The sequence below is a fragment of the Acinonyx jubatus genome, chromosome A2 (assembly GCF_027475565.1).
Source record: "Acinonyx jubatus isolate Ajub_Pintada_27869175 chromosome A2, VMU_Ajub_asm_v1.0, whole genome shotgun sequence".
Lineage (NCBI taxonomy): Eukaryota > Metazoa > Chordata > Mammalia > Carnivora > Felidae > Acinonyx > Acinonyx jubatus.
The window spans coordinates 7,057,402-7,191,504 of NC_069383.1; the positions used below are offsets into that span (position 1 = coordinate 7,057,402).

The 134,103-nt window shown below is 49.9% G+C and overlaps 2 protein-coding genes, 1 long non-coding RNA gene and 8 other non-coding genes across 20 annotated transcripts; 5 read left to right on the top strand and 6 right to left on the bottom strand.

The window, feature by feature from the left end:
• Nucleotides 1-3,498: 3,498 nt before the first annotated feature.
• Nucleotides 3,499-3,570, bottom strand: TRNAC-GCA (transfer RNA cysteine (anticodon GCA)). Its single transcript has one exon. It is a non-coding gene; the product is annotated as a tRNA-Cys (tRNA).
• A 948-nt stretch (nt 3,571-4,518) lies between these two features.
• On the bottom strand, nt 4,519-4,590 carry TRNAC-GCA (transfer RNA cysteine (anticodon GCA)). Its single transcript has one exon. It is a non-coding gene; the product is annotated as a tRNA-Cys (tRNA).
• Nucleotides 4,591-10,597: 6,007 nt separating this feature from the next.
• On the bottom strand, nt 10,598-10,669 carry TRNAC-GCA (transfer RNA cysteine (anticodon GCA)). The gene has a single exon. It is a non-coding gene; the product is annotated as a tRNA-Cys (tRNA).
• Nucleotides 10,670-27,364: 16,695 nt separating this feature from the next.
• Nucleotides 27,365-50,754, top strand: ZNF746 (zinc finger protein 746). 7 transcript variants are annotated; one of them, XM_027075720.2, is made up of 7 exons: nt 27,365-27,625; nt 30,949-31,248; nt 31,335-31,461; nt 32,438-32,551; nt 46,223-46,414; nt 46,901-47,026; nt 47,959-50,754. In XM_027075720.2, exons 1-7 carry the CDS (start codon nt 27,602-27,604, stop codon nt 49,014-49,016), a joined length of 1,941 nt encoding a protein of 646 aa, XP_026931521.1. In that variant the 5' UTR covers nt 27,365-27,601; the 3' UTR covers nt 49,017-50,754. The 7 variants fall into 7 exon arrangements, with proteins under 7 accessions (XP_026931521.1, XP_026931522.1, XP_026931523.1 ...); XM_027075721.2 differs by having other exon boundaries at nt 27,367-27,625; nt 47,962-50,754; XM_027075722.2 differs by having other exon boundaries at nt 27,369-27,625; nt 31,380-31,461.
• Nucleotides 50,755-63,021: 12,267 nt separating this feature from the next.
• On the top strand, nt 63,022-90,242 carry ZNF777 (zinc finger protein 777). 4 transcript variants are annotated; one of them, XM_027075706.2, is made up of 6 exons: nt 63,022-63,173; nt 67,947-68,798; nt 70,024-70,150; nt 72,190-72,303; nt 85,340-85,591; nt 89,013-90,240. In XM_027075706.2, exons 2-6 carry the CDS (start codon nt 67,962-67,964, stop codon nt 90,167-90,169), a joined length of 2,487 nt encoding a protein of 828 aa, XP_026931507.1. In that variant the 5' UTR covers nt 63,022-63,173; nt 67,947-67,961; the 3' UTR covers nt 90,170-90,240. The 4 variants fall into 4 exon arrangements, with proteins under 4 accessions (XP_026931507.1, XP_053073897.1, XP_053073896.1 ...); XM_053217922.1 differs by lacking the exon at nt 63,022-63,173 and adding an exon at nt 63,681-63,937; XM_053217921.1 differs by lacking the exon at nt 63,022-63,173 and adding an exon at nt 64,025-64,311 and having other exon boundaries at nt 89,013-90,242.
• A 6,113-nt stretch (nt 90,243-96,355) lies between these two features.
• Nucleotides 96,356-98,402, bottom strand: LOC113604211 (uncharacterized). The gene is made up of 3 exons (XR_003426090.2): nt 98,088-98,402; nt 97,384-97,538; nt 96,356-97,178 (listed from the first exon to the last, which is right to left on the bottom strand). It is a non-coding gene; the product is annotated as an uncharacterized LOC113604211 (long non-coding RNA).
• Nucleotides 98,403-104,022: 5,620 nt separating this feature from the next.
• TRNAC-GCA (transfer RNA cysteine (anticodon GCA)) lies at nt 104,023-104,094 on the top strand. Its single transcript has one exon. It is a non-coding gene; the product is annotated as a tRNA-Cys (tRNA).
• Nucleotides 104,095-113,485: 9,391 nt separating this feature from the next.
• On the top strand, nt 113,486-113,557 carry TRNAC-GCA (transfer RNA cysteine (anticodon GCA)). Its single transcript has one exon. It is a non-coding gene; the product is annotated as a tRNA-Cys (tRNA).
• A 2,119-nt stretch (nt 113,558-115,676) lies between these two features.
• Nucleotides 115,677-115,748, top strand: TRNAC-GCA (transfer RNA cysteine (anticodon GCA)). The gene has a single exon. It is a non-coding gene; the product is annotated as a tRNA-Cys (tRNA).
• Nucleotides 115,749-123,580: 7,832 nt separating this feature from the next.
• Nucleotides 123,581-123,652, bottom strand: TRNAC-GCA (transfer RNA cysteine (anticodon GCA)). Its single transcript has one exon. It is a non-coding gene; the product is annotated as a tRNA-Cys (tRNA).
• Nucleotides 123,653-124,927: 1,275 nt separating this feature from the next.
• On the bottom strand, nt 124,928-124,999 carry TRNAC-GCA (transfer RNA cysteine (anticodon GCA)). Its single transcript has one exon. It is a non-coding gene; the product is annotated as a tRNA-Cys (tRNA).
• Nucleotides 125,000-134,103: the final 9,104 nt, after the last annotated feature.

Consider the following 134,103-nt stretch of genomic DNA (forward strand, 5'->3'; position numbering starts at 1 on the left):
GAGCCAGATGCAGGGCTTGAACTCATGAGCCGTGAGATCATGACCTGAGCTGACATAGGATGCTTAACCAACTGAGCCACCCAGGTGCCCCACATATCTTTCTGATATTATACCCACTTGTCCTAGCAATTCACAAAAGAGGGTTTTAAAGATCTCTCACACGATCAGAAGGTTGTCCATTTCTCCTTTTTAATCTGTTCATTTTTGCTTAAATTTTTTTGTTTTGAGGCCTTGTTGTTAGGTGCATCAAATTTAGCATTGTTGTACCTAACTGGTGAATTGAACTTTTTATCAATCCAAAATGACTGTCTTTATCCCTGGTAATGATTTTTGCCTCAGAAATGATTTCGTCTGATATTAATATGGCAACACAATATATAGTCGTCATAGTTACATCTTTTTCTGTCAACTTATTTTCAATGTATTTATATCCTTATGTTTTCTGTCTATCTCTTGTGAACAGCCTATAGTTTTTTTTTTTTTAATCCAGTTACATTCTTTGTGGTTTTCCTGTGGCATTTTATACATTTATATTTAACGTTAATACTGATCATATTTTGGCTTAAATTGTCTATCTTCTGGGGCGCCTGGGTGGCTCAGTCGGTTAAGCGTCTGACTCTTGGTTTTGGCTCAGGTCATGATCTCACGGCTTCGTGGGTTCAAGCCCCGTTTCGGGCTCTGTGCTGTGAGCCTGGAGCCTGCTTGGGATTATGTCTCCCTCTCTCTCTGCTCCTTCCCCACTTGTGCTGTCTCTGTCTCTAAATAAAATAAATAAATAAATAGACAGATAGATAAATAAATAAATAAATATCTTCTTTGTCCTGCAAGTTCTAGGTTCTTTTTCTCTCCTTTATCGTCTTCTTTTGGCAACTATAGGAAGAGACCCTGGGAGTTGAGAGATGAGATCCTTGCATCCTGGAACAGAACTGGTAAAAAAAAAAAAAAAAAAAAAAATCCCTAAGAGTCCATGGAGCTAACAGATTTCTTTTGCAGATGGGATCACTCAAAAGACGGTCAGCGTGTGGCTGACAGACACTGGGACCAGGATCTACACAAGGCACCAAGCAACCCTGGCTGCTACTGAGAGTGACCTAAGACTCCTTGGGTTGGCATTTGCACGGAATAAAAAACAGGGAGCTAGAGAAGGAAATCACTAGCACTTTTCCTGTGCCGACCCGGGTGGGGACAAGTGTATTTAGCGGACAGCAATTTTCTCAGTGTCCGCAAAAGGTTGACTTCACAGAGGCGCGGAACGCGATCACAGCTCCGATAAAACGACACCCCTCCCCGCGGCAGACTCTCCACCTCCTTTGTTCAGATTGCGGACTCAGCAGGGATAGTCTTCCCTCCCCCGCTTCCGTCCCCAGACTCCAGCGCAAGACGCTGCCTCTGCTTAACAGAATCGAAGCCGCTAGACCACAGCTCCCTGGTTTCCCTCCATACTTCAGAGACCCCTCTCTTCAGCTATCCTACGCCCTCTCCCGTGGGTGCCTGGGTGGCTCAGCCTCGTCCAATTCTTGGTTTCGGCTCAGGTCATGACCTCACGGTCCGTGAGTTCGGGCCCCGCGTAGGGCTCTGGGCTAACAGCGCGGAGCCCGCTTGGGCTTCTGTCTCTAGTACACCGGACAGCGGACGGAGAGGTCGCTGGGTCACATTTCCATGCCCGCTACTCACTCGCAATTTTATTCACGGGACTGGTGTTAAACATCAAGATCCCCCACCCTCTCGGTAAGTGGCTGAGTGCTGGCCAGGAACCTTCTGGACCAAAGCACGTTCTAGCTCTGAGTCCCTTGCACGACTCAGGAGCCCACGGCACTGTCAGCACCAGGGGGCTTTTTCTCCCACTCTCACGGGTCTCCCAGGGGGGCAGAGGGTCTGTCTGAGACGCCAGCCTTTATTCCCACACGCTACTGGACTCGGAAGGCCTCAAGGAGCCTCAAGGCCAGTCGATCACTTGGCCTTGGAAATGGGAGAAAAAATCAGCAAAAAGAGAAAAAGTCAGGCCAAGGGGATCACCGGACGTGTGGTATGGGTTGACTGGGTGTGTGTAAGGCTCAGCAGAGGGCGCATGGCCTTGAACCGCAGCTGTGTGAAGCCAAGACCCAGAGCAGGACCCACCGAGCCCTGCAGGCTCCCCAACCTGGTGTCTCTCCCCAAACGCACCAGGCCCCTCCAGCGACTGTTCCTGCCGACCCCACAGCCCTTGGCAACTCAGGACCCAGGACGCAGCGAGGAGAGAGTTGGCTTTGCTTCCTTGGTTTTCACCAGGTGCCAGGAGATTACCCTTTCTCTCCATCAAAACTGCAGAGCCCCGCCTCCCTGGCCACTTGGATTCAAGGGGAACAAGCAAGTTCAGGCGGCAACCACGCTGCCATTCAACGCACTTCTGTTCCCTTCATGTTTGAAGGAAGCTGCCGAGGGTGCTCTTTGTCTCTCACTGGCCCGGGAGTCCATGGACAGAAATGGGCTGTTGGTTCAAACCATCTGCGCTCAACAGAGATTCAGGGGCTTTCCTCCGTAAATTGGGCTTTGTGGGAACAATTCTTCAGAAAGAAATTCAAGTAGCATGAGAAGCCCCATGAACTCCTTCCTCGTTGGGAATCTGCTGATACCAGTCACAGCATCTTGGCCACAGGGAACGGAGACACAAGGACCCCCCTAGCCACTGGTGGCCTGGGTTTATAACTTCTCCAGAGGACATTGGTCCTGAGGTTTCAACATCCACTAAGACCAAAGTTATTTCCTTTAGCAGACATTCTCCAAAACAGTCCAATAATAAAAAGACTTGGGCGCCTGGGTGGCTGCGTCGGTTAAGCGTCCAACTTCGGCTCAGGTCGTGATCTCGCCGTTGGTGGGTTCGAGCCCTACCGGGCTCTGTGCTGCCGACTCGGAGCCCGGAGCCTGCTTCGGATTCTGTGTCTCGCTCTCTCTCTTCCCCTCCCCCACTCACGCTCTGTCTCTCTCTGTCTCTCTCTGTCTCTCTCTGTCTCTCTCTCTCTCTCTCTCTGTGTCAAAAATAAATAAACATTTAAAAAATAATAAAAAGACTCGCTATCATTGACCTTAAAGCATTAACTGCTTTAAATTCTCTCTCTCTCTCTCTCTCTCTCACACACACACACACACACACACACACACACACACAAACCCTATGAGGTGGTACTATTATTATCCCCCATTTTATAGATGGAAAATCTGAGACATAAAACAGTGAAGCAACTTATCCGGGCCGACACACCTACCTCACCGCAGCCACTCTCAGGATCAAACCAGACATCCCACGGGAGCTCCTGAGGCCTCCCTGTTGTTGCTACATGTATGCAAGAAACAACTTGTCCTCCCACACATCCCACCAGTTGATGTTCAATGAGTCCATGAGTGTAACTGGACAGTTTGTGCACAACTTCCTGGTACCTTTCTTCTTAACTGGCAGCGCAGGATGGTAAGTGGGCTGGGGCGGGGGGGCAGGGAAGGACTACCCAAACTTGCACATAAATAAGGGGGCACCTGGATTTGAACCAGGGACCTCTTGATCTGCAGTCAAATGCTCTACCACTGAGCTATACCCCCACACTATAGATGCTACATAATTAACACCTTTCAGCTGTTTGGTAACACTCAGCTCTGCAAAATGAAGTCATGGCCCCCCTCCAGGACTGACTTTCTGGAAGTTGCCAGACCTGGTTCACCGTAAGAATCCTCCCTCAGCTCTGCAGCTTTCCAAGCCTCAGTCCCTGGAGGGGTCATTAGAGAGGAAAAAAGGAGGGAAGCCGCCTGAGGAACTCCCAAACTCCCAACCCATTTCTTTTTTGCTTTAGCCCAAGAGCAGGCCAGCTGTCTCCAAAACTACCCACCTATCGGGGCTCCCAGCCCCTCGCCTTTCTCCCTTCACTGAAGACAGAAATGGACTCTAATCCAGTGTTGCAGAGCTCTGTTAGTTGGGATTTACAGCAGCAACACTGCAGAATTCCTGTCTCCCTTGTTTGAGTAGCTAAGCCAGACATTAGTAGACCCACAAGGTTGAAACAAGGGTGTGAGTGAGCTTTGGTGTGAGAAAAACCAGGTCCCCGGAGGAAATGCCCATCCTACCTGGAGAGAACCTGGATGCTATGATTCGTCTCTGTAGGTCTCACCACAGGTCCACTGTGCCAAACTGGTTTAGGTGGGAAGGAGGGCTGAGAGCGATAATTTAAGGTTACCATCTAGGGTCTGTTCCCAGGAAGTCTGCTGTATCTACTCTGGTCTGCCTTGGAAAAGCCAAGCAGAATTCCGCATGAGTCCCTGCCCTCTCTTTGATGACCCTTTAAGAGTTGAAGAAATTAGATGTATATAGAAGGCGGGGGGGGGGGGGGAAGGCGAGATGCCAAGAGGAGGAGGGATACCCAGGGTATTAGCGTGGGCAATCCACCCAGATTGCCATTGTGCGATGGCTTCCAATTTTAGGAAGGATCATAATTAGCATGGATGAAGGGAAATCAGAATATTGGCAACAGCTGCGAATAGGAAAACCAATAGAGCAGGGGGCACCTGGATTTGAACCAGGGACCTCTTGATCTGCAGTCAAATGCTCTACCCCTGAGCTATACCCCCTTGCTTGGTATAGGTGTCTAATAAGCACCTTTCATGTTCATAGTCACACCCATTACTCCTATAACACATTGGGAGTTTCTACTTGTCTCTAGAGAGCTGATAAAACCAGCAATTTATCCCTTCGCAAACTCATCCCAGAGAGGTCCCCCTCCAGTCCTCAGAGGCCCCAGCCTTACCTCTTCCTATGCCTGCATCTCCCCATTTTCTTCAGTCTGTGGTGACAGCAGCAGCAGCAGGAAGGAGCATTGACTTTAACTACTAGAAGGACCTTTAGGATTGGCTTGTCTGTTTTTCTCTTGTTCTACACCACAAAACGACAACTTGAAGAGATCCTGCCTAACCTCTTTGGAGACGGATGCATTACTTATAGCTGAAGATGTCTTTCCAGTGTGTGCATCTGTTCATTAACCTTGGAGGGTGGTGGTGGGAGCAGCTGCGGAAATTAGTGAAATTTCCAGTCCCTGACCTGGATCAGGGAATTGTCCTAGAAGCATCATGGAGACAGGGAGACATGAGGATTACACAGGGCCTCTGGATTCCAGCCAGGGAACTCTTGAGCAAGAGCGAAAGGCTCTATCCTGAACTACACCTCCACCCACAGGACATGGAAGTTTTTAATATATATTTTTTGTTTTTATTGAAGTATCTTGTGCAGTCATTTTTAAAAGTCAAATACTGTTTTTCAAGCTTATCACAAAAACCTCAATCCTCTGTATCTCCCTCCTGCTACCCAGAGGCAATCATTCTCCACACTTTTGTCTGTTTCTTTTAGTATATTTGCCACCATGATTTCAAATAATATAAATATCTGATAATATGTAATATCTAACTTAACCAAGTCTGGACATCAACTGTTTTACTTTTATGATGAGGATGAGAACTTATATGCCTTCTTCCCTTCTCAGTTTTCTATTATATCTTGACTTTTGGTTAAATAATTTTCTATGTTTCTATGTTTAATGTTTTCATTGTTATCAGTTAATAGTGTTCATAGTGCTAAGTAGAACTAAGAATTCTGGTGGAACTTTTTGTTTTTCCTGAAGTTAGTGATAGCCTTATGTTTCAACTGCTTAGTTTTCTTTGAATTTCTAAGATTTTCCACAAGCTTTAATCATGCCAAAAAGTGCCTTTCAAAACAATTTTCCACTTATAAAAGCTATCAGATAATTAACATTTCCTCTTCTTGTTTTCCAGTAGCCATCGATCTTCCTGATCCTTCTGGTTGCCCTGGAAAGCCTGCTACACACTCACGAGAACATTCTTTCCACCTCTCTTTCTGTTTGGGAGTCCTGCTTTCCTGGATTCTGAGTCTTGAATGTTTCTTAATTTACTCACTTAGCTTGGCAGAGGACCTCCTCCAACTACCACAAAATCAGGGTAGGTAAATTTTTAAAGAACTCGCATGTCTGCAAATGTCTGTAATTCTACCCACAGACTTGATTAGCAGTCTGGATGGACAAGTCATAGTCCCTCATATCGTGAGGGACTCACGTTTTTCCTATGGTGTTCTAGCATCTAGTATTGCTACTGAAAAATTAAATACATCATAATTCCCTTTCCTTTGTGTATCACCTATTGTTTCACTCTTTGAACTTTTAAGAGCTTCCATTTAGTCCTGGTGTCCTATAATTACACCATAATGTATCTGGTGAGGATCATTGTTCTAGGGGCTTGGAGGGTCTTTTCTAATGGAAACCCATGCCCTTTCATCATGGGCAATTTTCTTGTATAATGTTCCCTCCATCATTTTCTCTTTCTGGAACTTTTACTAGTTGGTTTTTGCACCCCCTGGTGTCAACTTCTAACTTTTTTACTTTTAATCTCTATTATTATCTATTCTTTTATCTTTTTGTTTGTTTTACTTGGAAACCACCTCAACGTTATTTTTCAAACTATTGAACTTTTTCTTTTGATTTCTAAGAGCCTTTTCTCGTTCTGTAACTGATTCTTTTTTATAGAGCATCCTCTTCCTATTTCACAGATGGAATATATTTTTCGTGTCTCTCTCAGGATCTTATTCAGCTTAGCTTTTCTCCACTCCTGGCCAATAAACAGGGAACCCAGTGACCTGTGGTTCTGCCCACACAGGGATAGTAACCAATCGGATTATCTCTCTTCAAGATGCTTAACACAACAGACACAGAGAAGGGAAGAGGAAGTGAATGCAGAGGAGAAAGTCCAACAGACAAACACAAATTGACCATAAAGTCTATAAGCATGTTGAAATAATTGGTGAACAGAAACTGTGAATGAGGTTGTATAGATGTTCGGTCAGGAGTGATATCAGGTAGATCTCCTTGGAGAAACGGTGTCTTAGGCCTGAGTCCTAAGGCTTTCTTAATGATGTCAAAAACCATCCCAGACTCCGCAGGCCTGTTGTCTGACTACTCCTGGATCCCCATGGAAGTGCACGTCTCCCATTCTGTTCTTACCACAAGCCCCCTGCCTCTGATGAAGCCCGAGAGGCTCCACTCTTTGTAACCCAGGAGTGGAGGCTGGCTGGTTGCTCAGATGGGGCCTCCCAGGCAGGGTCTCAGCACAACCACCATGGTAAGGCCTTATCTCTCTGCAGTGTTTGATTTTTTACCCCCAAACCACAATTTTTTAAGGTTTATTTATTTGTTTTGAAAGAGAGAGAGAGAGAGAACTCATGTGCTAGCATACAAACAAGTGGGGGACGAGCAGAGAGAGAAAAAGAGAGAATCCCAAGCAGAGACAGAAAGAGAGAGAGCTCTGTCACCACAGAGCCCAATGAGGGACCCAAACCCACAAGCCTTGAGATCACGACCTGAACCAAAATCAAGAGTCAGACACTCAACCGACTGAGCCACCCAGGCGCCCCCAACCCACCAAAAACCGACAATTAAAAAATAAAAAGGAAATTACTTCACCACCAAAGATATTACCAAATTATAGGACTGTTCACACTCACTAATCGGGGCTCCCCCTTCCCACATCAAGACAGTCAGGAGTCTGTGGCGACACTGCTGATAGAGTGAAGGGGGCTGGTTGCCTCTGGGAGACTTTCCCCGAGCAGGGCAAGAGCCTCGTAACTTCTGCCTGACACTCAGCACAGTCCCCTCTACAGGGCCCGTCTTGGTCCCACTGATATGGAAAAACACAAGCAGTCACTGTGCCTTTCCCCTTTTCAGTGTTTCTGGCCAACCACTGCATCAGGTCACAGTTCCCAGGGGTCATACCTAGTCCTAAACATTCTGCTACCATCTTGACTCACTTCCTAAGTCCCCGTCAGCGCACACGCACAAACCACCGCTTGTCCTGGATGCCTGCTGCAGAGGGACCGCCCTCCAGATTCTCAGAGGGTAAGCTTACTCCCAAATGACAGTAACTTCCCAGATACCAGAGAAGCCAAAAGGAACTCGGAGGAAGGAATTCTAGCTTCTCCGTCCCCACTCCCTCCTGGCCGACGGGGATGTCAGGACTGAGGAGGGCCTGCTGAAGTCCAGGCCTGGGGACTGGGGTCAGGGGGCAAGACCAGGGGCCTGGTGGGGTACCAAGAGGTCCGCTTCAAACCCAAGTGCCCCTTAGGCAGCCTTGCTTAGCATCCACACAGACGGTTCTGAACTTCTCATTCATTTGCACCTGCTAAGTCCTGAGTCTGTAAAGTCCACAAATAAAAACCACACAGGTTGGACCCTTGACAAAGCCCTCTTTGGCCTCAGACAGATGAACTCCTCATGCCAAACTCCCTCCTGGCCCCACTCCTGGGCCCTCATCTCAAACCATATCTCATTATAAAGTCCTGATGAACACAGCTTCCCAGAGACTCCCGGCTTACCTCGAAAAGACACGTTTACGCCCTGAGCTCCCAGGAAATCAAGTTGATTAAATAATACCAGCCAGGGCCCCTCCAGAGGAGAAAGGGCAGAGTGGTCTGGGGCGCCATGCAGTGTCTTTTCCACAAGAGCACAGTGACCTGACCTCAGCGAGAGATGAACGTTGACGCAGGGAGCAAAGGGGACAAAGAAAAGTCTGGAAGGCTGAGAAAGGATGAAAGGTTTTTGGTGGACTGAACCCAAATTCCGAGCCCTGAATATAAAGGCCTTCAGTCTCTGGCCTCTGCTCCCCTCGGGGCTCCCCCAACCCACTCCCTATGGGGGCACTTAGGTCACCTCCGGAGGCACTTCATGGCCTACCTCTGCTTATGCTCTTTCTCCCAGATTGCCCCTGCCCGCAGCTCCGCAAAAGCCTAGGAGGCTTCCTGGAGGAGGCAGCAGCTTCCTTCCACCCTCTTCAAAACATGCAAAGAAACCGCCTCGCCCCTTACAACATGGTGGTTTTTGTCTCGTAGGCTAATATTTTATGCGAGTGAGCAGATTGCACCTACGCTTGTATTATTATTGACTACTACTGTTCCCTTGTTCTGGGCGGGGGGGGGGGGGGGGGGAGACGGGCATCACCTGGCAGGGATTATGCAGGACGGGCTTCAGATTTTTGCTCTCCTGACCTCCCGAATAAGAATGTCAAGTGGAATAAAACAGAGCAGTAAGCTGACACATCGAAGTTGGACACCGCTTGCAGGAATGCATTGGCTAGAAGCACCGTCGTGCCTTGTGATCAGGATGCGGGTATATTGACCTGAAACACCAACGCCCTCCAGGGACAACTGGTCCGCCATCTGGATGCCGGCACAGAGCACAACTGAGCACTAATTAGAACAGAACCACTGCCTTCCCAGCCTCCCTCCAAAATGCCAGCGGCCAGCATTAAAGAACTCCCTAGACCAGGTCACCTTGGACATCTTCCTGAGAAAACATGTTGCAGCTTACTCATCCCCGTGGGCCCTGCCTGTCTCTGCTGCTCAGATGGAAAGCAGATGTCCCATAGGGCATTGCCAGTGTCCCCGTGCAAGGCAGGCGACCGGGGTCCCTGTGTGATGGCAGGAGGCAGGGAAGTAGCCCCCGGGGGGCACAGGGTCTCCGGACTGGCGTGGCCCGCAGCCCCTCGGTGCATCCTGTGCTCTGTGCACATCCTGCAGAGGCAGCCCCGGGGCGGAGCGACAGGAGCCCTGGGGGTCCGCTGCGGTCACAGCCCCGGTGCTCGGTAGGGATGGGGTACACACGAGAGGAGTCAAAGCGACATTCTCCCCCCACAGTGGAGGTGGCCATGTGTGGCGGGAGTGGGACTACTCACAGGATGGGTGACGTCTGCAAGGCTTGAGGGGTAAGTGTTAACAGGGGGCCCGAATCAGCCCTGCAGAAGTTCCCCTGCAGCTGGCAAAGATCTAAACCGTCTGGGCTCCCTCCTCTCCTTGCAGGAAGACTCAGCTCCGCAGGACCCAGAGGCGGAAAGGCAGTCCTTCCATCAGTAGAACACGGAAGGGAGGCTTGAACGAGACACCCCTTGATCTGCAAGGAGACCCCTGCCTTCGCTCGTGCCCCCACTTGTTCGAGCAGGCTCCAAAGCACCTGTTTGCTTTCCGTCAGCCCACGAGAACAGCTCCACTGCGGGCTGGACGCATTCCTGCCCGCCTTGTCCTTCCCCGGCCCCAGCTTCCTTCCACCCAGCAGACCTGCAACATCTTCTCGCCCCACTTCATGACCGAGACATCCAGAGCCGCTCACGTCAGCCTAGAAAGGCACTTAGAATGCTCCAGAACAGCAGTTGCTAAATGCGGCAGCCCAGGAGAATCGTCTGGTGTTTCTGTAATGTGGGTGGATGAAAACAAAGAAGCGTGCTATTGAGAAATGAAGTTCCTCGGGGCCCCAGTAAATCAGAATCTCTGGACTGGGGGCCTGGAGAGTGAGTGAGTGTGTGTGTGTGTGTGTGTGTGTGTGTGTGTAACCACTTTCCCCAGTAATTCTCCTGCTCAGACACAGCTTCAGGTCCACATATCACCTTCACAACACAACACGGTCATGGATTGGACGTTTCTGGTTCTGGGACTTGCACAGGTCAAGGCTTTCCCAAAGGACCACACCCCTCAATCTACCAAACAAGCGCCACCCTGAGGGTGTCATTCGGTGTAGGTACTAAAACTTGAGTCAGGGGGCACCCGGATTTGAACCAGGGACCTCTTGATCTGCAGTCAAATGCTCTACCCCTGAGCTATACCCCCTGGTTTGTTAGGGGCCTAATGAATACCTTTTCACCTGTGTTGCAACACCCACTTCCTCTGCGCACTGGAATGCCTATTAATTTTTAGAAAGTTCTGGAAATATGGAAAGTTTCCCTTCAGGAAATGAGCACCTTTTGGCCCTGCTCTTCCACATAGATGCCCCCTAACTCTGGCTCCCAGAAACTTCTTTGCTCACAATCTTGCAGTCGTAATTTCTCAGCACCACTTTGAAGGCACTGCTTGAGAACGCATTGCTAAGAGCTGGACCGCTTGTGCCTTCCTTGCTGTCCTCAGCAAGCTCCATGACTTGCGACGCGCCCTCTGCACCCTCCCTTCTCACCCTTATCCCCCCACACGGCCGATGGATCCCAGGCTTTGTTGCCCATCTCTCTGCTCTGTCCTCCTTCCATAGCTACCTCCCGGCTTTTGGCAGGGTCCTGACTGAACCCAGACGAGTTACTGGAATTACTTAGCCAGAGAGGTCACAACCCCCAGCCTGGGGCCCAAGAAGCTGCCCCAACGGTCCCAGGGGCCCTCACACCAGAAGGTCAGCCCAGCTGGAGCAGCAGGGACTGTGGCCGAGACCCAGGACCAGAGATGCCTCTTGCGGGAGAAACTTCTGCCCTGAGGCACAGCACTGCAGCCCTAGGAAGTGAACCTGGCCCCTGGCCAGCACACCACCGAGATCAAAAGGCCATTGATGCCCCAAGTGTAGAGAAAAGACACCCGCCCAAAGGGACACGAGAGGCAGTGAAAGAGCCTGTCGTGTCTGCATGAGGGAGACCAGCGCTCAGAGCGCACGGGGACTTGCTTTGGAAAACCCCTCCCTTGTCCCTGCAATCTATTTCAGGGACTTATGTTTATTTCACAGGTAGTGAGCCCTCCTTGTTGGGGAAAAAATAAAAAAGCAATGTCTCTGCATCTTTCGACAGTGGCCACAACATTAAGCATAGAAGTTAGTAAGCAATAAACGCGACGGCTGGAGGGAAAGATAGCGAAATTGACAACGGCGTCTAAGTCTGGAGCAAATACAGATTTTCTGAGGCGCCACCAGCCAAACGCTGTTGGTGTTTTGGTGTCCGTCCCTTCAAACTTGACCACCACCTCCTTCCCCTGAGTTTGGACTCTCCTCTATTGGCAGAGATGGGCAGTTCACGGCCACGTGATGGCCCTTACCCTCCACAAATCATGATACTCGATGGTGCGATGTTGAAAGCCTTCTCTTGAGAACTGGAAACAAGGCAAGGATTGTACCTAAAACCAGAGATGGTGTAATAAGACGAGAAAAAAAGGGGGTGGGGTGGGGTGGGGGGAGGAACGGAATGGAAGAAACCAAACACCCATTATTCATTTATTCATGGATACTCTGATTATCTTCGTAGAAAATAAGCTACAAGCGATCTGAATTACCAAGCTAATAAACTTCGAGATAAAAAATGAAATTATTTAAAACCAAATCTACTTCTATACACCCGTAATGAAGAATTAGAAATAAAACATTTGAAAAGATGTTATTAAAAATAGTAACAAAGGGGCGCCTGGGGGACTCGGTCCCTTAAGCGTCCGACTCTTGATTTCTGCTCAGGTCATGATCTCTCGGTTCGTGAGTTCGAGCCCTGAGTCGGGCTCTGTTTCCGACCGTGTGGACCCTCTTGGGATTCTCTCTCCCTCTCTCTCTCTGCCCCTCCCGGCTTGCACACTTCGCGTTTTCTAGCACGTTACCAAAATGGCGTTACACTTTGTGTGCTCTTTCTCATCTCGCTTCTTTCGCTCAGCGGAAATGTTTTCCCCTGGTCTGGTCATCTGTGTTCTTTCCAGTGTTTGGCTATGACCACGCTTCTGTGAACAGTCACGTATGAATCTTTGGCTACGTACTTTCATTTCTGTCTGGTAAATACCTGCCAGTGGGATGACTGGATCAAAATGGTTGCGGCATTTTACATTTTGGCCAAGAGCGTTCGCGTCCCGACAAGCTGCGCTCCGCATCCTTGTCGACGCTTGGTGTGGTCAGCCGTCCTGAGGTTGGCTGTTCTAACGGGCGTGCAACTATGGTAGGCGGTTTTCATCGCACTGTGGCTTGGGTTTGCATTTCTGCAATGACTAGAAATATCGCACACCTTGACATGCGCTTGATATCGCTGGAACCACTCTCCCAGCATCATTTCCTGGTATAGGCTCAAGGTAGAGTTGGCCGAAAGAAGAAGTATTGAGTGCTATTTGGGAGGTGGAAGTGAAGCGGCAGCTGTGATGTCTGAAAGTCGTTGTGACATACAGACACCAGATATCAGCAGATCCCAACTTGCCTGGGCTCTCCCCTGTTGTGTCCAGGTTTCCTTCCCAACTGCCAGCCCCATGCATCACCAGTAGCCCCAGGGCCTTCACCAGACACTTGCCTGAGGACCTACAGAAGTGGTAATTTTCCACCAGGTTTTCCCCAGCCCCTTCCTGGCGCCATCCCAGTGTCTGGATGTGCTCCGCTTCCCAGATTCCCCTTCATCTCTGTTTCCACCTTGCCACGCCTTAGGAAGGCTCCAAAGTGACTGTTCTTTGGTCCTCCAACTCCCTCTCCTGGACCGTTCCTTCTACTGGCTCATCCCAGAATTGTGCAAGGTCTTCTTTCCATAACAATTCCCTTCTTCAAAAATACTTGCGGTGATTCCGCTGCTCCCATTGAGTACTGACCGGCACGTCTCAGTGGGTTTATTTTTTTAAAACGTTTTCATTCATGTATGAAACATACAAACATGCACAGATCGTCAGCGTTCATCTTTCTGAGTGACAAAAAATGAATACACCTGTTGCAACCCTGCATCCAGAGTCTGAGAAATAGAACAGTTCAGAGGTGGATGGAAATGAGATGCCAGGAGTAATATAGGAGTAGCTCTTCCCTGAGTGTACATGTTCGTATTGCCTCAACTTTTGAATTACTTTACTGTTTTACATTTCAAAAAAAAAAAAAAAAACCTGCAACAAGTATGAGGAGATAAATCTAAAGACAAATGTAAACAAAACCCCAAACCCTAATGGTGTAGCATATCGGTCACATGGCCCCAAAGAAGAAAATATTCTCAGTGCTATATATTCTAAGGGGGAGGAAAAAAAGAGACATTGAACCACGTGAGACGTTGAACTGCACTTGTTTGGGTCCAAGTTACAAAACCTATTTTTGAGCAAATGAGTAAATATATTGATATTTGGAGGAACCAGAGGTCTAATTGTGGGGGACAGGGGACATTACTATGGAATGGAGGAAGGCAAGGAAGAACCATAGAGAGGGATTGGGATTGTAAGCAGCAGTGTGAATACACACACTGATGCACACACACACATGCACACACATTTCCTAACGCTGCCCTCTCAGAGGGGCTAGCAACAACGACTCAGTTCCAATGAGCACTCCTAATGCTCGTATCGTGGTTATTAAACACCCTCAAAGGGAACCAGGAACCCTGGGAGAAATGGCTGATTCCAGGGCTGGGCAGGAAACCTAAGAGGTGAACTATGTAGCATGTTGTTCCGGAAGGTGAGAGAGCGCTCAAAAACTGGTGAGTACGTGTGGACAGAACATAGGGCTAGCTTGAAGAGGCTCGGCGTTAGCTCAAGTGGGGACAATTTGAGAATCAAAAGAAATAAAGATAGGACTATGTTATAGGTCATTATTAAAGAATCCATGAATCCACGTTAATACCGTTTTTTACATTTTAGATGGGGAAAGGAAAACAGCTTTTTACCAAAAGAAGCCAACTAATACAAGTAAGAGGACTGATAGAAATATAAAATCACCATTTTATAACCATCAGGGTAACAACCGAGTTAAGTCAGAATCACTAATGGTTGCTAAGCATGCAAGGTGAAAATTGTTGGGGAACAGGATATAGAAAAATCTGTCCACCATCGTTTTAACTGAATAATCAAATTCAACCTCATCAATAGTGGAGTAAAGTGACATCACCCTTGAGGTAATGCATGGACATAAGATAAACATATATAACATAAACATAATATAAATATAAATATAATAGGGGGCGCCTGGGTGGTTCAGTCGGTTAAGCATCCGACTTTAGCTCAGGTCATAATCTCAACATTCATGGGTTCGAGCCCTGCGTCGGGCTCTGTGCTGACGGCTCAGAGCCTGGAGCCTGCTTCAGATTCTGTGTCTCCCTCTCTCTCTGCCCGCCACCTGCTCCTGCTCTGTCTCTCTCTGTCTCTCAAAAATAAACAAAACTTAAAAAAATAGTAAATATAAATATAATATATAATATAACATCAAACCTGAGAAGGACTCAATATCACCTATGTAGTCATTTTATCAAAATACTGAACTTTAAATGATGAGGAAACAATCAGATAAATCCTTCTCTCCGAAAGTTACCCACGATTCTAATTTTTTAACACATTTTTGGCCTGTGAACCTCACATACTCTTGCCCCCAGTGTTACATTGGTGAGATCCAGCCATGCTGTCCTATGTGTGTTGACCTCCGGGACGGTTCTGTCCATCACCCAGCTTGGACGCTTCAAAACTGTCCATTACCTGAAAGAAAATAGAAGAGTGGAGAACTATTCTGGGTTAAAGCAATCTAAAACCACGTGACAACCACATGCAGTGCATGAAACTTGACTGGACCTTATGTTGGAAATAAAAGACAACTATCAGTGACTTTATTGGGACAATTGAGAAATCTAGACTATGGATTGCATAATAAATTATTGGATCACATCGTTGATAAGCCTCCTGAGGGTGTTGTGATTATGCAGACTGCCTTTCTTCTCAGAAAATCCATGTTGAAATATTTAAGGGTGCCAGGATGTCTTTGATGAACTTTCTAATGAATCAGAAAAACCTCTCACACATACACAGAAAGAAAGAGAGCGTGGGCACGAGAGCAAAGGTGGCAAAATGTTAATGATTGGTGACCCAGGCAGAGTATTAACATTTTCATTATCGTGGTGCCTGGGTGGCTCAGTCGGTGAAGCATCTGACTCTTGATTTTGGCTCATGAGGGTCAGGATCTTGCGGTTCATGCATCCGAACCCCGCATCGGGCTCTGTGCTGACAGTGCAGAGCCTGCTTGGGATTCTCTCTCTCCCTCCCTCCCTCCCTCTCTCTCTCTCTCTCTCTCTGTCCCTCCCTCACTCATGCGTTCTCTCTCCCACTCTCTCCAAAATAAATAAACTTAAATTTTTAAAAAAATTTTTCATTGTATTATTTTTATAACTTTCCTATAGCTTTGAGATTTTTCTAAATAAAAAGTTAGATTATGTGCCTATCTTTCTCCCTTTACTGTTTGTGATATCCAGCCATACTATTGTACGTAAGAAGGGTATTTTTCCTTCTGTTGCCATATGGCATTCTGCTATATGAATATTCGTTATTTATCTATGCTGTTGAAAAGCTGTTGCCAGCTTGGGGCTATTAGGAAGAAGCAGCTATGAAAATTCCTGGACCTGTCTTTGATGAGCTCACGTATGCGCTTCTGTTAGGAGCACAATTGCTGGGTCATTGGAATGCGACTGTTCTGTTTCAGTAGTTAATGACATACAATTTTCCAAAGGGGTTATATGTACCAATTTATTGGCCATTTGGACAATGTCTAATGTGAAATGCCTACTCCACTCCCATTGTCCTACGGGGTCCTCTGTCTGTTTTCTCACTGATGCGTGGGCATTGTTTTTATATTTGGATACAAGTCCTTTGTTAATTACATGCATTTCAAATCTCTTCTCTTTGACCTTCCGCTTTCTTAAAGATGTCCTTTGATGAGCTGAATCCTTAACTATAATGGTCTGATGTATCAATCTTTCCCTTTATGTTTAGGGCTTTCTGTGTTCTCTTTAGTAAATGTTTACATTTGCACCAGACCACAAAGATATTCTTTTAAGGTTTCTTCTAGAAGCATATTGTTTCATTGTTTACATTCAGAGGTACAGTCTACCAGGAACTGATTTTGGTGTAAGGGGTGAGAATCTATGCCTTTTTCCACATGGTTATCCAACTAACCCAGCCTCGCTCATTGGAAAAACTATTCTTTCCCTCACTACTCTGTGCACTGAATTTGTCATAAATCGGGTCCCCATTATCTCACTACTTTCGATGTCTCTAATTTTTTTTCAGTGATGGTTTATAGCTTTCTACAGAGAGACATTGTACACCTTTGATTATTTTTATTCCCTCGTAGTTGGTTTTTTGTATGTTATTGGAAATAGAATTGTTTGCAATTTTTCTAACTTTTAAATTTCTGCCATGTAGAAATAGGATTGATTTTTGTATTTTCATATTTGTATTTGTATTTGTATTTTTGTATCCAGTGACCTGGCAAATTCACTTAATTCCAACGGTTCATCCGTATATTCTTTTGGATTTTCTACACACACAATACTATCAACTGTGATTAATGACAGTCTTATTTCTTCCTTTCTTATTCTTTATGCTTTTTATTCCCCCTTTTTTTTTCTCCTTATTGCACCAGCCAGGACCTTGGAAACCTAGCTGAATAGAAGCGATAACTCTGCATGTCATTTCCTCTTTCCCAGTCTCAAAGGAAAACTTTCCAGTATCTCCTCATTAAATGTGATGCTTACCATGACAGTCTTCTAACACCCTATATCAGATTAATAACATTGCCTTCCACGGAGGGCTGAATAATGGCCTCCAAAGATATCAAGTCTTAATCCTTGAAACCTGTAAATGTTAGCTTATATGGGAAAAAGGGTCTTTGCAGACGTGGTTAAGGACCTTGAATGGGGAGATTATCCTGGATAATCTGGGTGGCCCTAAATGCAATTGCAAGAGAGAGGCAGAAGAAGATCTGACACAGACAAAAGAGGAGAAGGCAATATGGACACAGACATGGAGGCGAAGTTTGGAGGGACAGACCCACAAACCAAGGAATGCAGACACCAGAAGCTGGAAGACGCAAGGAGTGGATTCTCCCCCGGGAGCCTGCTGACACCTTCATTTCAGCCCAGTGAAACTGACTTTGGACTTCTGGTCTACGGAAGTGCAAAATAATGAATGTGGGTTGTTTTAAGCCATCAAGCCTGTGATTATTTGTGACAGCAGCCATAAGAAACTACACCACCTATGAATAGTACGCCAAGTATTTTTTAATCCTGAAGAGATGTTGAGTTTTTCAAATGCTATTTCTGCATCTATTAGGATGATGGTGTGATTCTCCTCCTTTACCCAGTTAATGTGATGAATTATATAGATTTTCAAATGTGAAATCCACCTTTGATTCCTGGAATCAATCTCACTGGTCATGATGTTTTATCCTTTTAGATATTCTCAGATTCACCTAGTTCATAAGAAAGATCAGCCTCTACTATTCCGTTCTTACCTTTTCAGATTTAAATATCAGTGTTATCCTGGCCTCATAAAATATGTTGGGAAGTATCCCTTATTTTTCTAATTCTCTGGAAGGCTGTATATACATGTAGTATTCATTCTTCCTTACATTTGGAAGAAGAATTCACCAGGGAAGCCATCTGAGCCTCAAGTTTTCCTTCTGGGAAAGTTTCTAGTTAGAAAGTCTATTCAATAGGTAAGAAAATATTCGACTTTCTATTGCTTCTTGGTCAGTTTTTATAAATTGTGTTTTTCAAGCATTTTGACATTTTTCTGGAAAATTGCATCTAGTTTTTCAGATGTCTTGGCATAAAGTTGTTCACAATATTCCTCTTATGTCTCTTTGCTGTCTTCAGGACCTGAACTAATCTTTCACTTGTCTTTTTTTTTTTTTTTTTAAGTAGGCTTCACACCGTATGTGCAGCTTGCACCTTGACCCTGAAATCTACCGACTGAGCCAGCCAGGGACCCCTCCTTTGTCATCCTTCGTATCACCCATAAGTACCTTCGTTCTTTGTCTCTTGATTACTCTTGCTAATGGCTTATCGATTTTGTTAGTGTTTTCACGGATCAACTTGGCTTTGTGGATCTTGTCTGTGAACATTTGTTTTGCGTTCTTATCTTTATGAATTCATTTTTTTTACATTTGGGGGGTTTAACTTATTGTCCTTTTTCTAATTTCTTGAAATCGTTACTTATAGTATTGATTACCCAGCCTTGCTTCTTTTAAGGATTTCAATTTCTAACTCGGTGTGATTTGAGCTGTAAACTACAAACTTTGCCTATGTTCTATTTTCATAATCATCCACTTCGAAATCTTTTCTGGTTTCTCTTTTTTTTTCTTCTTTATTCATTTTATTTTTTATTTTTTAAAATTTACATCCAAATTAGTTAGCATCTAGTGCAACAATGGTTTCAGGAGTAGATTCCCTAGTGCCCCTTACCCATTTAGCCCATCCCCCCTCCCACAACCCCTCCAGCAACCCTCAGTTTGTTCTCCATATTTATGAGTCTCTTCTGTTTTGTCCCCCTCCCTGTTTTTATATTATTTTTGTTTCCCTTCCTTTATGTTCATCTGTTTTGTCTCTGAAAGTCCTCATATGAGTGAAGTCATATGATATTTGTCTTTCTCCGACTAATTTCACTTAGCATAATACCCTCCAGTTCCATCCACGAATCTTTTCTGATTTCTATGTGTTATTTAGAAGCGTGCTGTCTAGGGGCGCCCGGGTGGCTCAGTCGGTTGAGCGTCCAACTTTAGCTCAGGTCATGATCCCACAGCTCGTGAGTTTGAGCCCCACGTTGGACCCTGTGCTGACAGCTTGGAGCCTGGAGCCTGCTTTGGATTCTGTGTTTCCCTCTCTCTCTCTCTGCCCCTCCATAGATAGCTTGCTCTCTCTCTCTCTCTCTCTCTCTCTCTCCTCTCTCAAAAAATAAACATTAAAAAAAAAATCAGAGGCACATTGTCTAATTTTCCATCCCCCCCCCCCATGCATGCTTCAGACATTCTAGTTCCTGTCTAGAATGTTCCTCGCCCCACCTTGTCGTCCTAGCAAACTCTTATCGACCCTTCGCTATTGCTTCAGGAAGCCTTCCCTGTCCCCCAGGCAAGAGGTAGCACTCCTTTATTCTGCTGGGTTTTGTTTCCATACTGATCCTGCTGTCATTGGTGACGTGCATGTCCGACTCTCGCTGGACGGGAGCTCCTTTTAGGCAAAGACATCTTTCATCCCTGTGCCAAACCCTGAGCAGTTTTTGTTGAACAAATGCACTTGTGTGCCTGTTTTCCTAGGACAGTTTTAATTTCAGATATTCCCTTTTATCCATAGGAATCTATAAATTGTCCCAGATTTTTCGACATCTAGGGCCTGAATCACACCTCCCAGGCTCCCTCTTAGCACCAAAAGGGACGTGAAAGTCCTTTGTTATACGAAAAACCCTGGGGCTTTGGTTTAGGAAATATGGTCTCCTTGATTATATAGTCTTCATGCCCAACACCAGGCTAAGGACCTGCGAGATACCCAGTATGGACTTGTTGGCTAATGTCTACTGATTGGGCTTTGTCCCTGGCCAAGCTGGAAATAACTCAGTGCCCCTATAAAATATTCCTCATGTCAGCTGACTCGCCTTTGATGTGACAGGGTCCCCCCTCCCCAAGCCCTGAAAGCCATTAGGCAGTGTTGTATTCGTTACGAGGTCATCCGAAATTGATGACTCAATGGTCAGCCTTATAAAACTTCAAAATCTCTCATAAAAATGAGTCAGAATCTGGTAATAAGCTTGTTTCTATTATAATTAATAATGTCACTGCTGGGGTGGGCTGTGTTCTGCACAGTAAGTGTTCTTTAATGTACATGGTGAGAAATCTAATGTTCGTAACTATTTTCAAAAGCTGTGGGGAACATAGTTTTGGGGAAATTCAATAACTTTAGTTATTGAATTTTTTAAGTAAGTCTAAAAGCCAACTCTGATGCTTGTTTCATATAAGTCTGGATTTTTCCATATTTGGAGTTTGCTTAAAATAAGCAAACATTCTTTTGCTGTACCCTCCTCACCTTTACCAGCTTCAGGTGACTTGACTTCTGCCCCGGGAGAGGCCAGGCCCAGAGCCTTTCCCTTTGTTGAGGAAGCCTGGAATGTCTTCAGGTTCAAGACTTCATTCCTGAGGCTCAAAGCTCTGACCCCATGGAAGACGCAGGGGCCCTGGGATAATGGGTCGCTCTCCAAGCCGCCATCGGCCACTGGCACCCTCAGCGTAGGCAAGTTTTACATTAGCATATGAGAATAACTGAGGCCACGGAAGTTTCTAGAAAGCATGAAGGGCAATCATGGAGGCCAGGGCACTGAATCTTCCTCCACACAGTTGCCACATGCCCACCTTACCCCAGCTCTTGAAAGCCTCCTCAGGAGCTAACCTCCAGGTTGGCTGAGGGTGACATCATCACGGTTGAAACAGCAACACCAGAGGCCCTGATGCTAGCTCTCTCGAACTGAGGCACGGACCTTCCCACCGCCGCAAAAGAGAGGCCCCATTGAGGGGCAATGTTCTCTGGGGGAGCCCTTCCTTTGTCCCCTCTTTTCCCTGGGTGGGAGAAAGGCTTGAGAAGTCAAGCTTGAACAGACCCCACTTGGGGCCCAGGATGCCTATCCCCGTGCCTAGCCAACTTTCACCCCCAACTCTCAGTATCAATGAGGATAGACTAGGTCAAGCTGTGCTAGCACTCAACCCCCAAATTGTGGGACTTATTCCACCAAAGGTTTGTTTTATGCTCCCAGGACATGTGTACCTGTCAATGTCTCCTAGTCAATGTCTCCTAGTCAATGTCTCCTCCCTCCAGGATGCAGGCTAATATTACAGCCACTCTCTCAAATCTCGCTGATCGCCGGAGTGGAGGGAAGGGAATCTTCGGAAAGCCCCAACGTATAATTAAATGTTCGGCCCAGAAATGACAACTCACTCGCCAGACCCAACCAGAAGAGGCCAGGAAACGCAATCCAGCTACGTCCCTCTGGGAAGCCAACTGGAAATATTTGGGGAACAATATTTGGTGATGACTGCCACAACCTTTTTCAAAGGCCTGGGACTGACTTTTAGGCCGTGTGCCTGGTCCCAAGGGAAAACCTTAGGCCTAAGGGTGCAGCTGGAAAAAGGGAGATCCATGCATACTGTTTGTTGTACTTGACCCGGCACAGGAAGTACAACAGGGGCTTCTGGGTGAGTAGCCCTTGCATCTGAACCGTCTGGACCACGTGCTTCAGGCCTCCCCCATCGCCTGGGCTGGCGTATGTTCTCATGTTCACCAGTCTCCCCCCTCCTGCTGGGCGAGCTGCAGATGATCAACGACTACCCCAATCATGGATTTTTCTGGAAGCGTGGAGGTGATGGGAGCGTGGTGATGGGTAATGGACCAGCAGAGAGTGATGAGCTCATGAGACCCTAGCTCATCACACCCGCATGAAAAGATCAGTCAACGTTAATACCAAGTGATGACCTTATGTTCTGTAAACCTACACTCTAGCAAGCATAGTAGAGGACCCCAGAGGCATAAGAAATAGCCCTTGCTCGCAAGAAGCTTATAATCTATGAGGCAAGTTAGGACGCTATTACCTTGTGTCAGACTTTTTCTCTAATGGCAAATGAATGGTACCAATATTAAGTTAGCAGATTGGCCAAGGCAGAATTCACTGCAGACGTGACTGGAATGGAAAGGCTTTGTGGGAGAATTAGCCGGTCTGGGGCAGATGAGGGGCTTCACGTAGATGAAAGGGAAGTGAGGAAAGGCACAGGCATGAAAATCCTCATGCCTGCTCTTTGCACATGTGTGAATAGACCGCACCATAAAGTTGGAAGTGGAGGGAGAGGTTACAGAAGGTCTTGAATATTAATCTAAGTGTGTGTGTGTGGGGGGGGTCACTTTATACTTTTTGCAAGGAGAGGCTGGAGGGCCAGTGACCAGGGATACTTTGCAGTGGATTCTTTTTTTTTTTTTTTTTTAGTGGCCATGTACCTTCTCTCTCTCTCTCTCTCTCTCTCTCTCTCTCTCTCTCTCTCTCTTTAATGTTTATTTATGTATTTTGAAAGAGAGTGTGTTTGTGCACATGAGCAGGGGAGGGGCACAGAAAGAGGGGGAGACAGAATCCCAAGCAAGTTGGCTGTTGGAGCAGAGCCAGACGTGGGGCTTGATCCCAAAACCTGTGAGATCATACATGGCCTGAGCCGAAATCCAGAGTTGGAAGCTTAACCAACTGAGCCACCCAGGCGCCCCCACAATGGATTCTTATCTTAGGCAGAAGGTTGGGCCAGTCAATGATTTCCTAAACTTGGCTGCACATCAGAACCCCAGCCCCACCCCTCCCTACACCCACCCCTTACTATAAGCTTACTATATGTTAAAAATAGATCTTCCTTTCTAAAAGTCGCCCCCGCAATACTCAGGACCTACCCCCAGAGATTTTGCTTCAGTGGATCTGGGACGGGATCCAGAAATCCGTACCCTTCACAAGCTTTCACGCAGTGACAGCTCGTCTGAGAATCCACTGTGATGGGCAGTTTCTACCTAGAAGTGGCACACATCAAAAGTTGAATTTTTTTATATTTTATATTAAAAAGATTTTCTCTTAATTTTTAATGGGCATTTATTTTTGAGCGAGAGAGGGAGACACAGAACCCGAGGCAGGCTCCAGGCTCCGGGCTGTCCGCACAGAGCCCGATGCGGGGCTCGAACCCACGAACCGTGAGATCATGACCCAAGCTGAAGCCAGACGCCCAGCTGACTGAGCCCTCCAGGCACCCCTGGGGAGTTGAATTTTTAAAATCACATTCCTGAAAACTAGTTCCTGTTCCTGGTCCTTTTGTTTCTGTTGTAGGTGCATACTCCCCTCCCCCTGCCCCCCCAGCACCTCCACGCTCTCCCGGAATTTCTGTTCACGTAAACTACACATCCAGTTGGCCGCCACCTCTCACTGCGTATCATTGCCAGCCCTCTCGGTTGCTCCTTCCTTTCTGTTCCCGCTCCTGCGACACTTAGCCAGACATTTCCTCGCCTCACACTCGGACCCCACAGTACCTTCTTCCCAGGCTCATCTCTCACCCCCTCGACCCCTCCCTGTACACACCACCATTGGGTAAGCCTCCCGCTCGGCATGGCACCTGGCTTATTCCCTGCTCAGCCACAGTCACCGAATCCAGCCCCCCAGCCTGCGGAAAGTTGGTAAAGCTTGTCACAGCACGGTTCAGCCTGTCTTCCCTCGTGGCTTCAAGTCTTGGCAAACCGGATCGCGTTCCTTCTCAATGTGCCCTGTGCCTTCCTACCCCCCTGTTTTTCTAGGCTGTTCCCTAGCTAACCCTTCTACGACCACCCTCTGGTCTGCAATGCCTTCTGCTTATTAAGATCCAGTTCAGATTTGATCTACTTTATAGGGTCTGCCCTGTTTGAAAAAAGAGAAAACCATATATGTGTATAACACCCCCCCCACACACACACACTTATCTGCCAGTCTTCAGAAATACAAAGATGGAGGAGTCCAACCCCCTGTGGGAGCCTTGGCTTTCAACTCTGCTCAGAAGGGGCGCTCTCTATTGGAAGTAAGAACCAAGCGAATCAGATCCGCTGTCCTGGGAAGAATTCATCCGAGAGACACCCAGGCTGCACCCAGTCCCACACTGCTCACATCCTCTGTGAGGCGAGTAATATATTTCCTCCTGGAAGAGCTGGGACCCCGAGGGGCCATATCACCATGGAGGTGACACCTCTGTTTCCTTGAGAAGGAAGAAGCCCCCACCCCTTCTCCAAGCTAATCCGGGAACTGGCCAATCCGTGGTCTCATGACAACATGAGCAAGCTCTCTTACACAGCCCAGCACATAGGTCACAGTGAGAGCAGACATAGTGGTCTTCAGTTGGGTGGAAGGAAGTTGGCATGAAAGGAAAGCCAGACCCAGGAAAGTTACAGAACAGCTCGGTCCAATCTCCTCATTGTCCGTCTGAGAGTCTGGCTGTCTTGCCTGAAGATCTGTGCCAGCTAATGGCATGACTTTCCAGTCTCTGGCTCCTACTTCCCCCCGCCTCCCGTAATACTCCAGGGTTCACGTCCCAACCTACACCACGGGCTTGGGCGTGTTCCCATGGCTGGTTTTTTGTTTGTTTGTTTTTTTAATGTTTATTTTTATTTTTGAGAGAGAGAGAGAATGAGTGGGGGAGGGGCAGAGAGAGAGGGGAACAGAGGATTCAAAGGTCGGGGGGGGGGGGGGGGCTCCATGCTGAACCTGATGCAGGGCTTGAACTCACAAACCATGAGAGCATGACCTGAGCTGAAGTCTGATGCTCAACCGACTGGGCCACTCAGGTGCCCCTGTTTTGTTTTTGTTTTTTAATCAAGGACTTTACCATGAAACTAACAAACCTTAAGATTCAGATCACCTGCCTTGCACCAGCTCTGTACCTATTTTTTTTTTTTTTTTTTTTAGAGAGAGAAGATGAGCAGGCAAGGGGCGGAGAGAGAGAGGAGAGAATCCCAAGCAGGCTCCAAACTGTCAGCACAGAGCCTGATGCAGGGCTCGATCTCACGAACCCGTGAGATCATGACCTAAGCCAAAATCAAGAGTTGGATGCTTAACCAACTGAGCCACCCAGGCGTCCCCCTGTACCTACTTTTAAATTTGCAATTTTGTGAAGTTTTTTTCTTAATAATATTCCCGGAATCATTCAAGATTCAAGCCCATAAAACATGGGCCCACCCTGGCAGAGGGAATGTTATTTGGGAGGGGAAGAAATCATGTGGAAGCAAAGCTAGAGGGAAAAAAAAAAAAAAAAAAAAAAAAAAAATATATATATATATATATATATATATATATATATATAGGAAAAGGACCACTGGAAGGTTCAGGAACATTCTCCTACAGTCAGTGGATCGACTACACCCTTTCAGGGATTTACTCCAAAAGGCAAAAGGGTGGCAGGGGCTCCAAGCTGGAGAACCCCTATCCTTCCCCCACCCCATCCCTACATGCGAGAAACAACCTTCAAGAGCTTGGGGCATCCTAAAAGAGCTGGGCTGGCATCCTGAAAAAAGAAATCAGGCTCCGGGAGCAGACTCCTGAGGAAAGCGTCCCCCCACCCCCACTCCTGGAGAGGTTCCATTTCTACACATGAAGAATGCATCCGGGATGACCCCATTGTGTACCATCCGCGGGGGCTGCTGGGGAGAAAGCAAAGGGCATATGAAGACCCCTGCAGGCTAGACCCCAAAGCCCAGAAGTCTGGACCACGTGGGGCACAGGTTCCCTCTTCAGGAAGAGTCCCGCTTAGAGGGAATTCTGAAAGGAAATGCCTCTTTGTGGCCACATGGGGGCCCCATTCAAAGGCTCCGTCCATTCCCCCCGCCCCGCCTGGGTTTGCCTCTTAAGGAGTTTTTCCATTTATTTATTTATTTATTTATTTAATTTTTGCCTCCTTTTTTGTTTAAAAATTCTATTCTCGTTACTACAAAATAAAAACATAAATTGAAAAAAAAAAGTTAGACAATGTGCAAAACCGGCCTGTGGTCTCACTGTTAGAGAAAAACCGCTTAGACTGTTGATATACATGCTTCCAGACTCCTGCGTGTGTTTTTTCTTTTACACAAAACTGAGATCATTCTGGACAGACTTCTCCTCTTAAAATACCGCGAACATCTTCCCACACCAAGTTCTTCACCAAAATAATTATAAATATGGCATTGTGTTCATTCCATTTAGAAATATTTGTTATAAATAATAAGCACACAACAGAAAGTTCTAAGTGGCTCCCTACCGGGATTTACCGAACTATTTTCCTGTTGTTGGAAGGATTTATTCCATTTCAAACCAAGACAGACGTGAGCTACAGCTGTCCAAATAAATAAATACATAAAAAACCCAAATCGTCTGGCAAGACCTAGAGCAGCAGAGGCGACGTGGCGGATGCCCTGTGGGAGAAGGCACGGGTCTCCTGAAGCTCGAAGGGAGAGCGGCCCTGTAGCCGCGGTCACCCGGCCGGCCGGGCTGGTCCCTGGAGCCGGAGTTTCCTTTTAGTGAGCGAGTCCCTCGGGGTACGTGGGGTCCAGGGCGTGAGGCTCTCAGCAGGATGCAGGTCCGGCTCGGGGTTCAGGCGGTGACTCAACGCGCGCCCCGCCGTAGGCCAGTGGGTCTGTGGGTTCTGGAGGCCAGTGGGTCGGGGGGGGGGGGGGTCGGGGGCCAGTGGGTCGGGCAACGTTGGTGGGTAGGGGGGCTAGGGGGTCGGGGGGTCGGGAGACCTGTGGGTCGGGCAGCGTCAGTGGCCGGGTGGTTCAGGGGGTCCGGAGGCTGGTGGGTCGGCTGGCCCGTGGGTCGGACAGCGTCGGTGGGCGGGTGGTTAGGGGGGTCGAAAGGTCGGGGGGGTCAGGAGGCCGGTGGGTCGGCGGGCCGGCGGACCGGTGGATCGGGAGGTCGAGGAGTCGGGAGCGGGGGGCGGGGGGTTCGGGGGTCGGGAGGCCGGTATGTCGGAGGTCAGTGGATCCGGGATAGGGCGGTCGGAGAGTCGGGAGGCCGGTGGGTCGGGTCGTCAGTGGGTCCGGGATCCGGCAGTCTGAGAGTGGGAAGGCCGGTGGGTCGGGCGGTCGGGGGTCGGGAAGCCCGTGGGTCGGGGACTCGGGGGCTCGGGGAGTCGGGGAGGCGCGAGGCCGGTGGGGCGGGGGGTCTGGGGCTCTAGGGGCCCGCGGGCGGGTGGACCGGTGGGTGGGTGGGTCTGCTGGCGGCGGGGAGGGGCGGGGCGGGGCGGGCGCCGCGCCTGCCGTTCGCCTCTCCGGGCTGCAGGTGGGGCTGTGCGGCCGCGCTGCCTCCAGGAAGCCTCACGGGCCTGCGCCGGCTCCCAGGATGCAGTGTGGACCGGCCGGGCGCTGACGGCGGCGGCGCGTCTGCGGGCGGAGCGGCGCGGGCCGGCCAGCGAGGAGCGCGGCGACGCGGGCGGAGAAGGCAGGGCAGGGCCGGGCGGGCGCCGCCTGCGGAGAGGCCGGGGGCCGGCCTGCGTGGAGCCGCGCGCGGCGGCGGCGGCGGCGACTTCCTCCGGGCCGGGCCGGACAGCGCACGGCCATGGCCGAGGCGGCCGCGGCTCCGGTAAGGGCGGCCCGCGCGCACCGACGCGCGGACTCGGGGCCCGGGCCCAGCACACGGCGCCGCAGGCCCTGGGGAGGGGCTCCGTGGGCCGGGCCGGGCCTCCGTGCCTGGGCTCCGGCGAGCGGGGCGCGGGGTCCGCCGGGGCCTACGGCGCCCGCCGGCCGGGCCCCCCCATTCGCGGCCGAGCCTGAGCAGGGCGGAACCGACCGTCCCCGCAGCGGAGGCCGCCGCACGCCGAGTTCCTGCAGCCCTCCGCGGCTTCCTGCCCCCGCCCCATCCGCCGGCCCCTCCATCTCCGCGCCCCCCACCCCGCGCGGCTCCTTTCTCTCCCCACCGCTCTGCCTCGGCGCTCCCTACCCCCCAGCTCCCCCCAGCGGCCTGGTGGCACCTGGGAGGCGTCCGAAGCGGCTTGGATGGCGCGCACACCGAGTGCCCGGCTCCATCGAGGTCGGGGCGGAAGACAGCTGCTCCCTTTCTTAGAAGCAGGCAGGCACCAGCCCTGTTAGGCATTATTTTGTCCTCACAACAAACCTGTGGGGTAGGTGCTCGTTCTGTCATACAAAAGAAAAACCCGAGGCCTGGAGAAGTTAACTTGCCTGGGATCGCACAGCTAGAAAGTGTGTGAAAAGACACAGTTGCTCCGTTTTCAGGGCCGCATTGTGTTTTGGGGGAAGCAGACAGGTACACTGGTGTTAAGGATGCAAAACAGAGGTGAGTGGTTCCTGCATTGAAGTAGAAAGGGGCTGTGGGAGTGCAGGGGAAGGAGAGGGAGGGACTGGCACCCCTCCCTGGCTTGTGCTTCTGTGATTTGAGCTGGGCTTTTAGGGAAGGCTAGGATTTCATCAGGCTGGGCGGACCAGTGGAGCTTTCCAGGTCGGGAGGTGGGCTGGAGCACAGAGAGAAAGCGGTGGGGGGGGGCATGTTCAAGGACCAGAAGGCAGCCCCCTGCACCAGAAGACGGTTTTGGTAGGGAGGCAGTGGGAGAGAAGGCTGCAGGAAGGGTTGGAAGGGGTTTTGATGCCTGGACTTCATCATATGGGTGGGAATTCCTTGAAGGATTTGGAGTTCTCTTACCATCCGCTCCCCTGAAGCATGGACTTTCCACTTCCCTGGCAGGAGTCTGAGGACAGCCCCATATTATCCACCCACCGTTCAGTAAGGAGCTGGGCCTGAGCACAAACAGTCACCACCTCCCACTAAATAGTCTGAAGCCCTTATACGGGGCTCCCTGCCCCATTAAAATGTAAGAAAACTGTGCCTTGCTGGTCGTAAAGTAGTTTACGCAGATGTCCTTTTCCTGCAACGCAAAGCTTGGGATAATGGCAGTCAAGTGCACTGAGATGCCGAGTAGGATTTCAGGAGCTGGGGAGCCAGGTGATAAAGTGAGTGGATGCTTCTGGAGCAAACTCTCGGGAGGCTGGGGTCAGATGGCGGTGGTTGATAGGAAAGGACACGTGGGCAAGGGAAGGGATGGTCGCCGTCATGAAGGGTGGCCCAAGGTGCCAGCCCAGTTCAGCCCCTGTAGCCTGGAGGCAGAAACACCTACCCCTTGAGAGCTAGAGTCCCGCCCACATCCAGCTTCCCTCCAATGGTTCTCTGCCTCTCCAGCTCCTCCCCATCCTCCTGAGACCCAGGTGAAGCCCTTCTTCAGGTCAGAGGTCATCTGGTATGGCCTCCTAACAGCCACAGAAGCACTGAGGGTGCTTGACAGTCGCCCCCCCCCCACGCCGCCCCCATCACTGCTCACACTCTCTTCCTCTCCCTATTATCTGAAGCGTCCACCCATGTTGTTCTCAGTGACTTTCTCCAAAGGAGCCCTCACTCGTTCCTATTAGGCACCGACCATTTGTTGAGGACTGGTTTCCAGAACGTTGTAAGGAGCCGTCCATCCTCAGGCACCGCCAGAAGGAGGCACAAATATCTAAACCTCCTCCCTGACCGGCTGGTCCCACCTTCAGATGTGGGTCAGTCAGGTGGTTCAGCCCGTACCCAAAGCAAAATGAGCCCTTTCCTCAGGGTCCCCAGCTGCCAATCAGGTCATTCAGGCTACCATGCGAACTTTCCAGCAACAGGGAAGTCACTGCTTGGGGGAAGCCTTATGACGGTTATCGTATATATAAAAGTCTAACCTCATGGCATGTTTTTACCTTCTTCCCCAATCTGTCAGGTGTGTCATTGATTCTGGGGTGGCTACAAAAATGTCTGAGACTAATTCTCCCTTTGGGAGGGGCTGGATACCACAAGTGACAAAATCAGACTCTCCAGGGACCCAGGGGACCTGGGTTGCTTTTGACCCCTTTTGACCCCTTGACCCACCAATGCCACCTGTGTCAAAGAGTCTAACTCTTGGCTGGTGGAGATTTGCAGTAACGGCGGTTTTTATTAGTTTAAGGAGGAGCAGTTGGGGAGGGGATAAAATCAGATTGCACTGGAGGGAGAGGAATTAGCTGTTTGATTTTTATGTTTATTAGAGTGAGACACGAGGGGCGCCTGGGTGGCTCAGTCGGTTAAGTGTCCGACTTCGGTTCAGGTCACGATCTCCCAGCTGGTGGGTTCGAGCCCCACGTCGGGCTCCGTGCTGACAGCTCAGAGCCTGGAGCCTGCCTTGGATTCTGTGTTTCCCTCTGTCTCTGTCCCTCCCCCACTTGTGCTCTGACTCTCTCAAAAATAAACAAACATTAAAAAAAATTAAAAAAAAAAAGAGACACGAGATACTTTAAAAAAAAAAAAAGGCAGTTGAGCAATGCTCATGTTTGTGCCGGTTCAGTGAACCAGCTGTTGTGTGTGTGTGTGTGTGTGTGTGTGTGTGTGTGTGTGTGTGTGTTGCTAGGTCATCATCAGTAGACAGTTCCTGTGCGATTATGATGGGAAGTGTAGGCTGGGCTCTAGTAAATCTGCAGTTTACTATTTATGCGCTGAAATGAGCCAGCAGGGCTAAGTCACTGTTTATTAGCAGAACTGCACTGAGCGCCTTCCGCGGGCCGCGCACTGTGCTGCGGAAGATGCTCCAGAGAGCCCCCGCAGGCAGATGCAGATTAATGGGCAGGGCAGTGAACGCTGGGATCCGGGTGTGCAAGGTGTGCTACAGAGGCCTGGAGGGAAGGCGCCAGCCCAAACAGCCGTGGTGTCTGAGTCCCCCAGAGGAGCCGATCACCAACCAGGCCGTGATCTGGCGTGTGGCACAGGGCGTCCCCGCTTTCCCTTTGTGCTCCGCACATACCCCCACCCCCACCCCCGGCCCATCCCCCTCCACCCCTAGCGGAGATGGGCTCAAGGCACACGGTGGACGGCACGGATGATGGTGGACTTCTTGTTTCCGAAAGATTTCTCCGTGGACAATGGCAGCCACAATTCAGGCCATGGAGAGGAAGATCGAGTCGCAGGCTGCCCGCCTGCTGTCCCTCGAAGGTCGAACTGGGATGGCCGAGAAGAAGCTGGCGGACTGCGAGAAGACGGCCGTGGAGTTCGGGAACCAGCTGGAGGGCAAGTGGGCCGTGCTGGGGACCCTGCTGCAGGAGTACGGGCTGCTGCAGAGGCGGCTGGAGAACATGGAGAACCTGCTGAGAAACAGGAACTTCTGGATCCTGCGGCTGCCCCCGGGCAGCAAGGGGGAGGCCCCCAAGGTACCCCTCGGGCACTGGGGGTGGGACAGCGCGCGGGGCGTGCCCGTAAGCGGGTGGGTGAGCGCACGTGGTGCTTGTGGTTCCAGGTGCCCGTGACCTTTGATGACGTGGCCGTGTATTTCTCTGAGCAGGAGTGGGGCAAGCTGGACGAGTGGCAGAAGGAGCTCTACAAGCACGTGATGCGGGGCAACTACGAGACGCTGGTGTCCCTGGGTAAGGCGCGATGCTCAGTTTTCTGCTAAATGTGATTTTGAGTGTCCCCAAACCTCTCTCCTCGTGCTGGCGGGCTTTGCCACAAGGGTGCGTAAATCACTAGAAGCTTTGACCGTGCCGGGCGTTACCTCCTCTCACCGTAGAGGAGCACCGGGTGACTGAGTGGAAAGCTTCCTCTAGCTGGTGAAGTTCACGGGTGGCCGGACAGAGAGGCGTGGTGGTGTTTCTCTTAAGCAGGCATGGAGCATGGACTTCTCTGTCCTGCTGAGACGGAGTGTAAAACCTCTGACCGTTCTCGGGTCCAGGAAGGAATCGATCCACTTTCTTTTAGCCTTCTCTTACTGGGGCGTGTGGCCTTGATGGTGACACTCCTCCAGTTTAGTGGACAATACGGGCAGACCATGCTTCCCCTCTGCCCCCACAGACTCCCAGGGCCCCTGTCACTCTCCACATGGGGTAACCCCAAGAGGCTCTTTCTTCCTGGGCTTCTTTCCTCTTGGGATGGTTTCTGCGTGACCCAGACCTGAAGGCAATAAGGCACGCTCAGTGCGGATGGGAACAGGCGCAAGTGTGACGTTAGATTTTAGCTTGAAGGGAGGCGACTGGGTGGTTCAGTGAGCATCTGACTTTGGCTCAGGTCACGATCTCACGGTTCGTGGGTTCGAGGCCCGCATCGGGCTCTGTGCTGATAGCTCAGATTCTGGAGCCTGCTTTGGATTCTGTCTCCTCTCTCCTCTCTCTCTCTCTCAAAAAATGAATAAACATTACAAAAAAATTTTTTTAATTAAAATAAAATAAAAATGTCTCCCAGACTGCCAGATGTCCCCTAAGAGACAAAATTGCCCATGGTTGAGAACCAGGACTCTTTACTAATCTAGAAGTTTCGTTTCTTGGCCATTCTTGGATTCCCAGGCTGCCTGTCCCCAGCTCTGAATGGAACCACGTGGCAAAAGCTAACCTTCCTATCTTTCCTCAGACTACGCCATCTCCAAGCCTGAGGTCCTCTCCCAGACCGAACAGGGGAAGGAGCCGTGCAGCTGGCGTCGCACCGCCCCGAAGGTTCCAGATGTTCCTGTGGACCCGAGTCCAGGTGAGGGGCTGAGAGAAGGCCAGGGACGCCAGGCAGTCAGGTGGGAACGGGAAAGTAGAGGGCCAGGGAGGGCATGACTTTCTTTCCAGGAAGAGCCAAGGAGAAACCTCAGCCTCGAATGTTTTAAATCTGTTTTTTAATAGTTGAGTTATGACCTACAGCCTGTTCAACAAACACTCCAGGAATACTTCCCAGCGGGGAAACAGGCAGGAAACCTAGCTTTCCAGAAGACAGACAGAGCCAGGGCCCGGAATTAGGGGAAGAGGGAAGAAGTCACTGAGAGGGAAGGTAGGAGTATGTCGAAGACAAAATTTCTTTCTCAGTTTTATGAAAAGCCAGCCTTACCCCCATCCAACAGCCGATCTCATCGGCCGGTCACATGTTTCAACGTGATTAGAACGACAGATTTATTTAAGGTGAATCTGGACACCCTGGGTCACGGTCTCCGCTTTTCCTGGAGCCAGTCCGCACCTTTGAAAGTTAAAGAAAGGACAGGTGGATGCGTGAGAAGAGCCTGATCACCAGCGTGATGCCCCAGACAGGTGTAAGGGGTGACAGTCCCTCACTGACCGGGAGACCCCACCTGTGCAGGCTCGAGCCTGCTTTCTCCACAGAACCGCCTCGTCTGTCCCACCTGCCTCAGGATCCCCTGTGGTCCGAACCGCTACGTTACTGAAAAGTCTACCTGTGTTTAATCTGTGATTAACGAAATGTGTTTTCCCTGTTTGCTGCTCCATCGCAATTAGAGGTTCGCCCAGCCAGAGCAGGCGGTGCGTAGATGTGTCGGGAAAGCGTTCACCAGTTTAGTTCCCCAGACGGCCCCACGGACGGCCCCTGAGTCCTTGCTAGGTGCCAAGGGCAGAGCTGGAAGTGGAGCACAGCGGCGCGACTGGGCAGGGCGCCATGTGGTTGGAGAAGAGGGATCAGACACCTGCCCGGCTTCCTAGCCTGCGGGGGAGGCCCACCGTGGGTTTGTTCATTTTCCTTACAACATCTACGCGGGGGCCTCTCTGGTTTCCACCCTGTCATTCATGAGAGGGAAGAGGAGCCCCGGAAATACCGTGGCTGCTGGCGGGACCCCACTCGCTCCTCACCCCTTCTGGGCTGGGCATGCCCTCGACAGACCTCGTCTCCGCTTCAGTTCCTAAATTCTCCCGCCCTGCTTCGTGGGGACTCCGTCCCCAGCAAGACCTCGGATCTTCACGCTCTTCCCGGAGCGTCCCCACCCATTCTTGCTCGGATGGCTTCCCCGGGCCCTGCATTCACTGCTGCCCGCCCCTGCCCCGCGTCCCGCTCAGCCCCGGCCCAGAAGGCACTGGTGTCCCTGCGCCTCCATGTTGCCTCTGTGCTGGTCTCCCCTCCTCCCTGCAAACCCCCACCTTTCAATCAGACGCCTCCCGTCTTCCTACCGCCTTCCGCGGACCTCATCTCCGCCCCTGCCAGCATTGCTAGCGATGGCACGTCCCCAGGATGGCGCTCTGAGCACCGCAGCCTCTCTGTTCCTTTGCCCTCACCCTCCACTCGCTCTCCACCACCCACCCGGAGGTCCTGCCCCTGAGGCAGCCTTCCCATCTTCTTGACTTGAACCCGGCGCCCTAGTGCTCCTCCTTGCAGATTGCTCTGCCCGGTACCCTGACTCCAGCATCTGGCCCTTCCACTGCCCAGCTAGTCCTCAGTTCCTCCTTGCCCAGCCCGGGCTCTGGTCCACTGGCGTCATCCCCCCGTCACGCCTCTTGTGTGTTCACCTGGCAGAACTATAATCCCAGTTAGATCCATCTGCCTGTGGTGTACCTGTTCCCACGCAGCTGCATGTGGCTTCAGAAAACCCCATGAGCCTTCTCTTCCTCACCTGCAACCCTGGGGGCTTCAGCACTGCTCCGGGGTCGCACGGTGTCTCCTTGGTCCACTCAGTTGCCCAGAGGTTGGCAAACTGTGGCCTGCAGGCTGGACCACTCACCGTCTGTTCTTTTTTTGGCCCCCGGACTTAGAAGGATTTTCGTGTTGAAAAAATACTGTTTGAAACAAAAAGAAACAAACCTCTTGGCCTTCCCACCCCAGCAGCCTGTCTGCCTCACCTGTGCCCCGTTCTCTGTGTTCGCTGCTGTGGCCATCCCTCCCGCCAAAGGCCTGCCTCTGCTGGACGCTAGATCCAGTCTGGCCTCCTCCCTCATCCTTCCCACCAGCATCTGCCCCTGCCGTTGGATGCCCGATTTGGAAACAGACCACTTTTGACCCCACAGCCCTGCCATCCCACTTCTGCCCTCCTCGTGTCACACTGTCCACAGTCGCTGTCCTCCAGCGCCCGCTTTCTCCCATTCCTCTTCCTGCTCTTGAAGCCCTTCCATCAACATTCCTGGCAAGGCCACCAGGGACCCTCGTGGTGTTACTTTGGGACATTTGTCACCATTGATCACTCTCTTCCCAGATTCACTTCTTTGACAGGAAACCTTCCTGGTTTCCTCCTGCCTCACTTAACACCTTTCCTGTGCTATTCCTGGTGTTCTTTCTGACCTTGAACCGTTGGGGTGCCCTCCCACCTCTCCAGGCCCCTGCTCTGCCATCCCAGCAGTGGCTCTGAGAGCTCCACGTGCCACCAGTGTGCCTCTTGCCTCGTCCCTCCCTCAATTCTGCACACCCCGCTGAGCTCCACCTCCTCCCCCCCCCACCCCCACCAGACACGTCTTCCTCTCCCCTGTCACAGTAGACAGCTGTCCACCCTGCAGGTGCAGGCCAGGACCCAGGAGTCAGCCCAACGCTTTCTCACACCCACATCCATCGGGAAATCCTAGTAGCTGGCACCCCCTTCAGACTTGTGCAGAGTGCCGTCCCGCCTCGCCTCTACCCTGAGGCCATCGTCTCCTGCGGTCACCTTCCAACCAGCATACCTGCTCCTGCCTTAATCCCCCAGAGCAAGTCCTACACTCTTCTGTTCACAACCCCTTACTGGCTTCCCACTGACTCAGAGACTCTGGCTCATTTCTCTTTGTCCCGCTCCCTCTGTTCCAGCCACACCGTCCTCGCTTTCCCCCAACACCGCAGGCTGCTCCAGGCTCCAAGCCTTTGCACTTGCCAGGAATGCCCCTCGGATACTTCCCAGCTCCACCCTTTACCTCCTTTGGGTCTCTGCTTGTTGAAAATTGTGGCCCCTTCCCCCCCCCCCCCGAATTTCCAGTCTCCTTCTCCTGCTTTGGTTTGTTCCGTAGCAGATGGTGTCATCTATTATGTATATTTCTAGATTGTTATATATAGTTCATATTTACCGAATTGATGGAGATGCAGATATTATATGTATTTCACATAGAGATTATGGATTTCATGTTTACAGATTTATGTATGGCCAGTAAATTTCACGAGGACAAGAACCTGTATGTCTTTTGTTCATATGATCATTACAGGCATCTAGAATACCGCCTAGCACAGAGTAGGAGTTCAATAGTTATTTGTTGAGTGTCTGTGGTGTTATGTAATTTAAAATATCTGCGTGTTAAAATATGTGTGTTAAATTCCTTGTTAGATTTCCTAGACTCACTCCTCCCTATGGTAACCAGTTGTCCTAAAGTTGGTGTTTATCCTTTCCATCCACATTTTATGTTTTGTATTATTTTTTGTTTTTAATTTAAAGCCAAGCTAGTTAACATTCAGTGTAATAATGATTTCAGGAATAGAATTTACTGATCCGTCACTTACATATAGCACCCAGTGCTCATCCTAACAAGGACCCTCCTTAATGCCCATCCCCCGTTTAGCCCATCCCCCCACCCACCTCCCCTCCAGCAACCCTCAGTTTGTTCTCCATATTTAAGAGTCTCTTATGGTTTGTCTCCCTCTCTGTTTTTATCTTATTTTTGCTTCCCTTCCCTTATGTTCATCTGTTTTGTATCTTAAATTCCACATAGGAGTGAAATCATATGATATTTGTCTTTCTCTGACTTACTTCATTTGCATAATACATTCTAGTTCCATCCACATAGTTGCAAATGGCAAGATTTCATTCTTTTTGATTGCCGAGTAATACTCCATGTATGTATGTATGTATGTATGTATGTATGCGTATATATATGTATATGTATATATATGTGTATATACGTGTATACACACACACGCACCACATCTTCTTTATCCATTCAGCCATCAGTGGACACTTGGGCTCTTTCCATACTTTGGCTATTGTCAATAGTGCTGCTATAAACATGGGGATGTATATGTCCCTTCGAAACAGCACACCTGTATGCCGTGGATAAATGCCTAGTAGTGCAATTGCTGGGTCGTAGGGTAATTCTATTTTTAACTTTTTGAGGAACCTCCACACTGTTTTCCAGAGTGGCTGCACCAGCTCGCATCCTCACCAGCATTGTAAAAGGGTTCTTCTTTCTCTGCATCCTCGCCAACATCTGTTGTTGCCTGAGTTGTTAATGTCAGCCATTCTGACAGGTGAGAGGTGGTATCTCACCGTGGTTTTGATTGGTATTTCCCGGATGATGAGTGATGTTGAGCATCTTTTCACGTGTCTGTTAGCCATCTGGATGTCTTTGGAAAAGTGTCTACTCATGTCTTTTGCCCATCCATCCCACTTTAAAACTTTTATTTAAAACTACTATGTGTATATGTAGCCATAAACAATATACAATGTGGTTTTGCAGGTTTTGGAAAGTTATATCAATGTCATTATATTTATCACTATTTCAGTATATCACAATATTCAGTATTTCAGGTTTATCTCCCTTGATGCATATAGATCAAGTCCATTCATTTTAACAGATGCTTACTATCCCCAAAGCAACCGCATTACATTTATTATCCACTGGTCTGTTGATTTGCACTTCCGCTGTGTGTGATTTTTCCCTCTCACAAGTGGTGCTGCAGTGGGCAGTTTTACACCTGTCTCTCTGTGTCCATGAGCCGCAGACTCTCTGGGGAATAGACCCAGAGAGGAACCCCTGCATCACAGGGCACACTTGTCTACACCTCTGCTGTTGCCATGGTTACACCAGCGTGTCCCGCTCCCTTCAGCAGTTCTGAGTACCTGTTTTCTTACAGCTTTGCCCACTTTCGTCATTAGACTCTCGCCAGTCTGATGGAGGTTGAAATGAACGGCATCGTTTTCATTTGCATTTCCCGAACTCTTAGGGAGGAGCCTCCTTTTCACGTTTATTTGGTTTCTTTGCAAATTGTCTTTTTCTGGTTTTCACTCTCTTATCGATTCAGACTTTACATAGGTTCTGGATACTAACCCTTTGTCTGTTATTTGCATTACAAAACATCTCCCAGTCTGTATCAGGTCTTCTAAGTTTGTAGTGCCTTGTATAGAAGTCTTGATTTTGGGTCGAATCAAACTTACCCATTTCTTCCTTTATGATCTGCTTTTTCTATCTTAAGATAGCCTTCCCTACCTCATTCCAGGTCAGAAGGACATTCACCTCTACCTTCTTATAAAACTTTCAGAGTTTTGCTTTTCACATTTAAGTGTTTATCAAGAATTAATATATGTGTAGGTTGCAAGGGAGAATGAAAAATGTTTTTCCCCACAAGGGTATCTGATTTCCCAACAAAGTTTGCTGAGGATTCTTTCTTTTCTCCAATGATTTGTACTGCCAGTTTGGTCGTGAACCGGGTTCCCATACACACAGGCACATTTTCTGGGCTCTTTATTCTGTTTTTTGGGTCTTGGTCTCTATGCCAACATGCACTGTTTTAGCTTCATAATAAGCCCTCGTACCTAGAAGACTAAGCCTTCCCTACTTGCTCTCCAGAACTTTCCGTGGCTTTTGTTCTTCTTGGGCCTTTGTTCTCCTATGTGAGTTTCAGAATCTTTATGTCAAGTTCTCAGAAAATCTGGCTGGCATTCTGATTGGAATTGCATTTACTGTATAATTTCATTTCTGGAGAATTACCCTTATTACAATATAAGCCCCTCTACCCATGGGAAGACTCGTTTAATGAAGGCTTCTGTGTGTGCTTGAAGAAGGCTTCAGTTTTCTCTGATCGTTGTGTCTATTGTGAATGGGGTTTTTACATTAATTACACTTTTTATTATATGAAATTTATTGTCAAATTAGTTTCCATACAACACCCAGTGCTCACCCCAAAAGATGCCCCTCTTCAATGCCCATCACCTACCCTCCCCTCCCTACATTTTAAATAGTTATCACAGGTACACAGCTCTGCTGTTGACTTTCTTTAGTAAAAAACAACTTTTATTCAACTTTCTTATTCTAATGAGTTGCCAATTTAGGTTCTCATGGTTTTTTGGTGTTTGGTTTTTTTTTTTTTTTTTTTTGGTTGTTTTTTTTTTTTTTAATGTAGGCAATTGTACCCTCCACAGATAACACAAAAGTTATCTCTTGTTTTTAAATTGTTGTAACTTTATTTTTCTCATCCAGCAGTTTGGCTAGGACATTGCCGAGCAGTTCCAGAGATAGCTGGCATCCTTATCTGTGAGGTGCTTTGAAGGTCTCAGCAGTTAAGGATGGTTTTTGCCATAGACTTTCGATAGTACTCTTATAAGTTTATAGAAGTTTCCTTCCACTTCTGGCTAAAGCTATTGTGAGCAAGTATTATGTTGTATCAAATGGGTTTTTTTTTTCTTTTTTAATATTGTTTTGTTTCTTTAAAACATTGTAACCGTGTATCATACATAACATTAGCAAATACATACAGAACAAAACCCGTGTGACCCTTGGAGAATCATAGTAAACACCCATAGTCTCAATACCCAGCATCAGAAATAGAACACAGCCAGAACCTTCCATGGCCCCATTGTCATTCTCTGATCCCATCCCCCTCCCTTCCTTTTACAGATAAACAGAAAATTCAGAAGTAGATATGACCAGTCCCTTGGTTTTCTTTACATTTTTCATTCCTTATGTGTATATTCCTAAATGCCATTGTGAACCTTTTTTGAACGACACCACACCATCTCTAGTCTTCAGGTTGAACTTGGTACAGATCATACCATCTGTATCCTTTCGTTTGACCTTGATTCTGAGCGTCGTCCCTGCTGATGCGGTACAGCTGATGTCCGTTCCTTTTCACCACTTCATGGGTTTCTCTCTTATGACTATGACACAGCGCATTTTTTTCCTTCTGCTGATGGGCGTTTGTCTTGTTTCTAACTTTTTTGCTTTTAGGAACAGTGATGTTGGGAACATCGTTACGCGTGCGCAAAACTTCCTCTAGGTGTAGACCCGGGCGTGGAACTGCCGGGGCCTAGGAAAGATGCATGTTCGACTTTTCCAGGTGACGTCTGAGTGTTCAAAGCGACACTGCTACCAGGCACCCGCCAGCGGTGCCCAGACGTCCGCGGCACCTCATCCTCGCCAGCCCCGGAAATGCCTGCGTCCTCGCTTCTGCCCATCTGGTGGGAGTGAACCGGGTTAAAAGTCATATTTTACCACGTGCATTTTCCTAATTAGTGAGATTGCACATCACGTCCCCCGCTTCCAGGCCACTTACCTTTCCTTTTCTGTGAAATGCCTGTTGAGTATGTCTGTTGTCCATTTCTCTTGTAAGTTGTTTTCCCTTTACTTACCGATTTGTAAGCGCTCCTTTCATGTTCTGAGTATTAATCTTCTTGTCAGGTATGTGTATTGCCGATACCTTCTCCGGTCACGGTATATTTTAAAGAACAGATGCTTTTGATTTTAATGTACCGGGATTTACTAGTTTTTACCTTTATGGTTTGTCCTTTTTATGTCGTAAACTAGTAAGAAATCTTCCCTACCTCGAGGTTGCGATACACCATCTCACATATTCTTCTAAAGGTTCTGCCTTCCGCATTCAAGCACTGAGTCTGTCGGGGCTGGATTTCCCTGGCAGTGGGAGGCGGGAGCCTGGTCCCTCCACACCAGTGCTTCGGGTCTTTTCCTTTGTTCTTTGAGGTCAGCTTCTCAATTGCCTTATAATAAGTTCTGTGAAAAATCCAGCTGGGATTGTGGTTGGAGTTGCACTCAGTCTATTATGCCCGTTGGAGACAACGGACTCCTTTGCCGTTATTCGTGTTATTTGTGAATGTCTGAAGCCCCTCCGTTCAGCTCGTCTGTACTCTCTCATTGAAGTTTTAGAATTTTCCCCCCAAAAGATCTTGTTTTTGTTGTTATTAGGTATGTTACTAGGTTCCTGGTGTTTATTTTTATTCTTTCTTTTTTTTTTTTTTTTTTTTTTTAGTTTTTTCTCTTGTATTTTTCTTAAGTTTTATTTATTTATTGTGAGAGAGAGAGAGAGAAAGAATGAGTTGGGGGGGGGGGGGAACGGGAGCAGAGAGAACGAGAGAGATGCAGAGAACAATGCAGGGCTCGAACCCACGAACTGTGAGATCGTGACCTGAGCTGAAATCTAGAGTCAGATGCTTAACCGACTGAGCCACCCAGGCGCCCCTTTCGTTGTATTTTTTTTAAATCATTATTACTAGTGGTGCCTTTTGTTAACATGCTTCTTCTATCTGTTGCCGATGTTTGCTAGAGCTGCGGGGCAGGAAACACTCCTCTCCAGGCACTTTATCTCTCGCAGGGGCTCAGTTATGTGACATCCCTCTCTGCCCCCAGGCATCCCCTCCAGGGGGCCCACCAGGGACAGTCCTTGTTTGTCCGTCCTCCTCCCCTGGGGCAGCTGGTCACCCACAGGGGACAGGTTCCTTCACTGCGGTCAGGTAGGGGACTTCCTGTCCTAGAGTCAGTACTAGGAACCCTCTTGTGCACTGATAATCCTCAGCTATCATTATGTAATAAAAACAGTTTACCCTCACCTGACTTCCTCTTTTGTTTTATTTTCTCTGTTAAGATCCACGACAGGGAAGAAAAATGGTAGTTGATAGGCTCCCTTAAAACCCTTTTGGAAAGCATACAAAAATACAGTTGTATTTCATTTACTGATATTTCCACCTAAAAACCTTGCTCACATTCTCATTAATGCTAATAACATTGCTAATAATTGTCTGATGATTCTCAGATCTCCTGAAAAGATAATCCTATCATCTATGAGTAATAAGAATGTTTTGTCTCCTTTCAGATCTTTACGGTTAATTTTTTTCTTGTCTTATTGTGCTGGCTGAAATAAAAGTGGCGATAGCAGGTATCTTTGGTTCATGATTTTAAAGAGAATGCTTATTAACTTTTCACATTGAGTCTAACGTTTGTTAAAGGTTTTGTTTATCAGTACCCTTCATGAAGTTAAAGAAGTTTCCCGTATTTCCAATTGATGAGATATTTCTAATAAGGAAAGATGTTGAATTTTTATAGAATGCTATTCTGGTGTTTGTTGAGATGATTATGTGATTTTTCCTCTGTTAACCTGCTAATACGGCAAATTATGTGATTTTCTATTGTTGAATCAATCCTGTGATCTGAGAATAAACCTAACTGAGTCATGAACCTTTATATACACTGCTGGATTCTGGATTTAGTATGCTAGTTGTTTAGGATTTTTGAATCTTTGTTCATGAGTGAAACTGGCCTATTTTACTTTTTCAGACTGTCTGGTTTTGATATAAGCTATGACGTATTCCCTCCGTTTTTATTTTCTCAGAGCGTTTGTGTAACATTGCAATTATCCGTTCCTTGAATGTTGAGTAGAGAATACCAGTGAGGCCATCTGGGCCTCAAGTGGTCTTTGTGGGGGGAGATTTTGGTCTACTGACTGAAGTTCTTTAATAGGGATAGGACTATTCAGGTTTTCTATCACTTTTTAGTCAGTTTTAGCAAATTCTAGTTTTTCTAAGAAATTTGTCCACCTCCCCAGAGTTTCCAAATGACTTGGAGTAACATTCATAAAACCATCTTCTAATCTCTGCTGTGTTTATAATTCTGTTCTTTTTCCATTCTTCATGTCGGTTATCAGTGCTTTCTCCTTTTTTTCTTAATAGATGTAACGGTTTAATAGTCTCTTCAAAGAACCAACTTTTGGCTCTCTGTATTCTATCTTTGTTTTCTCTTTTATTAATTTATGCTCTTGTATTGTTGCCTGTCTTCTACTTTTTATTTATTTTATTTTTAATGTTTATCTATTTTGAGAGAGTGTGTGTGCACGAGTGGGGGAGGGTCAGAGGGAGAGAGAGAATCCCAAGCAGGCTCCACACAAACTGTGAGATCGTGACCTGAGCCAAAATCAAGAGCCAGACTCAACTGGCTGGGCCAGCCAGGCATCCCTGTCTTCTAGTTTTTAAAGGGGTTTTGTTGTGCATGTCATTTCTTTTCCAGCATCTTGCCCTGACCCTTAATTTTCAACCCATCTTCTCTTTTTAATATAAATATACAAGGTCATAAGATTCCCTCTAAGTACCATTGTAGATGCAACTCACATATTTTGATAAATTATATTTTCGTTAGCATTGGGTTCCAAATATCTTCTAATTTTCATTGTGATTTCTCCTTAGAGTCTTGAATTATTTAGAAAACATAGATTTTTTTTTTATGTTTATTTTCGAGAGAGAGAGAGAGAGAGAGACAGAGTGTGAGTGGAGGAGGGGTAGAGAGAGAGAGGGAGACACAGAATCCGAAGCAGGCTCCAGGCTCTGAGCTGTCAGTCAGCACAGAGCCCAACGTGGAGCCCAAACCCACAAACTGTGAGATCATGATCTGAGCCAAAGTCAATCGCTTAACCTACTGAGCTCCCCAGGCGCCCCAGATATTTTTAAATTTTAGTAGGTATGGGGAGTTTGGGGGTATATGTTATTGATTTCTAACTTAATGTTATAGTTACAAAATCAGTGTTTAAAAGATTAGTATTTTAAAAATTGACTAAAGTTTGCTTTATGGTCTAGAAAGTGTTCATTTCTCCTTCTTGCTCGGGGTGGCTTAAAAAACTTGAGTTTTCCTTGTCTTTAGATTCTACTATGTCCATTTGATCAGGTTTGTTAATAGTGTATTCGAATCCTATGACCTTGAATCAGCTAGATTTATCAGTTATAGAAACAGGTATGTTGAAATACTCCACTGAGAAGTTGGGAGTTATTTCTTCTAGAGTTTTGCTGTATTATTTTAAAGCTAAGTTATTAGATTAAAAATGTAGAATTAGTTTTTCTTTCTGGCCCATATAACTTTGCACAGTGGTCCTTTTTTTATTTCTGTGAATATTTCTCTTTTTAAATTCTATTTTGATGGGGCACCTGGGTGGCTCAGTTGGTTAAGCTTCCAACTTCGGCTCAGGTCATGATGTCACAGTTTGTGAGTTCAAGCCCCATGTCGGGCTCTGTGCTGACAGCTCAGAGTCTGGAGCCTGCTTCAGTGCTGCATCTCCCTCTCTCTCTCTGACCCTCCCCTGCTTATGCTCTGTCTCTGTGTCTCTCTCTCAAAAATAAATAAACATTTAAAAAAAAATCTATTTTGGGACGTCTGGGTGGCTCAGTCGGTTAAGCCTCTGACTTTGGTGCAGGTCATGATCTTGTGGTTTGTGAGTTCAAGCCCCACGTTGGGCTCTGTGCTGACAGCTCAGAGCCTGGAGCCTGCTTTGGATTCTGTGTCTCCTTCTCTCTCTGCCCTCCCCTTCTTGTTCTGTCTGTCTCTCTCTCTCTCTTAAAAATAAACATTGAAAAAATTTTTTTTATTTTATTTCATCAGATATGGGATAACTGCATCTTTTTAAAAATTTTCTTTATTCTGGCTTTGATTCTTTTACACTGCTTTTGCAGCCTTCTGTTGTAGGCGTGTCTTTTGCAAACCGCATATAGTTAGGTTTCTTGTTCATTTTTAGTCCAATCATCTTTACCTTTTAAATGTCCAGCATGGTGGGCACTAGCCACATGTGGCTGTTGGTGACTTAAAAAGTACTATAAAGATGAGATACATAAATGCTGAACATTTTGGATATATTGGGTTAAGTAAAATATATTGTTAAAATTAATTCCACCTGTTTTTATTTTACTATTTTCGTTTAACATTTGTTTATTTTATTTTTGAGAGAGAGAGAGAGCATGAACTGGGGAGGCGCAGAGAGGGAAAGAGAGGTAGAATCCCAGGCAGGCTCCACACCACCAGCACAGAGCCTGACGCGGGGCTTGAACCCAGAAACCGTGAGATCATGACCTGAGCTGAAGTCAGACACCCAACTGACTGAGCCACCCAGGCGCCCCTCCTATAATCAGTTTTGATACTCTCATCAGATGCTCCCCTTTTTATTTTTCTGAATATATTAAGGTCCATATTCTGTATATGGTAATTCCAGTATCCTAACATCTCTGCAGGGCAGATCCTGCAGTGTGTGGTCTGCTGACCCACTGAGGCAGCTGCTTTTCTGGTTGAGATGGCGATTTGTAGTTGTGAGCTCAGTAATGTCTGAGAACTGTGTTTATTTTTTTTTGTCATGTTTAATTTTATTTATTTATTTTGAGAGAGACGGAGAGTAAGCTCGCACGCGTGGGCACAAGCCAGGGAGGAGCAGAGAGAGAGGGAGAGAGAGAGAATCCCAAGCAGCCTCCGCGCTGTCAGCACAGAGCCCGACAGGGGGCTCGATCTCAGGAATCGTGAGATCATGACCTGAGCTGAAACCAAGAGTCAGACGCTTAACCGACTAGCCACCCAGGCATCCCCTGAAAGATTTAAGATGTTTAAGATGCTGTCATCCTGAGACTCTCTGTCCACCTCTGCTGGTCCTTGGGGCCACCAAGACCTTGGCCTGGAGGTTTCCGGGCCACTCCGTGGTGTGACCTGGCACCAGTGACCCTCGGGCACAGGCTGTGCTGTGTCAACTCCCACGCTGATACTTAAGACACCATATCCTTCAGCTTCTTTTTTCCGTAGTTCTTGGGAGTGAGTTCGGCCACGATTCTCGTGTTGTTTGGCCGCTCTCCTGGTTTGTAAGTTTATTTTCATAGGACCTCCTGTGGCCTGAGTTGTGGGGGGGTGTCCCCATGGGCAGGTTTGCATTGCCTGTGCTGGGCGGGGGCGCCTGGGCGCCGTGGTGGTCAGCCAGCGTTTCTGTGAATTTCTCAGCTTAGGGTCTCTGCACCACGTAGGTAGTATGAATTCGGTGTGGACATGGGGAAATTCCCGTTTCTTAGGGTGGCTGTCCCACCCGTGGCTCTAGACAGGTGGCGGCTTCCTTGTAGCGCCCTCAGGTGGATGGAGTTATTTCCAGCTCCCAGCTCACCAAAGGGACAGAGCCTCCTGGCTCCTGGCTTCACGCAGGCAGCTCAGCACTGTCTCGCCACACCTGGACATCAAAGCCCAGCCTCCAAGGCCTGTGTCCTGTTCCAGCAACACCCTGGGTCACCTGGCCTCTGTTCCAACTCTTGAGTTGACTTTGCATTTGCTCTTTGATTCTTATATCTGGAATCTTTGTTTTATGCTCACTCATATACATGTGCGGGGGGGGGGGGGCGGAGGGGTAAGGTTTTGGGGGATACTCGGGCTTACATTTTATGTAACGTTTCTATGTTAAGAGTGAGGGCAGGACCTCCCCAGAGCAGCGCGGCCTTCCCCAGGAACCAAAGATCCAGCCCTAAGAACTCACGGTCGTATTCCTCACTCCTTCCCACCCTCCCCTATGCTCACTACCGTGTGACCTCATGCTTTGCCCAGAAGGCCCCGCTGCCCCTGCTTGCTCTGGCCTTCCGTTCCCACTAGGCTCTTTTGCCATCTGAGCCTTGTAAGCGCCCTTGTCCATTTCCTTGGCTGGATGTGTGTCCCCCACCGGGGCCGAGGGGCCCTGATGCTGTGTGTTCATGCACTTTCCCTTTCTCAGGCTCGGGGCCCCCGGTTCCTGCCCCTGACCTCTTAATGCAGATCAAGCAGGAGGGCGAGCTCCAGCTCCAGGAGCAGCAGGCTCTGGGGGTAGAGGCCTGGGCAGCCGGACAGCCGGATATCGGGGAGGAGCCGTGGGGCCTCAGCCAGCTGGACTCCGGAGCAGGAGACGTCTCTACAGATGCCGCCTCTGGTGAGTGGCCGCAGCTAAAGCAGACACAGGGACAAGTGTGGGGGCTGACGGCAGGGTGTGGGAAAGGACCTGGAAGCACCGTGGAGCTGTGGCCTCCCAGATCTTGAACATCCGGTCTGACCTACTGGGGAGTTTTCCCCCCTGAAGGGAGGGGGCTGTGCCTAATGATACCTTGTGCCCCCCCCCCGCCCCGGGTTTGGTGGTGCTCACGTCTCAGAGCCTCTCTGCCTGACCTCGGTCCACTGCACTCCTGTTTGCCTTGCCCTCGCCCCAGGGCAAATTGCCAGCTGCTCGCATTACAGAGGCCTGCATGAAATAAGCAGTGACATCGAGCTTCCTGGTGCCTCAGAGAAGGGGACCACAGAAAACCGGGTGCGGGAGAGGAGAGGTGGTTACGCTCCCGCAGAAAAGGCCCAGGTGGGATCTTAGAGTCTCACCTGCCCTTCCTTCCCCTAACCCCCGGACTCTGATCTGTCCTCACTGCAGGCGTCCACTCCAACTTTTCCACCACGATCCCACCCACTTCCTGGCAGGCGGACCTCCCTCCCCATCACCCTTCTTCAGCATGCTCAGATGGGACACTGAAGCTCAACACAGCAGCCTCCACGGAAGGTATGGTGCGGCCGAGAGGGGGCGGGAAAGGCTCGCGTCTGCCTGCAAGGCTGCCTCGGCCCAGGGCCCTCGTTTTTACTGCTGAACTGCCCTGACCTCTCAGCCAACAGGCCTTTAGGTGTCACATGTGGCGTTAGGACTCTATAGTCTGTCCTTGATCTCCTTCCAAACTCTTAAGCTCGAACAGCCTTTCTTGAGAGCGTATGTGTTTCCGACTGTCCCTTTCACATATGGTCCTAACCAGTCAACCCTGCTAAAGCTGATCCCTTGAGAGGACGTATCACCTGCCCAGGCTCAGCCGTCCTGGCTCTCTGCTGGCGTGGGAAAAACCAAACCAGACCAGAGCCGCTTGTGACCCATCAACACTACCAAAGACAGGCGTCCGAAGGCCAGGATCAGGAAGAACAACTACCAAACTTATGGATTAGTTTTCCATTTACTTCTGTTTTGAAGGCCAGTTATCTGTTACTTTCCTCATTCCTGTCATATTTGTGCTAAAAGCCCAGGTCCCTGATATAAAACTTCAGGATGTGAGAGTCAAGTACATTTATATAAAATCAAACACAGTTTTACTGTTTGGCTAATATTTTTCTCACTAGCCGGCGGGCCACATAGAATGCTTGCTGCATTCCAAACGTGCCCACCAGTGGTCAGCCTTAGGATGAACTCAGGAGTAGCCTTAATAACCAAAGCGAAAATGGACCCGGGTGAGCAAGTGCGATGGTTGCTTTACCTGTGAAGGTCCTTGCCCAGGGTTTGGCCGCATGACTGCCAGTGGGGGGGCTCTGCCCAACGGGATCCTGAGGCTTGGGAGAGTAGGGCTCACGGTCATGGTGGAGCAGAGTAGCTGCTGAACAGCCAAACGGAAGGATCGGCTCCTCCCTTAAGCAGGTACGGGACGCGACAATACCGGGTCCTTCTGCCTTTCTCAGCAGATGTCAAAATTGTGATAAAAACAGAAGTCCAGGAAGAGGAGGTGGTGGCCACGCCAGTGCATCCTACCGACCTGGAGGCTCACGGGACCCTGTTTGGACCAGGCCAAGCCACAAGGTTTTTCCCTAGTCCCGTCCAGGAAGGAGCCTGGGAAAACCAGGGCGGCTCCTTCCCCAGCCAGGACCCTGTGCTGGGGCTGAGAGAGCCCGCCCGGCCGGAGCGGGACATGGGCGAGCTCAGCCCCGCGGTGGCCCAGGAGGAGACCCCGCCGGGGGACTGGCTCTTTGGGGGGGTCCGGTGGGGCTGGAATTTCCGGTGTAAGCCCCCCGTGGGCCTGAACCCGAGGACTGGGCCCGAGGGGGTGCCCTACACCTCCCCCGACAGCGGGGAGGCCGTGCTGGACCCCAGCCAGGCCCCGAGACCCTTCGGCGACCCCTGTAAATACCCCGGCCGGACCAAGGGCTTCGGCCACAAGCCGGGCCTGAAGAAGCACCCCGCCGCCCCGCCGGGAGGGCGGCCCTTCACCTGCGCCACGTGCGGGAAGAGCTTCCAGCTGCAGGTGAGCCTGAGCGCGCACCAGCGCAGCTGCGGGCCGCCCGAGGGGGCGCCAGGGGCGGCGGGCGGCGGCGCGCGGGACGGCAGCGCGCTGCGGTGCGGGGAGTGCGGCCGCTGCTTCACGCGCCCCGCGCACCTCATCCGCCACCGCATGCTGCACACGGGCGAGCGGCCGTTCCCCTGCACCGAGTGCGAGAAGCGCTTCACCGAGCGCTCCAAGCTCATCGACCACTACCGAACGCACACGGGCGTGCGGCCCTTCACCTGCACCGTCTGCGGCAAGAGCTTCATCCGCAAGGACCACCTGCGCAAGCACCAGCGCAACCACGCGGCGGGGGCCAAGGGCCCGGCCCGCGGCCAGCCCCTCCCGCCCCTCCCGGCCGGGCCCCCGGACCCCTTCAAGAGCCCGGCCTCCAAAGGACCCTTGGCCTCCACAGACCTAGTGACCGACTGGACTTGTGGCCTGAGCGTCCTGGGACCCAGCGACGGCGCGGACCTGTGACGCCCCCCGCCCGAGCTGGCGAGGGTGGGGGGGGCGCCCCGGTGTCCTGGCCCCGCTGCAGGCCGCGCGCCTAAGGAGAGCCCCACTCGGAGGCGGCAGGGCGGTGGTGGGAACGGAGCCCGGGGAAGCCGGTTTCCCAGCCGCTGAACTGATCGCTGGAGGGAGAGAAACTATCAAACGATCCGGCCTCCACCTCTAAACAAAGTAGAATTCTCTGATTGTGAAACTGAGCAGCATAGAATTTTAAGTAATTTAATTATGGAGACTTTTTTTTTTTTTTTTTTTTTTTAATTCTTGACGAAAACGCTGGAAAATAGTCGTAGCACCAGTTTAAACTTTATCGTGTACTTTCGGTTTCCGGAGCGTGCGTTTGTGTGGGCTGTGACTGTACCAAGTCCGACAGTGAGTTGATCGGCTGGGGACACAGGTGAGGAGGGTCCCGGACCTGCCCTGGCCCCGCTGACTCCTAGGGAGGGGCCGGTGGGGGTGGCGGCACAGCAGAGTTGAGAAGCCCCCGCCCCACCTGGCCACCAAGCTGGCCTGGCGGTGGGGCAGGTCTGGGGGCTCCAAGCTCCTCCCACCACCCCTCCCCTCCAGGGTGTGGAACCCCCACCACGGGTCAGAGTCAGCAGGGAGAAGGAGGCGCCCACCGGCAGCCAGTCCCGTTCCCCAGCTTGCCCCTCCATCTGAAAAGTCCCCCCACCCAAAGTGCTGGCCCATTATGGGCCATCTGCCGCCCCTAACGGCAAGGGATCTGGGTGGTGTCACCCTGTTGTGGGACTCAGGGCCTCATAAAGGAGAGCCACCTGAAAACACAGTGTTAGGGCTGCGCAGGGGAGGAGGCAGAGGTGGGCAGGCCCAACCTTTCACCCTCAGTTACCGGCGGAGCCAGGAACAAAGCCTGGCCTGCCGAAGCCCACGAACCCCATGTGGGGCCGCTTTCCTCTCCAGCCAAATGCTTCTCTTTCCTTTGCTCTGTGTAGTGAGTGTTTCTTCGTTGTCAGAACGCTTTCACATCGCGTCTCATTTGATTACTGTGACCTTGTAAAGCACGCGGCACGAGTGTTGTTAGAGCCGAGGAAGTAAACTCCTCCAAGGGCACCCCTCCCAGCCTCACGCGGGAGTGCGAGGCCGCGTGCCAGCAGTCGAGGAAGGCCGCGGATTAGACAGGCTGGTCGTCCTGGAGCACCACCGGCTTGGGGGAGGGAAGGTACTCGCGGCTGCCCTCTTAAGATCTGTACCGCCGCTGGCCGAGCAAAATCATTAGGCGTCAAGGTTCTGCTGGCCTGTCTGGAGTGTGCACCCATTCTCCCCAGGGGGCGGGCGGGTTGGGGGGGGGCGGTGCTGGGTGGCAGGTCTGAGGCTGCGTGAGGGGCAAGCGCTTGTTCATCCCCCCTCTGACATCTTAGAGGTAGAATTAGAAACGGCCCAGGTTTCTTGATTCTGCCGCAATGCTGTCCCTACCACACAAGTGTCCATTCCTGTTTCGTTGGCACAGCCACTGGTCCCCTTGCCCCCAACGGGCAACCTGTTCCCCCCTGAGGAACCAGAGACCGTGGCTTCCTTTCAGTCCGCTTCCTCATGCGTCCTTTTGTTAGGCAATAGACTAGTTCGGAAAATTGTTTCTATGTACTGTATATTTTGTACCCGTTTACACTTCTAATATTGATATAACTGATATTTTGAAAAACGGATGAAGAGGAAACATCCTGTTAAAATAAAACCTAACCAGCACCAAGACGGCTTGGCGGGTTCCATTCTTAGACCTGTGTCTTGGGCACTGATGCCTCTAGACCCTCCTCCCACGGGAGCCGTGTGGCCAGCTTCCTGGGCGCCCTCCTCCTACACGTGGTCACCTCGGACGCAGGGAGGCCGCCGGCCCGCAGAGCTAGGAGTGGAAGAACCCAGAGAAGTCTGACTCCATGGAGGGGAAACCATAACGCGCCCAGCCACTTTGCTTCAGAGTAGAGTCCTGCTTTGTGTCGTCCGGCTTGATGTGATGCGATGCGAGGTGCGTGAGACCGGGTCTGGGAGAGGAACTGCAGAGCATCCGAGAAAAGCGGATGCCGGGTGTTCTCTCCTGCCTCGTGCCTCTGCGGAGCCCGAGGCTGCTGTGTGCCTGGTCCGCCCGACAACCAGAGCCAACGGTTGTCAATGTTCTATCTCGTGTGCTCGGTCTTTTTCACCTTGGTCTTTGTCTTTTTAAGAAGACGAAAACGTACAATGAAATCTGCGGAAACTTGCCACGAGGGCCTGGGAGTGGGACGGGGCGAAAGCGAGAGTGGGTGTCCCGTGGCGTCGAGGTGACGATAGCGCGCTCCTCACCGGCAGCCCTGCCCTCCCCTGCTGGACGTGGCCCCGGTGCTCGGAAATCAAGCAGGGACGCTCCCGGTGACTGCCGGGCTCACCGTGCCACCGCCCCGCCGCCGCCGCCGCACGGAGACATCCCCACACGCCCTCTTGCTACACGCCCTGTGCGCACGAATCCCGAGGACCCTGCCAAAGTCCCCAACCATTTAGTGGTTCACTCCAGGGCCGACTCCTGAGGCTCTCCGGGCAGAGCATGGGGGGAGGGGGGTAAAGTTCAGTATCCAAAGGGGCGCCCCCATCAGTAGTTAGGGAGACCGGGCCAGCCCCGTGGGCGGGGGGCCCCACCACTGCTCGGAAGCATCAGCCTTAGGCCAGAGCACTGTGGTCCCTGTTCGCTGAGTGTCCTTTTGCTGCTATAACAAATGAGCACAAACTTTGTGGCTTCAACCAGTACAGACCTATTTTATGCCTCTGGAGGTCAGAAGTCCAGAACGAGCCTTACGGAGCTAAACTCGGTGTCAGCAGAGCTGCGTTCCTTCTGGAGTCCAGGGGAGAACCCACTGCCTCGCCTTTTCCAACTTCTAGAAGCCCCCTGCCTTTCTTGGTTCGTGGCCCCTTCCTTCATCTTCAGTGGGGGTCACTCCAACCTCTGCTTCTATCATCCCATCTTTTTCTGGCTTTGACTCTCTTGCCTCCCTCTCAGAATCTTTTCTCTCTCTCTCTCTCTCTCTTTTTTTTTAAAGTTTATCCATTTATTTTGAGAGAGAAAGAGCACAGGCCGGGGAGGAGCAGAGAGAGAGAGAATCCCAAGCAGGCTCTGTGCTGTCAGCACAGAGCCCCACGCAGGGCTCGAACCCACAAACCAGACCGTGAGATGGCGACCTGAGGTGAAACCAAGAGTCTGACACCCTACTGACGGAGCCACCCAGGCGCCCCTCCCTCTCAGAATCTTGCAATTCCATCAGGCCCACCCAGCTAATCCAGAATAATCCCTTCGTGTGAAGATCCTGATTTAATCGCGCCCTCAAAAGTCCCTTCTTCCACTTAAGGTAACATATCCACAGGTTCTAGGGATTAGGATGTGGACACCTTGGCGAGGGGAGCATTTTTGGTTTTACTACACTTGCCAAATCCCAGGGCAGTCCTCATCTCCTACCTGAGGCCAGGCCACATCCTCCACGGATGCTCCCGTGTTCTGGCACCGAAATAACGTGCTTCGGCGACAACATTTGAGGCTCGTCGTGCCCAGCCACCCCTTCATCTCAGCCACCCACTGTTGCCCACAGAAGGGTACCCGTCTGCTGCCTGCCTCCTCCCGGCATCTTTCTTTACCCTCATCTTTCTACAACTTTGTTCTATTCCTGATGCGTCCAAAGATGGCCCCCATCCCTTCCGACTTCCCGTTGTTAAGTAGCAGTGCCACGTCTCTGTCGTGTTCCCAGGCAGACTGAAGTCAAGAAGGGTCAACTGTGCCTTAACCGGTCCAGCAGCGTCAAGATCTTTGAAGATCGTGCTGGGCCCTGTAGCTGTTCTTTTATGCCTCCATTCTTGGGAAGATACCCACGCTCCTCCGAGGTTCCTGTCTCCTTCTCTCTTTCCTTTTCTCTGTCGTTTATCCGACTTCATTCCACACCATTGAAGGCTTGGCAGAGCCCCGGGCTCCTGGGGTGTAACTCCCACCCCGTCCCGCCCCGCTCCATCCCTCATTCTGGCCCAGGGTGACCTTTCTAACTAGGAAATCTGAGCATCTTCGCTCCCTGACTTAAAGGCCTCCTATGACTCCCATCACCTACTGCTGAAAATCCAAATTGCAGCCCCGCATGGCTGACCCCCCCCCCGCCCCCCCCAGGAGGCGGCTCCTCCCCGTCCTCATCTCCTGTGACTGCTCTTGTGTCATCCTGCAGATGAACTGAACTGCCCGTCTTCCCTGGGCACCACACTGTTCCCACCGCATGCAATGTCCTCTTCTCCTTGCCCTGCCCCCCCCCCCCCCCACACACACCTGGTACACTCCTTACCCCTCAGGTCATGGCTCAGCATCACCCAGCTGTCCCCGGTCTCTGCAGGTGGCACCGATGCCTCCCCTGTTTCCCACAGATGCTTCCTCAGTCTCCTTCTTTCCTCTTCTTAGACTGTCCCCTACTTCATACATAATGTGTGGCTGGAAATGTGTATAAGAGCGTATGTATAAAGATAAGGCGGTGCACTCACAAGTCATAAAGCAGGCTTTATTCCCCGACAGCTATAAGCAAATTCCTGATCTGACATAATTGTCAAGTTCCTTTTAGCCCCGAGTGTTGTACAATTTATACATGATTATTTAAAAACGTTAAAAGCACACGGGGCGCCTGGGTGGCTCAGTCGGTTAAGCGTCCGACTTCGGCTCAGGTCGTGATCTTGCAGTTTGTGAGTTCGAGCCCCGCGTCGGGCTCTGTGCTGACAGCTCAGAGCCCGGAGCCTGCTTCCGATTCTGGGTCTCCCTCTCTCTCTGCCCCTCCCCTGTTCACGCTCTGTCTCTCAACAATAAACGTTAAAAGCATTTTTTAAAAAAGAAATAAAACATTGAAAGCACAATTTGGACATTAAATATACACACTGAAATAATTGGGCAAAAATTATTTTAAAAATTGGGCAAAAAAGTAATAAATGCGAATATTTGGGGTTGTGTTACCTGGTATAAGGGGGCACCTGGGTGGCTCAGTTGGTTAAGCGTCCCAACTCTTGATTGCAGCTCAGGTCATGATCTCACGGTTTGTGAGTTCGAGCCCCATGTTGGGCTCTGCACTGACAGCACGGAACCTGCTTGGGTTTCTCTCTCTCTCTGCCCCTCCCCTGCTCGTGCTTGCTCTCTCGCAAAATAAATAAACATTTTTTAAAAACCTGATATAAACATCTGGAAACTCCAGATGGGATATAATAAACATAACTTTAAATACAGAGCCTTGAAAGGAATAAAGGGAAATCCTAGTGTACCAGAAATGAAGACAAAACAACCCCAGCATTGTAAGCATGTGAATAGATGCTGCACCGAACAGGTGGGGGCAAGAAGGGTGGGGGCGCCTGGGTGGCTCAGTCGGTTGAGCATCCGACTTCGGCTCAGGTCATGATCTCACAGTCCGTGAGTTCGAGCCCCGCGTTGGGCTCTGTGCTGACAGCTCAGAGCCTGGAGCCTGCTTCACATTCTGTGTTTCCCTCTCTCTCTGCCCCTTCCCTGCTCATGCTCTGTCTCTGTCTCAAAAATAAACATTAAAAAAAAAATTTTTTTTTTAAAAGAAGGGTGTACGGGCCTTGGGCCCAGGAAGGTCACGGTTAGAACCGACACCTCCTCCAGAGAAAGTCCCTTAAAGGCCCCATCTTCAGAAAATACATGGTTCAGAAAAAATGCAACCCAGCGCTAAAAGATGATATGTTAGTTGGGTCCTCGGGAAGTAGATGTTGAGACACAGTTTGAAGTGCAGGAGGTTTCCTGGGGAATAGTGCCTATAAAAGGTAAAGGCAGGAGGGAGCAGGATTTTGCAGGCAAAGTCTCAGACCAGGACACAGACCCAACATCCATGAAAGGAAAGAGACGGGCAAGCAGGTTTGAGCAGCAGGAGCAGAACATACTGTAGTTCTGACAGTTTCAGCCAACCAGTCGAAGGCTTCTAGAGCAGATAGTTCCTGTTAGAGGAGCCTGCGTTGAGCAGAAATGCCCAGGCCCTAAGACCCCCACCTGCTCACTCATTGGCTGGGGCTGCCCAAGGACGGTGTGGCCCTAGCTTGAAAGCCTGGGCATGCCCTGAAGGTGCTAATAACTGGAGGTGGCAGCTAACTGCACTTCTTGTAGCCGATGGTAAATTCTTAAAGATCCGAGTGGCATAACTCCACGGCTGCCGCGGTGACAAAAAATGTATGTCTCAGGCTGGGCCCTGGAAGATGGTAGTGGATGGGGTGATATCTTCCTTGAGAATCCAAAACGACAGCCAGTACCTCACGGAGGTTGGGATTCAATTTTACATTACCCATATGGCTGATCAATTGACATAAAAGCCGGACCTAGGCCAATGATAGCGCTTGACAGTTTTGGCTGAAGGAAACCCCAAAAGAGGAGGAACTAGCTCACAATCCAGACCACAAGCCTGGCTCAATATAAACTCACAATCGCAAATTGCAAACCCAGAAGGAAGAAGTCCACCATTAGTGAGACTGTAACAAGCAGCAGGATCAAAGTCCAAGAGCTTGAATTCATGTAAAGATCATCCAAAATAGAAGGTCATAGCAATAGTTTTATAAGGCGTAAAACTAACAGAGGGCAGAAAGTGGAAGAAGCAGCCTGGGGAAAGCATGATAAACGGGGGAAAAAAGAACCATAAGAAAAATCAAGATACTATATTTTTTTAAATTTTTTTTCAACGTTTTTTATTTATTTTTGGGACAGAGAGAGACAGAGCATGAACGGGGGAGGGGCAGAGAGAGAGAGAGAGAGACACAGAATCAGAAACAGGCTCCAGGCTCTGAGCCATCAGCCCAGAGCCCGACGTGGGGCTCGAACTCACGGACCGCGAGATCGTGACCCGGCTGAAGTCGGACGCTTAACCGACTGCGCCACCCAGGCGCCCCAAGATACTATTAAAAAGAAAGTGAAATTTGAAAAACAACAAAATGTCTGGAAATAAAATAGCCACTGAAATTTTAAAAACTCAGTGGACAGGTTAAACAGCAGATCTAGATACAGCTGGAAAGAATTAGTGAAATGAAATATAGATGAGAAAAATACTCAGAATGAAGGACAGAGAGAGAAAATCATGCACGGAAATAATATGTTTAAGAGCATAGACTAGAAACACCTACCATAATCTATCTAATCAGATATTCTCATCTACAAAGAGATAATTAAGAAATTAGGAGGAAGGACTCCTGGGTGGCTCAGTCGGTTGAGTGTTGGACTCTTGGTTTCAACTCAGGTCATGATCCCAAGGTCATGGGATTGAGCCCAGCATCAGGCTCTGCACTGAGTATGGAGCCTGCTTGGGATCGTCTCTCTCTCTCTCTCTCTCTGTCACTCTCTCTCTCCCTCCCTCCCTCCCTCCATCCTCCCCCTCTCCCTCTCTTTCTGTCCCTCTCCCCAACTCTCACTTTCTCATTCTCAAATTAAAAAAAAAAAACCACAAAAATAATGAAATTAAGAGGAAATAAGTATTTTTAAAGAATAACAATCTTCAAGAATTGATGAAAGACAAATCCTCAAATTCAAGAGGCCCAAAGGTAAATCCACACATAGAAATATTGTGGTGAAACTAGAACCACCAAAACCAAAGGGAAAATCCTAAAAGCAGCCAGAGGAAAAGACAGATTGACATCAAAGGAAAAGGGTGTTCAACTAACCATAGACTCTTCTATGATAAAAATAGAGATCAGAAGACAATGAGTGAACACCTGCAATGTGGTGACAGGAAATAACCGCCAACCTAGATTTTTGTACCCTGCTCAATTATCACACACCAGCAATGCCAAATAAAGACTTTTTCAGAAAATAAAAACCCTCACTTAAAAACTGCTGAAGACTGCTGTCCTTTGGGAAGAAGAAACTCGAACGCAGGATGGAGGAGAAGGACATAAGGGGAATAATGAGAAAAAAAACTAGTTAATATGGGTAAATGGTAACGTGGACTTTATAAAACAATAATAAAGATAAATTTGGGAGATACAAAACAAAGTGGGATTAAAATACTAGACAGTGTGTAGAAGGGTGGAGTATGATGTCAGTGAAAGCATCCTGTTGTCCTTGTGATTTCAAGAGAAGGGCACTTACGTTTAGACTTTGTAAGTCAATCATACACATTTAAATGTTCATTATAGCCCCTCAAAGAATAGAAGTAGAGTGGATCCTAGCAGAGGGAGGAAGAGTATATTAGGAAAACTCGATTCATCTATTGGAAGGTAGGAAAAGGGGGAAAGAAGCAAAGCTATGGTAAGCCAAGATCACAAAATAAGATGCTAGAAAAAAACCAAATATATCTATATTCACTGTGAATAGAAAACAAGCTCTTCAGTCGAAAGACACATTGTCAGATTGTACAACTATACAGAAATCCAGCTCTATGCTTTGAGGTTTTAGTGAGCAATATTCCTTGGGGCATGCACTTTCCTTCCTCCAACTACGGCCCCGTAGTGGTGTTATGTCAGCCCTTCTCTTCCTGGCTGTTTGGTACCATAATGCCCTCTGCCAAAATCCCAAAATGTTTCATCACTTTCCATTATCAGAAAAGTCTCATTCCAGCCTCAGTCTGAACCATATTGACCACTTGAGTGGCAAACTTGGTCAGAGCCTGTGTCCTCTCCACTCTGGTTTGGGCTGGATCTGTCTGGGGCACCAGGAGTTTGGGTGGAGAGAGCACAGAGTCTCTTCCTCAAATCCTTCCTCCTTTCTCTCTCCGATCCTCCCAGACTCCAGCTTAGGCCTTCGCAAAGCCTCAATTTGGCCAAAGCGTGGAGTGAAAGATGTGAAGGAGGATGTGCTCATGTGAGTTGCCTTAGAAACTTCGTTCAGCTTGTTTTAACCTGGGACTGTAGGGCTTTACTGGTACGGTGGTTTCCAGGCGGGTGGGATGTGAGGTTGTCTTGGGGTGGTACTCAGCTTTACCCTGAATTCCTCTGACATGGAGAAGAATTCCTTGAGGGGTGGCAAGAAATATCTGCCCCTCTTTCCAGGCGTAACCACCCATTATGTGGCCTGTGGAAATGTGTGTGCATCACAGGTTCCCCCCCTCCCCAAATGCTGTGCTCCTTTACAAGAAGGCCAGGAAGCAGCTTGGGTCTTAGATCGCACCCTTGGGGTGCGAGGGGAACTGGAACAAGGTGGGAGTAGCCCCACCTTTCCCTTGTGATGTCTTTAAGCCTCCAGAAATCTCCGCATTAAAAGCCATCTGCTGCCATGTTCCCTGTGCTCACAAACTTCAGGGGACACGTATCATGTACACTCCTCTTCTTCCCTGTGGTGGAAGAGGGAGCCCGGAAAGGGCAGCGAGCACAGTGCTGGGCTCCACAGAGACACTTTGAGCTCTCTCACAGGGAGAGGGAAGGATGGCCGAGAACTCACTTCTCTCTAGGCCTCTTTTCATGTGTGTGTGGCGGGGGGTAGGCTCTGAGCTGGGGGTTGCCAGCAAGGCTCCGTAGGTGAGTGATTGTCCCACTGGCCACACAAAAGTAAATGGTGGGGTAGCTTATGCCTTTTGTCCTTGGCTCTGGGCCTTTGCCTCGATCCCCAGACAAGGACAAAATGACACTTGACATCTTGTCACATGATGTTTACAAAAGACGTACCTAAAAGTTAACAGCACGACACACAGCGCAAAGTAAAGAATTGGGGGCAGAAAATATATACTGGCAAACACTCACTGAAAGAAAATGGACCAGGAATACCTTTAGACGAAACAGATTTTAATGCCAAAAGCATTTCTAGGTAAAAAGGGTCACACATTATGAACAAAATAAAGTACAATGTACCTAATGGCATGGACTCAAAAATATAAAGCAAAAAGTGGCAGAATTCTGAGGACAAATTTGAAAAGAATCACAACGGGAGATTTCTATATAGCTCTCCATATTTGGTAAAACAAACAAAAATTAGTGAGAATATAGAATAGTTGAAAAGCATATTTAACTAATTCTATCCAAACAATTAGAGGTTTTATGTTCTTTTCAAGAACATGAAGTATTTACAAAAACTGGCTACAAAACAAATTGCGACAAATTCCAAATAACCAATTTTATTCAGACTCCTTTTTATAATCACAGTGTAATAAATTGGAAATAATAAAATGACATACAAAACATTTGTAAAAGAACCATCTAAGAAAAAAAATAGCTTTTGCTCACATTTTAAGATTTTTAAAAAATCTTTTAATGTTTATCTATTTTTGAGAGTGGGGAGGGGCAGAGAGAGAGGGAGACACGGAATCCGAAGCAGGCTCCAGGCTCTCAGCTGTCAGCACAGAGCCCCACGTGGGGCTTGAACTTACAGTGAGATCATGACCTGAGCTGAAGTAGAGCACTTAACCAACTGAGCCACCCAAGCACCCCTTTAAGATTTCTTTTTTAATTTTTTAAATGTTTATTTATTTTTGGGAGAGAGAGAGAGAGAGACAGAGCACGAGTAGGGGAGGGGCAGAGAGAGAGGGACAGACAGAATCAGAAGCAGGATCCAAGCTGTCAGCACAGAGCCCGACACGGGGCTCGAACTCACAAACAGTGAGATCATGACCTGAGCCGAAGTCGGGCGCTTAACTGACTGAGCCACCCAGGCACCCCTTAAGATTTTATTTTTAATGACATGGGGCTCAAACTCACAACCGCGAGATCAAGAGTTGCACACTCTACCGACTGAGCCAGCCAGATGCCCCGTCTCACATTTTAATACTGTTTTACATGTTTGTTTTTTCGAACAATTCCTATTGTAAAAAGTTTATAACAAAAAATCGCAGCTGATTACAGAATATTTATTTAATATTAATGTATCAAATATACAACTAGTACTCTTGAGGAGGAAAATATACCAAGACTGGGTACAGTTGTAAAAGTAGATTCATATAAAACATGTCAAATGGAAAGTATATTTTTATTTTTCCACTTTTCATATACACTAGAAGACAAAGAAAAATCCAATCAGTTAACTATTTGGGTGGCTGAAGTCTTTCATTTTATTTTGGTAACAAGAAAAGCCAAATTTAATGCTGAATATCTCATCTTTCAGTCATCTGAAAAAGAAAGATAATACATTCATTAATCTAGGTGTTTCTTAGTGGGATATTAGCTGATCAGTTGACCTCTTGGCCCCATCAAAATTCTAGCTGGCTTAGTTGCAGAAATTCACAAGCTGATCCTAAAATTCAAATGGAGGGGTGCCTGGGTGGCTCCGCGGGTTGAGGGTCCGACTTCGGCTCAGGTCATGATCTCGCAGTTTGTGAGTTTGAGCCCCGCGTCGGGCTCTGTGCCGACAGCTCGGAGCCTGGAGCCTGCTTCGGATTCAGTGTCTCCTTCTCTCTCTGCCCCTCCCCCACTTGTGCAATGTCTTTCTCTACCTACCAAAAATAAATAAAATATAAAATAAATAAATAAATAAAATAAAATTCAAATGGAAGTTCAAGGCATCCCAAATGGCCCAAAACAATCTTGAAAAAGAAGAGCAAAGTGAGAGGGACTCACGCTTCCTGATTATAACATCTGGAAACATAAAAAGTATGCTAACAATAGCACAAAGGATGGTAGGCAACCTGTTGTAAGATTAACGAACCATAATGAAGTGGTATGACTCATGTGAAGTGAGTTGTTAAAAATTAAAAGTGTAGGGGCGCCAGGGTGGCGCAGTCGGTTAAGCGTCCGACTTCAGCCAGGTCACGATCTCGCGGTCCGTGAGTTCGAGCCCCGCGTGGGGCTCTGGGCTGATGGCTCAGAGCCTGGAGCCTGTTTCCGATTCTGTGTCTCTCTCTCTCTCTGCCCCTCCCCCGTTCATGCTCTGCCTCTCTCTGTCCCAAAACAAATAAATAAACGTTGGGGAAAAAAATAAATAAATAAAATTAAAAGTGTATATTTTATTTTTTTATTTTGAGAGAGAGAGAGAGAGCGAGAGAGAGCGCATGAGCAAACGGGGGAGGGGCAGAGAGAGAGACGGAGAGAGAGAATCCCAAGCAGATTTTGCCCTGTCAGTGCGAAGCCGGACTTGGGGCTTGATCTCACAAACCGTGAGATCATGACCTGAGCCAAAATCAAGGGCTGGCCGCTTAACCAACTGAGACACCCAGGCGCCCCAATGCTGTAGATTTTAAAACTTAGGGCAACCTTTAAAAATGAGGTATAAATACCAAGTGTACAGTGAAAAATAGAAGTACTTAAAAAATACTCTATCCAAAAGCAGGCAAAGAAAGAAAGAAAGAGGGAGAGAAAGTATTGAAAACCTGGAACACAAAGAAAACAACTAGCAAGGTGGTAGATTAAAATGCAGTCCTATCCGTCCGACACTTGATCTCAGCTCAGGTCCCGATCTCACTGTTCTTGAGTCCAGCATCGGGCTCAATATTGACAGTGCAGCGCCCGCTTGGATTCCCTTTCTCTCTCCCTCTCTCTCTGCCCCTCCCCTGGTCAGTCTCTCCCTCAAAATAAATAAGTAAACTTAAAAAAAAAAACAAAAACTCAAACCCAGACATTAAAAAAAAAAAAACTGTAAAAAATTGCAATCCTATCAGTAAGCACATTAAGTTCTGGTGACAAAGTTTATAGCCACAATATGTGTTCTAAAAACACCTATAAACCGATAAGAAAAAGACTTCACAACAGAAACACTGGCAAAGGCTAGGAAGAGGAAACTTGAAGTGCAAGAAACCAAATGTCTAGATGTTCAACCCTCTTAATAACCAGGGAAATGCAAACATCAATACAGGGTAAAATAATGACTACTAGTTTCAAACTCATCCTGCTGACGAAGTTCAAGGTCCATTATCAGTAAGTGTTGGCAAGGCTCTGAAAACAGGACCCCGTGCACTGCTGGTGGCAGTGTCGCTGGGCACCATCTCACTGGTGAGCAATGTGGTGAACTTAGGGAAGAGGAAGGGCTCCTGTTACCCACTCTTCAGTGTCCCGGGGTCTCTCCGAGAGAAACTCCGTCGGACACAGCGAGAAGTGAAAGCAGACGTTCCCGGCAGCAAGTTTGTTTTCATTGCTCTGCAGGGGGAGGGAAAGTACACTGGAGTGTATTTATTCAATGAAATACTATATAGTGGTTAAAAGGAATGGACCAGATATTCTCGTTTCAACACAACTATATCTCAAAAACAATGATGCACTAAAAAAAAAAAAAAAAGCAAGTTGCAACCTGATATGGACTGAATTACATTCACATACACATTTAAAATACCAAAAAGCAGGGGTATGCGCTGTATGCTGATGCATGGTAGGAAATGCATCAAGACATATAGGTGGGAGGTCCAACCTCTGCGAAGGGAAGGAAATAGATTCCGACAGAGGCACTGGCCTCATCCACATCCATAACTTTCCATTTTTACAGAGACATAGGAGCGGACAGCGCACTGAGTCCTGATCCTGTCGCCTTCCAAGGCAGCTCCACCCCTGGCCTCCCAGGGATCCCATTAGGTGAACAAAGATATTCTACTTTTCTAACCCGCTTAAGTTCCAGTTGGGTTTTCGTCACTTGTAACCAGGAGGCCTCCCTATACTTTCTTGCTTTCTCCCCCCCCTCCACCCCCAGTTCTTGCCACCTGGTAGGGATTCCATAAATATGCGGATAAGTGAACCTGTCCAGCAAAGGGAGCCACCAACTCGCAGCTCTACCATTTCTTTTGGGGGAGCCCTGAAGGTTAAGAAAGAGCATTCCGACAAGGGGCTGGCACAGCAACTTAGGGTAAACAAGTCCCTTCCCGCTCGGCCTCAGTTTCCTCCCAAACGACGGGTCCGGCCCCTTCCAGCCCCAGCACTCTATGATTCTCGGAATTGTGTCCTTTCATGTCGAAAACAACACTCGGGCATTTCACAAAAGCACCCAGCCCCCTTGTTACCCTTGGAACCACGCAGCCCGCTTCCCTGGAACCCGGGCTGCACAGAGCCGGTCACATGAACTCGGGCTTTCTTTGCCGTGCCGGGTTTCTTAGATCCCTTTGTGAGCGCAGGTTTTGAAAGGGAACGACCCGGGTTCTGGGTTTGAGAGGAGCAGGGGGATCCGGCGGGAGGAAGGCTGTCGGAGCCAATCAAGCCGCCTCCAGACCCCAGCACGTCGCCTTGGCTGCGCGCGGCTGTTTGTGCTCGGCTCTCCCGCCTCCGGGTCTCGCCCCAGGCTGCCCGGGGAGGCGAGGACCCCAGGTGAGAGGCCAGGGAGGGGGGGACCCCGGGGGGGAGGCCGAGCGGTTCGGCCCGGGCTCCACGACGGGCTGGCCCGGGGCTCAGGGCGTGTCCGTCGCCGCCTGGCTGCTCGCTCGACACTGTTCGCTCCTACCGGCTGTAGATGGAGCTGTCTGGGTTCCTGCAGCCTCCGACGAGCCTCGGAGTGTTTCTCTTTAAACGGCCTGAGAGGGACATGCCTCCCAGGATGCAGTTTGTATCAACATGGCAGCTGCTGTGCAGCTCCCCTGCTGAAGAGGCGCCGGGACGGCAGCGCAGCTCGCAGCCGGGGCCGGGGCCGGAGCCGGGGTCGCAGCCGCGGCCGCAGAGGGGCCGCGCGCGGGCCGGGGGCCGGTGCTGAGGGCCGGGGCCCAGCTCGCGGCCGGGGCGCAGCCCGCCCGGCCGCCCGCACCGCCGCGCGCCCCGCTCCGACGCCGCCGCCCGGCTCGGCCGCTCCGTCCCCGCCCGCCCTGAGCAGGCCGGGCCCGACGGCCGCGCGAGCCCGGGCGGGGAAGGCAGGGCCGGGCGGGCGCCGCCTGCGGAGAGGCCGGGAGGGGGGGCGGCCTGCGTGGGGCCGCGCGGCGGCGGCGGCGGCGGCGACTCCGGCCCGGGCCGGACAGCGCAGGGCCATGGCCGAGGCGGCCCCGGCTCCGGTGAGGGCGGCCCGCGCGCGCACGGACGCGCGGACTCGGGGCCCGGGGGACGGCCTGCGCGTCCCCGGCTCGGCGGCCCGGCCTGGGGTCTCGGTAAGGGACACAAACGCCGCGACGTGGGGGGGCGGGGGGCCGGAAGGCTCGCGCGCCCCTTAACGGGGGGGGGGGGGGAGGGCTGCGGGATGGCAGCGGGGCCGAGGAGCCGGCCGCCGTCCGGGCGAGGCTGCGGGGACGCCGGGGCCTGGCCCGCTCGCGGGCCCGGAGGTGGGCGCCCGGGGCGGCGCGCCTCGCTCCCTGCGGAGCCGGCGCTGCGTCCGTCGGGGTTGCCGCCGCACGTTTTCCGCAGAGCTCGCCCCCGCCGAGCCTCCCGCGGCCGGAGCGCGGCGCTGACGCGGCTCTCCCCATTTCGCAGAGCGGAGACACTGAGGCACAGACACCTGGCGGCGACCCGGCCGGCCTGCCCCAAGGTCACGTAGCGAGTCATCCGTGGCCCGCTGCCCGCGTCCCCAGAAATGCCAGCCTCCCGGGCGGCGGGCCTGGACGGGGAGGGGGGCGGCTCTGGCGGCGGCCTGCCCTGGATTAGGGGCCTGGTCCGGCTCGCGGTGGACGCGGCCCGTCGGGGGGGAGGTGACGGCAGGGCGAGAGGCCGGGCAGCGCCCGGCCGAGCGGTTGCGTCGTGGGGAGCAGGTGACCCTCGGGCTCCGGCGCCTGGGGCCTCCAGCCCCTGCCTCCGGAGGGCCCCCTGCCAAATTCTGGGTGTCCAGACGGATGGGGTCGGGGGAGCGAGCTCCTAGGGGTTTGGTGGCTGATGTTCCTCTTTAATGGGCCATTCTCAAAAATCGGTCCTAAAATCTCCCCGCAGACCTGCTCTTTGAGATGCGGTGGCTGTGCCTGGGAGCAGGATTGCTGCATGAGGGTCAGTGCCTCTGAGCCTCAGTTTACTGGTGTGTACAGGAAGGGGTCGGGATAAACGCTTCCTAAAGAGCCTCCCGGTTCAATAAAACTCATCATCATCTCTTGGAAAAACAAAATACAGTGGAGATTTCAAAATGCCCACCTCTGGGTTGAGGTCTCCAGGGCCCTTGAATGGTATATAATTCTGAGTGAACCACACCGGGTCATACAAGAAACTGGCACGGCTTTCTTTTTCTCTCTTTTCTCTCTTTTCTTTTCTTTTCTTTTCTTTTCTTTTCTTTTCTTTTCTTTTCTTTTCTTTTCTTTATAAATTGATAGGAATGGTTCTGTATTATTCTGCTAAGATAAATGAAGCCTGGAGACCCCCATCCACTTGGGATACAGGAGGCAGGGAGAGTTGGTTAAATCCTGTGATAAACGTCCAGAATCCTCTCTGCCCCCCCCCACCCCCCATGGTTTGAGAATGCAAGCTTGTTCATCTTAGATATTATATTTACAGCTCCATCCCTCTCCTTGGCCATTTCTTTATGCTTAGGGTAAAATCAAGCCACAGGTTTATTGGTACTGACGACATTATAGCAAGGGGCTTTAATTTGGGGGTAGAGGAGGGGGTGTGCTCCTGTGGCCCCCTCATCCCTCAGCAGTCCTCCAAATCTGAAAATAGGAAGAGCCAGGCTAATAATAGAGAGCAAAGAAATGGTAGTTTCCTTGAGCTCTGATGAGACTGGTTGGGAAAGATATCTTAGCCTGCTGGCTCTCTGTACTGTACTGGATGGGGCTTTTTGTCATGGTTTTAGTTAAACCCCTGTATCACTCAGGGATACTAACTTGGCCCCTGGGGATTTTCCCTTCTTCCTAGTAGTTGTAGACAAATACCCTAATCCCCCTCCCAGCACAGGGCCCTGATGGGCTTATTGTGTTGCATTATGCTAGTCACTTGCCCTGTGTCTGAGACTCCCGTCCCACAGGCCTGGCCTCTGTCTGCCTTCACCGGTGAGGAGCTGAGAGGTGGCTTACTTGTTGATGAGTCTTCAGGTCTAGGGGTCTGCAAAGCCCTTGAAAGCGTTTGCGGACTTTTGTGTGTAGGCCGGTGTGTGTTTTTTCGGGGGGGGTGGGTGGAGAATCCCTAACTTTCATTAGGGTTTCAAAGACGTCCCTGACCCCTGGCTTTCAGCGGCCCTGTCTTTATGGGCAGGGCCTTCCCTAACATAGAACCTACCCCCAGGTCTTTGGGAAGTCTCCATGCCTCTGGATGTTAGAGGTGGAGAGGATTCAGAACACTTACCGACCAGCTGCCCGGAGGCCCAGGTTCTGCGGCCAGCCCGCTGTGTGACCTTGGCCGAGTGAGTTGGCCTCTCCACGCCTCAGCGTCTTCATATGCTAAGTGTGGGGAATGGTTCTCAGAGTCCCTATTTCATAGGGTTTCCTGGGGATTAAATGAGATAACCCTTTAACATGCTTAACACTGTTCATGGCACACAGTAAGTGCTGAGTAATTGTTAGCTGTTATCTGACTAATAGGCTCTCACATCTGGCTAGCTGCAGAGCTCTCGGATCGTACTTACCTCGGAAAACATTCTGCCTGAACAGGCCTTACGTTTTCAGTTCTTGGCTTGAGAGTGTGGTGCTGTCTCAGTTAAGGCTCTCGTGAGTGAATGAATGAGCAAATAAAGGAAAGAGAGCAGGAGGAAACGTAAATAGGTTTAGGCTCTGACAGGTGACCGAAGGAGCGTCATTTTTGTTTTTGTTGTGACCCAATCACGTATCCTGTTCATTCATCCAGCAGACATTTATTGAGCACGTACTACATGTCAGACTGGACACCAGGGATATACTCCTTTTCAAACAAAGAGAAGGGGCATTTCAGTTGTATTAAAGATCGCTTGTGTGTGGCACAGTGACAGGCCATTCAGATTCGCTGAAGGAAGATTATGAGGAAATGGACAAACATGTTATAGAAGGAATTCTGTTCAGCTCCAATAAAGCTATTGATTGTCTGGATAAGTAAATACAGAGCTAGTCATTCAGAAGACCTTGGCTTCACCTCCCCGGTGACACAAGAATTCTCTCAATGTGAATGTAGCAAGGTGGGGAACAGGAAGAGAGTGAATAAAGAAAGTCTCAAAAGGAATCGATCTTTCTTTTGGTTCTAGTCCCCACCAGCGTTGAGGCGAGTCACAGAACTGGCTGACTTCGGCTCTGTTTCCAGTCTGTCCAGGCCTTGGCTCCTCAGTTCCCATCTCACAAACCACAGGGAGGAACCCAGACCACCAGGAGTGCACCTGCCTCAGTGGGCCATCTGCCCCGGGGACTTTGCCTCCCGTACAAGTGGCTGAATTGCCATATCCCTGGCCTGGCTGAGGGTCTCTCTTCTCTCTTTGCTTATAGCCTGGACTGCCCAGAAGCCCACTCAGCCTCTCCAGGAGGGGCTGGGTCCATATAACATGTCTCAAAGTCAAACCTATACCATATAAGTCCTTTGAAAAATGCTATTGCTAAGTCAGTAAGCTTTTATCAAAGAGCCTGGGAAACAAGGTAATTGTGTGTCCTCACTACTAGAGTAAGTGAGGGAAAGCATGAAGAGGGCTGGGACTGCCTGATCATTCACATAAGAAGCAGTGGGGCCAGATGGCACGTTCATCTTCCAGGTAAGTCCTCGAACAGCACTGGCCCCACCTCTGTCTCCTCCCACCTTGCTGGGAGTCTTGGGGTAGTAACAGTGCCCGGCACTGATAAAACTCTGCTCTGTCGTTTTGCCAGGTTTTATTTCATTTTATGCTCAGTGCTCAAACTCAGCGAGGTGGTCTTTGTTTCACGTGTGAGGACACTGCGAACAGGTCGAGTAACCAGGCAGCGGTCCGTGTGGACAGGACCGAAAGCCAAGGCCAGCGTCCGTCTCATACGCTGCTGGTCATGGGTGATCCTGTGAGGCATCTGTTGTGAAGAAAGAGACGCCTCCATCGAAGCAGAAGGTGGCATGGCCGCCCTTTCTTGGTTGTTAGTTGTGCTTTTGTAACTGATCTCTGAATCAGCGCGAGGTTCTCAAGAAGAGAGTCGTGTCCGTGGAACAGATCTTGATTGCCAATAAACCAGAAACCCTTTTTTATGTGGGTGCCTAACTTTGGCGTTTATTTTGCCAGCTGGAGACTGTGGCCTTCAATCCTGCCCTTTCTTTCCTTGACGACAGGTCCAGCAGCTGGACATGGAGACTCAACGCTCCTCACCTCTGTCCTTCCCCAGTGTTCTGCAAGAAGAGACCCCACGTCAGGCCCCTGCTGGACCCCCCCGAGAAACTCTGTTCCAATCGCGTGTTCTTCCCCCCAAAGAAATTCCTTCTTCGTCTCCCCCCATTCCCCGACAAGCCTCCCTGCCCCAAACTCCCAAGCTAGAGACCTCTGGCCGAATGCCACACGTTCTCCAGAAGGGACCCTCACTCCTGTATCCTGCCGCTTCTGAGCAAGAGACTCGTCTCCAGGGTCGCCCGGCTTCTCAAGAAGAGACCCAGTATCCACCCCCAGCTGCTGCTGAACAAGAAATATCACTTCTGTCCCACTCCACCCCCCACCAAGAAGCCCTCCTCCACTCGCCTGAAGTTCCTGAGAAAGACCCCCTGACCCTGTCCCCCACAGTTCCCGAGACCGACATGGACCCCCTGCTTCAGAGCCCAGTTTCCCAAAAAGACACCCCCTTCCAGATCTCTTCGGCAGCCCAGAAGGACACACCGCTCCCGACAGCGGAGATCACCCGCTTGGCCGTGTGGGCTGCCGTCCAGGCCGTGGAGAGGAAACTGGAGGCCCAGGCCATGCGGCTCCTGACCCTGGAGGGGCGGACGGGGACGGCCGAGAAGAAGCTGGCGGACTGCGAGAAGACGGCCGTGGAGTTTGCAAACCATCTGGAGAGCAAGTGGGTCGTGCTGGGGACCCTGCTGCAGGAGTACGGGCTGCTGCAGAGGCGGCTGGAGAACATGGAGAACCTGCTGAAAAACCGAAATTTCTGGATCCTGCGGCTGCCACCAGGCAGCAACGGAGAAGTTCCCAAGGTAAGAGCTATCCCAACTGGGGCTTCCCAAGGAGCGATCTGAACTGGGACGTGTTCTAGGAATTTCATATAAAAGAAGGGAAAAGAGATGCTTAAGAAGGAAACAAATACTGGGGGCGTCTGGGTGGCTCAGTTGGTTAAGCGCCAGACTTCAGCTCAAGGCATGACCTCACGGTTTGTGGGTTTGAGCCCCGCATCAGGCTCTGTGCTGACAGCTAGAGCCTGGAGCCTGCTTCAGATTCTGTGTCTCCCTCTCTCTCTCTGCCCCTTCTTGGCTCACGCTCTCTCTCTCTCTCAAAAAATAAACATTAAAAAAAATTAAAAAAAAAAAGGAAACAAATACAATGATACCTAGTTGCCAACATTGCTGCACTAAACCCAAGATGGCCCAAATTCAGATGATTTGTCCCATTAATAAAACCCTACGTGAATAGAAGAGAATGTCCGATGGCATCCTAGTGACCAGGGACCGTCGGTTTGGAAGGGTGTTCAATTCACAACAGGGGTGAACCCGTGGTTCACTGTTGAGGTGGATGGAGAACTTGGTGAAATGTTTCAGGGCTCTGTCTGGCCCGACGCTTTTATCAGTTGACTTATAAATTATGTTGATGCCAGTAAAAAAATGTGATTTCAAGAGGTATCCTAAAAGGCTAGGGAGTGGTTGGGTTTTAATATTATGTCCCAGAAGATCCTGATAGAACTTGAACGTGGACTGGTTTTCTTTCTGTTCTTTTGTGTATTGTCCCTGTTCACAGCCTTATGTAGGGAAGAGACTTGGACATTCTGTAGGCCAGCGCTTCTCAGATGTTCTTGTGTACTTGAATCCCCTGGGGACCTTACTAAACGCAGAATCCAATTTAGTGGGCCTACAGCGGGCCTGAGGGGCTGCATTTCTAGCAGGTTCCCTGGTACCATGGTGCTGGTCTGCAGACCATGCTTTTAGAGCCGCAAGGATTACCCTAGACAGAAAACGGACCAGATAAAATGAGGCCCTTACTCTGTGGGGCCAGGACAGTGGCTAAAGTCAGGCCAGGTTTCTAGAGAGATCCGTGGTGAATACCTACAGCTGTGCCTTTGGGCCTCGCCCACTCCAGTCCTAAGAAGAGGTGTTTGAGCCAGGGCGGTGGGTGGGGGGAAGAGTGGAGCCTTTCACCGCCTTGTGATTTGGCAGCTGAGGGCCTGTGACTGCCTTCTGGTCGGTCCAAGCTGAGCTTGTGTGGTTTCAGGTCCCTGTCACCTTCGATGATGTCGCCGTCCATTTCTCAGAGCAGGAGTGGGGGAACCTGTCGGAGTGGCAGAAGGAGCTCTACAAGAACGTGATGAGGGGCAACTACGAGTCTCTGGTTTCTATGGGTAAGGAGAAGGTTCGCTTATGGGGGGCTTCCTCGACACCGGCCTGGGGTTTGGAAACGTTGGGAGCTCTGTCCTCCAGTGCTCCCCATAGTCAAAAACAAGGGACACTGGGGCAAGAAGGGGGAAGACAGACATCAGGGTCTCACCTTTATATGAGTTTCCCATGGTCTGTGTGTGTGTGTGTGTGTGTGTGTGTGTGTGCGATGAATTTGTCCAGCAAACTATTATTAAACAGAGTGCGAGGTGCTTCACTGAGACGCACGTTACTTAATCCCCCGACTCTCCCGTGAGGGAGACGGGACAGGTGTTAGTGCTCCCGTTGGACCATGCAGCTGACTGAACATTGTCCCTGATGGAGGGCGTATGTCCCCCGGGTTCTGGTCTCTACTGTGCCTAGAGAAGGCTGTGACCCAGGAGTTTAATATTCATGCCAGATCCCTACCAAAAAGTCACAATTTCACTGAGAACTCTAATACCCCAAAGTTTGTGGATTCTTGCTGTTTTCATTTTAATAAGAGTATTTAAGGAGGCAAACCTGGGAAAATATACTTTAGTTTTATAGGTATCCTTTTCTCTGTGATGGGAAACTCTTTGGACACACACAAAAAGTTAGAAAAACATTATATATGCTGTTGCATAGAAACTTTGATTCTTGTCAGAACCGTTAATTTTCTGCACACATACCTCCCCGATAGGACTTTTTTCTTTTTCATTTTTTTCTTTTCTTTTGAAAGTATATACATAATTGTGAAAATTCAGCAATCTAGATTTATATAGTAAGGAGCAATCCCTGCCCTCCCCCCAGTACTTCTCCCCAGAAGAAACCACCACAGACCCTTTGGCGGGTAGTAATACACACACACACGCGCGCGCACACACACGCACGCACACACGAGGCAGGTACTCGTGCATATGCAGTCTGTGGTGTGCACGAATGGGATTGTTCACCTATTTTACCGACCAGTAGGCCGTAGACAGCTTTCCATGTCAGCTCAGAAAGACGGGGCAGCATTCCAGGTGAACCTCTGGGCATTTGACCTTTCTGCTGTCGGTGAGCGGCAGGCCGATTGCGTCTTCTCGCTGCCACCAAACGTAATCAACATCTCTGTATTTATGTGTGCTTCCGTGAGTATTTCCATGGGACACATTCCAAGGAGGAGGTTCGCCGAGTAAGGAGAGTGCAGGTTTACAATACCACGGCCACTGCCTCCAGAAGGCTGTGTGTGTTTACACCACAGAGTGTGACAATGTCGTCTCACCGTGCCCTGGCCCGAACCGATGTCCTTCCATTTTAAATACTTGTCTTTTCTGTCGGGTGGAAAATAACACTTCATTGTTTAAGTATGTCTGTCTTCGATGACTGGTGAACTGGTGTATCTTTTCCTGCGTGTGCTGGCCACTTGCATTTCCTCTGTGAATTACGTACTTAAATTTCCTTTTTTATTTTTCACTTATTGTAGAGGCTCTTTATATATAATGATGGACGTTAACTATTTAGTATAGAAGCCTCACCTATGACAAATACTTGCACATGTATTTCCTCCAGGTTTATCTCATAAGTCTGTTTCCAAAGAGCTTTAAACTTTTTTTAATGTGAGGCACACTATTACTATCGAGTTTGATGGCTTCTAGGTTTCATCAGGATTAGTTTTTCACTCTAGGAGATTTCAAATCTCTTGGGTCTTTGTCATGAGAACCTGAGCAGGCATTGGTGGCAACGGGAGCCACAGATGACAGAGGGCCAGTTTCCACCGGTGGAAGGCAGTGCCTGCTGCGGCTCCCTCGTGGGAGGCCCTGGTTAACGCACATGCGTGCAGGCCCACACACACATATACACGCACACGCGTGCCGGCCCACACACACATATGCACGCACACGCGTGCAGGCCCACACACACCAGGGCCCCTAAGGAGAAGGGCTGGGAACTTGGCCCGTTTCTCTTCCGACGCGGCCACTGGTAGGGTGGCTGCTCCTAGGGTCCCGGTCACCCAGGTGACACCTCACCACACAGGATGCCTTCTTTCCTTCCTTCTGCCCAGACTATGCAATTTCCAAACCAGACCTCATGTCGCAGATGGAGCGTGGGGAGAGGCCGACCATGCAGGAACAAGAGGACTCCGAGGAAGGCGAGACGCCCGCGGATCCCAGTGCTGGTGAGTGGCTACTGGGTGGCCCGGAGCTCTGCCTTCTAGATCTTTCAGCACTCAGGGGGCCCAGCATGGAGCGTTGCAATCCACGGTAGACCCCGGAGGGATGTGTCAGCAAGTTGTGTGTGGGAAGGAGGCCTGCAGGTACTGGGGCCTGCTGGAGGCCTCCTCAATCCCCAGTGGCCCAAGTGGCCAACAAATAAAAATGCCACTGGATTCATCGTCTTAGGGAGTGTTTGCCCTTGTCTCACTCTTGCAGGAAACAAAACCAGAACCGAAAGAAAAGTGGTCACTTGGCGGGATGCTAGTGATCATGCATTCTGGAGCCCCCCAGAGAAGGGCCACACCCTGGGTCCTACAGCCGGTCAGTGGAAGGATAGGGACAGGCAGACTTGACCGGGAATGTTGTGCAACATGCAGGACAATGTCTAGGTGGGACAGTTTGAGGGGCATCCGGGTGGCTCGGTCGGTTGACTGTCCAGCTTCGGCTCAGGTTACGATCTCGCGGTTTGTGAGTTCGAGCCCCGCGTCGGGCTCCATGCTGACAGCTCAGAGCCTGGAGCCTGCTTCGGATTCGGTGTCTCCCTGTCTCTCTTCTGCTCTCTTTCTCTCTCAAAAGTAAATAAAGCTTAAAAAAAATTTCTTAGATGGGACGGTTTGATGGAGGCAGCAGAAAGGTGCCAAGCAGGACTGGCCATAATCTCAAGTACAAACTCCAGTGTCAGGTGCCTGCCCTAGAATCCCAGCTTCTCTGCTCACTCGTGGTTTGATGTTAGTTACTCAGCCTTTTTGGAAACTTGTTTTCGCCATCTACAAAATAGGACTGGGAATAATACCTAGGGCCTGATGGGGTGACTGGCGTGCACCAGTGGCCCAGTAAACCCCAGCTGTTCTCATTCTGCGTGGGGTCTTGTCCCTCCCCAGCCGCCCTATCCGTGGCCCACATGCTTGCCCTGCGGGTGCTTTCGTGGTGCACAGTCTGTTTTTGGAGTTCCTGCTCTGGAATCGCCTTTGGGCTCGTATCATCTACCTTGAAGGTCTGCAGCGAAGCTGATGCTTGTCCTTCGCAGCCAGACATCATTGGTGATCATATCTTTTGAAAAAGGATGACAGTCTCGCGGGAGAACTCATTGGAGCCTACAGCCAGGTCTTGTTATGAAGTAATGTCGCCGATTCCGGGACCTGTCAGCCGGCTTCCGGCAGGAGGCCCAGAGACACCGAGCAACGTCAACCCCGTGGACCGAAAGCAACGGCAACTGACAGAAGAGACAGAAGCCTGTGGAAAATGGGTGCTGGCATCGTTCAGAGAAAGCCAGTGGCCTTACTTCCTAGAGACTCACACTGAGAGTAGAGGCTCCTCTGAATTCATTCTGGCAGACAAAAAAGACAATTTAAAAGTAGGCGAGAACAGGGGCTTGGGGACAAAGTATAGTATCTGGCAGAGGGTCCTTTGGTTTGGAAGAAAATAAGCGTATCCAAAAGGCTCGCGTGGCCACAGCCAAAAACGAAGGTCAGGTGAGAAGAAGAAACATATCTGAAGCAGAAGAAATGAGAAAGAAGGCCTCGGAGGCTGAGAATGAGAAGACGGGAGAGCGGTTTATGGTAAATACCCTAAGGTCCGGTCTGACGTCCCAGGAGGATTTTGTGGTCCGCGCACTGCTTCTCTAGCATCTTCTTAGAAGCGCTGGGATGACAACATCGATCCCCGAACCCCGTCGATGTGTTCACACCCTCATCACAGATGGGCCTCCCACAGGGTAGGGCCAGAATTGAAAGCAAATCACCTCAACCCACTCTGCCTCAGGCCGGGTTTGTTCTGGCACACGCACATCTGTGGCCCGAGCTTCCGTGGGAAGCGGCCGCCTCACAGAGGCTGCCTTGTGTGGCTGGAATGTGCCATTTGTTCCACTGACCATATCTGGCGTCTCAGAGCCCGGACTGGAGGGAGGACAGGGGAGGACGTGGGAACCAGCGTCACACAGGGCTGGCTGTGAACTCGCACCCCGGTGCGAGACCAGAGGCCCTGGCCTCTGGACAGTGGGATTGTTCTGTGAATCTGCGGTTATCTGAGCCCCAGACGTGCTAGTGGTAACCTGCCTGTTCTTGTGTCTTCTCCCTGAGAAGGGTGGCTGCAAAGCCAGCTCTGGTGTGATACCGGTGAGGAAAAGCCTAGCACGTTGAGAACTTTCACAGTTCCAAATGCATTGAACGTGACAATTTTATGAACTGGCTAAGTAAAATTTATTCAGTAAACTGTTATTTATGGTTTGGATCCCTGAGGGCAAGGAGATCCAAAAATGATTCAGATATCGACTCTGCTCTCCAAATACTCAGAGCCCGGGCTCCCATTCGTGGCCCTATGAGGGGGCAATAGAGACCCGGTGAAGCCAGGTGCCGTTTTCACCTAACAGATGAGCAGAGAGTAAAACAGACCAGAAGGCATGGCTGAGATCCAAGGTCTCAGACTTTTTAAAAAGCAATTTGATATTTTTTTAGTCTGTAAATACGTTTTAAATATTTCAAGTGTTCATATACTTGACCTAATCATTTCCTTCCCTTTCTGAGAGTCTATAACATGGAAGAGAATCCAAACGATGGATTAAGATGTACAAATATTTTGTTGCATGACAATAGTCTCTTAGCCACTAAAATCATAAGTGAAGTTTGTATACCATATGTTTCATTTGTATGTTTATTACTTAGTTCATCAAGTTGCATATGTCAAGAGGCTTATAGCAATAACCAGCCCCCCTCTACCCCCCGCATTTAAAATCACAGTAAGGAACAGTGGGACAGCTGTGGAGGCAAGCACCCAAGCCCAATCGACTCTACTGAGATAGGAGAGCAGAAGAGGCCTCTTTGGCAAGTGGAATGTCTAGTGGGAACTTAAAGAGCAAGTAGGAGTTCCACTTGCCCCAGGGAGAACTTACTGGAAGGAAGGAAGTCTGGAAGCTAGGAGACCAGGCGGAGACTTTTTGTAGTCCAAGCAGGCGACCGTGGCGTAGCCCAGGAGAGAAGCGGGTATTTCCGAGATCTGTTTTGGCAGTAGAGACTTCGAGACAACCTGCAGTTGGCGGGTGTTGACCGAGGGAGATTGTCCCCCCGCCACCCCCCACCCCCCCGCCTGTGACTGTAGTAGGACACTAGATGGAGGACAATAGGAGGTGCAGACCTAGACATATGACAAGAACATGTCAGGTTTGAGATCTCTGCAGGGGTTCCAGGAGAGAGTGTTGGTGTTGAGAAAGCAGCTGAATAAAGAGTTAAAAACAGAAATGTGAGCTAGAGACAGACATCTGGGCATTGGTAGCATAGGCCCAGTCTGGAGAGGGAGAGGAGAAAGAGCAGAGGCCATGCCCTTGGGAGCCCTGAATTTTAGAGTAAATTTGGCGATTTGGAATATATCAGTCTGGGTGGGGCCTAGGCGTTAATACTCTTTAAAACGCTTCCAAGATGATTCTCATGCACAGCCAGGATTTGAAAAAGGAAGGATGAAGCAGAGGAACCAAAGGAAACGGAAGGAGTGGTCAGAAAGGTAGCAAAAAAGTAGGATAGTGGGGGCCCAGCAGGCGGCTGGCTCAGTCAGTAGAGGATGCAAAATTCAGATAGCGCATTGTTGGGTATTTCAAGAGGAGGGCGCTTCCAGAAGCAGGGAGCGTGGTCAACCATGTTGGATCCTGCTGTGCAGCTCAGTGAGGCAGAAACTGCCGTGTCCACCAGTGACCTCGGCAGGAGGAGCGTTGGCGGTGTGATGGAGTGGATGGAGGGGAGAATGGGAGGGGAGGGAGGCAGCACCCACCATCAGTGAGTGGGGAGTGGAAATAAGGGGGCAGTGGCTGGGGGAGCGGACCCTGTCTCCTTAAGATGGGGACCGCTAACGCCGATGAGGGATACTGATGGCAGTGATCCAGTTGATAGGGGAAGTTAATGATGCAGAAGTGGAAAATGTAAATGTAACATGAAGTCCATGATGTAAACAAAGGATAGGAAAAAAAATTCAATGAAGAAATGCGATTTCATTATGTTTCCACTTGACTTTTTTTCCTATTTTTTGTATGCTTTGTAGAATGTCCTGAAGTAAGTATATATTACTTCTTATTCAGTAAAAATAATTTTTGACAAAAACAATGCATGAAGAAAGACTTCGAGTTAAAGATGGCAGGTTGAACATGTGTTTACTCCTACCTCCCAGAATCCTTCTAAAGCAAGAGCGAAGGGACTTTTAAAAGGAATGGACAAGGAGACAACAGCAACCAAATCTTGGGAGTCTGAAAGCAGATGGCTGGGTGATTACTGATTTAGAAAGCTAAATCCAAAATTGGTATTGGGGAAAGCAGAAAAGAAACTCGATTTGCACTCTACCCCCCATCCCTACTCAAGACCTGGGAATCAGCAGTACCAGAGACTCTAGGTATCTTTGGAAATGGGGGCAAAAGTGGTGTTAAAAACAGAAGATTGGTCAAACATCTTTTTTTTTTTTTTTAATATTTATTTTTGAGAGAGAGAACACGAATGAGGAAGGGGCAGAGATGGGGGTGGACAGAGAATCCAAAGCAGGCTCCCACTGATACCCTGATTCGGGTCCAAACTCACAAATCATGAGATCATGACCTGAACTGAAGTCGGATGCTCCGCCAACTGAGCTACCCAGGCGCCCCAAAGTCAGAGATCTTTTAAAGAGGCATTTCAACACTACCATATCCCCTCCGCTGCCCCCTTCAATCCCTACAACTGGCATCTGCCTCTGCCAACCCTGGTGGACAACCAAGGCTTACTCCCTGGAGAAGACGAACACGAGGATGTCTGAACGTGGACGCCAGGCACAATGGAGGGTGGGCACCATGCTGAAAACAAGGGAATCAGTGAAACTTGACCTACAGATGTTGAGATCTCCAGCCTTCCTCCCTAACCGGACTCCAAAATAATGCTGACATCCAGGACGAGACCTCAGGGCAGTGTATTCGAAGAGTCTTGTCCAGAGACTTTTGGGACCAGCCCAAGGTATTTCCCAGTGAAATGACTCCGTGAAGTCATCCTGTTGGGAAACCCATCACTAGCAAGCCCTACCTAAATACACCAAACTTTAAATCTCTTTTGAGTATTCTACTTATAAATAGAAAACCAAGAACCACAGACATCTGGGGAAAGCCTCTAATATACAGAGGCCAAAGGAAAAGAAAGCAGAAAAAATAGATTCCAAAGAAACATGGACCATGCAGAGAAATTTAAAAAACTATGTTTTGGGGCACCTGGGTGGCTCAGTCGGTTGAGCGTCCGGCTTTGGCTCAGGTCATGATCTCGCGGTTTATGAGTTCAAGCCCCGCGTCGGGCTCTGTGCCGACAGCCCGGAGCCTGGAGCCTGCTTCAGATTCTGTCTCCCCCTCTCTCTGCTCCTCCCCTGCTCACACTCGGTCTCTCTCTCAAAAATAAATAAACATTTTTTTTAAACTGGAAAATATTTTCCAATGATTCTAGGGATTTATACCAGCCAGACCCTTCTAATTAATGTGAGAAATGAAATCGAGACGTTTTCAAGGTCTCCTGTGCGCACCCTCTCTCAAAGTGGGGGAGGCGCTTTGCTGAAATGAGGACGTAAGCCGAGCAAGAGGTGTTAGGAGCTCCAACATGAGCGAGGCGAGGCAAATCCCTGGGGTGCTGCCGAAGGGGGATCCCAAGAAGACAGCTGTGCACCTGGAGGCAACCAGTCCAGACTGGAGCACATCAGAAGGTTCTAGAAAATTTTTCTTCAAGTAGATGAAAGTAAGAAATGCCCATTATATCTGAATGTTTTGAAGAGACCGTTACAGAGGAGGTTGGGGAGTTTAGAGCCCACTTCATGAAAACAGTAAGCTAAGCCAAGGGAAAAAAATGATCAACTCCAGGGAAAGCAAAAACGTTCGCAGACAGACAAGTAACTGTGGTATATACTACACATTCGATTTTACATAACATTTATGTCGTCTAGTCATGTGAACACCTGAAATTAATCCAGCCAGAGTTGCAACCTAAATTGGAAGGATGAGAGATTTGGAAAAGATTTGCCTGGATGCAGAGGGATGGTCTTCATGTTCAGCTCTTGGAAGTCAATAGGTGATGTTTAAATTGAAAACTCAAGGAGTATCAATAGATGTCTGTTCCTTAGAGTTAGGAAGGGGAATGACAAAGGAATCAGCTGGAGTTGCCTCTGGGGAGCAGGAAATAGTGGTTGGGAGTGAGGGAGAGCTCTTTAAAAACACATTTTGAAAAACTAACCCTTAGCCTGGGTACATATATAAATTTTTTTTTTAAGATTTTTTTTTTTAACCTTTTATTTATCTTAGAGCACGCACGAGCAAAGGAGAGGCAGAGAGAGAGGGAGACACAGAATCCGAAGCAGCTCCAGGTTCCAAGCTGTCAGCACAGAGCCGGACATGGGGCTCGAACCCACGAAGTGTGAGATCATGAACTGAGCCAAAGTCAGACGCTCAACTGACTGAGCCACCGAGGCGCCCCTAAGATTTTAAAAATTAATATGCCAAAAACTTTTAAAGTCTAACAGAAAGTGCAGCTATAAGAAGGTTGGAAAGCTAGTGTTGACCATCATTGCTTTGCTTTGAGCTGATAGGGAAGGTTAACGCGGCAACACTCGTTTTTACTTTCCAGTAAAACTCTGAAGTTTCATCAGCGCAATTCAAAAAACAAATGCAGAGAAAGCGAAAGTCCCACGCAGTTCTCTCTCGCAAGACAACAGTTTATTCCTTCTAATTTATGTGCACATAACACACACACACAACTTTAATTATATAAGACATAAATACCTTCTCATTGTAAAAAAAAAATATATATATATATATATAGCAGTACATACATTGGGAACTCGCTTTTTTCAATTGCATCTCTTTGACTTCTTTGCATGTAAGAACATACAAATCTTTTTTTAGTAGCAGACTATAGTATTCTATGTATCGATCTCATAACTTATTTAAATGAACTCCCACTGATGTACATTTAGAGTGTTTACAAATTTCAGTGCTTCACTAAAGATCCTTTGTAAGTAAATCTTATGCACTTGTCAGAAAGTTGTTTAGAAGTAGACTTTGTGGATAGAAGGGTAGACCCATTAAAAAATTTGATACATACTGGGGCGCCTGGGTGGCTCAGTCGGTTGAGCATCTGACTTCAGCTCAGGTCATGATCTCACAGTCTGTGAGTTCGAGCCCCGCATCGGGCTCTGTGCTGACAGCTCGGAGCTCTGTCTCTCTCTGTCTCAAAAATAAATAAAAACATTAAAAAAAATAAATTTAAAAAAATTGATACATACTTTAAAAATGTCCCTTAAAACTGGGGTGCCTGTGTGGCCCCATCAGTTGAGCGTCCAACTTCAGCTCAGGTCATGATCTCACAGTTTGAGGGTTCAAGCCCCGCATCAGGCTATGTGCTGACAGCTCGGAGCCTGGAGCCTGCTTCGGATTCTGTGTCTCCCTCTCTCTCTGCCCCTTCCCCACTCGCACTCTGTCTCTTGCGCACGTGCTCTCAAAAATAAACATTAAAAAAAAAAAAAGTCCCTCAAAACAATTGTGCCAATTTATACACCTTCGGTTTTATACACAACCATGTGACTACCTGTTTTCCCCACACTGAAGCCGATATTAGGTGTTATTTATCTTTTAATTATTTGCCCAAAGTGATGAGTAGAAAAGACAATATTTTGGTGCTTTCATTTGACTTCTGTAAGAGCAATGTTGAGCCTATTTTCCTACCTTTATTGATCACCAGGATGTCTTGTCTTATGAATTATCTTCTGCTTATTGTCCTTTGGGATTATTCATCTTTTTGTTGATTTGTGAAAGCTTTTTAAATGTTAAGGGTATTAGGTCTTATTATGTATATAAATATATGGTTTACCTTTGAATATAGTATTTGTGTGGGGGTGGGTATGGCTGTTTTAAATTGTTGTGTGTTCAAATTTATCATTTTTTTTTTAACGTTTATTTATTTTTGAGACAGAGAGAGACAGAGCATGAACGGGGGAGGGTCACAGAGAGAGGGAGACACAGAATCTGAAGCAGGCTCCAGGCTCTGAGCTGTCAGCACAGAGCCTGATGCGGGGCTCGAACTCACGAACCGCGAGATCATGACCTGAGCTGAAGTCAGATGCTTAACCTACTGAGCCACCCAGGCACCCCACAAATTACTTCTTATAAATGCAATTTGGTTGTCAATACTGTTTCAAAAGTTGTTTGGGGTGGGGAAGTCTTTTTGATGGGAGACAGCTGGCTTCCCTACTGTCTAACAAATGGAAGGGAAGCATGAAAATGTATAAACATGGCACATTTTGAGGGAAAAAGAAAGAAACACCATAGAGAGGAGTACAGTTACATTCAGCTGAGAGCATGGTAGGAGGTTTGGCAGAGTGAGGTCTCAAATCCCACAAACCGCCCCCCCCGTCCCCATCTTAGGAGGGAGCATTTCTCTGAGGTATAAAAAGCCCCGTGGGTCACAGAGACAATCCAGAATGCAGGGATACATGGCCGCAAGTGCATCGCGTTGGGACCCATATGGCAAATTCTTTCGCAAGTTAGATCATTTGCAATACTTTGCTTTCAACAAAATTGAAAGAGAACCTAATTAAGTTGTCAGCTAATAGGTCATTAGAAACAGTTTTTGATGGTATGTTAACCCTGTGTGCTTTCATAGCATTATAATTCAGACAAATCCAAAGAATCAAGTGAGGATTCCGTAACAAAGCTCCCACCAGCCCATCCATGTATCTTTGTAAATGAGCTTTCCCAATGCTTGTATTTATGCAAATGAAAATTAGGAATATATTTGATTCTGAACTGTGTCTCAATCAAGCAATAAGAATATTCATTCTCAGGGGGCGCCTGGGTGGCTCAGTTGGTTAAGTGACCGACTTCGGCTCAGGTCATGATCTCGCAGTTTGTGGGTTCGAGCCCCGCATCGGGCTCTGTGCTGACATCTCGGAGCCTGGAGCCTACTTCAGATTCTGTCTCCCCCCCTCTCTACCCCCTCCCCTGCTCACACTCTGTGTCTGTCTCTCAATAATAAATAAATGTTAAAAAAAAATTATAAAAAAAAAATATGCATTCTCAGATAAGCAAACTAATTGGTAAAAAAAAAAAAAATTCCTCCCATCCTTCTAAGAGACGTTTCTAATACATTTTTTGTTTTCTATCTTGAATAACCACTGTGTAGCATTCTATAGTAATAATAACTAAGGATAACTTAAGCCAGGAAGACAACAAGTAGAGAGCCCTGTGGTTAGTAGAAATGAAAGCAAGATTGATCTTTCTTTTTTTTTTTTTTTTAATTTTTTTTCAACGTTTTTATTTATTTTTGGGACAGAGAGAGACAGAGCATGAACGGGGGAGGGGCAGAGAGAGAGGGAGACACAGAATCGGAAACAGGCTCCAGGCTCCGAGCCATCAGCCCAGAGCCCGACGCGGGGCTCGAACTCACGGACCGCGAGATCGTGACCTGGCTGAAGTCGGACGCTTAACCGACTGCGCCACCCAGGCGCCCCATAATCTTTCAATTTACATACACATTTTTGTGGCAGAATGGTAGACGAGGAGACCTGTGAAAGTCTTCTAAGCATAAAAATATATTCTATTAGGATAAAATTCTGTGGGCAAAGTGGGAATGGAAATAGAAGTTCAGGGTGCAAAGGGATGATACAAAAATTGCAACTATCAAAGAAGAACTTGTTTGTGTATTTTTTAAGTGAATAATAGCGGGTTTAAAATTGTTGCGGTCCTTAGATGCCACTGGTGACATTAAAAAGTGATGGAAAAGTTTATTTTAAAACGTCAATATTTACAGTATTCCAGAAATGACATCTTTTGCAGTTACTGAAGCATTTGATATGTTTATTCAAAAAAAAGTGCAAAGGGGTACCTAGTTTTTAAAGACTACTTTAAGGGGGCGCCTGGGTGGCTCAGTCGTCTAGGTGTCTGACTTCTGCTCAGGTCATGATCTCGCAGTTTGTGAGTTCGAGCCCCGTGTCGGGCTCTGTGCTGACAGCTCGGAGCCTGGAGCCTGCTTTGGATTCTGGGTCTCCCTCTCTCTCTGCCCCTCCCCCACCCGCACTCTGTGTATGTGTGTGTCTCTCTCAAAAATAAATAAGCATTAAAAAAAAATTTTTTTTTTAAAGACTACTTTAGGGAGGAGGCAAGCAAAATGTTTTCAGGTGTTTGTGAAGTCAGGGAAGATCTTCTCCTGGTGCCGGAGTCACGGTCGTGCCTGTGACCCTAGCACAGAGACCAGGATTGCAGAGAGAAGCAGGCCCTGCCGGTGGAGCGCGGTGGCCGGTGGCCCCGTGAACACTGGAAACTGGCAGGGTTAAGGGAAAGAGCAGAGGGGCCACTGTTCCCCCCCCCCCCCCAGTGGGAGAGGAAAGGGGTGGAAGCAGGATGACTGAGCTAGAGCAGGAGCAAGGCACCGACATGAGCGTGTGTGACTCCATCTTCTTTGTGAGACAGAGAATAGGATGAAAGTGTTCTGGAGACTTGGTTGTTGGGGAGGTAGGCACGTCCGTGTTTAAGGCTGCGGACAGGGCGTCGGGGACCATCAGAGCTGCCTTATGTTGCCGCTACTCCCCATGGCTGGCAGGAGACAGGTTGGCTGCGTGGAAGAGGATTAAAGGGTTGCCGGGCATCGGGAAGAACGCAGCTTTGGGTCCCGTGGCATCAGCTGCTAGTAAGTGCACTTGGTGGCTCCGCTTTCCCCGGCTTTGAGCTTGGGGATCACCAGTGCCCGCGGTCAACAGCCAGGAGGCTTCACAGGGGCAGGGACTGTTGGCTTTGTTTACGAGTTTCCTGGTTTCTTTTCTCTTCCCACAACACTTATCACCCTCTAGCTTACCATATAATTTATTAATTATGTTTATTGCCTGAGGTGCTATGTGTGAGGGAGGGGAGAAGCTCTGCTATGCTCACTGATGTATCCCAAGCCATTCGAACACCCCATCGCCCATAGTTGGTGCTCAGTAAATATGCACTGAATGAATGAATGAATGAATGAATGAATATGTTTAGGCATTATACATTTAAATTTTTTTTTAATGTTTATTTACTTTTGAGACAGAGAGAGACAGAGAGAGACAGAGCATGAATGGGGGAGGGTCAGAGAGAGAGGGAGGGAGACACAGAATCTGAAACAGGCTCCAGGCTCTGAGCTGTCAGCCCAGAGCCCGACGCGGGGCTCGAACTCACAAAGTGAGATCATGACCTGAGCCGAAGTCGGACGCTTAACCGACTGAGCCACCCAGGCGCCCCGGCATTATACATTTATAAGTTCCTTAATTAACAAAATGATTTTCAACCGTGAGGGAGTTGATGCCGGCACAGCTCTCTCCATATGGAAGAAAGTAAGACTGAATCCCTACCTCACACTCTACACAAAATAAATTTCAGATGGAGCAAAGACCTAAATGTAAACAATAAAACCATAAAAACCTTGAAATAAAATCCAGGAGACCAAATGAACCATCCAGGGGCGGAGGAGACCCTCTTAACTAAGACAGAAAACCCAGAAGCCATGAAAGAAAGAGGGACATGGGTGACCACGTGAAAACGTGAAGAAAGCAGTCTGATAAGAGGTGGCACAGAGTCAACAGACAAACGTTAGCTTTGGGAGTGTCTGAAATGCTGCTAAGGGAAGATGGGTTATCTTTAGCACAGGAACCAAAGGACCCTTACCGATTGACAAAAACAGAACACGGTTCATGCAGAATCAACTAGAAAAGGCCAATAAGTAAAAGAAATACTCAGATCACCCGAGTCAGGAGAGTATCAGCAAATTGTCAATTTACCCCCATCTGAGTGAGGAAAATTTTACGTGTCTGTCACTGGCAGGGGTGTGGGGAAGAGGATGTTCTCATGCAGGTAGAAATACGAATTGTCACAGCCTGGCTCAAAAGGAGCCTGACGACTTCTACCAGATTAAAAATAACGACGCCTTTGACTCCGAGGCCCCCGCTCCTGGGGCTCTCACGGAAATAAATCCCTAGTTGATAGGCGGCCATGTAAATCAACATGTGACTGTAGCACAGTTGATCACGCAGAAAGACCAGACACAAAAAAGTGAATGTTCCTGCGGGAAGGGAGTGGTTGCACACGCGCAGCACTTAGGAGGAGTGCATTAGCCGTGCAGAAATTGCCGCGCAGGAATTTCTACAGGATACCTGGGAGGGAAGAGGAGGTATATGGCAATTTTCTTTTTTTTTTTTTTTTAAACCAATAATGGCCAGACAATGAAAACCGATACGCATCGACTTGTTGCAATAAATAACCACAGAAGCATAGAGAAAAATACTAGGTTAACTACAGGAGTTGCCGGGGAGGCCATAAGCTGCAACAGGGGAATTGAGGGAAAGGGAAGGGCAAATCAAAAGAGAAAAATCTGTGCGCTAAAAGAGTATGTGCGAGATCCCACTTAGGCAACATGATGCCCGTGTGTGTGTGTGTGTGTGTGTGTGTTGACATTTGAAATCACCTGAAGGCCTACCGGCAAGTTAAAAAAAAAAGGGCAATGTGTGTAATCAGATGCTGTTTAACTAAAAACAAACCCAAGAGCTCCGAGTGTACATGTGCTTGTGCTTGTTAACTGTGGGCCGGGGTGGTGGGGGGACTCGGGGGGCTCTGGTCTGTCCGTGCCGGACCCCTGGGGCATGGGCTGGAAGGGTGTGCAGGGTGAGGAGATGGTTGGCCTTTTCATTATTCACCTTGACTGTAAGGGAGAGAAACTGTCGACTTTGGCTGGCCTGACCCGGGAAAGGGAATTAAGATCTCTTTAAACCCTGGCAATACTATTTTAAAAACTGTAGGGGTTGTGGAACACAAACTGTGCATCTATTTAACTTTACTCCAGTTCATACAAGATGTCCAGAAAATTCTGTCTACTCACTGAACATTGTATTTCCTCACGGTCTCTAAAATAAGAATTCTTGAAATGTAAAATCTAGGCTGCAGAAACCTTGGCCATGCAATGACCATGTTCTGGGTTCTTTTGTTTCCCCCCCCCCCCCCCCCCGCCCTCCCAGCACACGACGGGATCGTGATTAAGATCGAGGTGCAGACCAACGATGAGGGCTCAGAAAGTTTGGAGACGCCGGAGCCCCTGATGGGACAGGTGGAGGAGCATGGCTTTCAGGACTCTGAGCTGGGCGACCCGTGTGCGGAGCAGCCAGACTTGGACATGCAAGAACAGGACAATACCCTGGAAGAGTCCACCGAAGGCTCCAGCGAGTTCAGCGAACTCAAACAGATGCTGGTGCAGCAGAGAAACTGCGCAGGTCAGTTGGAGGGGGTCCAGGCGTGGGGAGCTGCTGCCATCAGGCCCGCGGGCAGGCCCCTGCCTCGTGGGAAAGTTGGAGTTTCTCTCCGAAAGGTCATGTGGCAGTGATCAGTGGATAGGTGTGACGTCCCCCGGCGTGGTCTCAGGTGCAGGTGTCCTGCCTCAGGATTTGTAAGAATCGGTCTCTGGCCTGGGCAGAAGGTATTAACAGCCAAAGACTAGGTCAGATGAGGACCCAAAGGGACCTCAGAGATCATCTCTCTCCAGCTCCCCTCCTTCTACAGGCAGAGAAGGTCAGATCAATTGCCCAAGGTCACGACATTGGGGCCAAGCTAGAATTTCCGTCTCCCGGTGTGTCCTTGATGGTTCTTAGGTCACTCTGGAAGCCTCAGTGACCCGGAGAGCTCAACCCCCACAATGCATGCTTTTTAAAATGCCGGACTGTACGGTCCCTTCCCGGTAGAATCGAGCCATCACTTGTGTTTGATCATGAAACCTCTGGGTCACCCTTCTGCACACTTGGGAGTTCTTGCTCCTCGGGAGTTCAAGAACAGTGAGGAAGTGTCGCCCTCAGCAGCCTGAGCTCAGGACATCTTTTGTGGCTGATTGATGCTGAACAGTCCGGGCAGTCCTGAGAAAATCCCCATCTTGTCATCATGGTGTATTTCTAAAACGCACCATTAGGCTTAGTTAGCTACTGTTTTGTTCAGGAGTTCTCAGCTCTATCCATAAAGCAAATCAGCCTGAACCTTTCTTTAGCCACCCTCGTCTAGTTTGGGAAGTAAAATGATCTTCTACTTACCAACTGAACTGGGAAGCTTCTGCTCTTTTTTCCCACATTCTGCATCTAATGTGGGAGGTAAGAATTAAGGGAGTTCTACCGAATTTTTAAGGAATACACTTAGGTTCTGGTTTTTGTTTAGATGTTTTGTTTATGTGCAAAAGAGTCATTAGCTATCCTATCAGTTTATATGCTGTTTGTACTGAGAAATGTGTCCACATCCATTTTTCATTTAATAGGTTTTTTAAAGTATTATGCTGATGCTTTAAAAAAATTTGTTCACTTTGTAGATGATTCCTTTGCAGTTTGCCTTTTTTGCACGTCATAAAATAGCATGGACATCTTTCTTAGGCAAAAGATGTGGATCTAACTCCTTGCTTTTAAAGAACTGCATGATATTCCAGAAATCCTTCTAATATGCCATATGCTGTCTCTGGAAAACAGTGAAAGACACGGGGCAAACTCTGAGGATGTGCCACAGCAAAGCCTCACAATAGAAAGGCCAGAGTCCCCTCTGGGCACTCCCGTTAATTCTACTGGGAACCTTAGGAAATTACTGAATGGCACTTGGTGGGATTTGGAGTCCTGGGTTTTAGGGCTGTTTCATTCTCATTTCACTGAAAAAACAAAAACAAAAACTTTGATGCTCAAGGAGAGTTTTTTTTTTTCTTTAACGTTTATTCATTGTTGAGAGAGAGACAGAGCACAAGCAGGGGAGGGGCAGAGAGAGAGGGAGACACAGAATCCGAAGCAGGCTCCAGGCTCTAGGCTCTGAGCTGTCAGCACAGAGCCCGGGGTGGGGCTCGAACCCACAAACCGTGAGATCATGACCTGAGCCAAAGTCGGACGCTTAACCGACTGAGCCACCCAGGCGCCCCTCAAGGAGAGTTTAAATGTCCCAAGGCGCCCATAGTTCCCCTGGGTCTTTCAGAAACAACCCTCATTTTCAGGATAAGCACAGGGACAACTAATTACCGACCTCTGAAGCTGCCTCCTCCTTCCTGATCTTTTAAGCATCCTGTTCTGAGGATGTTCTGGGCCCCTTGCTACTGAGAATCTGTTGTCCAGCCTGAGCGGGGACTGGCACACTTATGTCCTGCCATGTCCTGGGTTCAGAGGAGTAGAACGGGCCGTGGCCCGGCAGTCACTAACGAATTTGTGGCCAAGACCTTGGCCAGCTCGCGCACGCTGCCAGCTTGTTTCCCCGTCAGCTGAGGAGACCGACTAGGTGGTCCCTAAGTTGCAAGCTCTGAAAAGGTCTGACTGCACTTACTTTATTTGGAACTGTCACTTGGTATCTCTGGGGTGGATGCCCCACGTCTGTGTTGCTCGACTTACCCTCTAAGAGATAGTGAATAAAAAGACACCAGTTGTCAGGCGAGAACTTGAAAAAGTTCTCGTTTGTTTGCTTTTAAGAATTCTGCAAATGCCAACTATTGCCGCGTCCGCCTCACAGGTGGGCCTAGAAAGGTGAGTGCCTTTCTCATGTCACACAGTGTGTGACACCAATTATCAGTGTTTAGGGGGTTGCCAAGTAAGTACTAGGCATCTGAGAAAATGCAAACAGGAGTCAGAGGCCACTCCTTTCCTCTAGGACTTAGGTGCTCGGGGAACACTATAGAACACCACGCAGAACAGCTAACAAGTTGGGCCCTAAAGGGCCAGCCTAGAGGGTGGAGGGCGGGGTGGAGGAGCACATCGTCCAGTCCGGGAGTTCGCAGAACACCCCCCACAGCAGAGCGTGGGGGAGAGGCAGAGGAGACCCCCGACCCCAGCTTCAGGGTCGGTTGAGCCACCGCAGGTGAGTCCCCCACCTGTGTGTGCGCGGTGCCACGTGAGAAGCCTGAGGTCCCCAAGTCCTGGGGAGGCGCACCAGCTTGTGCTGTGCGCTCAGGGGCGCTTGAGGGCTGCAGCTTGGGCAGGTCAAGGAAGGTTTTAGGGCAAAGACAGGATTGGAGGTGGGTGTTGTGTGACCCGGGTGATTTGGAGGCATGGAGAGGAGGGAGCAGTTGCTGGAGGAAGGCGAGTAAAGGCGCTTGAGGGAAGCCCAGAGGTGCGCTCAGGAAAGAAGGAGACCTGGGAGCCAGAAAACAGTGACAGCCTGATGAGTCAAGGCCCTTTCCATACAGATGGTAGAAACCCACCTCCCCAAGCAGCCTAAGTGAAAACCGGAAGGCGTGGTTATTGGCCCACGATAGGAATCCATAGGTCCACCAGCATGCCAGCTTCAGGCACCCGGGACCGTAGTGGTTCCCCTGGGGGCTCCGCATGCTGGGTTCCTTCGTTCCTGCTGAGTACTGCCCGCTAGCAGTTTGGGGAGATGGGCGCCGGCCGCCCCTTTCCTGCTCCCTCTGTATAGAATTCCCAGAGAGGGCTCCCACGGGCCACTGGGGGCCTGGGCTCCTTCCTGACCCAACCCCGAGGCCCACCTGGGTCAGACACCCAACCCCGTGGAGGTGGGGGCCGCAGGGCGGCAGGGAGTGGAAAGGAGCGTTTTCCCAAAAGAAGGCACCGGGGCCGGTGAGACACAGGCAGTGTGTGTGGGCGAGGGTGAAGCCACCTCACCCGCCGGCGCCCAGGGCGGAGGCCCCGGGCGACAGCTGACCTCTCTCCGTCTCTCTCCCTGTCCCTGGAGCAGAGGGGATCGTGATCAAAACCGAGGAGCAGGAGGAGGAGGAGGAAGAGGAGGAGGAGGACGAGCTGCCTCAGCACCTGCAGGCCCTCGGGCAGCTGTCGGGGCGCTACGAGGCCGGCATGTACCAGACCCCGCTGCCCGGGGAGCTGTCCCCCGAGGGCGAGGAGAGCCCCCCGCCGCTGCAGCTGGGCAAGCCGGCCGTGAAGAGGCTGGCGCCGCCGACGCACGGGGAGCGGCACCCGGGCGACAACCGCGGCTCCTCGAGCCAGCAGCAGCGGAACCGGCGCGGCGAGCGGCCCTTCACCTGCATGGAGTGCGGCAAGAGCTTCCGGCTGAAGATCAACCTCATCATCCACCAGCGCAACCACATCAAGGAGGGGCCGTACGAGTGCGCCGAGTGCGAGATCAGCTTCCGCCACAAGCAGCAGCTCACGCTTCACCAGCGCATCCACCGCGTCCGCGGCGGCTACGCGTCCCCCGAGCGCGGGCCCGGCTTCGCCCCCAAGCACACGCTCAAGCCGCGCCCCAAGTCGCCCAGCTCGGGCAGCGGCGGCGGCGGCCCCAAGCCCTACAAGTGCCCCGAGTGCGACAGCAGCTTCAGCCACAAGTCGAGCCTGACCAAGCACCAGATCACGCACACGGGCGAGCGGCCCTACACGTGCCCCGAGTGCAAGAAGAGCTTCCGCCTGCACATCAGCCTGGTGATCCACCAGCGCGTGCACGCGGGCAAGCACGAGGTCTCCTTCATCTGCAGCCTGTGCGGCAAGAGCTTCAGCCGCCCGTCGCACCTGCTGCGCCACCAGCGGACTCACACGGGCGAGCGGCCCTTCAAGTGCCCCGAGTGCGAGAAGAGCTTCAGCGAGAAGTCCAAGCTCACCAACCACTGCCGCGTGCACTCGCGCGAGCGCCCGCACGCCTGCCCCGAGTGCGGCAAGAGCTTCATCCGCAAGCACCACCTGCTCGAGCACCGGCGCATCCACACGGGCGAGCGGCCCTACCACTGCGCCGAGTGCGGCAAGCGCTTCACGCAGAAGCACCACCTGCTGGAGCACCAGCGCGCGCACACGGGCGAGCGGCCCTACCCCTGCACGCACTGCGCCAAGTGCTTCCGCTACAAGCAGTCGCTCAAGTACCACCTGCGGACCCACACGGGCGAGTGAGCGCGCCCGCCGCCGCGCCGCCCGGCCAGGTGCGCCGCCAGCTGCGCGGCCCCGGCCCGCCCCGGACACCTGCCCGGCCGCCGCCGCCGCCGCGAGGCCCGGCCGGGCGGGCGGGGGCGGGGCGCCCCCAGCCCCCTTGCCGTGAGCCCCCCTCCCTCCCTTCGTCCCTCCTCCCAAGGACACGGGGGTAGTGAGACCAGGTCGCTTGCTGCCGTGTTTACCGTGTTTACCGGGGGCCCCGGGGGAGGGCGGGTGGGGAGTGCGGGGACCTGGGGAACCCCCTTCGGGCTGTTAATTTCCTTGACAATAAAATGGATGAAACCAATCAGCACGGGGGGAGTGATTTGGCCGCCGGCCACTCGGAGGGGCGGTGTAGGGCCACTTAGTTGGGGAATAGAACTTTATAATTACCTTTTGGATACTGTGGTTCTATTTGATAATAATAGAGTAATTTTTAAAAGACGAGCGTTTCCTGTTTGCCGTTTTTGTTTGGTTTTGAAGGGGAGGGTTGAGAAGGTGGCCGAGGGGCGTGTGCCTAGCGTCAGTTGACAGGTTCTCTGGAGCCCCTCTTCTGTGCCCACTCCCTGTGTTGGGTGGTGGAGGGGGCGCGGAGCCCGCGGATTAGAACATGGAAAAGGAGGCGAGCTTGTAGTGAATCCCTGGATGGCAGGGCGGACGCTCCTGGCTGCGGACCCTGGCGCGCGCGCCGTGGTGTGGGGAGGACAGTGGGAGCCGAGGGAGCGGTAGGGCCCGGTTGACCAGAATGGTCAGGGAGGGTAACAGGTTTGGAATGGGCTGGAGAGACAGTTCTACGGCAAAAGCTGGGCGCTTCCCTCGGGACCGGGCCAGATCTCCCGCCCAGCTTGAAATGCAGCTGGTGGGGAATAGCGGGCCAGGGGTGCAGGGAGGGGGTAGGGAAGGGGTGCAGAGGCTCCTGGTGCCCGTGGTTGGAGGAACCACAAAAGGCTCCGGTCAGACCTTTTTTATGTGTATGTTGCGCCAAAGCTACTCTCTGGGTTTGTGAAATGCACCAACGCACCCTGGTTGTAGGTGTTGGTTCATCTCCGATGAGATGCCCAGAGTGAGGCGCCCAGAGAGAAACTGCAGGTGCATTACTTTGCCCACCGGAGCGGTTTATTCTCACCTGCTCCTGGGCTTGGCAGTGACCCAGAGAGAATTCGGACAATTTGAAGGGACAATTCATGGAGGCTAGCAGAGGGCCGAGCTCAGGCTGGTAAACCGGGGAGGCCAGGCTTCTGCTGAAAAATGGGGAGAACAGCGGGTGAGACAAGAAGTGCTCGGGGGAGGCAGGTTAAGCCGTGAGTCAGGGTGGAGAGGAGCGGATGGTGGACAAGAGGATCGGAAAAGGGAATCTGAGGGAGAAGGTGCCTTGTCATTGGCTCTGCAGAGACCCAGAGGTCAACTGCCTCCTTTATCAGGATGCATAAACTGAGGCACAGAGAGGGGAGGCGATGCTCAAGGTCTCACATTCGAAAGGATCTGACTTTTCTGGAAAGTTTCTGCAAGGCTGGTAGGACATTAGAACAAGCAGCTGGAGGCCGGGAGGAGGCCGGGGCTAGTGCGAGGGGCTTGCAAGGCCAGCCTTGGTCCTGGGCTGCAGAACCAGCTGAAGAGCAGTCAGATCCAGGAGCAGGCAGTGAGGCAGACCACAGGGGGAGGATCCTGGAGGAGTCAGAAGAGCTCCACGAGGGTGGTGACGGAGCCCATCCCGGGCTGCAGAGGATTCCACGGAGGAGAGAAATGGGCCAGGCCTTCTCGGCGGCAGGATCCTTAAAGGGGGAGGTATGGCAAATGACCTCCAATGTTAAGCAGTGACTGATGAAACCCACTGAGCTGGAGAAAGGGCTTGGGTAGGAAACCAAGGTCAAAAAGGTTGGCTTGAAGCAGATTCTGCGTGCAGAGGGGGTTTTGGACCTAAGACTTCGTGACGGTGGGGTTTGATTTGCTCTCGTGTGGGGAACCCTTGCCAAGCAGGAGAGGCTTGATACGGACAGATAGCAGGAGACCGAAGCGGACCGGGAGGGAAACGTGCCGTGGTCAGACATCTGGGGGAAGCAGCCGTGTGCAGCAGACGGGCCACGGATGATGGGTCTGGTGGCTAGTGGCTGAAGGAATGCCGGAGGACCCGGTGCTCTGGAACACCAGGATATTTGAGGCCTGGAAGGGATGTTAGAGGCGTTGTGGAGATACTTGGTGCAGGGCCATTGGTGCCCAATTTACTGGTCCCGGAACTGGAGGACCAAGAGTGCCGGAGATGTTCAGACTTGAGAAGGAGACCACGGTGGTTTGGGGAGGCTCAGAGTGACTTCATTTGTTATACACAGTTACCAGGGCATCCTCGGGGCATTGGGGGCCTCGTGGCGATGGTGAGCCTTTCTTTTCCTAGGAAATCTGGCTGTAATGGATTAAATATAGCCAGGGACCCGTACTTCTTGCGTGGGGCTCGGCTGGGCTTTCGGGGGTTCTCTGTGCCTCTACCTTCCCTTCCTTGGCTCTAACCCCCTCTCCAAGCGTCTTGGGGGGTGGCGGGGGGGGGGAGGCTGTGCTCCACGGTATCTCTTCGCTCACACCATGGTGACTCTCATTTTCCATCCACCACGATCTCCATGGCGTCAGAGGCCAACAGCTCTCCAGGACGGTCACGGAAGTGCAGACAGACTCTGGAGTGGACCAGATGTGGCTTTAAACTTGACAGCGGTATGGCCTTGAACCAGCTAATTAGCAGAACATCAACTTCCTCGCCCGTTCAACGGGGATAAATAAGGCTCCACTGTTCGGAGGCTTAAATCACGTAAAGAATAAATAAGTAGCAAAGAGGCTGGCACATACTAAGGTCTCGGTAAAAGTTTGCTTTTTTCATTATTAGCTCATAATTAAAGACAGCTTAATTTACATAAAAACAGAAGTTCAGGTAGGTAGCCGGCTCGTGTTGTATTCTGAAAGAATGAATCTCTGAGAAGGAGATTTTCCCCTACAGGCAGAAGCAGAAAGTTATTTTGGTGTGAAGAAGTTCAAAAGCACACAAGCAACTCTTGGTCTCGATGTCAGAGTGGACAGGGATTGAAACACGCCTGTCCGCCACAAGCCAGAATTTGCAGTGGGCTGTACCCCACCTTTCTGGGTATCTGGTCGTCATCCACAGTGCTCTCCCCAGGCGCCCTTAATTTAATTAGAAGGGCAGACTTTGAAACCAGTTGCCATGGGCCCCATGGAGTTGTGTACCAGGAAGAGCAATTGCCATTAATTGAATGCTAATTACTGTTGAAGACCTTAGTTATACTCTTTTTTATAGATGAAGAGGTTGAGGTTCAGAGAGGTTAACTAGGCCCAAAGTCACCCAGCAACCTAATGGTACAGTCAAAATTTGAACTCAAGTCTTTTTTTTTTTTTTTTTAACATTTATTTATTTTTGAGAGAGAGAGAGAGAGAGAGAGCATGAGCAGGGAAGGGGCAGAGAGAGAGGGAGACACAGAATCTGGAAGCAGGCTCCAGGCTCCGAGCTGTTAGCACCGAGCCCGACGCGGGGCTTGAACTCAGGAATCGCGAGATCATGACCGAGTCGGACACTCAACCGACTGAGCCACCCAAGCGCGCCTGACCTCAAGCCTTTTTGACTCCCAAACCCATGTGCTTGACCACAGAGTCCTTTCCCTGGGATCTGAATGGTTGTTGGAAAAGGAAAGCCAGCCCCTCTTTCAAATTATTCCATTGTATCCTCAGATGTAAGACAAAATTTGAGGAAACAGAATATAGTGAGCAGAACATGCCCTGAGCCATATGTTTGCCAAAATTATGAATGTCGTCAGAGAAGACAGTTGCAGAGGCAAAAAAGGCCTCTGTGTGGACTCTATGCCATTGCAGCTGGAGAAATTAATGCAACTGCCTCAGGTTGGGGGTGGGGGGCAGCCAGCGGAGCAGGACCTGAGTCTGGTCCCTTGGGGACCGCCCCAGGTACTTATTAAGCACCACTCGTGTGCAAAGCAGTTGTGTTGGGCCCCATGGAGAAACACAGAAGGATGGGAAGCCATCTGCTTCCTCGACATGCCGGAGACTCGGAGGCCTAGTCCTCTAGACCAAGCCTTCGGGGGTCTGGAAAGCTGAGACCCTCTCGGACACATTTAGGCAGCTGTGTTCCAGGAAAGAGCCCCGCCTCCATCTCCTCTCGGTGCTTTAACCAGCCAGGTGTCGGGGGAGACCTTTCCCGAGGCACAGTGGTGGAGGCTCCTCAGATTAAGGGATCAGGGCCGGAGGCCTCCAGGCCCTCCTGTTGCCAGGGCAACGGTGAGTCAGGCCAAGGCCTCTCCTCCAGCTCTGGAAAGCTGTTTGGCTACTGAAGCCTCTCACTGCTTCCCAGGCATAGCGGGAACTTCTAGATTTAAATTAAAAAAAAAAAAAAACCTTCATGGACCTCCTCTAGTTGGGTTCCTTAAAACGAGTATTTTTATTAAAATACAATAGAATCTAACCCTTTTATTTCTATTTTCTACAAGAGGTAACTCCAGGCTAACACCCTTTTTAAAAAAGAAAGAGAAAGGGAGAGAGAGGAAGAAAGGAGGGAAGGAAGAGGAAAGAAAGAACGAGAAAAGGAAAAATGAAATCGAGTACTGCGGACACTGGCCTTACCGGAGGACTGACTTCCGGTCAGCGCTCAGCCCAGCCTTGAGTTTTAGGGACGGTAACAATCATCACCACGATTCAGCGGATCTTCCTATGTTCCAGGCACTGTGCTAACAAAATGCTTTCATTTCATTTTCTCTTGTGCCCACCTGTGAAATCGGTATTCGTCCCTGCCTTTTCCAGATAAAATCCAGAGAGGTCAAGCATTTAGTCCAAGGTCACGTGACCAGAATGGAACCTTAAGCGTGTGGGACCCAAAGCGTGTGCTGTTAACTGCTGTTCCATACTGCCTCCCAATTTCTTCAGCGTGGATCCTTAATAAAAAAGGCAAAGAGCACTATTTCTCTCTGATTCGCAGCCCTGACCGTCCTGTGGACACTGCACCTAAGCTCTGCATCTGGCTGAAAGCAGAGGGCTCACTGGCCCACCAGCTTAGCTCAGCCAGGCCTGGCCTGGCCTGCAACCCTGGGACCCGGCCACCCTGGGACCCGGCCCCCCTGGGAGGCCCAGCTCACCTGCAGACGCCTCAGAGGCTGAACTGCCCAGCTAGGAATTCCGCCGCCCCCACCCGTTTAAAACTGAGTCTCTCTCTTGCTTAAGGCGTTTGGGAAGACAACTGTGTGTTAAGGCCAGGGGCTCCCCTTCTGTTTGTTGCTGAAGTCAGGACCTAACAAGCCATTTGTTTAACAGAGGAGCTGGGCGAGGGAGATGATGACAAAGAAAATGCACCTGCTCCCTAATAAAATACCACTCTCCTCTTCCAGGCGACACTGCCTGTGGTCGTCACTGTTCCTTCTCGCCATTCCGGCCAGCCGCATGAATGAAACTCACGGCTTCTCTTTGTAAATAATACCCCGGTTCCCAATTAACTCGAGTGTAAGATAGGAAGGAGCCAACTACTGTCTATCAACCAGAGAAAGGGAAAGTTGAATTTTAATGATGAAATATACCAGTGAAAACTTCTATCACTTAAATAATGAATATCAGGATAACAAACTGTTTCCTTTTAGAATCGGAAGAGTCTATACCTTTTTAAGCACGGTATTCCATCAGTTCTTTATCTACAGGATACAGAAACACTAAGGTGGTGCCCTCAAAGGATTGAAATTGATTGGATTTAACCTAAATTCAGCAGAAAGTTAAACAGGTTATGAAACCTGACTTTTGCCATTCTTCCACTGAGGGGATGATCCAAGAGCCACATGGCTCCATGATCGAATTTTCTGCAGGCAAATTATTGATGTAAATTCTAAAATCTAAGATAAAATGTTTATGTATGTATTGTCCTTTTTTATGTGTTTTTTTAAATGTTAATTTATTTTTGAGAGAGAGAGAGCATGGGGGAAGGGCAGAGAGAGAATCCCAAGCAGACTTCATGCTGTCAGCACAGAGCCTGACCCGGGGCTCAAACTCATAAACCATGAGATCATGATCTGAGCTGAAACCAAGAGTCAGATGCTTAACCAACGGAGCCACCCAGTTTGTGTTGCCTACTTGGCAACTTAATCGTCATCGTTGAAAGTCACATTAATTTTGTCCAAAAGTAAAAGCAGTACATTAATTTTGCATAGTTACCCTCTGCACAATTTAATAATGTATCCAACTAAAATTACTATTATTCCCTTCCCACTTTAAGGCAGTGGTTTCCTTAGCTTATCTTGAATTAACTGATTTACCAAGTCAAAGGTTTGTAATACATTTTGAAATAAGTTTGAAAAAAAAAATTAAACCTCAAACATTTCAGAGCACTGCTAAAAAAAACAAGTCAATATCCAGACCAAATTACACCAGTCTCCAGTATATTTAATTCAAACAGTAGACATATTGAGAGGAAATAGACACATTTTTCTTGCCCGAATCTGTGCCAGCTTTTTAGAGTCTTGGAACGGGCATAAACTGCATACAAACATGCTTGGGTGTTCATTTTACCAAAAAGATGAACTCACATTAGTATGTAATAAGCACATAATAGGATTTTAGAATTTAATTTAAAACGCTTTTCCCCCCAACTGAAAATAGCATTGTTATTTTTCCTGTGAAAGGAATTTTTGAGTTCCCAACAATAAAAGTTTATCTCAAAATTGAATGAGCCCTTTATTTCTTCAGAAGAAGGCATCAAGTCTCCTCAGTAAATGTAACAGAAGAAATCATTTTATTTACCACCCAGTATGAGGCCTTCTAACCACCTCCACACCTGTGAAATTAAGCAGATTACTTGGAAGAAACTGAATCGGCAGAAACTAAATCTATAATATTTTAGAATGTCTTTCAGACTAAGGACACAAAATCTTCATCAAATATACAACAATCAGCCAAATGTTCTGGGCTTCATCTGTCAGTGTTTTCAGGCTTTTGTTTTTAGCCCAGGATCCTGTTTAAATAAAGCCATTTTCAGAAAGTAAACAAGTAAAATAACGGGGGGCAGGGTGCCAGGGAGGTACTAAGCCCACCTGATCAGCCCTCCCCTGGCCCTCGGGATGCCCTCCGGGTCTCTGATGACCCTTCTCACTTCACCTTTCCCAGTTCAATCCAAACTCTGTGTGTTTGATTTATCCAGAGACCCATTCCATGCTTACTTCATTCTCTGATAGGACACACGGTTTCTTATTTCTTCCTTTCGGGCTATAAACATTTCCATTCTCTATAACCTCTACAATACTGGGCAGATGTTCTCATCAGACAGTGGCAGGTCCCAGTGAAATCTAGCAGAGGTGACACTCTCCAAGAATCCCTGGAAGGCAGGGGGAAATAGCAGCACAGATGTCCCAGAAAAGCCCCGTCAGAAGCTACAAGGATCCCCAAAGAAATTTTTACAGCAAATGCGTACACGGTGAAGGCAAGGGAAGATCCAAGTGCACGTTACGCCTGCAGGACACTGGGCCATACACAACGCCGCTCCGGGCTTCCCTGGGCTCTGTGTTCAGGGCTGGCAATGAGGGCGCGGGGGGGGGGGGGGGGCGGGGGGGGGGACAGTTGTCCTCAGTCTTCCCAGGGGCGGGTTGTTTGCTCCCGCATCTGGCCCCCCGGGCTGACCCACGCGAGGGGCGCGGTAAATGTGAAAATGATTGGGTGAGTGGGCCACAGGTGACCCTGTGCAGGAAGAGACACAGGTGACACCCCCAAATCTCTGCCCCGTTGGTGGGGCTGCCGACGATTTTCTCCAGTCAAGCTAATCCAAATTCTTTAAAAGAGATCATTAAAAATCGCATTTTATCTTTCCCTCCGATATTTCAGCCCCAATATTAGGTAGAGCCCCCGAGTCACTGCCAAATCCTCTTACCACGGTCGCAGGGTGCCTAGGGGCGACGGCAGGAATCCTCTGGGCTGCCCCGCCTTTGAAAGAGGGTCACCCAGCCGCCTCCTGAGTCCAAGGGTCCGCGGGCAGCAGAGCTGCACCGGGGGGAGATGGGGCCGTTGGGATTCCCCCGGCACCCGGGGGCCCCTCCCACCCTTCCCCCGCCGGCTGCGCGCTGTCACCGTCGTCCGTCTGTTTGCACAGGCCGGCGGCGACGCCGAGGCTCCCCGGCTTCCAGCGGCCCGGCTCCGCGTCCTCCTGCTCTCCGCTCCGCCTAGGACCCGGCGGCGGCGGCGGCGGCCCCGGGACGCGTCCCCCGCGCCATGCAGCCCCGGGCCCCCCACACCCCCGAGGACCGCCCCGCCGCGGCTCCCGCTCCCTCCCTTCCGGCCCGAGCCCTCCGCGACCCCGCGGCAGCCCGGGCCCCGGGCGCGCCCCTGGGAAACGGGGACAGGCGCTGAAAGCCGTGCGGCGGAGCTGATGGAGCCAGGGCCGGAGGGGAGCCACTCTGCAGCGTTTCCTTTCAAAACTTTACTTCTCTGGGCTTGTTTTAAATGAGTGCGCGTGCGTTTTGTAAATTTAATCCCTAATGACTTGAACCAAGCCGCCGCCCGCCCGGCCGCGGAAGGCGTCCGGCGCCCCCAGGCCGGCCGCGGCCCTCGGCCTCGCCGCCCGCTCCCCCGCCACGTGGGGCGGCCGCCGCCGTGCTGCCCCCTGCCGGCCGGAGCCCGGAGGCCGCCGCGCGCACCTGGCCGCCCGCGGCCGCTCTAGGAACGCCGGCCTCTCGGTGGTGGCGCGGGCGGCCGCCGCGCGCCTACCGGGGGGCCGTCCCCGGGGTCCCGGGGTGCGTGGGGGGAGGGGGGGCTCTCCCTCCGAGGCCGCCCCGCCCGGGACCAGCCCTTCCTGGTGTTCTCGTTGCTTCGCGCGCCCCGCCTGCCCGGCCCCGTTCCCGAGCTTCGCGGGGCCCGTGCTTTGTGCAGATCCGGGTGCGAACACAAAGGGCAGGCCCCGGGTTCGCCGCGCGGTGGAGCGCGGGGACGGGCGCCACCCCGGAGGCCCGCCGCCGCCGCCGCCGCCGCCGCCGCCGCCGGGGAGAGCGGGGAGCGAATCCCGGGCGCCCGGGACCCCGGGAGCCGCGGGCCGCACCAGCCCTTTCGCGGGCAGCGTTGCCTTTTGGCCACTCGCCTCAAGCTCCAGTCGGTTAAGCTGGAGGCCGATGGATCTGCACCACGCGGAGGTGGACCTTGAGAAGCACCGTGACGAGCGGCTGGACTTTCTGTCTGTTCTTTATACATTTTCAAATATTTGGTTATTTCCAAGAGGTGGATTTGCCCTGTCAAAGGGTATGGACTTTTTTTTTTTTTAAGGCTTTTGATGCATCTTGTCAAACCTTTTCCCAGAATGTCCACCTCGTTCGTTATCTGCAGGAAGTAGATAGGGTACCTGCGGGCCCGGCTCAGACGGGGAAGGTCGGCTCTTGCCGGGGAGGGGAGGGAGGTTAACAGTCACCTGGCATTTGAGGAACTACCAACGGTGTGTGGTTCCGTGTGACCAGGCAAGGCACTGGAGCCGGGACTGGGTCATATTGTGGGGCCCCACCCTCGATGGACTGAATGGTTTTGAGACATTGAGCCGCCAGAGGGATCCTCTGAAAATGCAGATTTGATCACTGCCTTCTTTTGTGGGTCACCCTAAGAGCAGCGGTTCCCCCATTGCTCTTAGGGTAAAAATCCAGAATCCCATCAGGGCCCACTAGGCTCCTCCCAGCTCTCCAGCCCGAACTGAGGCCACGTATCCGTTTGCTAAGGCTTCCACAGCAAAGTTCCACAAACCGGTGGCTTTGCCCAACAGAAACTGAGGGGGAAATCTGTTCCTCGCTTCTCGGTCCTGGCGGTTGCCAGAAATCCTTGGCATGCCTTGGCTTAGAAACACATCACTCCAATGTCTGCCTCTGTCGTTACATGGCATTTTCCGTGCATGTGTGTGTCTTCACATGGTGTTCTCCTCATGTGTCTCTCCTTTTATAAAGACAACAGTCCTGGGGCACCTGGGTGGCTCAGTCCGTTACACGTCGGACTCTGGTTCGGGTCACGATCTCACAGTTTGTGAGTTCGACCCCAGCATACAGCTCTCTACTGTTAACACAGAGCCCGCTTGGGACCCTCTTTCTCTGTTCCCCCACTTTCTCTGCTCTTCCCCTGCTCATGCAGGCTCTCTCTTTCAAAAATAAACATAAAAAAAAAAATACAGACAAGAGTCCAATTAGATTAAAGACCCACCTTAATCCGGTATGACCTCATTTTAGTTTAACTAATTAAATCTGCAATGACCGTATTTTTTTTAATGTTTATTTATTTTTGAGACAGAGAGAGACAGAGCATGAACAGGGGAGGGTCAGAGAGAGAGGGAGACACAGAATCTGAAGCAGGCTCCAGGCTGTGAGCTGTCAGCACAGAGCCAGACGCAGGGCTCGAACTCACGGACCTTGAGATTGTGATCTGAGCCGAAGTCGGACGCTCAACCAACTGAGCCACCCAGGTGCCCCTGCAATGACCGTATTTCTGAATAATGCAACATGCTGAGGTTCCTGGACGAACATGAATTTGGGGGGACACTATTCAACCCACAAAAAGCTGTCTCAGGCACCCTGGCCTTCACTCACTCTTCTGGCCCAGGCCTCCACCTGAACTGCACAGTCCTCCTGGATGGCTCATCTCCGCCTACTTCCCTTTTACCTGCAAGGCGTTCCGGAAATGTCACTGCCTCAGAGAAACCTTCTGGAGTCCCACAGACTAGGGTCATCCCGCCCCACACGGGTCCATGGCAGTCATCACAATTACCGCTGAAGACGTCTCTGATCACATGTGTGTGTCCTCCATTAGAAAGTTGTCTCCTGGGGCGCCTGGGTGGCTCAGTCAGTTGAGCGTCCAACTTCAGCTCAGGTCATGACCTCACGGCTCGTGGGTTCGAACCCCGTATCAGGCTCTGTGTTGACAACTCAGAGCCTGGAGCCTGCTTCGGATTCTGTGTCTCCCTCTCTCTCTCTCTGCCCTCCCCCCGCTTGTGCTCTCTCTCTCTCAAAAATAAGCATTTTTTTTAAAATGTCTTTAAAAAAGAAAGTTGTTTCCATGAGGACAGGGACCAGGTGGACTGAATGAACAATAACAAACCTAAATTTGTAGCCAAAGGGACTGACAGACTGACACGGGAAGCCTGTTGCAATCGTGCCAGAGACGACAGGTCCCGTGTTGAGACCACCTGGGGAGCCCATTAGGAAGTTCTGAGTGGCCCCGTCCCCGGGAGGAGACAATCTGTATTCAGTCCAGGCTCCACCCTTCCCTTGGTGGCACATGAAATAACGCCCACCATCTGACTCTCCCCCACCTCGCTGACCTCTACTTGAACCCCTGTCCTGCTCTGTCCCTTTGCCGCAGCCACACTGGCACTGTTCACACCCCTCCATCCTGCCAAGCTAGTTTCTGCCTTCACGCCTTGGCAGTCACTGTACCACAGCCTGGAATGCTCTGCATCCGCATTTTACCCGCTGGCTGATCATTCAGACTTCCACTCAAACGGTCACTTCCCTGACCCCTCCCTCCCACCCCCCATCATCTTCCATCACATCACCCTGCTTTGTGTTCCTATTGTAACGTCAGTATCTGCAACGATCTGGTTCCTTTATTTGTTTTCTTGTCTGTTCCCCCCACACCTCTCGGAAATTACAGGGGCCCGGAGGGCAGAGACCTTGTTAGTTTACCTCGTTCACTGCTGAGCCCTCAGTGCTAGACTAGAAGCTGGAGCGGAGTGGATACTTACTAAGTATTCATTAAATGAATGAAAGTATCTAAGCCCTCTGGTTTCGTGTTTCTTCATCTGCAAAATGGGGGCAATCCTAGCTGCTTCACAGGAGATGGTAAGTGTACCTACCTCAAAGAGTCCTAGGGAGGATTAAATGAGAAGAGGTACGTGAATGCCTCCAACGTAGCCAACACTCAACATATCGGCACCATTGTTAGTATTTTAGATTGGCACACATCCTAACACGGATGGGGGCAAGACAGCAGATGAGGCGGTAACTCATTCCACCCTCCTGCGATTCCACCTTCCTGTTCTTCCAATTACCCACTGCTCCCCACAGAAGGACGGGAGAAGTGTGGTATGGTGGGAACAGCCATGGACTTGGACCAGAAGGTCTTGAAACTGAGTCTTTTGGAAACTTTCTGAGGCTGTGTCATCTTCAGGATGGAAGTAACGATTTCTACGAAAGCTGAAATGAGCTATATGTGAGCTACAAGGCAGATTTCCCAAATTAGCATTCCACTGATTCTTTTGATCTTAAAGCAATTACTTATTAGTTATGGCAATCAGAGACGGTGTTGTTTGCAGTTACTAGAAGGGAATAGTCTTAAGTTTGTAATGTTTCTTGGTTTTTCTGATTTTGAAAGCAACACATTTTATTGCAGAAAAATATTTTTCTAATTTGATGGATGAAAAATATTATAATGCTGTTTTAATTTGTATTTCTTTGCTTTTACTAAGATGCATTCTGATTTACTGAGATTGAACACATCCTTGATGGCCTTTTCATTATATGTGGGCTCTTTACATGTGAAGGATATTAATTTGTAATATTTTGCCTATCGTAAATGATGAGAATATTTTCCCAACTTGCTATTAACCTTTTGATTTTGTTCATATACCTAAACTTTTAATGCTTATATCGCCAAATCTATCGGTATTTTCTGTTGGGACTTATCCAGTGAAATGCTTTCCTTGCTGTTCAGAAATCCGTTTGATATTCATAGTATAAATATCCATTTATACCCTTGTACTTTCATTTATTTATACATAATGCTTTAGTCCACTTGGACTTTATTTTGCTATACAAAGAGAAGTTTAGTTGCTACTTTAATTATTTTTCCCAAATGGCCAACTGAATTCTCCTAGTATAATTTACACAAATGACCTTTCCTTTCCCCTATGCGTTTATGACTGCCGTAGCCATCACGCAAGTAAAACAGTGGCGAAGCGTGTGGGCAAGCCAGACTGCTTAAGTTTGCAACCCTACTTACTAGTCATTTCACGTTGGGCTATTTATGTAACATCTGGGTGCCTCGGTTTCCTCATCTGTAAAATGGGGATAAGAATCATAGGCCCTAACCTTACGGGGCTGTCGTGAACATAATGGCTGCTCGGTAAACATCTGCGGTTATTTTGTGACATTTGTGTCTATACCATGTGGATTCCCAGGTCCGGGTTTCAGGTGTTTCTGTCCTTAGGCTGTTTTCAGTGGTGTGTTTCAGTAGCTGTTCTAGTATTTACCAGGACAAGTCCTCCCGTGGTGCACCTGTTACTTTCACAGTTCTCTTAGCTTCTAACCTGTTCCCGTTGTATTTACTGGGCCTGGTCTGCCATTTACATACAGCCCAGGTAAGGTGTTAGCTTGGGGAAGGCAATACCTGATTTGGTAAGGGGCCCACAAGGTCTCGGTGACTAGGAGAGGAGAGTGGTGCGCAGGGCCGTGAGTGACATCAGAGAGCAGTGGGAAGAGGAGGGACAGGAGGCGAAGAGGAGAGAAGCAGGGCAAAGGGGAGAAAGGGCGGAAAGGGACAGACGAGAGAAGCTGCTAGGCGAAAACCCAGGTGACCCGCGCTCTCAGACCCGGCGCTGGGCGTGGCGAGGGGCTCCAGGAGGCCTGGGTTTCGGGGTCTAGGTGAGGAGAGGGTCCCGAACCTCTGCTGCCTCCGGCTGTGGCGCAAGATCAGGAGAGCCACCTAACTCGGGCAAGAGAGCGAGCGGGGGTTCGGGGAAGAAAGGCCAGTTTGACGCGAAGCCGGAGGCGCGGAGGGCGCCGAGGCCGGCGGGGCCGGGTGTGGCTGCGTGCGCAGAAGAGCGTGCGTGAGACGCAGCACGCAGGCCTGGGGGTATAGCTCAGGGGTAGAGCATTTGACTGCAGATCAAGAGGTCCCCGGTTCAAATCCGGGTGCCCCCTGTGTGAGCCGTGTGTTTTATCCCTCGTCCTGGCTGCAACGTGGAGCTGAAAGCAACCACCGGCGTCCTTTCTTGCCCAGCTCCCAGAGCTCCGGACCAGAGAGAAACACGGAGCCAATCCTTTGGGGGAGGGGGCCGGGCTCTGGGGTCACAGGCAACGCCCACCAGCGAGGTCGGCCTTGCGGAGGCCAAGCTCTACCCCAGCCCGGAAGTAGAACGCAAACTATGTTTCCAAGTTTATGTTTTCTAGTAGGCACTTTAAATAAAGCAAAAAAGGGCCCGATGGGGGGAAGGGGGTCACAATGAAGTCCCGGGGTCGCCAGGTGGTTGTAGATAACTGTACCGTGTTGTATATTTGGGAGTTGCTAAGAGAGTAGATCTTCAAAGTTGCCATCACAAGGAAAAATATATATAACTGATGGATGTGAACTAGACTTACGAGGGTGGTCATTTCTCAATTCCAACATATAATGTGGTGTGTCAATTATATCTCAACAAAAGTGAGAACTTTTTAAAAATATAAAGTAAAAATCAGCGACACTAAGTGCCATATGTTTAATGCAATATATCCAAAACGTTATCATTTCAACATGTAATCAATATAAAAACGTATAGGGGTGCCTGGGTGGCTCAGGCAGTGGAGCGTGGGACTTCAGATCATGATCTCTCAGCCCATGAGTTCGAGCCCCGCATCGGGCTCTGTGCTGACGGCTCAAAGCCTGGAACCTGCTTCCGATTCTGTCTCTCTCTCTCTCTCTCTGCCCCTCCCCCGCTCATGCTCTCTTCTCTCAAAAATGAATAAACGTTTAAAAAAAATTTTTTTTTAATTATAAATGAGATGCTTCATGTTTTGTGGGATTTGGGGACTCTTTGAAATCTGGTGTGCAGTTTCCTCCAAGGCACCCATCGATCGGAACCAGCCACCTGTATGCAGATGGTGGGCAGCTCCTGAGCGGGGGAAGCCTCCAGTTGCTTCTAGCAGTTTGGAGGGGATAGGTGGGTGTGCTGGTCAGGGTACAGAGAGGCTCCTCTGCTCCCCGCAGTGCGGTGGGCTGCTCCCCCAATTACAGAGAAGAGACCCCGGTAGTAGGCAGGCGGCTCTGGGAAGGTGGAGGAAACCCACGGATTTCCAGGTCCCTGGACAGCCACCTTCAATTTTCTCTGCAGACCCTCGTACATTTAATGAAAATGCTTTAATAAGGGTGCTAAGGCAACTGGGAAGCTCGGGGCAAAATACGCTAATTAGAGTATTCTTGGTGCTAATTTCTGTGTGTGTGTGTGTGTGTGTGTGTGTGCATTGCCATATGTAAATATTTTAGTCACAAAATTTTCATAGTGCCTGTCTTTTTGCGTCCATTCAAGGTACGTTTCTTCCCCACAGCATTTAGAAGACAGATATTGCCACAAAAATATTTAGAAGACAAAGCTCTTCAGATGAGTGTGAGGTAGGGGTCTGAGTAAAGTGGGGGTTAACTTTCGTTTTGTCATTTACTCTGTCAGGTGGGGCAAGTTGCCTTGATCTCCTGTGTCATCGTCATCCGCGACGAGGATGCTGATGGTGGGGGGGGCGACAGCACGGGCACAAACGGTTTTTAAATGGTATAGACCTATCTAGATCCCTATCTACCTCTCTGTATATAAAGCCCTTAGAATAGTTTATCTGGCACACTAGAAATGTTCAGTAAACATTAGGTCCAGTTCCACAGGGATCTTGGGTGTGGTACCCAAGTGAAAAGTCCTGAGCAAGGTAGCTTATCCTAGCAGGGAGTGTAGCTCAGGGGCAAGTTACCTGACTGCAGATTGTAAGGTCCCTGGTTCAAGTCCGGGTGTTGCTGGTCCCTTACAATTATCCCCAGAATTCCTTCTACTCACTGCTGTCACATCATGACATTCCTGAGAGCTTTGAGGCTCTGTCCCACCTAGGGGGACAAGTTCCCCTCCTATGGAGAGGAATGGTTGCCGGCAAGGAATGCCATTATTTATATAAAACTAAATTACATGAGAAAAGCAAGGGCGATACAGTGTGTTGGTCACACCACCATTTGTGTTTATCAAAAAAATCCGAGAGAGCCTATGGGTTAATTACATGTACAGACCGGGGAAGACTGTAAAAGAAACTGCTAGTATGGCTTTCCTCCAAGCACCAGGAACGGGAGGCTTGTCAGATGAGTAAGAGGGAGAATTTTCACCTCATGCCTTTTTTCTCATTTTATTCTTTAAATCTATTTATTTTTAAGATCTTATTTTTTTTTAGTTTCAGGATCACAGCAAAATTGAGAGGAAGGGGCAGAAATTTCCCATATACCCCCGCCTCCCCACCCCCCACCAGCACACAGCCTCCCCACTGTCAACATCCCTCACCAGAGTGGGGCATCTGGGATGAGCACACAGGGACACAACACAATCACCCAAGTGCACAGTGGACCCGAGGGTTCAGTCTGGCTGTTGTCCACGGGTTTGGACAAATGTACAACGACATGTATCCATTACTACAGGATCACACGGAGTACTTTCACACACACCCCCGCCCACCCCCGGAAAAAATCCTCTGTGCTCTGCCTGATTAATCTCTCTCCTCATCCCTGAACCCCCTGGCAACCGCTGAACTTTTTACCATCTCCATAGCTTTGCCTTTTCTGGAAAGCCGTACGGGATGTACCCTTTCCAGATTGGCTTCTTCGGTTAGTACTAGGCATCGAAGCTTTCTCCATGTCTTTCCGTGGCTTGTTAGCTCATTTCGTCTCGGCACTAACATTTCGTGACCTGGACACGTGGGACAGTGCCTTTCCATGCATACTTTTTTGTGCCTTTTGTACATCGTGTCATGTGAACCCTGTGACTTCAGTATTTACCTTTCAAAAGTACAATCTACAGTTTTATTTTTTTACTGTTTATTTATTTTGAGAGAGAGAGCTAGCAGGTGAGGGGCAGAGAGAAAGGGAGGGAGGGAGAATCCCGAACAGGCCCTCCGCTGGCAGTGCAGAGCCTGACTCGGGGCTCGATCTCACAAGCTGCGAGATCATGACCTGAGCTGAAATCAAGATTCGGCCGCTTAGCCACCTGAGCCACCCAGGTGCCCCCACTATACGGTTTTAAAACAAATGAGGTCTAGGGGCGCCTGGGTGGCGCAGTCGGTTAAGCATCCGACTTCAGCCAGGTCACGATCTCGCGGTCCGTGAGTTCGAGCCCCGCGTCGGGCTCTGGGCGGATGGCTCGGAGCCTGGAGCCTGTTTCCGATTCTGTGTCTCCCTCTCTCTCTGCCCCTCCCCCGTTCATGCTCTGTCTCTCTCTGTCCCAAAAATAAATAAACGTTGAAAAAAATAAAAAGATAAAACAAATGAGGTCTCACCCACCAAGATTGGAGGGGAACCCAGCATGGGTCCGTTTGAATGTCCTGCTCTGTTCTGTGTTTTGCCAGAATCTCCAGCGTGGAAAGTCTGCACTGAGGCCCACTCCTCGGCCAGGTCGGCCCCAGCCACTTCCAGGCAAGAAGCTTCTGTGGGACTCCCCTCCATCGGGCCTGAGCCCTGGTCCTTCGAGGGTCTCCAGGAGTCCTCTCCAAAGACTCCGTGTTCTCTTGGGAGTCAAGCTCCTCCACAACCCGAACCTGTCCTTCCCAGCCTGGCAAGTTCCAGACAACGCTTGTCCAGTGGGGGCCACCCCCCTCCACCTTGCAGACAAACTCAAGTCAGCCTCTGTGATGGGGCTCGATGCCTCCTTAAAGGCGGCCCGCCCAGCCTGGCAGTCTCAGTTTGCTCTTGCAGACGCACGCACACACACACCCTCACGCTCACCCCCACAGGAAACAAGGAAATTCCCCAAGACTGATAGAAGCGTGTCACGTGGACAGAGCCAAAGGTGGGACAATTGGAGGACCCAAAAGAAAAACGAGCGTAACTGATTGAAACACATAAAATATGTATTTAAGAATCCATTCATTCTCGTTTCTGTTTCTGTCTCTGTGGAGAACCCTGGCCCATACACGGGATGATGGATGCCGCTACTTTCGTATATACTTGAGATGTTCCAGAATAAAAATTTAAAAATTCCTTTCCCATGGATAAGTGTTTTTGAATATAACAGAAGGAAATGGTGCCCCCCAATGAAAAAAACAATACGATTTTTCATTTTCTGGTTCCGATTAGGGTTTGTATCTGACATTAACAAGCCGTGCATTGGCGTGTGAGGGGGACAATGTTCTTTATTCCTCTTAGCGCCACGGAGAGAGGCCGACTTCTCAAAAGGAACTTTGCTGACAAGCAGGGAGAAACAAAGACACCTGCTCATAGAACCAGTCGCTATGGTTTCGGGCTCCTTTAACATCAGGAGCATCGCTAGCAACAGAGGGCGAGGTAACAAGTGTACGGGACACGTTCATGAGCCTTGGCTACTCTGTGCCCCCCGCCCCAGCTGGGTCCCCGCCTCGGGGATTGGGTAAATGACTCATCTTGCCCAGAGATTAGGGGAAAGTGCTTCCCTCCAACTCCTGGGACCCCCTCCCACTTTTGTTTATATTTGGGATGGTGATGCCCCTGAAACTTGAAGATAATATTGGCCGTGGGAGCAAAACTAGAATCGGCAAAAAACGGATAGGACTGGCCATCAGCGGAAATGACCCAGAGAGTCGTGTTTATGGGAAGATCATTCAAAGTGACTTCTCCAGGCAGCGGAACTTAAGTGCAGCACAGGGGAAGTTGTGCGGGGCTCCAGAGTTGGGTGACTAAATTTCTGTCATTCAGCAGGATGGGACACAAAAGAGAGATCAAGTTGTGTCACAGAAAAATGAAGTGATGGACCCTCTAGCCCTCGATTTGTGGACCCAGGTTGATACACAGAGGTCACAAGATTGATTCAGAAGCAGGTCACAGAGTTGAGAGACTAGACGCAGAAGGAGGGGGGTGCATGTGGTCAGGAGAGGGGGTGACAGGACGCAGCGACCTAGCACAAGTCACTGAGGACACACCGAGATTCCCACTTTGGAGGATGTGGCCTCTAGAGAAGGGACAGTACTTTGGAGCAGGAATAAGTCGTGAAAATGTTCCATGGCCTGAGGAAAAAAAGCCTTGGGAGCATTCGTTTCCATTTGCTCTGACTGCATATCTTCACTGAGCAACCTTCTGAGAGCTAATCTGGTTTCCCAGGTAACCTGGAGGGCATTCTGGCTTATTCGGTGTCTGTCTTGGAGAGTCTAATTAGGGGGGGTCTTGAGGGCCAGGTCAAATCAGGCCTCATCTATAAATTCAGGGGTCTGGTATGCACGTCTGGGAGCCAAGCTCCGTACTACACTGAAGTTCTGCCAGTTCAGGATTTCTGGACACCTGTTTCGGGGCCGACGGAGAACCCTCTGGGAGGGGCAGAGTCGACGTGGAAACCCAGCAGGACCACAGGGGAGGGACAAGGGGAGAGCACAGGACAGCCCCCGGCCACGCTTGCTGAGAAGCGCCACCGTGAGCCACGTCCTTGGAGCCTGACGTGCCACTTTTAGGAATCAGTCCTCGGGAAACCGAGAGCAGCGGGCAACGGGTTATGTTCACGTTCACCAAAGCCTTGTTGATAACCGTGGGAAAAAAATCATCCACTTACCGACACTCTTGACTCTTTTTTTTTTTTTTTTTTGAATAAAGGGAAAGTGCCACATATAGAACCTCATTTGGATGTATCTGTCGTCTTGGGAGCTTGACTAGCCTCCATCCTCCTACACGGGGACCTTGAGAGCTTATGGGGAGGTTCTAGTACGGACCGCAGCTACTCGGATGCTGTTGAGCAACGAACTGTCCTCCTGGACCGGGGAAGGCCAATCTCACTTCAGAGACATTTAAATACAATAACAGAAAAATCCTGGGGCGCCCGGGTGGCTCAGTCGATTGAGCACCTGACTCCTGGTTTTGGCTCAGGTCATGATTTCTTGGTTCGTGAGTTCAAGCCCCACGTCGGGTTCTGTGCTGACGGTGCAGAGCCTGCTTGGGATTCTCTCTTTCTCCCCCTCTCTCTGCCCCCCCTGTGCTCTCTCTCTCTTTCTCAAAGTAAATAAATAAACTTAGAAAAAATAATAGAAAATCCTGTCCAATAGTATAGGACAACATAACCAGGAAAGAGTCAAACAGAAACACAATGATGGCTCAGTACTAGAAAAATATATTGCCGTCGAGCTGGGGCTATTTGAGAGCAAGCATCCTGTGCCCAGTCCCGGGCCCTCCCACTGCGCCCACCCCTGGGCTTTTCCTTGCTGCAGACCAACAGGTGCTTGGTTCAAATCCAAGTGACTTTATATCACGGGCCTTTCACTCCAGGGGAAGGGCAGCTCCTTGCTCCCCGGTAGGCCCAGCCTCCCGGAATCTAGATTTCCAACGTGTAGTAAAAGACTCGAATGTTCCCCCTGTGGCATTTCTCTTGTGTTTCATGTTTACATCCTCAGCCACGCTCATTTCCCAAAGGGATAGAGGAAGTCTGCCCCAGGCTTTCTGGGTGTTTCCCTCGTGCCTAATTATTACCATCCAGGTTTTATTTGTTTAGCCCAAGCTTGCTTCAAAAAAAAAAAAAAAAAAATTGAATCCGAGGCAGCTTGCAATAAAAGATATGATAAAAATCCAGCCACTCAAACGAGTATGAAAAGGGCTGACTTACACGAAGCGGTGAAAATCATGGCGACAGAAAGTGGAAGGGTAGCTGTCAGGGACTGGGGGCGAGGGGCGGGGAGTTATTGCTGAATGGGGACAGGCTTTCAGTTGGGGAAGATGGAGAAGTTCAGGAAATGAATGGGGTGCTGTGTACACGACAGTGTGCGTGTACTTAATGCCCCTGAACCGTGCGCTTAAGCATGGTTAAGGTAACTCATTCTATGTCCGGGGTCTTTTACCACAATTAAAAAAAAAAATGTAACGTTTATTTATTTTTAAGAGGGAGAGACAGAGTGTGAGCAGGGGAGGGTCAGAGAGAGAGGGAGACACAGAATCCGAAACAGGCTCCGGGCTCCGAGCTGGTTACGGATAGGGCAGCCACGTAGAGATATACAGGGTGTGTATTATACGATTCCACCAATTACATAGCACCCTGCGGTCATGCAACGGGGTGACCCTAGATACTGGCTACATTTTACCCACTTTGCCAAAAAAAAAAAAAAAAAGTAGAAACTGTGCTACACGCACGTGCGTGTGTGTGCACACAGATACGTGTGTGTGTGTGGAAGGGGCAAAGCTCTCCAGTTAACTACCTAATATACGTTCTCCCCTCTTCCTTAGTAACAGACCCCTGATTTTTTTACCCAGCAGTTATGTCCCTCCTACAAGACCACATTTCCTGGCCTCTCTTTGGCTACGGGAGGAAATGAGGAAGAAGAAGCAATCATTGGACAAGACTTCTGGGAAAGCTTAAGAGATAGACAAACACATGTCCCTTTTTTTGGCCTTTACTCCTGCTTCCCACTTGGAGAATAGATGTGATGGCTGGAGCACCAGCTGCCAACTTGCACCATGGGTCGACCTTGAGGATGGGATCCACATTTCAAGAAAGGCTGCCCAGAGAGCTAAAAGGAGCCTGTGTCCCTAAAGACACCCCAGAGTGGCCATGCCAGTCCTGGTCTGCTCACCCCACGCACGTCGGGTTTCCAAAAGAAAGGTGTATATGTCTAGCTTGTTTATACCACAAATCAAGTTGACTCTGAAGGCTCGTGCCCTTTCCCCATCAACAACATATCAAGCCCCTAGCTCAGTTGGTCCGAATTAGTCATGAGAAGGAGGCTTTTCTAACACGGTCACTCTCTTGACCAGGAAACTTCCATCGTTATGGGCAAGCAGGTGTTCCCGAGGCCTTCCTAGCTCCCCCATGACAATATAGAGCAGCCCAAGGAAAGGTCCTTCTACGGGTGCACGTTCCCCGGTGCACCCAACTCTACCTGGTCCACACCCACCCCTCTGTGGAATAAAGAGAGCTCAGGGGCCATGTGCATTTGGCAGCTTCCTTGGCTAGAAGTCCCCCCAGGAACTTCCTTTCTTTCGCGCTAGGAATGCACGGTACCGTAGTGAGTGTGCACACTTTAGCACAACAGCACTCTCATTTCTAGTCAGTTACCAGCAGCTGAACGCAGTTCCTAACCGGTGGAGTGTGAATCTTCGGCCCATTGGAAAAGGTGGTTCTACAGAGGGGTCCCATAACTATCCTAACAGAGCAGTGAAGCCATCCCTCTGTTCCGGAGAAGTTCACGGTCAACATGTCCTTGGGACTGGTGCCACTCAACGTGTTGTCCGTGAACTCCGTGTCAATGCTTATAAATTCTACAATGATCCGATGGCAGCCAGCTCTGGCGTCGTGTGGGGCTGGAGGGAGGGTCTCAAAGCCAAGTCTGTTGCACTGGTATTGAGCCATGACAGATTTTAAGAAAATAAAAATAAAGCTGACCCTTCACTGCAGAAAGCTGGGAAGGCTTTGCTTCACTTCCTCCCCCTTGGAGACGCGTTTGTTGGCCGTGTGGAACAGAAGGCACTTGGGATTTAGCTCGCCGCGGCAGTCAGGGCCCTGAGGTACCGGCAACAGAAGCTAGGTTGAGCCTTTAAAGTTCATTACGAATATATATCTCACTAGGGAAGAGTGGTGGAAACTGAGTCTCCGAGTTAAACTTCTAGGAGCAATGCCCCGAAGCAAGCTGCAGAACCGACATGCGGAAGAAACCGTCGCACCCACTGACACGAGTCAGCAGTGGGCGTCAGCCTCTGTTTCCACCAGAAATCAGCAGGTGCGTCACAGCTGTATCGAACACGCAAAGCCCGAAAGGAGGACAGGGATGCCATCCTGACCCACAAGGTAGGATATTTTCTTTTTTTTTAAAAAAAAAAAAGTCAATATTTCTTTCTGAGAGCACGAGCAGGGGAGGGGCAGACAGAGAAGGGGGACACAGAATCCAAAGCAGGCTCCAGGCCCCGAGCTGTCAGCATAGAGCCCAACGCGGGGCTCAAACCCACAGACCATGAGACCATGACCTGAGCCTAAGTCAGACGCTCAAACAACTGAGCCATCCAGGTGCTCAAACATACCCCCCAAATGAAAAACTATAAAGGATCAACTTGACCATATCGGAATTTAAACCTTCATATGACAAAAATTGAAAAGCTGGCAATGAACATTCTAGTCACTGTTCAATAAACAGCAGCTTACCTCTGGGCTTCACCTTCTGCCCAAATACCAAGCCAGGCACAGACTCCGTTGTCTCAGATGGAACCTTCAGCGATCTTCCGAGCTGATGCCAAGAAGGGATGGTGTCTTTCGTGAAAAGGAGGACAGTTATGGCACGAGACAGTGCATTTATCGTTGCACAGAACTAGCAATTCTCTGAGTCTGGATGAGCAGCTTGCGTGTAGAAGTGTAAGAAGTTTATTAATTACACAGCTCCTCTAGCAGGTGGGGGTATAGCTCAGTGGTAGAGCATTTGACTGCAGATCAAGAGGTCCCTGGTTCAAATCCAGGTGCCCCCTTTGAGAGCATGCTTTTTTCCTCCTTGAACTGAAATGACGAAATCAAGTTGTATGGACACCAAACTCTAGTTCCCTTCACAGGATGAGGCAGGTAGAGTCTACGAGCCAGCACATTTATGGCCACATCATAGATGCAGGGGCCAGTCAGGCTCTCAGCACCACCTTGAAGACCAAGGACAAGACCGAATCTATCCCCAGTGCCCTCTCTGAGGGTCTGTTTCCCCAGGACCACAATGGTACCAATTTCAGTAGCATCCAGGGTCCAGTCCAGAAACAAAAGCTGCCTCCATGATTTGAGCAGAGTATTTAATAGAAATAATCATAGGAATGTAAGCTGGTGCAGCCACTCTAGAAAACAGTATGGAGGTTCCTCAAAAAACTAAACACAGAACTACCTATGACCCAGCAATTGCACTACTAGGCATTTATCCACGGGATACAGGTGTGCTGTTTCGAAGGGACACATGCACAGCCATGTTTCTAGCAGCACTATCGACAAGAGCCAAAGGATGGAAAGAGCCCAAATGGCCATCGGTGGATGGATGGATAAAGGAGGTGTGGTCTATACATACGGTGGAGTATTACTTGGCAATCAAAAAGAATGAAATCTTGCCATTTGCAACTACGAGGATGGAACTGGAGGGGATGATGCTAAGTGAAATTAGTCACTCAGAGAAAGACAGATATCGTACGACTTCACTCATATGAGGACTTTAAGAGACAAAACAGATTTAAGGGAAGAGAAACAAAAATAATACACAAACAGGGAGGGGGACAAAACGTAAGAGACTCTTAAATATGAAGAACAAACAGAGGGTTTACTAGAGGGGTCTGTAGGAGGGGGCAATGGGCTATGTGGGTAAGGGGCATTAAGGAATCTACTCCTGAAATCATTGTTGCACTAGATGCTAATTTGGATGTCAATTTAAAAATAAATAAATAAATAAAAATTAAAATTTTTTAAAAATAATAATAATAATCGTTAACCAGTACATCAGGGTCCAAAAGCTGCTGCAGCCAAAGATCACGAGCTGGGAAGCTTAGAACAACAGAAATGTATTGTCTCACAGCCCTGGGGGCCCGGAGTCTGAAACCAAGGTGTGGGCAGGGCTGTGTCCTCTCTGAAGAGGACGGTCCTCCCTCGTGTCTTCTAGCTTTCCGTGTCCGGTGGCAGTTCTTCGAGTTCCTTGGCTTGGGGACACACCGCCGCGGTGACATGTCTCCTTGGGAGGACACAATTCAACCCACAACGACCAGAACTCCGAGAACTCGAAGACAAGAGGCCGGTATCACTCTAGGGCTGGGGGAGCAAACAGAAAAGGAGGAACTTGTTAAATCTCACAGGCTTGGGGAGGATCTCGGTGGGCCCCCGACTCAGATCTCTAAGGAGGCACTGGTGGCCCTGAAGAGTCGGGGCAAGGCTGGTCCCGTGAACGCCAAACCGCAGGTGGCAATCCCGGACGCTCCTGGGACGGACTGTCGCTGCCCGGTGACACCGACAGGAGCCCCAGCGGGCAGAACACGGGCTTCTTCCTTCTCCCACCCTCCGGGCTCCCCTGAAGAGCCCTTCAGGGGAACAATCAGGAAGCCCCCTGGCAAAGGATAAGCGTGGTTTACAGAGTCCCGGAGCCAGCATCACAGAGCGGGGCCCAGAAAGGGGGACTTGGAACTGAGGGGCCATCATTTCCCCAATCATTTCTTCAGGCGGTTAAAAGGGTTGAATACGTGGAGATCCGAGGCCAGCAGAGGGGCCTGAGCCTGCGTCCCAGGGTAGAGCTCTGACCCCTTCTCAGTCAGCGTATCTTCTCCCTTTTTCAGGGTGTTCATGCTTGGCCAGCCACTGGGCATTTTGATTCTCGGTTTGCAGGTGCTCAGCACAAAAGCCACAAGACGGATGTTCCGAGAGATCGTCCCGGCTGTCGGGGAATGCTGCCCAAGTTGCTGCCCTCGCCCGGGACGGAGTTGTGAGTGAAAGCTGCTGCTTCGCAGGCAGGGAGAGGAGTGAGCGGTAAAGCAGGTCTGGCCACTCAGCCAACCGTGCTGAAGAGGCACCCGGAGCCTAAGCCCTGGGTGTGGCTGTGGAGGCAAAGGGTGTTAATTGGGCCCCACTGGTATAGTGGGGGGTATAGCTCAGGGGTAGAGCATTTGACTGCAGATCAAGAGGTCCCCAGTTCAAATCTGGGTGCCCCCTAGCGTTTTGGTCACCAGGGGTGGTAAAGAAGTTCCAATTTTCTCTCCTCTTGGTGCAGAAGCAGAGATCACACACACCCAAGCGGGCAGCTCTGCTCAGGTGATGTGTTTGTCCCCTCCTCCCATCTTCCCACACGCCCCTCAGCTGGTCCCCGCACTCTCCAGGGTGCACTTGGTCTCCTGGCTGAGGGCGAGGACTCTGTCTTTTGCAGGTAGCCAGAGGGAAATGTGAGATCACCCCTAAAAGGACAATATTTTGGCTCTTGTGTGATTTCTCAGCAGTTGCAGAGGAAGCCAGAAGACAGCACAATAACACATTCCGTATGTTGAGAGGGAATCACAGTCAGCTTTGAATTCTATTCCCAGCCAAACTATTCTTCAAGAACATACAAAAGCTGAGAGAGTTTCCTGCCAACAGACCCTCGCTAAGGCAAATTTTAAGTATCTACTTTAGAGAAAAGAAAAATGATCCCAGAATGGGAGGTCTAAGATATAAGAAGGAATGTTAAACAAAGAAATGATAAGATATGTAAATAAGTCTAAAAATCATTGATCATTTAAAGCAATACTAAGATCAGGGGCGCCTGGGTGGCTCAGTCAGTTAAGCGTCCGACTTCAACTCAGGTCACGATCTCACAATCTCGTGGTCTGTGAGTTCGAGCCCCGCGTCGGGCTCTGGGCTGATGGCTTGGAGCCTGCTTTGGATTCTGTGTCTCCCTCTCTTTCTGCCCCTCCCCCATTCATGCTCTGTCTCTCTCTGTCTCAAAAATAAATAAACATTAAAAAAAAATTTAAAACAATACTAAGATCTAATTTATAGTTCTTTTAAAAAGATAAAACAAAAATACTGGTTAATAATAACATATAAAGAATGGAGTCATAAGAGTTAAAGTGTCTTTATGTAATTTGGGAGGAAGATAAAGATGTTGACTAACTTTAGAATTTTAAGATTTGAATACAGAAATTTTTAGTATATCATTTCAAAAGGTGTGATTTGGGGGCGCCTGGGTGGCTCAGTCGGTTAAGCTTCCGACTTCAGCTCAGGTCATGATCTCGCAGTTTGTGGGTTTGAGGCCCACCTCGGGCTCTGTGCTGATGGCCTGGAGTCTGCTTCGGGTTCTGCGTCTCCCTCTCTCTCTGCCCCTCCCCCGCTTGTGCTCTGTCCCTCTCTGTCTCTCAGAAATGAATACATGTTAAAAAAAAAATTGTTTTTAAGAGTGATTTTGCCAAGCAAAAGGGTATAAAAGAATGGAGGGTACATGCTACTCGTGTTGCTAACCATGCATTCATTCTAATAATTCATTTGTTGATTCTTTTAATTTCCTATGTATATACTCGTGTCATCTAAGTAGTTTGGAAGCTTTATTTCCCTTGTTCCAATCCTTACTTTTTGTTTTTCTACCTTTTCATACTGACTAGGACCTCCAATATAATGTCGAATAGGATGTTGATAGCAGATATCTTGACTCATTCTGATTTCAAATGAAAAGTTCTCAACATTTCACCATTAAATACCTATTGTGAACTATACTTTTAATAAGTGGTCTTTATCAAATTAAGGAATTTTCTATTTCTAGTTTAAAAGAATTTTTTTTTTATCATGGATTGATGTGAAATTTTATCAACCCTCCCCTTTGATCCATTGAGATAATCATACGATTTTCCTCTTTTAGTCTATTTACATAGTGAACTTCACTTATTGCTTTTTCTAAAATTAAACATACTTTGCATTTCCGATATAAATCCAACTTGGTCATGAAGTCCTACCCTTTTTATATATTTGTGAATTGGGTTAGATAATAATTTATTTAATTTCTTATACCTATATTTTGTGAGATTGGTCTATGCATTTTTTATACCATCCTCGTTGGGTTTTGGTATTAAGATTGTGCTAGCCTCACAAAAGGAGTTGTAGAATGTATCCACCTTTTCTATTCTCAGATTTTTACGTAAAAATAGTTATTGCTTATTTAAGTATGAGACAAAACTCGCCAGTAAAACCATCTCGTCTGAATTTTTTTAGCAAAAGGTTTCAAATAACAGTTTGAATAAAAGAACTATTTAAAAACTTAGATGATTGACTATTCAGTTTTTCTATTTTTTCTTGTGTCAACTTTAAGTTGTAGTATTTTTAAGTCCTTGATCAATTTCAACATAGCAAAGTCCTTGGACTCTTAAGACATAATGCATGGGTTCAAATTCTGGGTCCTAACAAGAGGGGCCTTGGAGAAATTGATAAACTCTCTCAGCCTCAGTTTTGCCATATATAAAATGGGCATGATAATAGAAATGAGTACAATGATAGTGCCTAGTTTGTGGAGAGGTTACAAAAATTAGACAAATTAATAATCTTTAAAGTACATAAAATCATGCCTGCCTCACAGTAAGTTCTTTGTTTATGCTTATTAGATTTAAAAATTTTGTATATATTAATTTTTCATAGTGCTCATTAAAGTCTAAAGAATCCGCAGTTTTTCTTTTTTGATTTATAATATTGCTTTATCTTTTTCTGCTTTCTTCTTTTTCTGAACAGTTTCACCAGAGGTTAATCCATCTTTTCTTTTCAAAAACCAACTTTGGCCTTGTTAATCCTGTTCACTGTGTGTTCGCTTTCTATTTCATTAATTTCTGTTCTTTTATTTCTTTCTCCTCTCATAGTGCTCTTTCATCCAGTTTTTTTTTAACTTCTTGAGATGGATTCTTAGTTTATTTTTAATCTTCTTTTCCAGCATATTGCTCAAAGCTATACGTATTTCTCTAAATGCCTATAAAGGGTCCATCAATGGATGAACCAAGAAAATGCTACACATACACAGTGGAATATTATTCAGCCATTAGAAAGAAGGAAATCCTGCCATCTGGTGAAACTGGAGGGAATCGTACTAAGCAAAATAAGCCAGCCAAAAAAAAAAAAAAGGTAAGTACCGTATGGTATCACTTTTATGTGGAATTTTTTAAAAAGTCAAACTCATAGAAACAGAGAGTAGATTGGTGGTTGCCAGGGGCTGAGGGGTGGAGGAAATGGGGGGATGTTGGTCAAAGGGTAGAAACTCTCAGTTATAAGATAAATACATTTCAGAGATCTAATGTACAGCATGGTGAATATAGTTAATAATACTGTACTGTATTCTTGAAAGTTGCTGAGAGTAGATCTTAAGCATCGTCTCTCTCTCTCTCTCACACACACACACACACACACAAAGGTAACTATCTGAGGTGATGGGTGTGTTAATTCACTTGATTGTGGTAACCATTTCACAATCTATACATAAATCGTATCATTACATTGTACACTTTAAATATATTACAATTCTATTTGTCAGTTGTACCTCAATAAAGCTATGGGGGAAAGAAACTAAACAAAATTTTTAATTATTCATGATGTTTCTGCTCCCTTCTGTTCATTAATGAGAAAGGTATGTAAAAATTTTCCACTCAAATTCTAAATTTGTTTATTTCTCTTTGTTATTGTCAAGTTTTTGCCTTACATATTTTGAAGCTGTGTTACTAGCAGCATAGAGATTAGGAATTCTTACATCTTCCTGATAAATTCAGCCTTTGATTATTAATAACTGATCTTGTTGTCTCTAGTAACATTTCGTGTCTCTTTTTTTTTTTTTTTTTTTTGGTGCAAAAAGGTGATTTTATTAAAGCACGAAGACAGGACCCATGGGCCAGAAAAGCTGCACTGGGGTTGTGCAGAGTGACTGCTTAGACACTATGGAGTTGGGGGAGGTAAAGTCAAGAGAAAGTTTCTAAAAGGTATTTCCATATGCTAAAGAGGATTTGCAGATTACTGGAGGCCTAGGTATTGCCAAGCTAAGGTTGTTTTTTCCCTCTAGCAAAGCATTATCATTAAGATAGTAGGGGGTTCCTGGAGATTAGGCTACTGATGAGATATTTGTAACCTTATGGAGACCATAAGTTTAACCACTTGTTTTCTGTCCTTTCCTTTGTCCTTGGGCAGCCAGGAGTGCCTGAGGAATATCACATATATCCCACCTGAGTGTGTGGGGGGGGGGGGGAGGGGTCGTGCTAGCTTGTGATTGGCCCTCAGCTTCCCTTATGGTTCCTCATTATATTCCCCCTGAAAAATTTTGACCCTTAAATCTTCAAGGTTGTTGAAGGTGAAAGGTCCCATCTTCTGTTGCTTCTTCCTGCTGAGTAGGGGCATAGAGATGTCCCTACCTATGGATCCACATTGGTCAGTCAGGAAATGTACAGGGGAGTTACAAAAGGCAGAGGAAGCTGAATCCAACATGGACAGTAAAGTCGTACCTCTATGGAGAAAGGTCATCTGTCACTGAGAAGTCACTGTAGTGATGGAGTCTGGGACACCGGTGGGGAAATCTGAAGTGGGTGGTCCAAGCGGGTGCTCTTTGATCCTTGAAATCCAGGGTGGGAGCAATATTTCGTGTCTTAAAGTCTATTTTGTCTGCTTTCTTTTTGTTAATATTCTGCAGTCATATATTTTTCATCCTTTTAGGTTTTAATCTTTCTGTAACCTTAGGTCGTAGTTGGTATCTTTTGTAAATAGAATATGGTTCGTCAGTTGCTTTAACCCCAATATGATAATCTTTGTCTTTTTACCTGGGGCACTAAACTTATTTACTTTTAATGTAATTGCTGATGTATTTGTATTCAAATCTACCTCCTTATTTTATGCTTTCAATTTATAGTGTTTATTTATGTTTTTCTCCCTTTCTTCCTTTGTTTGAGATTTTTATAATGCTATTATTTCCCCCTGATAGTTTGAAAAATATAAATGATGTTTCTTCTCCATATGCATAGCTATTTCTCAAAGTATATGGCTAACCAATGGCTTTACCCTCTACACAGGTAATACAAGCATCTTACAATACTTTTAACTCCATTTACTTTCCTCCCAACCTATATGCAGCTTTTGCCTTTTTCATTATTCCATAAGTTGTGTCAACCTCATTATTGTTTTTTTTAATACAGTCAACGCTCACTTAGATGTATTCAGATATTTACTGTTTCTCTGCCTCTGTCTTCCTTCCTACATCCGTCCTTCCGTCCAAATCATCTCCCTGCTGCTGAGAATATACCGCTTAGAATTTCCTTTTGCGCATGCAGACTGTGGATGAGTTCTTTCCGTTTTTATTTGTCTGAAATTGTCTTTACTTTACCTTCACTCATGAAGGATATTTTACCTGAGTACAGAATTTTATGTTAACAGTTATGGTATTTCAGTAGATGCAATTCCACTGCCTTCTGGTTTCCATTGTTGCTCTTGAAAACTCACTGTTGTCAGTCTCATTGGAACTCATTGAAAGTAATGGGTCTTCTTTTCATGATGTTTGTGAGTTTCTTGTCTCTGATTTTCTGCAATTTTACTACAGTAACTCCTAAGCTGCAAAACTGTCTTAGCCTCTGTCTCCTCAAATATTCCATCTACTTCATTTTCTCTTCCAGGAGTCCATTTCAATGTACGTGAGACTTTCTCATTGTATCCTCTAAATTTATTACTCTCTATTCTGTGTTTGCTATGCTTTTCTCTCTGCATGCTTTCTAATGGACAGTTTTTCGTTCCAATGTTCTAATTCACGATTTTCTCTTTGGCTGAAACTATTCACTGACAGTAACATGGATGTATTCATTGAGGATTTTGTTTTTAAGTTTATTTATTTTGAGAGACAGAGAGAACCAGTGGGGAAGGGGCAGAGAGAGAGGGGGGACAGAGGATCCAAAGCCAGCTCTGTGCTGACAGCAGAAAGCCCACTGAAGGGCTCGAACTCACGAACCATGAGATCATGACCCGAGCTGAAGTCTAACACTTAAGCGACTGAGCCACCTAGGCACCCCCATTGAGATTTTAATTTTAGTTATTGATTTGTAGATATAAAATTTCTATGTTCTCATTTCATATCCTCTTAGTTATTGTTTATGCTTTCCAGCTTCCTACTGAAATTTTCAAGCTTGTCTCTTACCTTCTTGAAAACAGTAAGCATTATCTTTGTATAGTGTGTTTCTGGATGTTCTAATACAAAAGTTCCTGTGTTTAGTTCTGCGGCCTGTTCTTTCTATTGACTTTTATTGGTGGTTTTTGCCTCCTTGTGTACATAGTTATTCTTGACTGCCTACTGAACAATGTATTCAGAAATGTATTTGTAGGACTAATTTGAAGCCAGGTGGAGATGATAATATCCTTCCTTTGTTTTTTGAAGGTATTTGACGGGCTCTAGCAGTCAGGATACCTTAAGATAATTTCAAGGCTTGAGTTTTCTGGGCCATTCGAATGACACAAAGACCAGCTACAAATTCTTGCAGGAGCTATTTTCATTCAGTTTACTTTCTAGGTGGGCCCAGACTTCTAGCCCCTGGTCCTGAGAGACTTCCAGAAGTTCACTTAGGCTCTCCCCTGCCTCTTCTGGACTGAGGCCCAAAGCAGCTTCTCATGTAGATCTTCTCTTTCTGTTTCCCATTTGTTCTTTAAATTTTTTTTTAACATTTATTTATTTTTGACAGACAGAGCGAGACAGAGCAGGAGTGGGGGAGGGGCAGAGAGAGAGGAGGGACACAGGCTCCAGGCTCTGAGCTGTCAGCACAGAGCCCGACGTGGGGCTCGAACTCACGAACAGCAAGACCGTGACCTGAGACGAAGTCCCACGCTTAATCAACCGAGCCACCCAGCTGCCCCATGTTTTGCATTTGTTCTGAATCTCCACCCATCTAACTAGTTAGCTATCTAACTAGTTAGTTCCTATCTAACCAGTGAGCTCTTTGAGGCTTTTTAAGTTTTTTAATTTATTTTGACAGAGAGAGAGAGAGCATGCATGCATGTGTAGGGGAGGGGCAGGGGGAGAGAGAGAATCCCAAGCAGGCTCTGCGCTGTCAGCACAGAGCCCGATGTGGGGCTCGGGCTCACAGACTGCACGGTCATGACCTGAGCCGAAGCCAAGAGTCAGACACTTAACCAGTTGAGCCACCCTGGCGTCCCAAAGCCCTTTGAGGCTTTTAATGAGCTGTCTGGCAATATTTCCCAGCTTCTTCATTTGTCCTCCTAGGAAAGATCATTTCAAATTACTTTTCTCTTTAAGGAACATGGAGGTTGCTCTGCAAGATTCTTTTTTTAATTAATGTTTTAATTTTTTTATTTTTGAGACAGAGAGAGAGAGAGAGACAGAGTGTGAGCTGGGGGAGGGGCAGAGAGTGTGGGAGACACAGAATCCCAAGCAGGCTCCAGGCTCTGAGCTAGCAGCCCAGAGCCCCACGCGGCGCTCGAACTCACGAACGGCGAGATCATGACCTGAGCCGAAGTCGGAGGCCTAACCGACAGAGCCACCAGGCGCCCCTCTGCAGGGTTCTTCATGCCCATCCTGCGTTTTAAGGAGGGAGCAGGGAGGATGCAGTGGGTCTAAGGCTGTGGTGGAGACAGCACCTCTGAGAAATCCCCAGGGAGAGAACAGAGGCTCTGCTTTTGATATGTTCTCTCATCCGCACGGTCCCTCCCGGGGAGTAGGAAGATGTATGTCCATCCTGAACACGTGGAGGCAGTAAGAACAAAGAGATCGCCTTCTCTCTGGAGATTATAACAAGGTCGAGAAAAATGAGACATTAAGAGAAGGAAAGTGATGTCCCCCCGCAGGCCATGAAAGTCAAGAGTCCCCAGGTAGGTGGGAGCGGACGGGGCCAATTTCGTCAGCCTCTTTAGTCAAATGTGATCCCAGGAGCTATTGTCCGGATGATGCTCAGGGACAGATTCTTGGGGCTGGTCTTGGTGCAGATCCTAAATTCTCATCCCAAGACAGAGCATTAACTTAATGGAGGCAGAAATTCCAATACCTGCTTCAGTAATTTAAAAGGGAGGAGAGGGGGCACCCGGATTTGAACCGGGGACCTCTTGATCTGCAGTCAAATGCTCTACCCCTGAGCTATGCCCCCACCTGTCTATGGCTTCCCATCATCGCCTTTCCACCCAGGCACTGCACTCAGGATCTCTGCGCGCCTGTGTTTTGCTCTCATCGGGATGAGTGTGGTTGTTTCTGGGAACCTCACACTCATCCCAGGGAGAGCCTCCTACCGACTCCAAGCCTCGGGGAAAGTGCTCACTGTGTCACTCATTCATTCACGGACAAAGAACTTTCTGGAGGACATGGACAAGGAGGAGCCCGCTACATGAAGAAGTAGAGGAGGCCAAGGAGGAATAAGGCCAAGGGAGGAGTACGAACAAAGATTTTTGTTTTGTTTTTTAATTTTTTTTTAATGTTCATTCACTTTTTTTGAGAGAGAGACAGAGCCTGAGCAGGGGAGGGGCGGAGAGAGGGAGACAGCAGAATCGGAAGCAGGCTCCAGGCTCCGAGTTGTAAGTAGGTATAGAGCCCCACGTGGGGCTCGAACTCGCGAACCGTGAGATCATGACCCGAGGCAAAGTTGGACGCTTCACTGACTGAGCCACCCAGGTGCCCCAAGAACAAAGAATGTTTTTAATAATTTTTTGTTTTTAGAAAGAGAGTGGGGGAGGGGCAGAGAGAGAGACAGACAGACAGACAGACAATCTTAGGCTCCATGCTGAGTGCAGAGCCTGATGCAGGGGTCCATCCCACAACCATGGGATCATGACCTGAGCCAAAATCAAGAGTCGGACACTTAGGGCGCCTAGGTGGCTCAGTCGGTTAAGAATCAGACTCCCGATATCGCCTCAGGTCATGATCTCACAGTTCGTGGGTTCGAGCCCTGCATCGGGCTCTGTGCTGACAGCACGGAGCCTGCTTGGGATTCTCTCTCTCCCTCTCTCTCTCTCTCTCTCTCTGCCCTTCCCCCACTCGCTGTCTGTCTCTCCCTCTTTCCCTCTCTCTCAAAATAAATAAACATTAAAAAGAAAAAAGAGTGGGACACTCAACTGAGCCACCCAGCACCCCCAAAAATGTTTTTAAAGATTGGGTCAGGTGTATCTGCACATCAGTGAGGCTGGAGAACGAGGTCACAAGGAAGGTGTGCCAGGAAACGTTCTGGAAGTCTAGATTCCTGCTAATGCAGTGAGGGTGCTCCCGGACACTGTCTGTGGGGGACAGCTTGTGGCACAGCATGACCAGCCATGCCCTCATGGAGCCCTCACCGCCACCCTAGAGATGAGGACAGAACAGGACCCAGGCACCAGGCGGCATGAGAGCTGCTGGCCTCTTTTTTACGACTTCACGGCCAAAAGTGACCTCGGCAAGGGGGCACCCGGATTTGAACCGGGGACCTCTTGATCTGCAGTCAAATGCTCTGCCCCTGAGCTATACCCCCAGGCCTGCCTTGGAGCCTTAACTGCACCTCTTGGACTGTGCAGTGGACTTGTCCCTGGACTGTGACAGCCAAGTTCCTGGAGGCGGGCAGCCTGCCCGATGACAGCCCGGCTCTCCCTCTCGTCGCTCACTCCTGCATTCACATCTCCACACCTACTAACCAGCTCCCGCATGCCAGGCTGGTCCTCCCTTCGCCTCCCCACTTCCTCTTCCTCCCTGAGCTGGGGCGCTGAGGCGAGGGGTCTCTGTCTGGGTAGAAGAGCAGGTCCGGGACAAGAAGCTGGTCCCGACACCACCCCCCGAGACGCAGAGGACCCCTTTCTCCCTTTCCACCATACGCTCACCCGCTCAGCCCCCGAAATACCGTGCAGGAATCTGGGGAACCAGCTCCAGCTTCCCGCTCAAGGAGGGGTGTCCTCCGGGATCGCTTGTGAGCCCCCAGGGCATGGAAAGCCACGGGTCCCAAGACCGGAGCAAAGGCAGGTCGCTCCGTGTGGGCAGCGAGAACGGGGAGGCGGCCAGGGGAGGGGAGGGACGGTCCCCTGATCTGAAAGGCTGGGCACTGGCGGGGGGACCCAGCCAAAGAAGGCTCTTCCCACCCTGCCCCCACCCACCTGAGTTCCTATCAACCCCTCCCGGTGCCTTTCCCCCGGAGAAGGAGTCTTCCATAGTCTATGCCGCTCGCAGGGCTTTTGGGGAAGTAGCCCTTTGGGGCAGAAATACTGAGGCAGGCCCCAGAGCCCCCGGGCTGCTGTGCGAAGTGACCGAGCACCCGAAGTGAGTCCACACGTTTGGTGCTCTCCCCCTGAGGCTGCCGGGACACGCCAAAATTGACCGCAGACCCCTTCCATCAGGGCCACCGGCCCGTTGACCCAAGGGGGTGATATTTTTAGTTCCAACTGACTGTAGGGGAAGGAGGTGGCAACCTGAGGCGGACCAAGGGGGACCTGGTCCCTGGCTAGGCGTCCTGGGGCCTGCCCCCCGCCTCTACGGAACTTCCGTGAACCCAGGCGAGCCCAGCCGGATGGGCACCTCCCCCGGCCAGAAGGCCAGCAGTGAGGCTGCTGGTTGGCTCCCACTCCGCGTGGGTCTCCCGCCCCTCGGACTCCCTTCCCACCCCCGTGACATCGGGTGTCACGCCAGCGCCCCCTGGGAAGAAGGCTTGTTCGGACAGTTGCCCCAGAAGTGGCTCCAAGGGCTGAAAGAGCCATCGGTGTGCGCCCTGGGGCTGGCAGGACAGGGAGGCGGAAGGAGTTGGCGTGGGTGCAGGGGAGAGAGGCCTCTGGTTACGCCTGGCCCCTCGGGAGGTGGCCAGAAAGACAGACGCTATGAGGACAGTCGCGGCGGAGGCGCTGGGGAGAGGGAAGGGGCGGTTCTTTGACACTGTTTGACTTAACTGTGCTTACTGAGAAGAAACCCCACGTAAACATGGCCAAAATGTCCAACTACTCAGGAGAGCAGTGCATGTGGGTTCTAAGCAGGGCAGGGCCGTGCCGTTTTCAACCCGGTGACGCGAATTCTAACAGAACGGGGTCACGACAGCCGTGGGGAAAGATGACAGGACGGGGAGGCTCTCCGACCGGTTTGTGACACAAAATGTTCAAAAGGTGGTGCTCCTGCTGCATCGTGTTGAGGAAGAAACGGGCACTTTTTACACCATCATACCATAAAACAAATATTCGGGTTCTTACGTGGAAAATTTCATAAAGCATTTCCTGATATGTGGTATTTCCAACCATTAAAGAAAACTGGCTTCTCTCTGAGATTGAGAGCCGGGGGTGTTGCTTTGAATTAGGCAAAACCTTTCTTTCTTTCTTTCTTTCTTTCTTTCTTTCTTTCTTTCTTTCTTTCTTTCTCTTTCTTTCTTTCTATTTTAAAGATTTTATTTTTAAGGAATGTCTCCACCCAATACGGGGCTCGAACTCACAGCCCCGAGATCAAGAGTTGCACCCTCCACCGACTGAGCAAGTCAGCCGCCCCAAGTTAGGCAAAATTTTCTTAGACATGACACCAAAAGCTCACTTGATAAACTGGAATTCATCAAAATTAAGCACTTTCGGTCTTTGAAAGACACTGTTAAGAGAGTGAAACGGCAAGTCACAGACCGGGAGGAAGTGTCTGGAAGCCGCGTATCTGACACAGAACTTGGGCCATTAAATACAGAGAACTTTCAAAACGGAGTCAGAAGTAAACAACCCAAATGAAAAAAACGGACAGAAGACCTGAACAGACACCTCACCAAAGAAGACGTATGATGGCAACAAGCACAGAAAAGTATCTTCCACATCATTGGTAATGAGGGAAATAAAAATTAAAACCACGATGAGATCAGGACGCGTGGGCGGCTCGGTCGGTGAAGCAGCCAACTCTCGATTTTGGCGCCGGTTATGATCTCATGGTTGGGAGACGGAGCCTCAAGTGAGGCTCTGCGCGGGGCGTGGGATTCTCTCTCTCCCTCCCCCTGCGCCCCCACCCCCACCCCCACGCCAGCTTGTGCTAAGAAACGACACCGGCAACACAAGCCACGATGAGATACGACTGTGTCACATTAGAATGCACATCAGGAAGACTGAAGACTGGCCATACCAAGTGTGGGTAGAGCCTGGGCCAGCCACCAACAGCAGTGGCTCAGTCGGTTGAGCGTCCGACTCTTGACTGGGCTTGGGTCACGATCCCAGGGTGGCGCGATCGAGCCCCGCCTCAGGCTCTGTGGCGAGCGTGGGGTCTGGGTGGGATCTTGCCTGCGCGGCCTCCAGGATGCTTCCTCACCGGCCCGGATGGCCCGGGCCTCGGCCTCTCTGCTCTCTGGTTGTGCATCCGTGGTGATGAGCCTCCCCCATCCCTGGTCCCTCAGTGCCTTGACCTCGGCTCCCCCGCGGCCGGAGGACACACAGCTGGGACCCACACGCAGAAGTTGGAACTCTGGAGGTCCCGTCCTCACTCACCTTCATCTCTAACCCTCCCCTGCACGGCGTCCGCCCTCCTCCCTGCGCCCTTCTCCTTCCCTCTCCCCCGCTGTTCAGCTCTTCCCAACTCCCTCCAGCCTCCTACCCAACACAGAGGCCATGCTTCGCCACCAGTCGGCTTCCCTGGTCTGCTGGGGTCCCGGGGGGGTGGGACCGTGGGGACCAAGGCCTCTGTGAGCTCCAGGTTCTGGGGGAGACTGTACCAGCCATGTTTTTATTCTCCGTACAGGCCAATCTCATTTTCTTGCACTCTGCTTTCTTGTGCTTCACAGATCCTGTCTTTTACAAATGGAAGGTTCAGGACCTCGGCGGAGGACGTCACTGCGGACGCGGTGGAAACGGCAAAAGAACTGGGATCACAAGTGGAGCCTGAAGAGGGGACGGGGTCGCCGCCATCTCAGGATGAAACCTGGACGGATGAGGAGGAGCAAAGAAAGCGGCTTCCTGAGGTGGCATCTCCTACCGGTGGAGATGTGGCACGTGGCCACCTAAAAACCCTGTTTCCGGGCCTCCCCTGCAAGCAGATGCGGTGTGTGGCTGGTCATCAGTGCGATGTGACAGGCTCTGCGTCCACAGCTACGTGACACAGGACAATGGACTGCCCTGCGCCTTGGTCTCTTTATCTATAATGTGAGTAAACAAAAGGTTGTAATGAGGCTTCACCTGGTCGGTACCGATAAAATACATTGTAAGTACTAAATATGTGCTTATTAAATAAGAAGTAAATAGGGGCGCCTGGCTGGCTCAGTCGGTTGAGCGTCTGACTTCGGCTCAGGTCATGATCTCACGGTTCATGGGTTCGAGCCCCGCGTCTGGCTCTGTGCTGACAGCTCGGAGCCTGGAGCCTGCTTCCGATTCTGTGTCTCCCTCTCTCTCTGTCCCTCTCCCCCTCACGCTCTGTCTCTTTCTCTCAAAAATAAATCAATGTTAAAAAAATTAAAAAAAAAAAAAAAAAAAGAACTACCCTACAACCCAGCCCTACCAGGCATTTATCCAAGGGATACAGGTGTGCTGTTTCGAAGGGACACATGCACCCCCATGTTTCTAGCAGCACTGTCGACAAGAGCCAAAGTATGGAAAGAGCCCAAATGGCCATCGGTGGATGAATGGATAAAGGAGGTGTGGTCTATACATACGATGGAGTATTACTTGGCAATCAAAAAGAATGAAATCTTGCCATTTGCAACTACGTGGATGGCACTGGAGGGTCTTACGCTAAGTGAAATTAGTCAGAGAAAGACAAAATTTATCGTACGACTTCAGTCATATGCGGACCTTAAGAGACAAAACAGACGAACGTAAGGGAAGGGAAACAAAAATAATAGAAAAACAGGGAGGGGGACAAAACAGAAGAGACTCTTAAATATGGAAAACAATCAGGGTTAGTGGAGGGGTTGTGGGAGGGGGGATGGGCTAAACGGGGAAGGGGCTTTAAGGAATCTAGTCCTGAAATCATTGTTTCACTGTATGCTAACTTGGATGTAGATTTTTAAAAAAAGTAAAACTAAAAGAAATTTTTTTTTTCAAGCAATAAATCAACGTTGACCTTAAAGGGCAAGAACACCGCCCGCCTTCTTGCTTCCTTCTTACTGGCTGCAGACACGGGAGTGAGCCGTCTTGAACCACGGCAACAAGCCACATCTGAGGAAGGATAGAGCAACGAACTGGAAGCAGCCTGGGCCTGTGACACCAAGAGCCTGTCCGGGGACAGCACCAGTCACCACTATCTTGTCTAAGTTACTGTTTCATTACTTTGTTTTGTTTATTCAGCCCGTCACACAGCCTGCATGCCACAGTGGTGGGGAGCAAATGTCCTCGGAGGGCTAAGTGACCTCACCAAGGGCACCAGTCTCTAAGATCTCTAAGACCCAAGGTGGGCACAGGGAGTCATTCCTGCCCCTCCTTCCTGCCTCAGGCATCAGGGTAGGCTCACTTTTTGTTACATAAATGAGCGAATGGAGAACATTCCAGGCCACCAGTGTCTCATGGCTATCCACACCATGCAAGGCTGAGCCAGATTCTGCCCCTAGGACTAGGAGGGCTCAGTATGCCCCCTTCTGCGGTGCCACAGTCATGCTGGGGAGACGGCCAGCAGGGCCACCAGGCTGGCTACACGACGGACCGGGCCCCGGACACCAAGTTCCCACCGTGCGGCCAGCCCAGGCTCCCAGAGAGTGACGCGGATCAAAACGCGCCCCACCTTTTCCTGAAGGTTCTTAGGACATTTTGTTAAGTGAAAAGCTGCAGGTCGGTACCCACGGCACGGCCTCCCTGTCGTTTCAACTCTGCGTCTTTCCCCCGTTCCCACGTGTGTGAAACTGCGTGAGAGAGGAGCCCGAAATGCCACACAGCAGAGTGACGGTGTGGGGGCCCTCGGGAGGGGTGCGGTGGGGAGGGCGGCCACCACAGAGAGCCTGTCAGCTTCACCTGCACCCTTTGCATTTCTCCGTGAGAATGTTCTCTTGTGAGAAAACATCTGCCGAGTCAAAATGCAAACGCGTGCAAAGGGTAGAGGCTGGTAGTCTCTGTTCGAGGTGGCCGACCCTGGTTCTCAAATGTGGATCTGCCCGGGGTTCCCTGAGGAACCTGTGGGAACCCCGACCCCACCAGACGTACTGAACGAGAACCACATCTGCACTTTTCCTAGGACTCCAGAGGAAGAACCTGCCTGTGGAAGCGTCCAGGAAATAAAGAGGTCTCCAGCGCCCCCGTGTTCACAGCAGAGGGTACAAAAACAGCCCCAGAGGGCAAAGCCTGTCCTGGGGGCCAGGGAGGAAACAGAGCTCTCTCCTGTGGAGTCTGGAAAAGCTTACGGAGAAGGTGGAATGCAAGAAAGTAACTGTCAAAACGGCAGGGAGTTCTCAGGCTGCAGGACAGACCCAAGTGCCCCCGAGGACCTCATTCCCCCACCTCCCCAGTGCTCACTTGAGCCCAACTCAGGAGCAAACCCCAGCGCCCTGGCAGAGCTGGGGTCAGGGCCTCTGGCACAGGGGTACCTCCCTGCGAGCTGCCGCCGCCTGGAACCGTGGCTGCCGCGGCCTAGGAACAGCCCAGTCCTCCCGCAACGGCACAGGGGCCCAGCCTGGCGGCCGCGGGAGCCCCACACCACCTCCCCAGGCTCCTGGGGTGGGAGCGCTCACAGAGGCCTATGGAAAGCACGGCCTACCCGCTCTCCCACTCCCTGCTTCGTCCCACTGCAGAGGGCCCAGGTACTAGGCTCCCCTTTCTCATCTTACAGGAGACTCAGCATCCTGCTCAGTCTCCGCCTTCTTCCAGCTCTGAGGTCAATGTGACTTCATTCACCTCCTCAAAGAACCTGCTTCCAAAGTCAGCCTTTCTCCCCAGTAAAATATCTGAGTCTAGAAAGCAGGGAACAGGTGTCCTGGCATACATGACCTTGGGGTTCGGAGAGAAGGGGCCTGCAGGGTACTGTGCCCTGCTTCAACCGGAGCAGTCCCGCCTTGCCCTGGGTTATATGTTCCCAGCTGTCATTCAAATCAAGGGTTCCTCACCCCACCCCTCCCAAAAAAGGCTTTGAAAACTGCATATTGATCAGATGAACTGTGGTCATCTGAGAGAGAAAGAAAACCGAGCTATTATTGGCTCATCATTCATTTAACTGCCTAAAGGGCCGTGCAGGGTCCCGGGGAGGGGGGCCACGACACCCGGATGTGGCCCCACCAGTCGGCAGCTCACTGCACCCTCCTCTGTCTCTGTTTCTCCACACGGGGTGGGGGGGGGGGGGGAGAGGGGACTCCCGATACCAGAATACCCGTACAGGTGAGGGTGGGGGCTGGGCCTGCACTTGTCTTGAGGGGACAGGCTGTGGGGGCTCTCACGCTGCTCTGCCTCCCCCTCCCCTGGGGTCCAGAGGCTTGGTGGTGGCACAGTCTAGGAGGGAGGAAAGGGGGCCTAGGCTGCATGAAGGCGGTGATGGGGCTCGCCTCCGCAGGCCCTGCAGGGAAAGGGTGCCCGCCGGAGGTTCGGAGTAGGGTCCACCCCCGTCAAGATGTGTGGAGGACAGCACTGAGCTTGGGGTGCAGCAGAGCGCCGGTGCTCCCCAGGCAGGCAGTGTGTGTGACCAGGCCGGGAAGAAGGCTCTGATCCTGCTGCCCCACAGGGGACAAAGTGGAATCCAAGAAAGGCAGGGAGAACCCAAAGTCACCTGGTCCAGCCACCCAACTTGCCAGATGGGGAGACAGAGGCCCGGGACGGGGAGCGAGTCCCATGTGGAGGTCAGCTCTCGGTGCGTGTACCCTGCGGCACAGGCCTACTGAGGCCCTCCCTTCCACGCGCTCCCCTCAGCCGGAGGCCTCGCAGCACCCCGGGTCCACCTTCTGGAAGAGGAAAACCTGTGGCCAGGCAAAGGGAAGGAAGGCTCTGGGCCCCAGCCTCCCAAGGAGGAGAGAGGACAGAAAGCTAACTGCTGAGCCGCTCAAAGCAGTGGGAGGATTCAGGTGTGCAAGCTGAGACGGAAGGGGAGTATGGAAGAGACAAAACCGGCCCAGCCGTGTCTCACACCGACGCGCGAGCGCCCGCGCACTGGCTCTTCGCCCACAGCCCGAAGAACTTCGTGTTCCAGGACTGAACCTCATTTTCTGGACTTGGGGCACCCCTGGAGAGCAGGCCCACAATAAACCCTTCGTGCAGCAGCTTCCTGAGAACTCACAGTGTGCAGCGAGTCCTAGAGGTGCAAGTACAAATCAGGGGCGGCCTCCGCCCACCAGAAACGAACAGGCTGGCAAGTAAATGTGTGGGTACGAGCTGCCCCTGGGGCCACGGGAAGGGCGGTGTGGCCAAGAGCAGTTGCCAACTCACATTTAGTCTCCGTGAGACCTTGGGCAAGTCTTTGAACCTCCCTGCATCGCACTGCATTCTATTAAACCGAAAAAAATGGGAATTAAGAATACCTGCTTCCTGCTTGAAGAGAGCTGATCAGATAATCTCAACGTGCTCTGGGTTCTCAAATCCAAGGGGCCCATTGGATTCAATAAAGGAATAAAGCCAAGGACTTTGGGCTTGGAAGCGCCCAGGCGCCAGCCTCTTCCCCAGGGAGACCAGTGTCTCCTGGCTCCTTTTCGTGTGCTCACAGGGCCCCTTCTGCTGTGCTCCAGGCTGCCTCACTCCTGCCCTGAGAGACACGCGGCCACATCTTCAGTAGTCAGGGACACCTGAAGTACAGGTCGCCCACGCCAACATGGGTTAGTGCCATTTTGGAGAACGGTTCAAACCAGCTCCAGGCTCCTCTCCCTACCCGCAGGCCAGAGGGCATCGCTGGCCAAACCACTGGGCAAATACCGTCTCATTTCCATCGCATCTGCTTCAGGTAAGAGCAGGGCCCAGCAGCTGAAAGGATCCGGGACCCGGGCTCCTGGGTGCTCGTCCCCTCTCCTAGGGTCACACGGATCTTCTGTGATTCCCCTACCCGAGCCAGCCCTCGCCCTCAGAGACCCTTCTGGAGCAGCAAGCACAACCGTACCCCTCCCAACAAACCCTGCGCCGTCTGCCACGGCAGAGACATCTCAGCTGTGTCACTTATCTTCTGAGGTTTTTTGAGCCCTTTCAAGTCAATTCGTGGCTGGCATTAAGAGCCAGGAGGTCAAGCATTGGCAGACATGGGGTTCCCCCCACTACGAGTCTGAGGACGCTGCTGAAGGCAAGCAAGCCCTCTCCACTGGCACCAAGTTCCTTGTCGCCCAGGGGGGCAGCCTCGGCACCCAGAAGTTCCCGTTTCTCAGCAGGTTCTCCGTGTTCTCCAGCCGCCTCTGCAGCAGCCCGTACTCCTGCGGCAGGGTCTCCAGCACGGCCCACTTGCCCTCCAGCTGGTTCCCGAACTCCACGGCCGTCCTCTCACAGTCCGCCAGCTTCTTCCCCGCCGTCTCTGTCTGCCTCTCCAAGCTTTGAAGGTGGCAGCCGTGGGACTCCATCCTCTCCACAATCTGAACGGCAGTCAAGATGGCCAGAAGGAAGATCTCTGCAGACTAGATCTGGGCCTCTGGTTGGAGGCCAGTCCCCATACGCCATTCCGGCAACTAGACACAAGGAGGTGGGTCAGCCACCACGAGAGAGGTACCAGAGCCATTCCCAGCTACAGGAATGCCAGGATCCTTTGGAACGGGGTTAACTTGTTCTGGGCACC

Bases quoted from the DNA above. Each gene is read 5' to 3' on its own strand.
- ZNF777 (XM_053217921.1), top strand. From the start codon at position 64,027: ATGGCAGCGGGGCCGAGGAGCCGGCCGCCGTCCGGGCGAGGCTGCGGG. The intron at 64,312-67,946 runs GTCACGTAGCGA...CCTTGACGACAG, and splicing joins CCCGGCCGGCCTGCCCCAAG to GTCCAGCAGCTGGACATGGA. The intron at 72,304-85,339 runs GTGAGTGGCTAC...CCGCCCTCCCAG, and splicing joins GCCCGCGGATCCCAGTGCTG to CACACGACGGGATCGTGATT.
- ZNF746 (XM_053217918.1), top strand. From the start codon at position 28,912: ATGTCCTTTTCCTGCAACGCAAAGCTTGGGATAATGGCAGTCAAGTGC. The intron at 29,008-30,948 runs GTGAGTGGATGC...TGTTTCCGAAAG, and splicing joins CTGGGGAGCCAGGTGATAAA to ATTTCTCCGTGGACAATGGC. The intron at 32,552-46,222 runs GTGAGGGGCTGA...TCCCTTTCTCAG, and splicing joins TCCTGTGGACCCGAGTCCAG to GCTCGGGGCCCCCGGTTCCT.